Source organism: Hesperophylax consimilis, chromosome 3, assembly GCF_061612785.1.
Source record: "Hesperophylax consimilis isolate HC1 chromosome 3, BYU_Hcon_1.0, whole genome shotgun sequence".
Taxonomy (NCBI): domain Eukaryota; kingdom Metazoa; phylum Arthropoda; class Insecta; order Trichoptera; family Limnephilidae; genus Hesperophylax; species Hesperophylax consimilis.
The window spans coordinates 30,318,379-30,462,557 of record NC_142838.1 but is presented as its reverse complement, the minus strand read 5'-3'; the positions used below and the strand labels follow the sequence as shown (position 1 = coordinate 30,462,557).

At 34.0% G+C, this 144,179-nt stretch overlaps 3 protein-coding genes across 4 annotated transcripts; 2 read left to right on the top strand and 1 right to left on the bottom strand.

Moving 5' to 3' along the window:
• Nucleotides 1-39,871: 39,871 nt before the first annotated feature.
• Nucleotides 39,872-140,807, bottom strand: Roc2 (Regulator of cullins 2). The gene is made up of 2 exons (XM_089651040.1): nucleotides 140,640-140,807; nucleotides 39,872-40,367 (listed from the first exon to the last, which is right to left on the bottom strand). The coding sequence occupies exons 1-2, from the start codon at nucleotides 140,788-140,790 to the stop codon at nucleotides 40,186-40,188; spliced, it is 333 nt and encodes a 110-aa protein (XP_089507166.1). The 5' UTR covers nucleotides 140,791-140,807; the 3' UTR covers nucleotides 39,872-40,185.
• Nucleotides 107,089-117,836, top strand: LOC149425250 (facilitated trehalose transporter Tret1-like). 2 transcript variants are annotated; one of them, XM_089650253.1, is made up of 4 exons: nucleotides 107,089-107,587; nucleotides 113,164-113,664; nucleotides 114,478-114,600; nucleotides 115,631-117,836. In XM_089650253.1, the coding sequence occupies exons 1-4, from the start codon at nucleotides 107,510-107,512 to the stop codon at nucleotides 116,885-116,887; spliced, it is 1,959 nt and encodes a 652-aa protein (XP_089506379.1). In that variant the 5' UTR covers nucleotides 107,089-107,509; the 3' UTR covers nucleotides 116,888-117,836. The 2 variants fall into 2 exon arrangements, with proteins under 2 accessions (XP_089506379.1, XP_089506386.1); XM_089650260.1 differs by lacking the exon at nucleotides 107,089-107,587 and adding an exon at nucleotides 112,774-112,902 and having other exon boundaries at nucleotides 115,631-117,835.
• On the top strand, nucleotides 129,895-136,072 carry LOC149425249 (facilitated trehalose transporter Tret1-like). Its single transcript, XM_089651039.1, has 4 exons — nucleotides 129,895-130,466; nucleotides 131,272-131,772; nucleotides 132,618-132,740; nucleotides 133,862-136,072. The coding sequence occupies exons 1-4, from the start codon at nucleotides 130,389-130,391 to the stop codon at nucleotides 135,116-135,118; spliced, it is 1,959 nt and encodes a 652-aa protein (XP_089507165.1). The 5' UTR covers nucleotides 129,895-130,388; the 3' UTR covers nucleotides 135,119-136,072.
• Nucleotides 140,808-144,179: the final 3,372 nt, after the last annotated feature.

Below are 144,179 nucleotides of genomic sequence, written 5' to 3'. Positions count from 1 at the left end.
TCAAACAAACGGCGACGTAGGCGCGGCGCGGCGCGGCGCGGCGACCAAGCATTACGCCATACCAGCTTGGTTATCAGGAGCACATAAATGATGCAGTTAAATTATACAAAGATTCAATGCTAGTAAAATAAATAATATAATAATTTTGAAAAAATACCCGGAGTTCAGAAAGCGACGCGGGTGTAAAAGCCTATTGTAATTTCTAACAGGAACGGGAACGGACGAGCGCTTCTTACACAGCAACTTGCCGAGAACGCGAAAGTACAAAGTACCAGGAGTAAATAAATGAACAGGTTAAAATAACAGATTTCGGTATGTTCCAGATTAAATCATTATATTTCGATTTGTTCAGTAAAAGTTTTATCACCATAAAATTATTATTTTATTACATTTACGAGGCTAATTTTTACAGCGCATTATTTGTGAAATTAATACCATGGACCGATAAAATTACTGTTTATAAAAAAATTGCTTTTAAAATATATCTTTAATTAAATGTATCCAATCAAAAGTTTATTGATAAAAAATCAAAGTTAAAAAATATATAAAAGTACCCACGTGAACCTAAATTATTTTACTTCTGGCAAAATTTTGCTTTTCATTAATGAATTTGATTACAAGTAATAGGTACCTACCGCTCTACGTTTGTTAATAATCAAACATCGTGTACTGGTAATTTAAAAAAGGTTCTTTATTTTCTTCCAATATTTTTAAAAACGAACATTCTTTTTAGAAAGTGAAAATTTCGTTCGTATAAAATATAATACAACGGTAAGTAAAGTTCTGTGAACAGTGTAGAATCTGTAGATAGACCTTGCGCTTAAAAAGTAAGTTTCTAATTTTCTGAGATTTGTAAGAAGGATACTAGAAATATTTATTTAATATGTTTATTTATCAATTATACAAAAATAAAAGATTTAATATTTTTTTATTATTTTTTTTTAATTATCAATATAAAGTTTCTTTTTATAACAGATTGCTAAAAAGGTATATTTTTTAATTATTCTACTAATCAATAAGGTGAGCTCCAGGAGCTCATGTTTATGGGAGGAGTGAGTAAATACAAAAAGAAAAATGCAAGGCGATGTGTAAAAGTATATTAACAGTTCAATATATCTTAGCCAATTTCAGGGAGTTAATTTTCTTTTTTAATTATTCATATTTCAATGTTTCGGTTACCGTAATTTTTGGACAATAATATGTTACCATCTCACATCTAAATGCAAGTCGTTCTGAACATTGGGATTGCTATTAGGCCATTTGTATTGAATCTATTGCTTATGCTATCTAAGGGGTGAATCTGAATGTGAATCATATATATCGCATTGACATTGCTTGTCCGTCAAGTAGATACCGTAGTCGTAGGTAATATTGATTAATCCGATTTGTTGTCTCGTGGTAGAATTGACGCGCATACGAACTCTGGCGGGATAAATGCAGTATCCAACACCGGAAACGGAACAAACACACAAATTTACATACAGATGAAATGCCAAACGGTCGAGTTAAAACAGGTCTTCGCTGTGTCAATTACCTCATGTATAATGATGTCAATTACCTCATGTATAATATTATTAATTTTTCTGATCCAGAGACACTTACCTACTGGCTTATTAATAATACAAAATACCCTATAATATTAATAATACATCGAACCTCTGACATTTCCCATACATTCTGATGGCAACATGTTCACTAGCTTCCTCATGGCGCCATCTAGCGGCGTGAGTTGTGTGCTTTGGTTTTCTTTAATACATTTTAATGATTTTTTTGTGTAATATGTTATTTATTTTACATTAATATATTAAAGAAGTTGAAAAATGAAAATTAGGTAACCTACATTATACGCCTTAACACTTTTTTTGTTCGTACATAAAAACATGTTAAAGCGACTGTTAACACTGTTTTTGTTGTTTGTAACTGACACATCCGTAAACTACACACATCAGCTACTTTTTTGGGACATCTTATAAATATTGATCAAAATACAAAACAGAACACGTAAAAAACAGCCGCAAAGTACTAAATAAATTCAATTTTCCGCCATTGAAAGGAATGTCAACGTCAATATGCTACTCTAGCGCCTCCAGTGGCCAGCGTATTACTGATAATGCCTGTATTTTACTGGAGTTGAACGTTAAACTAATATTTGATAATACTGACTCAACATGATACTTATCTGGAAATCAGACATACAATAAGTTACGATCAGAATAAATAACTTACGCGCATTTCTAAAGAGCTAATTTTCTATCATTTAAAAAAGTTATATAACATATTAGTGCCTTTATTACACCTGGAACTTTAACTCGGCTAACGCAGCGTTAGACAGAGAAAGAGATGCATAAACTAAAGATAGCAACAGCAACGCATTTGAACGGCTAGCGGAAAAAACCCAAAGCGTTGTGATTTGTGAAGTGGTTAGATTGTGGAAGAGTCTAGAAACCGAGGAGAACCGAATATCACGAAATACAATGTGTATAATACATCAACGATTTATACTGCCCAAACAATGCATGGTGAACAGGTAAGGTTCTTTTGTTAGGCACTGTTGGACTAGAGAGTTCTTATGAAAACCTTAAAAAAATCACTAATAAATATTATACTTCATAAAATACTTCATTACAAAATTGACTGTCCTGAGTTACTCCAATTAATCAGCCTCCACATACCCAAAAGATCTTGCCGAAATTTACTACCCTTTTATTTTTACAACACCAGGACACTGTTTTATCAAAATTCCCCGATTCCAAGACTTCACAGTCTCGGAAATAAATACTATGATCTGGGAGATATATTTCATCTTAAAAATAATCAATATAAACATTGTTTATTTCAATTCTTTTATATATCGAGACACAAATAGACATCTATAATTTCCGCAATATATATATTTTTATTTTTATTTTGAATATCTATTTATGTGAGACTTCTTATCTTTTTTACTAATGTATCTTATTTTATTATATGCTTTTGTTGTAACATTTAATATTTTTTCTTTTTTCGTTGTATTATGTTTCCTTTATTGTTTTAATTTGGTAGAATTTATAATAACTGTGATACTCTACTATTAAACTTTGTAGTGTGTAAAAGCCCATTAGGGCGTGTAATAATAAATAAATAAATTATTACCTTCATTATTTTTATTTGTAGAGGTTGTCGATAGCTCAGTAGGTAGGAGGTTGGACGAGCAGTCGGACGAATCGAGTTCGAACCTCACAACAAGTATTCAATTTAAAAGTTAATTAGTGAAAAGCTCTGCCACATAAATATTGAAAAAAATAGTGGTGTGCATTGTTTATGGTTCAAATATTGTTACCATGCATTCTCAAAGTACCCAACTGGCCCCATGTAACATGTTTTTTTTATAAATCCTTGCTTCATTCAAATTCTATCGTCACATACATACTCTTCTGTTATTCACGAACCGACTTTGATTCACTTGGTCGTGCCATTTAAAATAATTGTTTTAAAATTATAGTCAGTAATTATCTATTTGCTAAACCATGATAGAATATGTATAAGAATAAAATAAAAATGTAACTTTGTAAACTCCACTTTGTTGAGGGCAACCGGTTTCGAATAGGTACCTACCTAGAATCGTTCAATCAGATCAAATATTACGAGGTCCCAAAAGCACATTATCTGACATAGGTACCTAATATAGGTAACTATCCTGTTATTAATACCTGGCTTCGTCCCAGATGTTTTAATAATAATAATAATAATAAATTCTTTATTCCAGGATGTGTTTTAGTTTTAATATTATTGTTTTGTCCTGTCCTGCTGTTATTGTTATTCTAAGTTTTGTCATCAGATCACTTTGTATAAACAGTGTATTTAGTGCTATAATATTAGATCTGTATTGGGTAAGGCACACTTAGGAATAATTTAAAAAACCACTAATACTGAATTACCATTTTTAAGTTTGTTATAGTTAAGGCGGCGATACACATGCCTGTAAAATGGAACAGTAGCTTGCATGCATGTTAATGGCATGTACAAGTTACTGGCGCAATGAGAATACACATGCAAGTTAAACTTGCATGCAAGTTGCGTCCTTGCATGCCTGTATTTGCAAGACGTATACACATGCCAGTCACTAGACAGTACGTGTCTCAAATCACTCTGAGACTGAGTAGTCTCAAGCTTTTTGGCAATGGAAAACATTCGAAGTGAATTAAATATCATCGTATTTCAATTGGCAGTACAATGTGTACTGCCAATTGTATTGTAATGTCTACTGGCATGCCCGTACCTGTCGCGACGTTCACACATGCCGGTTTCATAGCCCCCCTCGTCCCCTCCCTCAACTTGCATGCCAGTAAATCAAATGTTGTGCAATCTACTTGCAAGGCAGGTACAGGCATGCAAGTTAGCGTATACACATGATAGTAGCTGGCATGTGCAAGGAGCTTGCATGCAAGTGTGCCAGCTACAGGCATGTGTATTCCCGGCTTTAAGCGCACTTGAAGTGAAGTGAAACTAAACTGCGCTATATAAATGCCATTTTATTATTATTATTATGTCAAGTATCATTTCGAAACCGCTGAAAAATATAGAACGAGCAATACGACATTTCCTTAAATTTTAGAAATTATTTTTAAATACGTTGTGGCCTGAAAATAGTCGCGTTTGCCTAAAAATTCGTTGAAAATATGCAACATGCGAAATGCCATAGCTTTATAATTTAAAGTTTATTTTATTTTTCAATGTTACACAAAATATGTTGTGGCCTGAAAATAGTTTAATTTATAGTAGTTGTTTGATACCAGAGCTCCTTTTTCCATTGAATTATACGTCATGATTCTGCTTGATGGTCAAATTTAAATGTGGCATATTGCATAGTTATTGCTTCACTCACCTAGTCCCGCTGGAACATTTTGTAGTCATCATTTTTATTTATGTTACGTTATTGCGCAAATAATGCAAAATTTAATTGATTGTGTCAACATCTATTGATTTTGTCAACAATTATTAACTGTGTCAATAAATATTGATTGTGTAAACAAATATTGCGGGAAATGAACAAGACACTTTTATGACAAATCAGTTATTAGCGTCAAAAAATACTTTTTTTTAAATGGAAAAGTACATGGCAAACTGCTACGTACTTAAAAAAAATTATGGTAACATGTTATAATTGCACTTTTGTGTCAAATTACTTTAAAACCAACCTCGCTGTAAAAGTCGATGAATTATCGATTCATAAAGCTGTAATAATTAAACCGCAATTAACTTGCCGAATCAATGCCGTGATACGTCAACTCGGCTAAATATAGAATAGTAGGTAGGTACCTACCTAGTAGAAAACTGGAACTAGCAACTTGTGCAATTTGATCAGCCACATGTAATGTTTTAATGACTCGTGGTTATTGTTATGACAAACTGACACACCTCCAGGGTATAATAATCTTCCAACGAGAGTTGGTATGTAACAACGTTTCATTGATCCACAACGAAATGATAAAATGAGTATTACTCACTTTTTTTTGCAAGATTCTATCCAAAAAGAAGGTTCCGAAGATTGCAATGGGCCGAACATGTTAGAAATACTTTTAGATGACATAAAATAGAAAAACATGCACACAACAAACATTCCAGGATACGAATAACCTGATAAGATGTTGTTTGGAAGATGTTGTTTGGTCATTGATTGGGCATTGAGATGGCCAGTCAAGGAATGAACCTCTGGCGACATCTGCATGGAGAAATATGAGTATTGCTAATTTATTAAGAATCTCTTTAAATTATTGGTAATCCGTTTAAAAACGGGATTTCAGGCCATTTCCTGAAAACGTTTTAATATATTCCTAATATATCGGAGCACGTGTTGATGCACCTGCTTTTACCTTGATAATATATAATAAGTAAATGCGCAAATATTAGGATTTTTATGAACACGCGTATTATATAATATATTCGTATTTTACTAAAAGTTTATCAGGAAACCTATAAATGAATCCGATGCACAGACATATTAATATTCATATGTCTATGATCCGATGGAATTGTGTTGTGGGGGTGACCATAAATCAGAAGGAAGCTCAAATTTCGGTAAAAAAATTGATTACCTAAACATTTTAAATTAAGAACCGAAATCTTTTTTCGAATAGAATATCAAACTCATTGGCCTATCTGGGGCCCACGAGCCCATGGGTCCTTTTTAAATGGGCGACATTGGTTGTCTTTCAAACAACTTCTAGGAATTTTCTGTTCAGTGGTTACAACATAAAATATACATATAAATGCAACGACACAAAATATTTATCGTAACTTTACACCACATAAAATATTTATCATAGCAATGGCAAAACTTATCATTAAACTTGTAATCATATTATTGTTTTCAGAGTCAGGGGCAGATTTGCTTTAATTGCATTTGTGAATGATTACACCTCGGGCGACGACAAATGTGTTCAAATAAGCGAGTTAATTATTATCATTTTAATTATTATCACGTTCAAGGATATGCAAACAAGCGTATTATGCCATAAACTTATTAACAATGCACCAAAACAAGGTAAGGTATTTCTTAAATAGTACCTACCAATATAAAAAAATTAAATTATTTAGATAAAATTTTCAATATATATTTCCAAGTGCAGATTGTGTAGGACTCACGACTAGGGTTGCCATATTCGGTCAGGGTCTCGTCGGGACGTTTCAGGATGGAGCAAATAAAAATTTTGTAATACTTAAACAATTTCTTTATTTTTGTTGTTTGTTTTTGGGGTGTTATGCCGTGTTGCGCTAACTCCTTCTTTAGCCGACGTTTCGGACAGCGTTGCAGTGTCCATCATCAGGGCAGATCCGGTAGATCCGAAGATGGATCTACCGGATCTGCCCTGATGATGGACACTGCAACGCTGTCCGAAACGTCGGCTAAAGAAGGAGTTAGCGCAACACGGCATAACACCCCAAAAACAAACAACAAAAATGCTTTTGGCCGTGAGAATCTAAAAAAAAAAAAAAAAAATCTTTATTTTATAATAAGTAAGTAAATATGTTTGTTTTATAGGTTACTTTAATTGGTACTAGGAGAAGTACTTGGCTGGCCATACTTTTCAGAAGATTTCGCGTTTCTCAACAATTCTGGGCACCTTTTAACATAATTGTAGAACTCTGTACAAGTCATGTTATAATTGACTTGACACTGTAAAATCGACTCCACAGTCTCTGGGCTATGGGACGCACGGAAAATTATAATTTGCATTGCGTAATTTCAATCGGGACATTTAAGGCTTTTGTCGGGACGTCGGGACAGATAGCTCAATAAAGGTGACAGTCCCGATATATCGGGACGGATGGCAACCCTACTCACGACTAAAACCTATTTACCGACATAAACCTATTAAACGATTTTAACATTCAAAAGACAGCCAGATGCACAATGTTGATTATCGTTGAATCTGAAAACATTTGTGTAAAATACCTACGTATTTACTCAAGTAAGAAACTATAAAAATGCAATGTGTAATAAAAAAATACATAGGGGAATAAGGCAATACGATATACCTAATTTAAAGCCTAACCAGTGCATACACGCATTGTGACGTCATATGATTGCCTAGCACAACAATGAAAAACTTTGAATTTCTATGGAATAAACTTTTAGAGTTTTTCATTGGTGTATAGTATAATAAGTATGCTCCGAATAAGAATTCTACTTTCCATATATTGGCATATCTATGGTTTTTTATGACCAATTTGTTTCATTCAAAAAGATATCGATTGGTTTATTTATTGTAGGTAGGTAGTTAGTTATCTGGTACCTAAACATCTACGATTTTTAAAACATTAATTTTGAAAATTTATACTATGGTTGAAGTGCATAATACATTATACAAACCGTTACAAAAGTTTACAAAATATTTCCAAATTTTCCATAATTTTAATGTTTCATCAATCCGAAAAACAGGACGTGCTATTGAAAAGAGTAAAATGGGTTTACAGAATATAAGAAAACAAACATTATCGTCGCATTTCAAAAAGTGCAGAGTTTAATCATTATATCTTATCACTGTTAAATAAGATACAATGAAGAAGAAGAAAATTTAATTTTTTTTCTAAAAATGTAATTAAATGAACGTCCAGTAACTCTCCCAACATTAAAGCACACAATTCAAAAGTGTACACGAACCTTAGCGTTCAGTTACTTACACGAGTCATGCTCATTCCCAAATTCTAAAATATGTATATAATTCCTGCACTTTTGGAAACTAGACAAAAAAATGTTATTGCAACAACAAAAAATACTTATTACAACAAGTCAGGAAATAGTTCATTATTTATATTTATAAAAAAAAGAATCGTCAGGAAAAACGGTCAATAATTCTTGTTGAATAAAGGTTTTTAATGAAGGAGTTTTAAGCCTGTGACCGACCACGCTATAAGCGCGCAATACTTTCGTGGCTTGGCCTATTTCAGCGTATCTCTCGCCATACATTCGCATTGGTAGTGTATGACGAGAGATATGCTAAAATAGACCAAGCCATGTTGCGTATAGCGTAATGTGTCGCCTACCTTACTCTTCTGTAAAACGCTTCACTTATTATTTAGTTTATGATTGTAATAATAATCGATTTTCCATATTCGTCATCACCTCAAAATACAATAAATTATAAATCATCTAATAATGATTGGATTTTTTATATGACGCCATTTACTGGTTTGAATTTTTTTGTCATACAAACAAAAAGCCAGAACTAATGGATAGCATATTGCATAACAATTTTTTACTGCTAACAACGTTAATCAATTTTTTGTTCGCGTGAAATCACTTCAAGGGCACTTTGCAATTAATTGAAGAATAATCTACGACCATTCGAGATTTATGAATGTTTTATATACCTACCCTTTATTCAAAATAAACATCAAAAATATACTATACCTTCTAAATGCTCACTGCCGAATACTTAAGTACTGCTAATAGCTAACTATTTGGGTACTGCTAACTACGTCCTGCTAACTGCTAACAGCTAACTTTGTAAGTACCTACTGTTGACTTGCTAACCGCTACCTCCTAACTGCTAACTACATACTGCTTGTTAATGGCTAACTATGTCTGCTAACTACTAATTAATAATAATTTAATGTGGCGCAGACCCCGCCAAATCCCAGAAAACAAACTACTTGTATTAATGCCACATCTGCCCGGATGGAGTCCCTCTTGAAGGCCCTCTAAAAATGGACCATCACAAATCCTCTGGAAACGATTTTTTTATTTAATCACATAATTTGTTAATTTTATTCGTACATATCCATGGTGTTATTCTGCTGCATTCTGCTTTGATTTCTGTTATACCTGTTACGTTATTTTGCAGCGTCATTTTCGTACAAATCGATGGTGTTATTCTGCTGCATTCTGCTTTGATTTCTGTTATACCTGTTCCGTTGTTTTGCAGCGTCATTTTCGTACATATTGATGGTGTTATTCTGCTGCATTCTGCTTTGATTTCTGTTATACCTTTACGTTGTTTTGCAGCGTCATTTTCATACATATCGATGGTGTTATTCTGCTGCATTCGGCTTTGATTTCTGTTATACCTGTTACGTTGTTTTGCAGCGTCATTATCGTAATGTTTAGCCCTGAATACTTTCTGGAATAGAGTAATTATAATTTTTATTAGTTTATATAATTAATAAAAGCAAATAGGTATATATTTTATTAATAGAAGCAAATATATACCTATTGATTAATAAAAGCTTATATACCTATTTGCTTTTATTGATCAATTTTATTGAAGAGAAAACCCAACATATATGACGTCTCAGACGTATGTAAGTACATCTACGTACCACCATAGACAAACCCGCGTTTAGAACAAATAAAAGATAAATTAGAAATCGATAACGATTACTAATGTTTTTAACAAAAAGTTGATAAACCGATGACGCTGTGGTTAACCTGGGTAAGTATTATTGGTAACTCTGTGAGTGTGTGTGTTGACTGCACAGTTTGAATGTATGTCAGCTGGTAATTTTCCATGCAACCGTTGAACACAATTTCTACATACAGCTTTACTTGTTATTTGTTTATGCTTACAGCGGTGGTTTTATGTGTGGTGTTCTTTTTATGTTTGTAGTGGCAATGCTGGCTGCACTAACACACAGCAGGATTATAAAGAAAGGCTTAATAATTATTGCATATCGGCGTCCGTCTGGCAACACTGTTATCTTTTAATCATTTCCGTCTACAGGGTGGTGAAAAATAAAAAACCTTTAAAACGCAATGAGAATGAATCACATTTTTTGATTCTCAGTCGAGAATCTTTCCAAGATTATTATGTATTTTATAGATACCGATAATAATAATATATTTCAAAGATTTGTATAGCGCCGTTTTTGTGCAAAATCACATTAATGGTGGTGTACAAATACATAGTATATGTCTACAATGATCCTTCCTATTATTAATGATCCTTCCTACTATTGTATCCACCGGTTCCTTTATCAATAATACAAAACTATATGTAGAATGCATTTGATTAATGAACGTGATGCTGCGGTAGAATGTGCATGTTTTATTATTATTATTATTTATATTTTGTGCAGGCAGATAATATACAGGACCATATTTACCTGGGAGTATACATACGCGAGCCGAACTGCCGAACTGAACCTCAACTTATGGGAAAGGAACGAAGCAACCGCAAATGTCGCAAAACGCCGCTTGCAGTTGCTTCGTTCCTTTCCCGTAATTCGTGTATCGGTTCGCGTTTCGGTTCGCAAATGTATACGACCCATTATAACAGATTTGGAATAATTTAAATACAATAAGAAAAGTGTGATTAGGATGCAAGTATGCTACTCTCAACTCTGTGGCAGGTATATTTACTTTAAGGGAATGAGAGCCTAAAAAGGTAAGTTTTTAGTTCAGACCTGATTTATGTTGGGTTTGATATGCATCTTAGTTCCGGAGGGAATTTATTCCAAGGTAATCTATACATAAGTGGAATACTAAAGATGTGTAAAAAATGCTGTGAAATATCACTTCATACAAAAGTTAGATCAAAATAAAAATGGTAGGTAGTTAAAATGTGCACGTACCTACTCACTATTTAAAATTTAAAACAGACTAAGTGTGATGTTCGGATGAACATTATCATTGCAATCGCCCAACATTGATTTTTCCTCCCACAGCTGCTGTGCCTACGTGATGCCTAGGAGGGTCCTTAAAGAGTGCCAACATGTGGTCAACGAATTCCCACTGCGTTCATACCCCGTAGAGATTGACGGGGTCCACAGGGCAAAGCCTGAGGCCCTAGACAGGCTCACATACCTAGATTTTCCCCTCTGACCCCCCACCATAAAAAAGAAGAAGCATTTTTTTATTGTGGTGGCGTTTTTTTATTATTATCGTATCATTATTGTTGTAAAAATAAAATAAAACTTTAAAAAATTATAAATTTCCGACAAAAAATACATATTTTACCAATTTTAACAGTTTTTATCTTATAATTATAATATTTTAGGGTAGGCACAGCTTTTCAGCATTTATGGACTACACGCCACTGCAAAACCAAGAGCATATTCAACCCGAAACCTGAAACTAAGAACAATTTCATTTTGTTTATTTTTCAATATTTAGAAGGTTACACAATAATACAGTGTTTCAGATTATGAACAAGATATAGTATTTACCTTTACGAGAGTGTAACGACTCGTGTGTAGATGTGAAAAAAAACTTTTATATAACATGAAGTGAAAGAAAATTTAATAATATAATTATTAAGTTCTGCAAGTATTTTTTTTTGTTTATATCCTCATATTGTCGATTGGGGAGGAGAAAGATATGGGGAACGAAATCTTTTTAATCACTAACTTTTATTTCCGATGGTGAGTAATTTTTTTTTTTGGTTTTCATTGGTGGTATTTTTGAAAGGTTTTAACTCATAATAATATTCACTAAAGATTTTTTTATCGTTTTACGGCATCGATAAGGTTGAGTTTCATCCCACGTCACCCCTCAGAAGGAAAGAGGGGCAGATATTTTAGAATACTAAGAAATTTTACATTAGTTATGTTTACATAGAGAGAAGGAGACAAGGAGAGAAGGAAACCATGAAAAATTCCTTTTATGTTATTTTATAATTATAATAACGGATAGAACGGTTAATTATAGAGTCGCAATCTGTCAGAAAAATAAGTCCGGTGCATTAGGATCTACTATCCTAGGGCTAGAGAAAGGAATTAAAAATCTAATACCCATCATCATACCGAGAGAAAAAAAAATACTTGCAGAACTTAATAATTATATAATTAAATTTGATTTTAATTAAATAAAAAAAAAATTAAATGGATGTTTACGAATTAAGCACGAAAACAATAAATGAAGTGAAAGAAAAAAAGAATTATATAATATAAAACTAATACACTAAATAAAAGTAATGTGATGGTAATAATTAGTTAAATTATTTAATATTGTTTATTTTATTTTCAAATTTATTAAACTCAGGTTCTATTCTCTGCTCTATCGCTGGTTGATTAAACCACACCACTCAAGTGTACGTGTTTTACGGCCGTTGTTCCCAATCCTACTTATCAACTGATGAGCCGAAATTTTGGCTTAAATGCATATGTATTAATGGAGAGCCTCAGCGACCGTTTATGTTTATCCTACTGCTCTCAACACGCACCAATGTGTTATTTAAATTTAATTTCTGTTAAATAAAATATATTCTTTGATTGTTGGTGTTAGGTGAGTATATTAGGCTTTATAATGACTATTGTTTAACACCTACTACATTACTGCTGATCAAAAATGGGAAGAATCATCGTTGGGAAGAAAGAAGAACACAAGAAACGTCATACGGGCATATTACATGATCCAGAAGTCTGACCATTATTTACTTAAATTTTATGCACAGAAATGCTAACACATATGTATTTGTCAGATTCGATTTGATATTATTATTCTTTGCTTTAAAAAAACACAGGTCTTAATAAAATAGCTCAGCTCGCTTTCAAATCATATTATAGGCTCGTATTCAGTTGATAGATGCGGTAAAAAAAAATCAAAAGGTATTTACGTAAATGACTGTAACTAACAAAATAGCTATCACGTCATTTCCCCAGTACAGGCAGAGAGGACGGACCACCAAACAGCTTGGTCTTGGAACACAATTCTTACTTCATTTCTCATACTTGTCTTTTTGTTATTCTGAATCTTGACATGACTGACTCAATAGTTAACTTGATTTTTCTACCATATATATTATTTCGTCGATCATCTGCTCTACGTGTCCACGCCATTTAACCGACCATTTCTTAATCTGACTCATTACGCTTACATAAACCTTGCGTAAATCATAAAAATAATTCTCAAACTTCCTCTTTCTACCAGCACTGATACTATCTGCAATACTATCAACCTTATGGACCTAAAACAGCTCTTTGCATGATCCATCTTGATTAATTTACACCAAAACAGCAAAACACTATATAAACCAACTCAAACGATACATAATACCCGAACCAAAAACAATGAACTTCTCCAAACTCTTTTTGCGAAACCCACCTTTGGGCAAAGACATTTAAAATACATAGCTTGCAAACTATACAATATACTACCAGCCACTATTAGACGAAAAGAGTCAATGACCAAATTCAAACATGAAATAAAGAAATGGATAGCAAGTATTGGGCGTCCCACTTTCACAAACATATGTAAACGTGTTTAGTAACAACAATTCACATACAAAATATAATAATAGATTGAATAATTTTATAATAGCCCCTTTGTAAGTAATCTTTAAGTACCTCAAAACGTCTGTCTCGACACAGGTGTACCCTAGTGAGACAGATGTCGAAAAATGTAAGTAAAATAACTTTATATTGATATGTAAATTTAAAAAAAAAATTGTGAAACTCTGTATTTTTATCATGGTCATAAATGGTTTTACCCTAAATATTATGTGGTTTTACAAACATACGCCACAATGACCTCATTTCTACAACATTCAGTATACTTCACTCTGCCAGTTCCATGCCTCACTGCCTACAGCAGGGTTGGTATCAGAGCTCCATTTTGGACAGGTTCGCTTCTTTGTTAGTTTTTTTTTTTTTTGCTAACGCCGACCGCGTTCAGTCCTCCATTGTCAATTACCTGCATTTCTATCAGCATTCCCATCTTTCGTAAGCGTACCTAATTCCTAAATACACAAACTCATTTACTTATTCCAAGTATTCACCATTCACAACTATATTTCACTCCGTTTTCGTACTCTCCATTTCACACCATGAATTTAGACTTACTAACATACATTCTTCATCAGTGGCGTGCAGTAGCTGTGCCTTCCTTGGGAAAATGGGTCGGGAATTTTTTATGATGATATAACAAATGTATAATATAAAATAATGGATATAAACAAAAAATATATATAACAAACAAAAAAAACATTGGCAAAACCTCAGCAGCTTTATTAACCAGTGACACAATATTTCTTTGGAACTCACTAAGTAAAATATTATATATAGCTGATAGAAACATTTGAGATATTAGTAATACGTTCATCAGAAATAATTAAAATTTGAGGTCAAGCAAACCACCATTATTAGAGTCTTATGTCGCTTTAACACCTTTTGTAATGTCAAACCTCCCCGTAAAACCATGGTTTACCTTAATTCATGACACACATTATCAATTTATATTTGTTTGTGTATTCCATGAATTTAAATTAAGGCGATGCCATACGTAGTAATACAAAATCATGTGTTTTTGGTTTTAAAATTTGGTCGCCTAGAAATGTTCCAGATGCTTTAATTAAATACTGCGAGTAGAATACATCTTGGCATTTGAAATAATCGAGTATTTTTTAGATAAGTCTTTTTATAAGCCCATAAAAAAATAATGTAAAGTTCAAAATCTCCTACTTACGAACCCATTTTCGGTTATGATTTTATTGTATAATTTGGAAAATTAAGTTATTTATAAAATGATCGAAAAAAAATTAATTATTTATGCCTGAACATCCACAAAATAAAATAAAAGGCACTTTTTGGCCATGTTTTTTTCATGCATAAATCAAAACAGGCGGATGGTGTCAAGCGGGAATTTAAACCTTATCGCCATTTACGTAAGGGTTGTTATTGATAGCGGCTCAATTTAAAATATTACACGACGTAGTGCATCGCCTTAAAGAAATCGAGGAATACAAGCGAATTGTGTGGCTAAAAATATAAAAAGTGAATGCTAAGAAATAAGGGATTTTATGATAATATAATTCTACAATAATTTTGAGTGAAGGTAATTATTATATCCTTTTAAACGAAGTAGGAGAGAACCTTCATAGAAATACGTAGATATAAAATACAATGGTACATTTCCAAGAAAAAAAACACTTGTTATCGAAAAACTCTGTTGCACGAATTAGTAATAAAATTCCTTTCTCGTGTGTCAAAAGTACTAAAACTTTTATCTTGAAGTTTATTCTTAATGCGCCAATTAATGTTAGAACATTAATCATTTTATGTTTTTATCAACGTGTGATTGTTGGAAGTATTGATAGCTTGTGCAAAAATAACACTTATCTGAACTCTACTTCTAGCAGTAATGCGCATACTTACCAGGATTTTAATATCATTGAACATTTCGTAATTTCGAGCGCAGCGGAATGTTTTCTTGCCATTCAATATTCAATGGATTAGGTGTGTACTCTTTTTTGTGCTTAATGATTGATGTTTACAAAATAAAGTGGAACAATTTGGAGGTAATAACACAGTAAAGAGGCATGTCAATGAGTGCAAATTTGCGAAACAAAGAAGCTTAACAAAAAGTATGACAAAAAATAATCGTTAATTTCGCTATTGCCGGAAATAATTACAATACAAAACACAGGTTTATTCGCAGACAAATTATTTAAGCCTTGATTTTTTTTTAACACGCTGTATGTTTAATGACAGAGCCGCCATATTGCAATACGCTCGATTTTTTAAATTCCTGAGCGCAGGTTCGAGGTCGGGCCCACGTGACGAGGGGCTCGTCGGCGCGGACCAATCACAGGCGAGGGCTCGGCTCGCTCGCCTCCAGCACTGCAGCTTGGTTAGAGGAGGTGAAGGGAGCGGAGAGGGGTGTTGAAATTACACGCATTTACATGCGCCAATGCTACGCCATTTTCCCAACATTTCAAAATGTAACATTTTCCTTTAAATTCGTATACTTAAATACGACAACATTCCATCGCGATTAAATCAATGACCATTTTCTTCAAAAACTATTTGTACTTCTGGACACCATCTGTTTTGAAGTAATTAAAACATTGTACTAAAATATAAAATTTCTATAGTCACCGGTTTTTATGCCCCTACTTAAAATAAAATTCTCCTAGCAATAGCAACTATAATTCTCTGAAAGTCGAAGACCGTCTGTTTAATGATTTATTTTGTTTGACTACTCATATCCACAAAAAACGTTAATGTTTATTGTTATTCGTCGTATGCATAAAATTTCGTCACCAAGAGGATGAAAAATTATTCTTCTCGTTACAAAAAACCACATGGATTATACAAAATATATTATTTATTGAGGAGACGACTGGAGAGGAAATGTAAAATGTAGGAGACGTAATGTGACCCGCTGACAGAGATGTAATATAGAAAATAATGTTACATGACGAGGGAATCTTTTTTTTTGTATGTTTTTATTTTTTTTTGTATAACTAATATTAAATTAAACCAGATACATATTTATGAACGATTACCTATCAGATTTGAATAATAAGTAGTTTATTGCAATATTCGCTATCAGGCGAACCAATCAACATTCCAATCTTCATACCGACTTACAATATTGAAATAGGTTTTTTTATTGATCGGAATTTTTGTATAGATTGTTATCCGATTACCAATTTAGGTATTCATATTTTTATTGGGTTAAAAAAATAAGAAATAAAATAAATAATAAAAAAGCTAAATAATAATTAAACGCTAAAATATTATTAAATTACTCTTTGTAAGGATAAAAAAGCAATGATTTGACAATATAAAATTAAACTAAGAGAGACTAATGAGAAATTTAATGGTTCTGCACGCTGAATACTTTTTGTGAAAAAAATCTGTTCCAAAAACCATCTAATCATTTAATGAATCCGGTAAATTTTAGAGAAATTCTTGGTCGGAAGATTGTATACGAAGACGTATCGTTTGGTTGTACCTACCATATAAATTGTACACTTGAAACAATGAAGATGAGAGATGACAGACAAAATGTACAGATTTATGACGGGTTGTTTATTATTTTATTATTTACACGCAGCGCCATTCTGTTTAGTTGAAAGGTCACTGTTAAATGCCGATTTTAAGTCCGTTTCAGCTTTTAAACAAATTGTGATCATTCTGTGACAATGTTACATTTGAATTTATGTGAAACAACTGGTTCTAAGAGACGAAGAATTTTATCTGTCATCAATCGTAAACATAATAATGGAAGGAAGTTAATTTAAGTATTTCTTAGAACTCTATACACCTGTCAAATTACACAATACTATCAAACAAACGTCAACGGACTTGTTTTGATAATATTTCAATAACAAAGGAAGTGTTAATCTCTCTAAGCACGTGTGTGAATAACTTCAAAATTAGGAAATTGATTCGATGGCGATTTCGAAATGCCTTCACACTTCCATATTACACACCCATAAATGTATTTGGATATGTAAATTACAATAATGGCCTAGTGATAGTTCTACAACCTGTACAAACTACTTAGTTTGTCACCGTGTTTTAAATGTTTCGTCTGATTTTAAAATGTTTTCCTTTTTTATAGGTACGCCATTTTCTGTAGGAAATAATGACAAAATATAATTACAAGTTATTTATATATCTAAATAAATAAAATAATGTTGCTAGTTGAATAGTTGATCGACCAATGAATTGCTAATTAAGCGGCTTACCTTGTCGTCGAAGGTTGAAAACCGAAAGCTTTTCGTGTGTTTTAGAATACGATTTTTTAATCACTAGACAAAGGAGCGTCGGTCTAAATATTATAATGATTTTAATTTTATAGGTGCTGTAACGATTTTCTGAAAGCAACATGAAACATATTTGCGCACCTCGAATTTGACTCTAAAAGAATTTTTATGAGTATCATTATTTTTCTTGCGAATTTTTCAAGTATTTACTTTATGAAGATATTGTGCCGTGCATGAGTTACTTGGTTATATTCCTTTAACCCACGGAGTGGCAAAGCACAATCAGGTTTTAGAGTCAGCGTGAATTCCTGGTGGCAGTTTTTCGTTTCATGTGATGGATGTAAAAATAGATTTCGCGAAAGTTTAAGCTACACAGAAGCGAACATGTCCATAAACATGCAGTCCATTGATGAAATAACTACTCATAGCTACCGACCGTGAAAATTTATTATTTCCTAAAACAAATTTATTTTTTGCAGTTTAAAAAAGTTGACAAAGCTGGACTTGAAGTCCTAGATTTAACCGTAACTTTTCTGTTTCAAATTTTCGTTTAAAAATCAATAATATTTTCTAGTTTTGGAGAATTTGAACAATTCTTCAAATTTCAAAGTTATTTTCAAGTTCTGTGAAAATTCTTTTCAATTTCTGTTATTATTTCAATTATGTCAAGTAACTGGCCCATAATGATATAATAACAGAAATTGAATAGGTCCAAGTATGGCTAAATTTTTGTTCGTATTTACATTTGAAATCTGAGATGGAACGAAAACTGTCCCACAATCTTAGCTGTCTGCTTTTTCACTGTCAAAAACGATATATATTATGTAAGAAAAAAGGCCTATTATTTTGGATGCTAGTGGTTGGTCCGAGTTCTGGTGCATTCCAAATAACTCCTTCTGCCTTTCTTAATGCACACAGAACACAGAAGCAAATTCTTCGTTATTTGATTCACTTGGAGTACTCGTGAGAGTCCCCGACTTCTTCGTACTTTCTCCTAATACTCCTTTTGCACAGCACAAAGAATAATACTAGAATGCCTTCTATGTTATTCTTTTCGTGTTATTCTCCATTTGGCCCAATAGCCCAGCTCTTCGTCTACTAAAATCGTTGATCTCTACCCCATTTGAATTTCATAAACACAGTTTTGTATTGGAAATTTAAGCCACGCTTAAATATTTGGATCACGTCTCAAAAACATTTCTAAACTATTTATATAAAACTTCCATAGCGCTACATCGACCTTGCAATTTTTTTTAATCACCCAGTTACTAAATCGGTCACACACAGTTTTACGCCACAAATACTTATGAAAACAATAAATCTTTAATCTATAAATCACCCATAAAGTGTTTATTTATTTTAAATTATGCTCAATATGTTTTTCTGCATAGAATAGTGTGCATCAAAAATGCACATTATTTTCATAGTTTGTTTTGTGTGATACCGTGCAAGAGTTCCAATTAGCAGTGGAACTATGGTATCCTGTTTTTTGTAAGAAGCCGTAAAACTGAAAGAATTGTGGACCATTTCATACAACTTTGCTATTCTGAATGGTCGTTTCATTCCCGGAGAAGTTTTTTGAACTTTGATATTGATGATGACAAAGCATTTAACGTAACAGTTGTAAATGTGAAGTATAACCAAAGACATAACTATGGATGAATACATTCATAATTCTGCTGAAACCACAGTTTTTATAATCTCCGAGTACTTGTAGACATACTCACTTACCTTTGATTTCATCAGTGCCCACGTCGATTGCATTTAGTCTTCGACGAATACAGCTGACGTGGGCATAGATGTTTTAGTTACTTTTCAAAGGAATGATGCAACTTACAGCACCGATTCAATATCAAAAATACTGTTCGAGAATCCGACGTGCCTCTTTCAACGTCGCGTCACGTCGGCGCAGCGGAACTGTCTGAGAAATAACTATACGTAATGTCGATCCTCCATAATTGCAATGATTTGCGTCAGTTTATTCGGCGTTCGGAGAAAACGAACCAATTCATTTTGGTATTCGCGATATAGGTAAGTAGGTTTCCTAAATACAGCGCAATACGCAAGTAGAACGAGAAAACATATTGATACTAATACTGCTAATTTATTAACAAATCTGGTGAAATTATTCGTTTTCCTGTTAAAAACGAGACTGCAGGTCTACAACGAAAAGATTGACAGAGTTCCTAACAAAGTATCAGTTAAAAGCGAATGTTTTATGAGGACGGCGGAACACATCTTTATACAAAGGTTGATAATGATTTTGACATACTGATATTGTCGCATTCCGCCACGATACTTATTAGAAAAAAAAACGCGTGTTATCGATATATTCTGAATGACTACTTTTTTATCAGGAAATCGGCATGCTATCACTTTTTTAACAGGTTCTTTTTTCTCCATGTGCACTGATAAAATGAGAGACTGGTGAACGTCCTAAATTACAGTTTATTCGTTAATACATAAACTATCATAAATGACGTTCTCCTAAATTGCGATGGTTTTCGTCAGTTGTTTATTCGGAATGGCCGCGGCGTGGGTTCGGCGTTCGCTGAAAACGAATATTCTATTTTCATTCTTATTATTAGGTGAGTAATTGCACTTTAATTCGTAAGTTCGTTAGTACACACCTCTTTGTATTGTTTTTATTGATAACATGACTATTAGATTTTGCCGGTAATCACAAATGATTGTCATTACAAATTTAAATGGTTATCTTAGGGATTTTCGGAATAGCGGTCGCAGTATAGTATGTAAGTAAGTGCACTTCACTATGCGAGTAGGTAGGTACCGCAGTAAACACCTATTTTTTAAACATATTGTTACAAAAGGCAGACAAACAAAGTCCACCGAAGGTGACAGAATAATTTTAATTCATTTCGTCAGTTATTAGAATAGATAAGACAGTAGGTATAAGTACACACCTCTTTGTATTGTGTTTATTGATAACATGACTATTAGATTTTGCCGGTAATCACAAATGATTGTCATTACAAATTTAAATGGTTATCTTAGGGATTTTCGGAATAGCGGTCGCAGTATAGGTATGTAAGTAAGTGCACTTCACTATGCGAGTAGGTAGGTACCGCAGTAAACACCTATTTTTTAAACTTATTGACACAAAATACAGACAGACTATATTCACCCAAGGTGACGGAATAAATTTAATTGATTTCGTCAGTTTATTGGAATAGATAAGGCAGTAGGTATAAGTACACACCTCTTTTTGTTGATTATACGAACATCAAACTATGACCGGTGACACGTGGTACTACAGGAACATACGAAATAGAGGCAAAATATTGGATTATTTAAAAATGATGCTAAAATTCGGAACGATACGACCTGATTTCGATCTGCGGCGAGTTCCAAGAATAGTCGGTCTTTGTATAGTTTACGGGCTTAAAGTCTAAACGTAGTGGGTTCGATTCCCGCAGTTACTAGACATAGTTATCTAGACAGTGTCTTGGATACATATATCCTATTTTTATTTTTATGTGTGACATCTTTTGACTTTTCTGCGAGTCTAGAGGAAGAATATTAGGTAATTTTTGGAAAGTTAAGTCATTAAGTTATTCCGAAAATGAAATCTTTAATCCTCAATATTTTAAAGGCGCTTCCAGTCCCACTATGGGCATGTCGATTTTTAAATAAAATGAATCTTTACAAAAAATGGCTTTCTGTGACGGTCTTAGGTGATATTGACGTAAAATCGAACGTATGAAGTTAGTTATGAAGCTTCGAAACGATCATTTATCTTTTCAAGAAACAATACAAGACGACGTACTAGTTGTCGAATATTTTCACAAAGAAAACATTTCGTAAAACGTCTGTCGAAGCCGAGTAAACTAAAAAAAATAAACCTTAAAATTTTTTTTTTTGTCTTTTAAAACATAAAAAATATATATTAAATTTGGTTTGATTGAACCTTCCTACCCAGGAACTAAGAGAATTTACAGCGGCAATGTCATCGAATTTCAGACTAATGCGTATATGTCCGCGTGTGTGATCGTGATTGCCACCAAGAGTTGATAGAATGCATTGTCATTGACAGCGAGTCTAACTGTCTAGTTTCATCTCGATCGGATGTCGGGAAGTGGGATAATTTAAATTTCCAAGATTTTGATTCATTCATGAAAACAAAGGCTAAATTCAAATAGGTGTATTTAAAAAGACCCGATTCAAGCAATTAATTTTACTTTTATCAAAGAATCACAAAGGTTAAATGTAAAAGTACGTATGAGTATAAGACATTCTATCTTGATAAAATAATCGTTTTTTAATCGAATTGGGCATGTATACATTGCACCTTGTACCTCTCGCAATAAACGATATTCCTAGGTGCAACTAATTAATCAATTAAATTGGAAAGAACGGATTATGTGTGTCAATATTTTCACCAAACCTGAAAAAAGGCCGATTCATTCGATAATTTTCATGCATTAAGAAAGATCTCGATAATCATTTCAAAAAAAGAATTCTTACGTCATTTTTTAAACATTAACCCCACACAGGAGCCCCTGAGGACAATAATTTCCCACAGAACATATGTCATCTTTTGGGATGCTACGTGGAGGGTCTTTTTTAAGGAAAGGAAGGGGGTGAAGTTCTGGGAAGGTAAAAGGTATGAGGATTGGATATCTAGGGATCAGTGTATCCAAGTGACGCACTTATGAATATATCCCTCCCACTATGGCGCAAGGCGATGGGTTGAGGGACCAGTGAGAGAAATCTAAGGGTCTCCCCAAACCAGCCTCTCCCGATCTGGCACGCCACGCAGACGCTGGACAGACGCATCCTGAACACACCTCATCCAATGAACCTGGGCATCCCTGCTAAATCACCAAACGTAGCGAACCACTTGGCGTGACCTATGGTAGAGGTGTTGGTTATCCAATAAATGGTTTCCGGGGTGGCGGTAGCCAAACCTGCCTCCCAAATTCTAAATATGTCGTATGATGGGGGGATCAGAGGGGGACATCTAGTTCTGCGAGTCAGTCTAGGGCCTCAGGCGACGCCATGTGGACCTCATCAATCCCGCCGGGGAATGAATGGAGCGGGCATTCGTTGACCACATGTTCGGTGGTCTGCAACGCGCCACATTCACACATCGCCGACTCTTTAAGGCCCCACCTGTGCATAATGTGGGCACAGCGGCTATGGGAGAACCTTAACCTATTGATGGAGGACCAGGTTTTGCGAGGCAATGAGAACCCAGGCTGTCTCTCGGTGGGGTCCTGTATGAGATGGGCATTTCCCACGTTAGCCGTTTGCCACTCAAGTTTCCACCTATCTTCTGGGGTGAGAGGTAATCGGAGGAACCTCTCTCCTGTATGAAAATTAATCTTTAGCTTTATGTTTTTAATGACATACGTGTTTCTTCCTTGACTGAAGGTTGGGCTCCGAAACCAATGAAAATTTTAAAAAAAATGCTGTGGATTTGTTTTAAATCAATTAATGTGACCACTCAATTTGTACAGACAAATAATAATAAAAAACCTTAAGAAAAACCCATTCAAGCATTAAATGCTTGAAAAATACGTTTAAAACTAATAAATAAGTTACCAGCTTATATACTTAAAGTATGCTAATTGTGAAGGTTAGAAAACAAATTGTCATATTGTGGTAAACATTTAGATGGAGAAATAACTTGCAATAATATGATCCCTCTTCCCTCGTCACACAGGATTGTGCAAAAAAATACACTTTTAAGGAAATAATAGGGTTTTAGAAATATATTAAAAAGTTGTTGAAATTACTTTAGCTATATGAATTTAGTAGTTACACTAAATGAAGACATCCACGGCAGAGCGCCAAGCTCTTCATCAAAAAAAATAGTTAATTTATATGCAATATCTCTCTATATATATATGATTTACTTAAAATACTATAATTATATCCTCATTTTAGACTGGTTCTAAAAACTATCAGTGTCGCCCTGGTGAAAGAACACAATTCCGAAACCAAACATTGATTAAAACGGCTTTAACCGTTTTAATGGCCAAATCTGAAGGTAAGAAATCTTCCTCTTCCCCACCTCTTTCCCCTCCTAACTCCCTTCAGCCTCGAATTATTTCCCAAGGGAAACCATAGTTCCACTGACTCCGGTTAGTAGAGACTTTAGTGCGGTGTGCATAAACCGCTGAGCGAGTGAAATATTCGAACAGTACATTTTGTTACTGATACATCTAAAGTGTACTAGTGTTGGTTACAATGTCCAAGCACTTACATAGAAGGTAACTGCGTACTGACTCAAACCCACACAGCGCTATTATCGTGAATGCAATTTGTATTTACTATCTATAAGCCAAACATATTCCACATGCGCAAAGTTTTTCCTAGATTTTTTGATTATCAGTTTCTGAACATAAAGTGTAATGCCTAACAATCATTGTTTCGGTCAACGTAAAAACGGCAAGCTGAAGGTCAACGGTGATACCTTCGCAACCGTACAAATTGCAGAAAAAACATTGCCTTATTCAGAAAATAAACATGATGTTTTTAACTGGTAAAGTTAGTCAAGTTACAGATCCAGTAAATCGAATGGTCTGAAAATTGTGATGAATGTACTATATTCAAAAAGATCATAAATATATTCAATGAAGAGATATACTGATATAGTTGGAGAGTTTTGTGACAATCCTTGTTTCTGTTGAAAATGGTGAGAATTCTTTCTCGCTTAGATGATCAATTTCATTAGCTTGAACTCAACTCTACCTTATGTTTATATAATATTCTTTCTTTAAATACTTGTCATCGATATTTTTAAAAATCACTACATTATATTTTTCGTATTGTGCATTCTTGTAATCAATTCAATATATCTAGATTTATGACAATCAAGTAAAGAAATCGATTGGAAAACAATGTTTGTTCTTCCACTATTTGAGTTGACTGAGATTATATTTACACCAATAAGCCTTTAATGCAGATTTACGAGTTTCAGTAAATCATTACAAAAGCCATTTAAATGTGGACCGGAATGATGCATTTGCGGAATTTTGGTGAAATCGGCCAGAATAAAGCAAATCTGTGAGCGAAGAATGTGGGACTCATTTGCTGAGATTCTTTACACGAATATTCTCAGAAAATTTTCCAATAAAAAATTGGAAGTATAATTTCAGAATTGAGGCTGAAATTACATCCTATCATGTCACGTCCCAGTTGTTCCCACAGCCGGTAGCAAGTAAATTTTCCATTTATGATTTGTACCCATCTATATAGCCTTGATACCAATATCAAAATGATTTTAAGACAGGGGCGGCATAATCAAAAATTTAAAATTTATGGAGAAAATCTAAACATTTTCCGAGGTTCAACAAAATAAATGTCCAATAATCACCGTCAAGTATTTGCTAACGAAAAACTTTCTTCAGCAAACTTTTGGCCTAGTGAAAACGTTTGAAGGCTGGAAGATTATGAACGGAAAACATAAGTCCATCTCTGACTGGATCCCTTGAACCTTTCAACTGCTGAGTAGCAATCATTTTCTTAAGTAACAATCGATTGACGAAGCGCAATAAATAATTGATTGAAGTGGTTGTAGTTAAATGTACAAGTTTAAACAATTTAAAATATAAAAAAGATAAACCTACATATCTACTGAAACCGCAATTTAGGTGATTTATCTAGAACGTAGCATTTAAAACAGGATATCGGTAAAATCAAGACTCCTGCAACATATTTTCATCAAATAAATTTGCAAACAATTCAACAGTCGGAAAATTTTGTTCCTGGACTTAAGTCTTCTCAGACAATGTCTACTGAGCTGACTGAAACAATTATTGTGACCTGAAGCCGTATGGTCACAAACCGGAGCTGCGTTCCGGTTCGCTCCGGCTGATTCCAAACTCAAATCACGAGCGTGAGAATTACGCTTTTGTCGAGTTGTTGTTTTGGTTAGTTATATTTAGCAACATTACTAGTATTATCATTACTATGTGCGAGAATTTTTATTAGACATTACACTGTTTCACCCGAGTTTTTATTTTATTTATTTTTATTTTTATTTTGAAAACTGAAAATATATGAAATAGATTAATCGCTTTTTTTGACAATAATTTTGATAACAAATTAAAGCCCCGTAACTGAATATTTTGAAGAAGTTACGAGCTGAAAATAGCTGATTTCGTCTATAAACTGTTAAAAACCGTTTTTTTTCGTTATGCTCACAGGTTTCCAGCTGTAGAATTCAGATTTGAGTAAACTTATGTGCTTTGTGCTACAACGTATTAAAACAACAACAACAACAAGAACCGGCGATAAAAATCTACTTTCTTATTTTAATAGCAAGTTCCGCAGAATCACCGCAAAAAGGTTAATAGATTTGCTTTGTTGAAAACACAACAACAAATCAGTTGACGCCATTATTCAGCACGGCCACGGGACTGGGGGTGTGTCTTTACAAATGAAAGAACGTGCCAATTCCTCCATAGTCCATAGCCGTGCAGGGGATCAACTGCCTATTGACACGGTGACGTTTTAGTAATTGCTTCAATGAATAAGATGATGCCAGGAATTGATCAGATTGCGGAGCCTGTTGGGACGCAACGCGAACAACTGACCGCTAATTTGCTAGGTACGCAACAATACGTTAACTTCGTTTGACCTTTTGGCTGTAGCAAGTATAAATTAATGTAGATGTTCGATAAGTCTATGGAAAATGAAAACAGCGTCACCTTTGTAAACATTAGAAGCGATTTACATCATATTTATAAAATATCTTGGTTGGAAACTATCTACAGTTTATTACTTTCAAAATGTTTTGCAATTTTACGAGGTTTTTTAAAATAAACAAACAATAAATGTGATTACACAATTTATTTACACATGCAGAGGACTAGGAAAAGGTTCAGACTTGTGAGATTAATCTTCTAAGAATGAAAAAATAAAAGAAATGGAGAATTATTGGTAAGACAATGCCAGGAGAAGGTATTAGTATGATGTTAAAGTTGGGTATTGTGTAAATGTTTAATGTCACGTCGCAAAGCAGTGACTGGATATAAATCTTAGAAATTATAAGAGTCACTCGATTTATTTTACGAAACATTGGGAAATTTTTATCTTCTTAACAAGTGGTAATTTCTCCAGTCAGAGAATAGTACATGTTGAAAATAGTACATGGAAAAGATATAAGTTTTCGTTGAATAAAAGTGTAACTCTGCATACACCACCATACGTATTATTCAAAATATTGATTCAGTATTATTCAACATATTCACAATTGTGGTTGCCTGGATTCAATTTGAGCAATCCAGGGCGAAGCGCCGCGCGCCGGTTTGTTACGTCATTGTCGTCTAGCCCATCGCATTTCATATATTTAGAGAAATAATTTAGATCTAAAAGTTTGACCGGAGCGTTATTGTTCCGGTTAGTCAGTTCAAACCACCGCCTGATAATACGAGTAGTTAAATACAAAGAACAGACTTTAATTTTTACGCATTGCGTATTTTTGAAGGTATAAGATTTATTTATTTTTTAAGAAACAAACAGCTTTTATATAATATGCAGTGATAGATATAAATATACAAGTTAATTGAAGTCAAGCCACAGAAGTTTCTTATGTTAAAGTGCATTAGAAATGAAGTTTTAGTTTCTTAAAATTAATTTGGTGTTAAAGGAAGGGGAGAGGAAGAGGAAAATAGGAAGAGGATAGGAAGAGGAAAATAGGAAGAGGATAGGAGATGCTGGCGATACATTCCATGCTCTCATATTAATAATCGGTCGTACGCATTACTTCATATCGATATTTCTTTAGGTTATTACCAAAAATGTCAATGCTGTAAATTTTTTTATTATATTGTGCACATATACGAGGAATTGGGGAATTTTTTCGAATGTTTGTTCTACACGAGGGTAGATAAAATAAATCAGATTGTCGGGTTGATCTAGACGGAATATGAAAATTTATTAAATTGGTAAGTTCTGGTGAGTCCAGACCATTATTTAGGATTTTAAATAATAGGATTTAATCAAAAATTAGACGTCGTGTTTGGAGGGAGTTAAAATTATGAAATTTAATGAATTCGTTATAATTTGAGAAGTGTAAGTTTAGTTTATAATTTATGTGTTTAAAAATTATTTTTTTAATTCTTTCTATTCTTTCGATATGGGCTTGGTATAAAGGAGTCCAGATCGGTGTACAGTGTTCCAGGTGCGGGCGAATATATGAGGTGTAAAGGGAATATAGAGTGTTTATGTTGTGGAAGGGTTTTGCTATGCGAATTATAAATCCCAGCATTTTATTGGCTTTGTTAATGATGTCATCAGTGTGTTGGATAAAGTTTAATTTAACATCCCCAAGGTCCCTGATATATTTTACTTCATTGATGTGTGTGCCGTTTAGTATGTATACAAAGGATATTTTATTTTTATTACGTGTAAATGTTAATTTATTGCATTTTGCGATGTTAATAACAAGTTTGTTTAATTCGCAATAGACAAAGAGACGATTGAGGTCCTCTTGAAGTTTAATGCAGTCGTTGATTGATTTAATAACTAAGTATATTTTTTTATCATCTGCATATGCTAGGTAATTAGCATGTAAAAAACATTTGCGAATATCGTATATATACACATTAAATAATAATGGGCCTAAATGAGAACCTTGAGGTACACCGGAGGGCACAGAGAAGAAGCTGGACTTTGTTCCCTCAACTAAGACACTTTGAGATAACCAGACTATTGTATTACTAAAAACATCTTTGCTGCGTTTACTCAGAAATATAAGTTTCAAAAAGTTTCTGTTTTTTAGTCAATTTTTTTTTAATATATCGTGTAACTGATCATTTTTTCTCCCTTCCATAAAAAAACACCAACATGTAATTGAAAAAATCAACCCGTAAAAACAATTGTTTTAATGTAATATATTTACTCATTTTTTCGAATAGATGTATTTAAAAATGAATATTTTTTTGTTTAGTTTGACCGTCGATTAAAACCTTTTCCCCAGAAACTGGTTCTTAACCGCTACGAACTTTTAAAATGTCTTTTTAAATAAAATAATTTTTTTTCAGGGACTGACTAAAATGAGTGAACCCCGCTATCACTTAAGCCAAATCTTGATTCGATGGTACCGAGATGAATGCGATGTCATCGTCAACGACTCTATCTGCCGAGTTTATGCTCGATCAATGAGTACATTTCCATTTCCATTTGAAGATTTCATTACATTCATTCATTCAAGAAAACATAATTGAAATTCAAATAGATGCATTTAAAAAATAATTATTACTATACCAAATACGGCTTGTCAACGTAATATCTAAGTAAGAAGATGTTTCAGGTTGTATCAGGAATTAACCAATTAGTTGAGTGATCTAATCGAGAAGCGAATGAAGTGGCGACGCCCTGTTTCGGAAATTGTCACGCATATCTATTTCTGTTGTATGGATTGGAAAAAACGTCATACCTACCTAGGCGCTTGTCTTCACTGCTGAAGCTTCCTCAGCGGAATCCACAGAAATGCTAATTGAACTTAATTTGATTTCTCTGAAAATACAAGCGGTTTCATTTACGAGTCGATACCCATTTCACCATCTGAGCACACCCTGTACATGTGTACATGTAAAGGTTAAATAGATGAATTTAAAATGTTGTATTCAGTTATAATTTATGCAATAATCTAAACATAAAACACACATTCGAAGAATCCTATTTGAAACCTGGCAGCAGTCGTTCGAAGAGGTAGGTACTTAATTATGTATTCAGATTATTGCGAAAGGGTATTTGGCAAGAATAAGGTTATCCATTTAATAAGGAAAACTTAAATAAAATAAAAACAAAATTTTAACAGAAAATAAGAGAGATAGTACGGTGCCTGGCACGGAGGTACCCAATTAATAATTTAAATTTATGCATAATCCACGCATTTCTTAACTAATCTGTAGTCGGAACATTTAAAAAAATAAGGATTTTGGTTAATTGGCCAGTACCTGCCTATAAAATCTATATGTAGATTGACCAGTAGGTACCTATCTACCTGTTGATTTACAAGCTCACCTAATTGTAGTATTAAGTAGGCAGATCTCTAAAAAACAATATCAAATATAATAAAAAGTTAATGTGATAATTTACTGTGCTTGCTTGTAATATCTCTATATTTGAATTTCTATCTGGACGAATTAGCATACATATTTTGTACAAAAAAGACGTAGTTTCCACAGAAATGTTTGTTTTCGCCGGTTCCATGATAACTCAACACAGTGACAATTCAACACACCTTTAAAAAGTGATATAATGTCATTAGAAACGATGAAAAAAAAATTAAACCTAACCTAAATTAACCCAGTTAATAAAGTTTTTGTTTCATCACTTTCCATAACTTTATATAACTTTTTAAAGATGTGATGAATTATCATTTTGATGATTTATCCGGTCACCGTCTTCGCCAGTACACACGCAAAATGAATATGAGTAAATGGTTTCGTACGGATAAAAACTCAGTTCTTCCAAGGAAGGCATACAATACAATATTGGTTTGTTTATGCCTTTCCAGAAAGACTTGAGTTTTTATAAGGACAAAACAATTTATTCATATTCGTACTGATTATGTACATGCGCAGACAAATAATTCATGTCAATACCTGAAAAAAATTGTCCTGAAATAATTAAATTAGCATCATCTATGAAAGAAAATATAATGAATTCATTTATATACCCTTAAGTTATAATCATGTACAAACTTTGATATAAACTAATACAAAATTACAGGGATAAAAATCAATAACAATAAACTTAAGAATTTAAAAAAAAAACGCCTTGTCCGACTGAAAGTGTGTTATATGACGCTGGGTTTAATGTAAAACTAAAGCTTGGTTTAGAATAATTGTAGATAAGACTTTGGCGTTCAATTTACACTTCTACATCGGCCTTGAACACAAAAAAAACATTTTTTGAATCGGGCAACATAATGTATAAATTATTTCAAGTATCTAGGTACTGGGTACGTATCTATTTGGATTAAGCAGAATTAGGAGCAAATTAATCAAATCATTTTTTAATCCGGGTACAAAAAAATATTTAATTATGCGCATAATGTGCTTAGTGCGCATATATTCAAAACAACGGAAATATTAAACGTCCATAAAAAATTAAAGTAGATAATTGATCATGTCACAAGCGAAATCATTTTACTTATGTTATATTTTCGGGGGTTTAGGATCACAGGGGCCTATCTACAAAAATATTGTTTTGAGATAAATGCAAATAAAGATTGGATTGCTCATAAGCCAAAACTGTATGCCCAACTATATTTCTTAAATCCGAGTGTGTTTTTTATAAAAAAAAAAACAGAAGAAAGATGAGGAGTACTAGAAGCAAGTTGTTTGTGTTTTTTCGTGTCTATAATCTTTGAAAAGAAGACAATAATGGAAGTGCTTAATAACTCCTTCGTTCTGTAGTGGCGGTAGTTACTTCGAGGTATCGCGGTGGAACTCATATACATTATATTGTGATTGTGTTTTGCTTGAACTCACTATATTGTGTTGTGCGCTCCTTCGTGGTCATCCTGTTTTCCTTCTTTCCATCCCTCCTCTCATTCCTTACATTTACTATCACCCAATTCCAACAAATATCATTTTATTTCGTATTTTAATATTATGTTTCGTATTATGGAACCGACTGGACGACTTTATGGTATACTAGCGCATACCAGCAAAAATCACGGAATAGTCTGAATTCTTGACAAATCAGTTTCAATTTTGAAAATGACAATTAAAATAATTTCTGTTAAAATATTACATTATAATATATGAAGTTACTGCATCGCTTGTCTGAATTCTTCACATAATCGGTTCCAATTTTGAAAAGGGCACTTAAATTCAAAGCAAATTTGAGTTCGTTGAACCAGAGTCACACAGGACAGATGTGCAACCAAATTTAGTATCCTTTTATCAAGTACCGGGCTAATAAGGACCCCTGCATTTCAAAATAGTAAATTATTACAGACAGGTGATTTATAAAAAACACGAACGCTTTTTTTTATATTTAATTATTGGAGACAATATTAGCGATTCTTAAACGAGAATTTGAAACAGAAAAATCGGTAATAGATACGGTCGCATCTAGGACTTAAACTCAGGACCCTCGTCTTCAATAGTTAAGTATTACAATTTGAAGTTTTACTCAATAAGTTATTGCATAAATTAAGAAATTTAATTTCCTTACCCGTTTCCAGTGGGTCCAACTTATATGGAATCGACCAATATTAGTAGAATTAGCAATTATAAACAGTGTTACCAACTCAACTACTTCAAAATATGCTAGAGTGATGGGAAAAATATGCTAAATTCCTTTAAGAAATGCAAAAAAAAGCCAACATAAATTTAACTTAGTATTTATTGAGAAATAGAGTGATGGGAAAAATATGCCAGAAAAATGCTAAATTACTTTAAAAAATGCCAAAAAAAAGCTAACATAAATTTAATTTAGAAATAAAATCAGCGAAATAAAATATCAATATCTTCATCTTCATCTTCTTCATTAACAGCAGCTGATGTGGAAGGCTGAGAGACGGAGTCGTAACTTTCTTTGGTCCCAATGTAGCGTAGTACTTCGTCAGGAACAGTGTAAGAATAACAGCACTTTCCTGCTCTCTTTAGGCCAAATCTCACGTACAAAATGGCATTCGGGGTTCTCACCGCCAAACGATTTCGGAGTTTTGTTTTGACCAAACTCATTTGGCTACAATACACTTTCAATGTCCGCATTTGAATGCGGCAATGTTAAAATAGACATTGAAAACTGACATAAATCACCGAAGGGGTTATTATTAGCTGCATCTTTATATTGCATGACTTCATTCTAAAACTCTACAGTGGAAGTCAAGGATTCCCATTTAATGTGAACTATGTTTCTCCATTGAGACACCAGTTTTTCAATCGATATCATTTTTGTTAGTTAAAAAATTGGTTTTTATTATTTTCATGTTTCTGTAAAAATAAGCCAAATAAATATGCTATATGCAAAAGGCATAATAGTTATGCTAAACATGGAGTAATTATGCCAAATTTAGCATATAATATGCTAACTTGGCAACACTGATTATAAATGTAGATAGCTACATTTAAACGGTAAACGGACCGCGTCATAATGACAATATTCTCGTTTATTAAAGAAGCCTGCATGGCAACAATAGAGGCCGACTTCCGATGTAAACCATTGACCTTTTGGGAAAATGTCCAACTCAGTTGTTGCTAACCAATTAATTCGGCAAAACAAATAATAACATGAGCGCTAGTGACGATAACTGGTTGATTACTTCAGCCAAGAGGACTAGAACAACATCAACTCACGATTACATATTATACAATCATATTTTTTAAATACCGAACGTAAATCATGTTGCTTTTTCCGTATAGGTAGGTAGGTATACGAGTTCAGCGATCAGTACCTACTTTGAATCTTGATACGTTCTGCCTTTCTTCTCTCGTTCGTTTTGATCACACTCTGTTTTGTCTCTTGCCTTTCTTCTATCAATATTTCTTTTAATCGCATAATATGACCGAAATATTATTATGTAACCCTCGTTTTTATAATTCGTTGTTTTAACTTGACCGTTTCGCATTTCATCTGCTTTTTAAGCCTAACTTTGATTGAGCTTTTCTTTATTTCATAATAATTTTTTTCGGAGAGGTCATCCTCTCCGAAAAAAGTTTAAAAAAAGAATTGTCATTGAGATAATAACGTTTTATTGAACAAATTGAACAATTCCTTATTTGAAAGAAAGTAATGTTACACAATAATGTATAAATGTACTTATAATTAAGTAGGAATGTATTTAAGTACCTAATTTCAGAGGTATGTTTGGTTATGATTTATTTATTTAATTTATTTGAAACTGTATTATTGATAAATCTTGCCAATTTCTTACTTATCCCTTTGGTTTTGCAAATATATTATTTACTTACTTACATGATTCCATATAATTGAGCTAGGATTCACTCACCAAACACAAGAGCCTCGTCTCTTTATGGTGAGGAAAAGCTATTATTATTTACCTTTATAACACTGTATAATATGTATAAATTGTATATTTATTGTAAAAAACATACAAATATTAAATGAATAAAAAAAAATAAAAAAAAAATAAAATTAAAAACGTACTTTTTGAACACGAGTTCTACTTTTCACAGAACTACTAGTATAATTTATAATAGCCCGAATTTCTTCATCTCAGAATTGTGGGTCAACTATGCAACACCATAAGGGTACCTACAAAGCGGAACATAGATTATCGTAATAATGCATATCGCAAAATCTTCCAAAACTCGAGATAGATCCTGCAGAGCCATGGAAATATTTATTCAGGAACGAGTGAACTATTTTCAAAACTTTTCGCCACCCTGTATAGAGGGAGTGGTCTCCTGTTGACAAGAAACCAAAAAATGTATTTTAAGAAAGCAATGTGAGAAATCCTTGGAGTATTAACAAAATGTATAAGAGAGTATTCTTTGTTTTATTTTTTTATTTTTTTTTTAAACTTCCGATTTAGTTGTCCGGGTTAAGTCTTCCCCAAAGGAAAAACTTAACCCTTCCACTCACTTTTCCACAAATGATCAGCTAGTCAATCAACACTATGTAAGTGCATTATATAAGTAAAATAAATACAAAACAATACAAGAACAACAACACGTCAAATCACCAGATATCAAATGGGAAAAAAAATTCACCGTCTCCAGATATTTTCATATCAGAGGGTTCGGCTCGGTAGAACTTCTAACAGGGCCTATAAATCCTACTGATCCCTCAACATAAATATTTAAAAAATCTTTTGTTATCCTACATGTATTCAAAATGACCGACTTTTGCATCTTTATATATAAATTTTTTGATAGATCTAATACGCCTAAATTTTTAATTAGAGAGCTATAATGCCAGTAGCCGAAATAACGAATGGTAATATTTTTATAGTCTGAGAATGCCAAATTCTTTTTATTTCATTTCCTAAATCTGTGTATTTTCTTATTTTTTCACTAACAGATTTTTGAATATTACAGGAATTTGGAATAGCAAACATTTAGGGAAAGAAATGCATTATCTTCTAATTTAAGAGAAACGGTGACGGATAAATCATCAAAATGATAATTCATCACATCTTTAAAAAGTTGTATAAAGTCATGGAAAGTGATGAAACAAAAACTTTATTAACTGGGTTAGGTAAGTAGGTTAGGTTAGGTTTAATTTTTTTTTCATCGTTTCTAATGACTTTATATCACTTTTTAAAGGTGTGTTGAATTGTCACTGTGTTGAGTTATCATGGAACCGAGCCTCATATTTCTAAAACATCATATTTTACTTCATAAAATGGAAAAAAGCAACTTGCAGGTATTGATTTTGAATCTCGATTCAGTCTTAAATATTACGTGCCATGCGCCAGATAAGTCTAGATTTTCCAGAAATTTCCTCATTCTACCTGCTGCGTTAAAATCCTTGGATGCTTTAATTTTTACCTCATTTGTCCCGATCACGTGATGATGACGTCCGTAAGTTATTTATGTAGAAATCATTAAATAAATTACGATATAATATTACCATTATTACATTATATTATATCTTCCAATAGTTCCAACTGCTGGACGAAAACCCCTTGTGGCAACAAAAAATTTGAATTTCTTCGACCAGAATTTTGAAATCTGTTGTCGAAATTGTCTCTTTTACTGTGAGAGGGGAAAGTTAACTAAGATTTTCTATCACTACTTGTATTTATTAAAAATCTCTTAATTATTGGTAATCTGATTAAAAACAGGATTGCAGGTCGTTTCCTGATATACTTTTAGTAAATTCCCAATATGCTTCGATAATATTCATTGAAGAAATGCGGAAATATCAGGATTTGTTATATGTTCCGACATCGTGATGATACATTCCTATTTTACTAAAAGTTTATTAGGAAACCAACTGAATCATTAGTTCAAGGGCCTGCAATCTCGTGATTAGGAATTAACGGGATTATGAATAATTTGAAGGGATTCTTAAAAAAAAATAGCAAATTTCAGTATTAGTAACTTTTCACCGTGTACCTACAGATAGTCCGGATTATTTATCGATCTTCGGGAGAATCCACTGAGATATAATTTTTGATTAACAGATATGTGTCATCGTGATGTGACTAAGTACCTACTCCAAAGGCAAAAAAGGCCAAAGGCTAAAATTTGATACCATATGACATTGTGTACCTGTTTAATGGACTTTTGCCAGCCGGAATCCCGCCGATTATCGAGAACGATTTGTTCATCTTATCTACGTGCCTTCGTACTTCGCACGGATGAAAAGTGATGCAATCATGAGAGACGAGCCCTCTACTGTAATCTATCGAGAAAAAACCGAACGATTTTTTTGCACTATGACCGCTGCTAATCACATGTCTGGAAAATAAAATTATGCAAGCAATATCACTGGTCATGATTGAAACCATGTGTTTTGCAGAACGAGGACCTATTAAAATGTATTAAAAACATCGTAAGGTTACTCGTGTCGAATAAATAAAGTTGTTTTGTAACGATATGGCGAAACAACGAGGCACCCAAACGAATTAGTCTATTATTCGGGGGTGTGTCATAATCAATCATAAATCATTGTAAAAAAATGACCGCCAAGACATTCAGCTAATCGTGAAATTAAGTTTGCAAATTAAATTCTTGGACAGAAGCAAGATAGCCATATGGTAATAAATATTAAAAAATCTTACGCGATTGTTTGCATAACATGTTTGTTTTGATAGTCAAGCACATCCTAAGTTATTTAATTGGTAATGCTAGTCAAGGTTCTAGAGCACGAACGTTTCCCCGAACGCTTTCGTCTAGTATGTAATCATATACTAATAATTGTTATATATACTCAATTCAATATACCCATGCGTTTGGCCAAAGCTCAGTTTAGTTTGGAAATCATCAATCATTCGGACGTAGACTTTAGAATGGACCAAAATAGACTGAATACTGGACAGCGTGTCCAATATGTCCGAGGGCCAAGGTTAGTTTTCATTAATAAAATACTGGACACCCAGTAGCATACTTTGTCCAATCCACTTTCAGACTGTCAAACTGTTAATTGAACAAACGGACAGTACCGTTTTCGCCAGCGGGTTTCCTATCAAAACTAAAACTATTTTAACATTGTTTAACACGTGAGCATTAACGTAATAATTCTTGATTTCTCAATTCCTCTTTATCTCTCCACCCAATTTTTTCCTATTTGCTATTTTTATTTTACTATTATTACTCATAACTACATCATCATCCCAGATGAAATTACTAGGATATTGTATGGACATACATAATTGGTACTTAAAGTATGTAAAATTTAATATATCAAATCACTTGTAATGAAGTGCTTCTGTGCATGTTTAAATAAACAAATAAAAATAGATAAAAAACATTTCAGAAAAGTTATAAAATGTACAGCAAAGGGATTTTAAATTATTGTATAGATTTGTATAGATACATACATACATTATTGAAGTATTTGAATATGATTACCTCTGAACAGGCTCAGCCTAGAGAGATGGTTTACACAAAAATGTATTTATATCTTGGTTAATAATAAATAATAAAAAATATGTTGAAATATTTTAAGGATATATTATTTATTATTATTATTTTTTTTTTTGATAAATTAATGTTTTTTTAAAGACAAGATTTTATTTATGCATAGCACAAAGGATAACAATTATTTTTATAAGCAATAATTGTTCGCCTGAAACACTCATCCACATTGAAAAAATCTCCTGATAAAAAATATATAAAAAATACATGACGCCAACGGGACTCGAATGTATTTTTTATCAGGAGATTTTTTCAATGTGGATGAGTGTTTCAGGCGAATAATTATTGCTTATAAAAATAAAAAAAATATATTATTTAAATAATTTATTGAAATGATGTAATAAAAACTATAATAGCATTTATAAGTTGAGTAGCGCCCTTTGTGGCAGCTGGACGCGTCATGCCGTCTCCAACCGCTTTGTGTTTTTTTAGTATTTTCAAGGGAAACGAGGCAACATCCCTTTGAAGTTATTTAAAAAATCAGTGAATCCACATTTTAAATTAACTTACCAATTAGTAATCAGAACTTAATAGTAATGTGACTAGAGTGCAGTGTTTCAAAAATGAATAATCGAAAATTGTGCTAAAAACATTCTAAATTCGCTGAAGTTGAAGTTGAACTTGGGACGAGAATCGGTAACTGTTGTACGCCAGATGTTTTCAATGTTATTCTTGGAAACAGTGAAAGCCCTAACAAGTGCCCAAGGTGATTTATTATTCCGTCCGCCGCCTTTTATTTCGGAACAATGCACCACTAACATAATCACCAGAAACAAGTGTACAAGGAGATGGACTTTCCGAGCGTCACAAGGTTTGTTATCTATGTGAGGATACTGTGTCAGCGCTTAATTAGCAGCAGACACATACCTGGACGGATGACGAACCTCGTGCTGGCACTGTTGGTGGCGCGATGCACTCTTTCGCTGCAGTAGCTGGTCCAGTTTCCTCACCACCTGGGATTCTTGCTGCAGAGTCTCCATCCTCTACCTTCGTCGAATGTCACAGCGGTGCTGCCAAGGTCTGGAATCCATGAGAGGACATTGTGTCAGCGCTCTATTAGCAGCAGACACATACCTGGAAGGATGACGAACCTCGTGCTGGCACTGTTGGTGGACGCGGTGGACTCTCTCGCTGCAGCAGCCGGTCCAGTTTCCTCACCACCTAGGATTCTTGCAGCAGACTCTCCATCTCCGTGTCACCTGTTTCTGTACTTCATTTTATTTAACTTAATTTCAATTTGTAATATTTATATAATTTTTTTTTGTAATATCTGCATTAACTGTACAGCGCCCCTGAGGTGATATTTCGCAAAAGCGGCGCTATAAAAATCATCCAATAAATAAATAAATAAATAAATATAAGCTGACTAAGTAGCAATGCGCTTTGTTGGTAGAAACTCGTTGTACAGAAATTGGATGACACTATTAAAAACAGGACGCGTATAATCTGTCTGGTATTTATGATTAGGATCAGTTAAGTCATGCAATTACGCGCATTTCAGTTTTTGCATTAATAAGCCATAAACAACTCTTAATATCGTAGTGCGCAGTGAAATCAAATAAATAGCCCCATTAGCCCTCGGAGGTTTAACTGCATCATTGCATCACTCTCATCCCCATTCCGTTTTTAACTTTAAATTATGGAGCATAAATATGTCTGAATTAATTTATGCAAATCGGTGGTTGAAACATTCTCGTCACTGCACCAGTGTCTATTTCATTTAGCTGATTGGTTTCGCTCTCAATGTGACCTTCACAGAAGGCACTGTAGGCTGTTAGTAGTACGGGCATTTGGCGTGGGGGCGCGACACCCAATTGTTACACACTTCGGTCTTTTCATTAATTTATCAGCTACACTTCAGTTCAAAGTCCAAATGGAAACAAAGCGGTAAAAAAACACTTAATAAATTGCCGCCACCATCAGCGGTTTTGTTGTAATGAAAGCAGATATTATTTGTTCCGTATTGTTCTATAAAAAAATACTGAAAAACTTGTGAAACTCGGGCGAAGCCCGGTAGTAAGTATAGGTTGTCTGGATTTAGGATTACATAATAATACAAAAAAAGAACTCCATTTTGTGGGCATGTTATTTTCATAATTTTAATGATAATATGGAATATTTTTTTGTACTTTACCAAACCAATTACATTGTAATCTTAAATGATATCTGATAAGGCGCGATAGCATTTTGGTTAACCAATAAAACATTCAGCGATTTACATATTATGAATGTTTATAAATTAAACATAACTGTAGGCTTGAAAATCATATCGATAAAAATCTGAGAAAATCTAAAAAGAATCGACAATAAAAAAGGAAACAATTAAATTAATGTTTTTAGTCATGCTTGCAAATTTTGGCCATATAAATATTTTTGCCATCGCTTGCCGGAAACAATAAAAGAAAAATAGTTTTAAATTATTTTATTTGAATTACTATAACAATGTACATCATGCGAGATCATGACACTTCCTTGGACTTTAAACAACACATTATTATAAAATAATATCTTTAGACAAAAACAGGCTAAACGATATTTAAAAAAAAATATATGTTTAAGAGCTAATGTCGTTTGTTTCAAATTCAATTACATTGCAGCTAGCATTCTTACAAAAACTTTCACTTAATTTCCCATTACTTCCTATAATTTAATCAGCAACCATTCTGTTACAGATCGTTTCCGTACGGCGTACCCAGAGGCTAGCTTCTTGGTCCTGTTTTGATTTGGTCCTATTTCCCCATCCGCTGTATGGACCACTCCTGCTGACACAGGGGACACCTGTTGTTCTGCTTCACCCACAGGGACATGCAGCAGTAGTGGAAGCTGTGGTTGCACTCTCCCCACACCACCACGCAGTCCTGCTTCCCGTAGGAGTCTTTCTTGCTCTCGGCTTGGCAGCGGAGGCAGGCATCTATAACAAAAATATAAGCCAATTCAAAACGCAGAACAAATAATATTGACCATCAAGTAATTTGATTCATATACTGTGAAACATATATTGTCTAAAATATTAGTGAAAACTCGGTGATCATCAGATAGAATGTTGATCCTTATTCAGAAGAGCTTGAGAGGCCAAACTCATTAAGTATCAGATTTAGCTACATTCAAATTAGTGGGTTTCATCTCTAGTGGGACCATATTATGATTTCAAAATTTTGACAAGCATTATGTACTTGTATGCAATAAGAAAATCTGATCTGAAACGTTGGTTCATCCATTGCTCTATGGTTCTGGGCTCTAAGGAACCCTCAAAACCTGGTAACATTTTTGATGGTACTCAATTGAAAAGGGTCTCTTTAAAGATATCACTGTAAAAAAACGTGGAATCTCAAAAGTAACTATGTTATAAGACGTTTCATAATTGTACGTGAAAACATCAAATAAAACAATTGATACGTCTTCATATACTGAACAAATTTAAAGTATATATACTTTACAAGTGTAAGGGATTTTTATGTTTATTTTTTTACTAATACATTAAAGTATTTATTATACAAAAAATATTTGGTAATGTGAGCCTCACTGGGTGATGATGCTGAGGCATAAAATAATATAGCTACTAAATTAATAGCGTTCAGATCTTTTAATGAAGAAAACGGAAAAGTATTGCTAAGTTATATTCCTGATGTGACCTACATAAAAATATTATGTATTACTATTCATGTAATGCGTATCATTCCCGCAATGAGTTTATTAACTCCTGGGAGTACAATGCTTTATTTAATATACTATATTCTGTATTGTATACTTTTAATAAAAAAAAATAATTTTATTATGGATTGATACTGGAATATCGAATATTTTGAGAACATGATAATATACACGAATATAATATTTTGAGACGGCCTCCGCGGTCGAGGGGTAAGACTCTCAACTAGCAAGCTGGAGATCGCGGGTTCAAATACCGGCGTGCGCAAGTAAATTATATTTGATTAATTTGAGTATATCACAATTAACTCATTTGAAATAATATACAGTATATTTACGGAGTGGAAGATACTCCCATTATCACCCTGGTGAAAGACCACCATTGCTTGAAATGGCTTTGGGCGTGTTTGGTGACCAGATCTGAATAGCCAGGTACTTCCCCACCTTCCTCTTCCCCATTTCCTTTGTACTACCTTCAGCCTCATAATATACCCCAATTGGGGATGCCATAGTCTCACTAGCTCCAGACGGATGGGAGCAGTTGGGAATCTTGTACGGTTTCACATTTTAAAAAAACAGGTATTTTTTATAGGTTTTCTTTCTCTTTAAAATATTTTTCTATCTACCTATATCTACGTTCCATAATTCACTCGATTGATAATATGCAATTAAGTACATTACATGTTGCCAAAAGTGTTGCCAAAATTCATAAAAACATAGTTTTAAATTTCTAGTTTTTTTGTTCTATTTGCTGATGATCTCAAGATTTACCGCAAAATTTCCACTGATTCTGATCATGTTAAGCTTCAAGAAGACCTTTTCACACTAAATAGCTGGTGCATTCAAAACGATATGTTTTTAAATATTGAAAAATGTTACATTATTACTTTTACTCGTAACAGAAAACGAAAGGATTATGCACATTCCATTAATAATGTACGATTAAATGCAGTCACCACTATAAGAGATCTAGGAATCATTCTTGATTCAAAGTTTATGTTTGATGTACACATAAATGATATTATAAGTAAATCAATGAAAATGATTGGATTCATTCATAGAATATCGAAACCATTTAAATACCCCCAATCCATTATAACATTATACAACTCGTTGGTCAGAAGCAAATTGGAATATGGGAGTGTTATCTGGAACCCACATTATATAAAATATTCTAAAACTATTGAATCTGTGCAAAAACAATTCCTAAGACTGTTATCATTTAAACTTGGATTAAATGCCTCACTCAAATCTTATGAAGAACGACTACTAAACTTCAAATTTACAACATTGGAAAAAAGAAGACAATTTGCGGACTTAATATGTTTATATAAAATTATTCATGATAAACTTCTTACCACTAATTGTCTGAACAATATTCATATTAAAGTTCCTAATGGGCATAATTTAAGGAGCCAAAATATATTCCATATTGAAATATTTAATAACAATATTGCATATTTCAATCCACTGTCTCGAATGTGTCGTCTGTACAATACAGTTGAATGCGACCTTATAGATATATTCGCAAACAGTCTCGCATATTTTAAAAAACAAATTAACAATCTTCTACCATGATATGTTGTGGAGAACAGTTAAGAGATATAATTGCTTTATTATTTTCTTTACTTTTTTCCTTATCCTTTCTCTGTACATTTACTATATTTAATATTCATATTTTTTTTTCTTTCACTACTAGCATCTCCGCCTAATATCAACTAAACCTTGTTTACGCATGCTGTGAAATTTTTTAATTGGGGTGTTAATATCTGTGCACATTCCCACGCAAATAATATAAATGTAATAATTGTTAACACTCTGTAAATGTTTCAAACAATAAATAAATAAATAATGTTTAAAAGGACACAAAAAAAAAACAAATTATATTACGCGTATTTATAAAATAACACGATTTTACTGGAAAAGTGTGATGCGTAACTGTGTAGGTAACTACCTGATACCAGATAAATAATGTGCAAGATTCTAATCGAATAAAGATATTTGTTACATCGATCAGGTATGGTAAGCAGGATAATAATTACAGAGTTAAAACATTACCAGTGAATAGGCCATATAGTAAATTTCAAATGAAAGCAATTTTCTAATACCTACAAAGAAGATGTTATAAGGCTCAAACGCAAGCGAAATGGAACCGTCGCACAGTGGTTCCAAATACCCCAAAACTTGGAAACAATTCACAGGACGGATTTACAGGAAATAAAAGGTGATATTATTTTTTGGTATGGGTAAAAAAAATAAAAATATTCGGTTTTAGTAAGTTTTACTGTGATTTCTGCATTTTATTTACAAAAATATAAAATTTAAAATGATAAAATTAAATTAAAAATATACAAGTCCACATCCTTGGAAAATACAGGCCGAGTAATGTTTAATTTTTCTTTTTTAACATTCTGATGCAGACGATGAACAATCATCATCATCATCGGTGTTAAAAATACTTGAAGAATGAATATTCGGAGGAATTATTAAGTCGTAAACTTCCTTAGGAAAACGATTTAACTGTTTTTTTGGGAGTTTCCTGTAACTAGTTATGACAGGGTCAGATGTTACTAACATTAAATTAAAAATATCCTCATTACATTTCTCTCGAGAATATTTTCGAGAATAGTTTTCGCGATATTTTTTAAAATCTTTGTTCCGAGCTTCCTGAGCCTCTTCTGATAATTGGCCAATCGGCAGCAATGCATTCGATATTACGTCTGGCCCGTGGATTAATAACTTATGCACAGTAGGGGGCATATAATACCACGGATACAATTTAACGAAATACTTAGCAGTATCAAGAGAAAACTTCCTTAAATTGTCAATATTAATATCGTAACCACTTGATATTGTTACTAAAATGACATGCATTCTTTCTATAATTTTTTTGTCTACGCCTGTGATCTCTGATGCCAAATCTGCGTTGCAGAAAAATCGCCTGGCTGTATTGCCGTCATTGGAATTTCCAAAACCAGGCTTAGGCTGATCGACTATTAACCCCATTCGATTTTTGAATTCCTTTTGTATATTACCTTTATGTTTCGCCACAATTTCCTTGTCTTGATTTTGGGCTTGCCATTTTTTTATTGGAAGTTTATAACCCACATGCAAAAGACATTCGAACAGTCTAATCCAACAGTGTAACACTGACAAACCAAACTCTAAGGTTGAAGGTTTATGTGGTCTTGTTAACATTTTATCTATAGAATTAAACTCTTTAGAACTGGCACCACAAATGTAGCAACGTTGTGTAGAAGCTGTATCTGTCAAGCCGTTACAAATTTTCCCATCAACCATTGTTAAGATGAGTTCATGCGACACCATTATAATTTTTCCATCAAGTGCCACGGGTGAACTCGTAAGATTTTTTTATTTGCGCACTTATTCTGTTCTTTTCAGCAATCGCAAGTTGTGTCGATTCTTTGGCAAAGTTTATCTTAATTGGGCGACAATATCTGGTGGACGATGGGCAAGGATTCTGCCACACAACGTTTGTATTGTCAGAGTTCCCGCATACTAAACGTATGGGTACGATTGAAGATATAAAAACGCTTGAATCATCCGCATCCGCTTGCGTCCCAATGAACATCTGTTTGTAAGAACTATGCCCTGAACTTCCATCAAAGCCCCACTTTGAAATCAACCGCAAATTGTTTGATTGTTTACTTTTTAAACCACAAATGATTTCTTTCTGCACATTGATCACACGTTCAGAAGTGTGATTCAAAAGAGCTTGAACAGTTACTTCTGCAGATGTAGCAGTGATTGTTATGTCTTCTTTTTTTGGATAGCACGCTTTTTTTGCTTCAATTACTATATTGTATGGTGGAAACCTTTCAGGATCTTTGGATCTTATGACACTGTACTGGTGCTTTGTAAGCTTGGCTTCCACCATGGTTGAGAGGGCTTCCTCCCCAGACATCCGTCTAGAGTGAGTATCTTCGAATACCTCGTACGCTTGTCTGTACTTAGATGCACGCCTAGGTGAACGAATGATGTCTTCTAATAATTTTGATGCAACCGGTTGTCCAGAAGCTCTCAAATTCATTTTTGTTGCAAACGCCAAATGAGAAAGAGGTTAATTTTTCCGAAGATCTTTAGTTTTTAAGCGTTTGGATCGGTCAGAACTCTGTTCAAATTGTATTTCCGGGCGACCGCTTCTATGTTGTTTCCCATATAATGTAAAACTGATAGGCATATCAAGCCATTTTTTATTTTGCATCACAAATTTAGCCTTAATTCGACGAGCAATTATCCATCTTGTTTTAAAGCGAAATTTGAAGCCCGCGATCTTTTTACCGAGTTTATCCAACCCTTCTTTAGGGCAATTGGTGAGGTTTATAAGTTTTTTTTTTCAAATATAAAAATCGTCTGTCCATCTGTTGGCACTTTGAATTCATCAGTATGTCAAATAACTCCCTTTGTCTCAGGAACAAATCCCTTGAAACCGAACCTGTGACAAAAATAATATTTATGAAGCACAAAAATTTAATAGTAAGTAAATTATGGAAAAATTACTGGACCGAAAAGGGGCATGAAAGTAGCAAGATTTTTTTTCTTAATATGATTCTAAAATAGTTTAGCTACAAAAGTGTATCAGCACTTTTACGAAATTCTAGGAAATATGTAACTATAACCTTAACTGTTTAAGAATTTATCGTATTTTTTTTCAAATTTCACCAGATATTTTTAAAAAATATATCGCAAATTTGTCACATTAGAAAATGAAAAAAAAAACATTCCGTATTTAGTACATACCTGAAGGTATTGGATCCATGTTGAAAAAAATATGCCGGCAAGCGTTATACAAAGTTATCACTCCCTATATATTGTATTATAAATGTTGCACTTTCACACAAACGTCTTGCCTGCTCGGGAAGCCGATATTTACTGACGTGGTACGCAGCGACGAAACATTTTGCCGAGTTCGGTGGTGGGGGGAAAGATGCGCTAGGATGTGTCGTCAAGATATAGCAACAAAATTTAGTGGTCCCTGTAATTTGAAATTTTGAATTGTTTCCAATGCTCCCATACTGGTAAAACCATAGTGCGTCGGCCAGAGTGCATAAGAAAGCTTTTGTGGTATCGGCGAAAAGGGAAATAAGCTGTAGGTGTAATATGTAAGGACGTTGCATTTCTATAGGAAAATAATTTTATGGTGCAATAATAATAGTTATTGATCGGTTGGTGAACGTGAATTAACTATGCCGGGCGACTTATCGATTGTAAACATGTATTGAAGGACGTTTTATGACCTACAAGACTTGAATTACGCAGTGAAAAAATATCGCATAGGTGCAGGAAAACAGAAACAAGTTGAACACATATTCATAATATTGTGATACTGAAGGGTTATTGAAATGCCGCTCCTGAATATGAATATGAGTACTCCGTACTAAACAATGTGGTTTAAAGTCTTGAAAGTTCCTTCTACTTCCAACAACAACAGTTTGATGCGGTTACATTCATTGTGCATAAAATCACTAAAACGTAGACAACAAAAGACCGCAAATCAAATAAAAATGGTGTAAAAATTTATGTTAAAAATATAAAGATAGCCACTTGAACAATGAACCGCACGGAAACGTACGGGGTGAGCAAAGGAACAACAATCCAACCATTCATTCGAAAGGTTATAAACATAACAAGATCATTTAAACCTTGATCTACATCTAGACGTTGATTGGAGACTGAGATGCTGCGTGATCTCAGACGCGTACTCTCACCAGAACACGCTTGCATTTTTCATCGATGAAACGAGGAGAACGTGTCCGCAAATGGTATGTATTTTTAATTATACATTAAACCAAAAAGGCGACTGTAATCTATTGATAAGTGAGGGATACATTTTTTAGGTTTTGGATTGATAGCATCAAATAAATAACTGGAACACCACTCTGTGCTTGCACATTGCTACTTCATTCATATTCACACATAGGTACTAACTCTTATGCCATGTCTTTTGCTGAGTGTTTGATTCAATGTCTTTCTGGGACATTCACGACTCCTTCTATTTTCTTTCTTTCACGTCAGGTTTTCTCTTAAATAATCCTTTTTCCATAGATCCATCCAATTTGTCCGAAATCTCCAAGAGGACCTCTCTCTACCTTCCTTGTTCACATTGATGAATCACGATTATTATATCGTGAAATTAAGCTATTAAAGTAATAAAGACTACTTTTTCGAAATCATTTCCACTCATTCTTAGAAAACCATAAACGACTTAAGACAAAACTACCGAAAATGAATTCACGTAAAGATGGTCACTACATTTACTAACTTACTAGCGACTTTCAGTTTCGAACATTTTTGATGAAAAAGGAAGAACTATTGACATTATGCCGATAATATCTATCATATAGTGTTGTCTACTTACTAATAAAACAAACGACAATAATGTCTCTGACAATATTTACAAACGAGTCACGCTTAATCCTGTTGGGCTCTTATACTGCAGATTAGAGTTCTTTGAAAGGTAACTAGAGGAGTCATACATTTTTTTTAAACGTAGGCAATGCATCGAACTTGAAGACATTGATATCTTGTATCTCTGTTGCTCGCGTTTCTTCAAATGACAAGTTTAGTGGTTTCACCACCTTAGCATCTTCTTTATTGACGTTTTCCTCGAAGGGATTTTTTTCTACAACAAGTTTTTGAAAAATATTTAGTACTTTTGTTACGGTGAAAAAAAATTACAGCCGCAGTTGCTAAGATTTATTGAATTCCTGGTTCCTTTTTGATAACTTTTGCAATGCTTCAAATAAATCGAGCACAGACTAAGATACTCGGTAAAACAGCAGTGCTATCTTCTGTCAAAAAACGAACGAAGCAATTCATATACGACTCCCGTCTCCCCCGCCTCCACGAGTCTTTTCCGGGAAGATCATATTGAAAATCTATTTTAACCTGTTAACCGGGCGGGACGTATAAATACGTCAAACCTAAACAGTATCGGGTACGGGTAGGACGTATAAATACGTCCTTGAAATATATGTTGCGCCCTGGAACGTGCGGGACGTATATTTCCAAACATATCACACGGAAATTGAGTTTTTAATTTTTACATATTTTAATTTTTTTAACTCAATGTTTCTCTTTTATCTGTGTGCTTTTATTTATTGTTCTGTAATTATAACTTTTTTATATTTTTTTGTAATCTTTATAATTGTTTGTAAATATTCTATTTTTTTAAGTCGATGTTTTCACTTTTTTGATGCATAAATAAAAAAATAAAATTAACGTCTACCGGGCGTGACGTATTGATACGTCCTAGTGAAGGAGTTCGCGCCCGTTATATGCTGCGTTATTCAAAACTGAACTCCCCGGTTAACAGGTTAAGAAGATAATAGAATCATGAACGATGGCGGTCTACGTGGTCTAAAAGTTACGTTTTACATAAGGATCGCTTCACAATAAGTAATAAATATTGGGTTTAATTGGTTGCGTAAACAATGGATCACGAAGAGATATTATGGACGACGCAAAAATCTCCTCATTGATTGAACGTGTAACGTCAGTTAGAACTAGTACTCGTATGAATAAACTAACACAGCCATAATACGAGTGTATTATATTGAGGCACAGCCGAATAATATTCTACTATTGTTGAAAAGAAAAGACAAGATTGGCCTGCTAGGTACTGAAGACACCACATAATATTATAGCAATATCAAAATCAGATTTATGTTAAATTCGTCATCAGTAGTTTGACCATCATTAAAATCAGGCTAACGTGTTAAATTCGTAATTCATTACTTTGATAACCATAAAAGGCAGGCTTATGAATGTTTTAAATTGTCATACTATAGTTTATTTGGGTGTCATTAAAGGCAGGCTAATGTTTAAAATTTCTCATCCACGAATTTAGTCACCGTGCCTGTTGTTGGGGGTGATTAATTCGGTCTCAATAGTTTTGGTGAGATGGGCACATATAAATAATAATAAAAAAAACTATATGTGGGCCCAATTAAATTGTGTAGCTGACTATAACAGGAACCTATGTAGTCAACGCCATGTCAATTCCTGCTACTAAGTGATTGAGTAAGTAATAGATACGGACCATTTCGCGTAGTGAGATTAATGTATAAGGTAAACAGTGAGGCTGACACGTCGTGGAGCCTGTTTCCCCACTGTAGTTGTAATACTTGAATATACTGGTACCCGTATCTAAATCTGGACCTGTGATGTAGCTCAGAATCTCTGCTGCGTACCGAAGTCGTGGCTTTGATGCCACAATCGCAGGAATGGTTGGTTTCGCTGTTGATAAGTGGTACTGTCACCTGCAGTCGTAATCAAATAATATCGAGAGTTTATTTAGTTTTACTAGTAAGTCAACCTTTCAGCAGGTTCTAATTCTGCTTATTTGTACGAGGACTCTGTTTTGCACAAACAACGTTTGAAACTTAGCATCAAGATGTGGTTTGGTACGTACACGGAGAAAAATGAGTTGTTGCTAATTTGTTAAGAATCTCTTGAAATTATTCATAATTCGGTTAAAACCGGGATTGCAGGCTCTTAACGAATAAATTGGTTTACTGATAAAGTTTGGTAAAATACAAATGTATTATTACCATGTCGGAACACGTGTTCATACAAATCCTAACTTTTTTGAATTTCGTCATTACATATATTATCAGTACAAACGCAGGTGCATAAACACGTGTTCTGATATATTAGGAATTTACTAAAAATTCATCGGGAAACGGCAGGCAATCTTGTTTTTGACCGAATTACTAATAATTTTAAGAGATTCTGAATTAATTACCGATAATCATTTTTCTCTGTGTACTTGGTTTGCATGCGTTATCCGAACATAAGTGCAAAAAAAAAACAATCACATTTAAAAAAAAAAATCAATAAATAAAAATAATTACTTATGCAGAAGACGAAACACTATGCAATAAACCAAAGTAACACTTTAATGAAGACAAATAAAGATGTTTGATATTTGTAAACAGTAAAAACGAAACATCATTTTAACTAAAGAGCGATGAGAGCCGTCAGAGCAATAACAGTAAGGATATAATTGAATTTTGTAAGTAAGTACTTTTAAAAAAGCGTTTTATTTTAAGTTAGAAAAACAAAAAAAATACTTGGTGAACTATCTAAACCTCGGTGGATAAAATACATTATTGTAGTATGTACCCCTAATAATAAGGACCAACCATTAAGTTGAGTCAATTTTTGTGACTTATAAATTGACCCATGTAAAATCGGCGTGCAGTGATTGAAATAAAAATGGGATAGGACTTTTTATTCATAACCCAAAATAAAACAGGATCTTCAAGGTTCATTAAATTCCGGGAATCTTAAACACTACAACAACAAACAACAAAATGTCCATGGGTATAAAAATGGTTTTAATGATCAGTTTTATTTAATATACTTATACGAGATACCTACACTTTACATACGTTGTTAGAAACTCATAAAAATATTACTATCTACTATATTCAATTACTATTGCAAGTGTAGTACCTACTAGATGTGGGCGCTTCTGTTTATTTCAAAACAACCAAAACCGTTTCGTTTACTCGAAACTGTTTAAAAATAACGTAATAAATTAGAAAAAAAACGATTTTGGCGAAAGGGTTTCTGTAGCCAACATCAGCGAGGTCAGGAGTTTTGGGAGAAAGCTTTACGCGCGAAAGTGAAATTTCAAACGAATTGAAAATAGTAGTTTAGTAAAGTGTTGCAATTCTCAAACAAAATTGTGCTCAATCCTTTGGCGTGGGTATATAGCGTACGTAGTGAAAAGTTTTTTTTAAACGGTTATCCCAAAAGTCTCGAAACTGTTACGACCGTTTCAGAACTTAAACGGTTTCGCGTTATTTTACTAACCACTAGTACTTTCCTAAGTATATTGGAAAACTGTAATATTTATTATTATTACCTTGCACAACACTTTATGGCCTTTTCAAACTACCGTCATCTTAGTCACGAACAGGATAATAAAATAAATTAATGAAAAAACATGTGACTTAAAAATTATAATATTTATAGACTTTTCATTGAATTGTTTTTCGTTTTGCATTAATTTGAATATTGAATAAAACCTTCATGTAAATTAGGTAGGTATCTATGAATCATTTCAAAATACAAAATATATACATACTTAGATGGGTATTTAATTGGACAGCTTAAAACATTTGTTCATTTAATAAACATCGTTTATAATTTTCGAATTAATAAACACTCTAATTAATATAAACGTGTTGTTTTCGCTTCATGGGTGAAAAGTATTTAGTACAGTACGTACCTGCCGGTAAGTTAAATATGCACAGTAATAATAATAATATATAATCGAATAGTAGCTATATCATGCGTATCATACGCCGTTTTATCAGTTGACAAACATACCAATTTAGTTATTGGTTTGACCAATCTATAGAATAAAATATTATTCTATTTTAATCAGCCACTTAAGTACTTTAGCCGATTGAAGCGTAGTAAAAAAAATAATATTGACCTATTTTGGTAAAAAAAATAATTTATATATATATTTAAGTACGCACGCTGGCCCTTCTGGTTAATATAGGTACCAACGTGTGAATTCCTTTTAAACTCCACAGTAAGAAAATCACATTTCTTATTCGTAAAAAACGGATTTAGTTAAAAAGTTGTAATAAAGGCAATTATCTAATAATTGTAAATTTATTACACTTGTAGTTCATTAAAAATATTCAGTGAAAATTTTCCTTAGAGTGTCGGAAAATATCGTTTTTGAACAAGGCAAGATAAGTAATTATGACACACAATTTATAATATTTATGTAGACATTAAATTAAAATTATTATAGTAATAGCTCTCAATGAATGAAGTACATATTATGAACTAACTAAACTATGTTCTGGGTGCGTGGTGTAGGTATATAAGTAGACCTTTATGGTGATTTGTTTTGGGGGTATTATGCCGTACAGCATTGCAGTGTGATGATGGACACTGCAATGCTGTCCGAAACGTTGGCTAAAGAAGGAGGTAGCGCAACACGGCATAGTACCCCAAAAACAAATCACTATAATACTTTTGGCCGTGAAAATCTTTAATCATACAAGTAGACATTTAGGTAATCTCTAAATAGTATAAAACGGTTCCGTGATAACTCAACATAGTGACAATTCAATACACTTTTAAAAAGTGATATAAAGTCATTAGAAACAATGAAAAAAAAATTAAACCTAACCTAACCTACTTAACCCAGTTAATAAAGTTTTTGTTTAATCACTTTCCATGACTTTATAAGACTTTTTTAAAATGTGATGAATTATCATTTTGATGAGTTATCCGGTCACCGTATAAAACATAGTCTCTATCCGCGTCTGTCTATTTGTGCGCTTAGTTCTTCTAACCTACGCAACGGATTTTGTTAGAGTTTTCACTATCATTCTTCCGAAAGGTTTGTATGTATATGTAATACATGCATATTATATTTTTAGAAAGTAGAGATAATTCAATGTTTTGTAATCATGTCGTAAAAAGAATATTTTTCGGCGCTTATATTATTAACACTGGCTAAACTTTATGAGATACATCTAAATAATGTACTACGGCCTACAGACAAGTATGGGGTTGTATATGTCTATCTACTAAGGATAACCCCTAGCAACGACGGGTACATGCCATCTATTATTACGTAGTATATATTATACTCAGAACTTGAAAGTCCGTTGTTACCACAGACATAGGAATTAATAGACGAGAAGATAATGGCGAGGGGTAAAATCAACTGTTGAAGAACGAAGGGCGTAAGGCTGACTGTGATTCGTCAATAAATCAATCTGACAGTAAATAGGCATCTCGCATTATAATATCACCATTTACTTCTTAAAAGTAAAATCTGCTTTAGAATGAATAGACATTTTTACATGGGAGCGCAAATTACTCGCCACGTTATGAACAAATTTGCGAAGTCCAAATTCGGCAAAAAAATTCGGTTGCATTTTCAGAGTCGAATATTTCGTTTAAGTATTTAGTTAAGACACTTTTATAAATGTTCATAATTTACTTCCCAGCAACCAACCAGCTTTGTGTTTCGCGTCCAGACGTTTCTCGATGTGATAGTATATGTTTCTAAAACTGATCTATATTATACGATGTGAATATGCTTAAAATAAAGTAAAATAATGCTTATATATGGAATGTAATACGACAATTGGGTTTATTCTCTTTTTCACATCTATTTTTACAAGTTTTTTTTAGTACAAGTCAACATTTTGCCGTGTTATTTCGTAAAATGAACCGATGATGCCTCGACCATAGTTCGCACAAGAATGATGACGTCACGTTTTCAAATTTCACTTGAGGCCATACGCGAGCCCAGCCGGCTCCAATGGAACCGGTATGGGGAGTGGGGATAATACGCTTTTAATCACTTAGGGCAGGTCTACTAATATTCATATGTCTATGGTTGTTACAGTTATGACTTATAACCAAACATTTTGCACACTGCGAAAATAATTATGCATTGTATAAAAAACCCCGTTCCTATCGGGGGCTAAAAAAGCACCATGTGACGTTATCAAGCCAACGACAATCACGATTCAACAACTTTCAATAATTTGTAGAGGCATTTGATATACCTACCAACCACACAAAAAAGTCTCCGGGATGTTTTTAATATACTGTGGTAGAAGAGGCAGGATCCAGTTAACCAGATACTTAGGTCGGGCTTTGTCAGGAGACCGAATAACATATAATAAGAGTATGTATGAGACGATGTATGAATGTGAATGAACCAAAGAGGGTATGCCAAGACCGGGTTGTTTAGAAATCCGTCCTCTCTGCCTATCCCTACGGTGAAACGGCATGATGGTTAGTTAGTTAGTTAGGTGGCAGAAACTTATAACAGGTGGCAGAAACGATTGTGCGATACTGGCAAGTTTTTACGAGATAATAATAAAAAATGCTAAAAATAATAATGATTTGTATAGCGCCGTTTTCTTGAGAAAATCACCTCAAGGGCGCATTTAATCTATTTCTACCACTTGGACTCATAATTTATTACTAGTGGCTTATAACTAGATTTAAATAGATTTGCTACCATGATTGTGGTTTTAAGTTAAACACAAAAAAGAAGTTTTGATAAATTTTGTGACTTGCAACCGATAAAGATTCCGGAGGCTCGGGCCTTTGACTTCTAATTTGAAAAACAGAAACTCGTTTGGTTCCGTTTGTAATAAAAATATAACGGAATATAGAAGCGAGAGAATTGGAAAATAACAGACGCGAGGCGGTGTGGACTAAGCGGAGTCTGTGGAGTATGGAGGGAGTGGTTATGTTCATTGGTTTATGATGTCCATATGTTTGCCATTCTGTTCAAATACCGAGGCACATCATGTTGTTTATGGCCTAAAGTGCCTTGGCCAGTTACGAGAACCACGAGGAAAATTGAAAGATTTTTACAGATTTTCAGATAGATTGGAACGATAATCCTGGGATGTTCCACCTTATCCACCAGTTTCCTTAACCCCTAGAGCCTCTTTTTTAGCAATGTATTTCTTTTACGCGAACTGTCAAAATCCAGAATGCGCGGGAAATACTTTCGCATTACATTTGATTCAAGATAAATTCGCTGTTTTTGAACGCAGATAAAAGACTATGTCCGGTTTTAGCATTACAAATACAATTAAAAATATTAGCAAACATAGATAAAGATTTGAAAGTCGCTTACCGATGGTTTTTATCATGTAAACTGTAATAACCACTTTACAAGCAAATAAAACATATATTTAACTAAACAGAGGTGTTATAAAAGTGCTATTACTATTTTTTAATTTAAAATATTTACTAAAAAAATTGTAAATGTTGATTAATATTTTCAAATTCGAAATGTTGAATAATAGAAATATTTTTAATTTATCGAGGGATTCTATGGTAAACTTTTAAAAGAAAATATAAGGCGTCGTGTTCTTTTATAACACTGTTTAAATCATTTATCTCGCTGTAATACAAAATGAGGTGGGGTGACTTTTATGAGTCCGTGTCAGGCTAGGAGAAATATCTCACAAAAATACTCTACGGGTGTTTGACGTCTGAGAGAAATATCTCCCAAAATTGATAAAGGGGTAAAAGATATTTCAGATTTTGAAAGACTTAATATAAGGCCACGCATTACTAAATATCATCAGAGAGAGCGCTGTAAAATCAGATGGCACAATCAACATAAATGGTATCAGATTCAAAGGCAAGGATAACTGAGGAACTTGAAATATAATAATAATTTTAGTAACATGATAGTTCCTTTCTAGGTGAGGGCCATAACAACAATAGCGTTTATGTAATGACGCGATGTTGCATGACTGACTCACACTTAGAAAGCAGAAACCAATGCACACTGCAGCATTTACCTTTTATCTATGATAATACAGTGTTGCTTCCATATGTGCTTACCAATTCACTTTTCCACCTATACACTCACAACGCACCTATACGCTCACAACGCACCTGAAGTTTTAAACGATTAAACCTGAGTAAAATTTGGGTAATTCAAGTTGTCAATATCAATAGTGTTTTATGCCGGTGGAACACAATTTCGTAATTTTTCAAAAAGTTGGTAAATACAATAATTTCCAAGGATGACCACAAGATGTTATTTGACTTGGCAATCTGTGGGAATGACCAGCAATCAGAATGACAATAATTACCATTCAGTGCACGAAACCACAAATAATCTCTATACAAACCTATTTGTCTACAACCTACTGATCTATGAATACATGGTTTCCATGGTACATGTTGTAAATCCGTAACATTATGCGCAGTTGCATAATGTTATTTGGTTTTCAGAAAAAATTTCAAATATTGTACAAAATCATAAAACAAATCAATGTTTCTTGCTTAACCGATTATTATTATCAAGGATTTCAAATGTTACTTAAATCTTTCAAAAGTATTGTATTTCAATTTGTAATGCCTTTGACGTGGGTATTACGTCTTACGAAATGTTTTGTTGCAGCATTTTAGCAAAAGCAATATTTTTTGATACGGGGAATTATTTTATCAATATTTACAAAAAAAATATAGTGGTGTTCCGCCCCACAGATCGAATAAAAAGATAAAAGTTCCTGCCGAGTAAATATTGTTTTTTGCCAAAAAAGCATCGAGGTTTTTTGATATCAAGTTAACCATAATAATATTATTTATTATTATTTATAATATTATAATATAGTATAATATTGCATGGAGATATTATTAACGTGAGAAAAGAATAAATTTAATTCAATAATAGGAGATTTACTTAATTTTAGGGCTAGATCATAACAATTTTTTTTCAAAGGATTTTCATCAACATGCCACACATTTTTTAGAAATCAATAAAACATTTTAAACATAGTGGAAGATACTCTCAGTATCGCCCTTGTGTTACGATAATTCAGAATTGATACGTTTCTTCAAATGGTTTTAGCCGTATTTGGTGGCCAGATCTAAATAGCCAGATACTTCCCCACCTTCCTCTTCCCCATCTCCTTCCCCTTCCTAATACTTTCGGCTTCAAAACATATCCCAATTGGGGATGCCGTAATAAAAAAACGAGGTGGCCTGACTTTTATGTGTTCGTGTCAGGCTGAAAGAAATATCTCACAAAAATACTCTACGGGTGTTTGACGTCTGGGAGAAATATCTCCCAAAATTGATGAAGGGGTTTAAGATATTTCAGATTTTGAAAGACTTAATATATGGCCCCGCATTACGAAATATCAGCAAAGAGAACACTTTAAAAGCAGATGGTACAATAAATATAAATAGTATCAGATTCAAAGACAAGGATAACTGAGGAACTTGAAATATAACAATAATGTCTCAATGGCCCCAGGTGGTTGGGAGCAGTTGGGACTCTTATTCTGATAAAAAATAATAAAATAAAATAAAGCACACAATCTGTGATTCTTTGTTAATGCGAAATCATTTTCTTCGTGAGTTAAGGAGATTTAAAAACAAGTTTAAATGTCACAGAATAAGACACGATTAAGTGTAAAAAACTCGGGATAAGCCGGGTAACAGTGCATGTAGTATTTTGAATACAAGTCGATTTTAAATAAATTTGATACAATACATCTCTTTTATAAAATACGATTGAACACCGTGAAATTAAATAGCAATGTATATTTGTGTAATGCTACGCGAGCCGAACTGCCGAACTGGACCACAACTTGTGGGAAAGGAACAAATCAACCGCAAATGGCGCGAAACGCCGCTTGCAGTTGCTGCGTTCCTTTCCCTTAATTCGTGGCTCGGTTCGCGTTTAAGTTCGCAAATGTATACGTACCATTAGACAACCATTCATCAGACAAAAATGTGCAAAACATCTGGTGCAAGCAGACTAATGTCATTCTGGGTGATGTGTAATTCTCGAACATGAATTTAATATAATATCATAAATAACGTCGTGAATCGGTATTTCGGTCCTTTAGTTTGAGTTTGAACAGCCCTGCAGGCGCCGCGGCCCGGAGCCAGTACTTTTCCACTGGCCGCGGAATGCACCCCCCTCCCTAGGGTCTGGACCCCACCCGCCCCCTCACTCTCCCTCCCCCGGGCCGAAGCCAGGCCCCAGTGCGCGTGTACGCAATCCGCGAGGACCCATCGCGGATTATTTATTAGCAATGATAATTAGCAACTTTTTAACACGTTGCTTTCTAACCACACGGTCACAAGAGTCACGTGGTCGCATTGGATGCATTCCATATTCCATCCAAATCCCAAGAGATTGATAGAGAGGATTACTTTAAAATTGCAGGCAACTGTGAGGAGAACAGTGTAAAATAGAAATGAATGATCCGGGTCTTGCGTTATCTTTTCTTGCATTATTATACTATATTTTGACACATGTCACAAAATAGTATTATACTGCCCCCATAACCTTTTTATTTTTATACTCTGCCTTACAATCTTTTCCAGTTGTACCAACGTGACATAACACAATAATGTCAGCTCTTGCGTGTTCATTTAATAATGTTGTCTTTAGTATTTTTAAATCTTCAATGTGCACATGTTATTTACTTACTTCTGTTATTTGTTATTGCTACTATATGTCAATATTATTTTTTTTTACCATTTCTCATTTACTGTGTTTATTTATTTATTGTTTCTTTACACTGTACATTATTCTTACGTTAGAATTTTTAACTTCACTGGGAAAGGCCTGTGTTGAGGTTGAAATTTATGTATTTTAAATTTATAAAATTTATAATAGAAGTGTGATCTGAAGCGATTTGAAAAAATACTTATGACGCCATTATACACGACTGAAGAAAATTGTCATAATACTATTTATCGATACTAAATAAACAAATTAAAAATTTTATATTAAATCCGAATCCTTTATACAATCCTCCAAATTAATAAAAAAAGATAGGGATCATTTTGATCTGATCTAACGTACCTAGTACACGTTCGCCCAATACATTGGGCCAATGGGCTGGCCCAACGTGTACACGACGACTTGACCGTTGCATGCGTTGGCCGCCAACGTTGGCCGGTCAACCTGATTATTGTCAGTTTGCGTGCACACATCAAAGGATCTTGGCGCTAACCCGCCGATAGCGTTCACACGTTGGCGCGGTCTTCAGTTCGAAATACGCATTCAGCGGAGACGTTAATTATTATTGCGTGGGTGATTATTTACGTTCACGAATTACGATGATTAATAATTACTCGTGCTGTACAAATAAATTGCCGCAGCTGCGATAAGTTCCACATACATACATACCTATATCAAGAGTTAACTGCCTTCGTGGTCGAGGGGTATGGCTCTAGACTAGCAATCCAAAGATCGCGGGTTCAAATCCCGGAGTGCGCAAGTAAATTTCATTTGATGAATCTGTGTTATTTCACAATTCATTAATTTAAAAAAATAAATAAAAAATATGCGGCACGTTCCAGAGTGGAAGATACTTTCAGTATCTCCCTGGTGTAAGACCACCCTTCAGAATTGAAATTTTGCTGGAAATGGCTTTAGCCGTTTTGGTGACTAGATCTGAATAGTCAAGTACTCCACCACCAGCCTCTTCTTCTCCCCACTACCTTGATCCTCACAACATACCCCAATTGGGGATGCCATATTCTCACTAGCTCCAGACGGTTGGGAGCATTTGGAACTATTGTGCGGCCAATGTGTATTCGCATTTCAAAAGATCAAATGACCAACGCAGAATAGTTTATTTTCATTGTTTTTTTATCTCGAAAAATGTTACAATAATGAAGTTATGTTTATTTTATTTTTATGTTGGCGAATAAATTTTCTACAATGATTTAAAATATGCCATTTCCGATTAGAAGCCTAAAAGATATGTTGGTTTTTATTCGTCAATTGGCCTAGCCTAGAGCATTGGCACCAACGTTGGCGACTGCGTTCACACGTTGGCGAGTTGGCGACAACGTGGACTAGGGGCATAAGTGAAGGAGTGGATTGTATAGGTACCTAATAACAATTCAATATTTTGTATATTATCAACACAGCACAGAGCTGCGGTCTGGTAACGAGATACCTCTAGGTGGCAAACATTACTGGCATAAACCAACGAACAACTAACGTTTTTGTACACATGTGTTATGATTATCAGAATTCATTTATTTCCATAATCCTCGACACACAGTGGGCATCATTGAATAGATTACACGCCCCTTTAAATTTAAAAGTCTTCTATGTAGATTTGAATGGAAACTTATGCCGCCACTGACTTAGTAACTTTTGACTACCAGATTGAGACAACCAAATCAACATTGGGTACTCTGTCTCTCTTACACTTCCTTTCATCGTACATGACCATTCAATTTGATTTAAGTTTGCAATGAACGACCGAAATTCTGAATGCAAAATTTTATTTTATAAAAACTGACTTTTGGATTACGAAACACATCAACACTGCATTTATTGTGTTCTTTGTTTTTAGCTCTGTTTAGTGATCAGATCTAAATAGCTATGTACTTCTCACCCTTCCCCTACCATTTCCCTAAGCCTTGTAACATTCTCCAAATGGGGATATTATAGTTCCACTGGCTACGAGCAGATGGGATTAAAATACAGTACCATAAAAAAAACATTCAAAAAGCATCCGACACATCAGATCCACAGTCCACAATCTCTCCAAGTAGTACAGGACTTATTACAATGTAAAACAAGGTTTCCACAGTAATATTAGGGAGTAAGGCCATTCGTAAATGGAGATACTTACAATCGACTCGAGTTTTGTATGCGTAGCATACCCGTCGCTTGTGAGTATTCGCAATAGTATTTTGTCGGTGTTCGTACACAACGCGACGCGTCGACAACGGGTTTGACGTCAGTTGCACGCCACTCACAGTGCCGGCAGCACGCTACGCTAGTTGCATACGCATCAGCTACTCGTTTGACAGAAATGGTGTCCAAGCATAATTATAATGTTATATTTATTCTGGAGGTGAGGAAATATCCATGTTTATATAACTATAATTTACCGGAATATGTACGAAAGATTTAGAAGAAAAAAATCAATTTGACATCGTGTAGTTCCTTGAGGGCGACGAATTCCCTACAGCTAATATTTATTTCGTTTTGTGGATGAAACCAAAATCTTCTTTTAGATCGTATTTTATGCTTCTGATAAAAATAAAAAGAACAACATTGTCTTCAACGCTAGATCACTTGACTTCATATTAACTCCACGGCTGAACGTGAAAAAATGATCAAGTTCAGTATAATTCGGGTAGCTCCGTGTACGGAAAAAGTAGCACATATTGGTGATTTTGCACAAAAACGGATGTTTTGTATAGCGCCGTTTTTGTGCAAAATCACCACAAGGGTGCTGTACAAATATATAATACATTACTACAATGATCTATGTTATCATTAACTATAGACTAGTCAAACTATTATCAATTTATGGTTAACAGATATTTATATTATTATCAATTTATGGTTAACAGATACAGCATCCACCGGTTCGTCGATCACTAATGCAAAGCTATATGTACAATGAATTTAATTGATGAACGTGATGCTAGAATTTAGATATGTTATCATTCTTATTTATTTATATTTTGTATAGGCAGATAATATACAGTACCATACTTAACTGGTAGGTCACTTGAGATTAACACTGTTTATTGTTTATTAGATACATTTAGATACGGTTTGCACGCACTAAATGGACTTTCCGGTATTTATTTTAATAATATGTATTCATGTTCTGTTATGAGCGCGTTTAGGAAAGGAAAAGTCTGGGCGGTAATACAATACAAGGTTTTGATCAGAATTCATCTTCCTAAATGTGATTCGTCTCTCGGTATAAGACATACTAGAAATAATGTAAATTCAATAAGAAAGGTGTGATTAGTATGTATAATAGGCAATACAAGAATGATACTCTCAAAGGTAAGTTTTTAGTTTATACCTGAATTCTACTGGACTTGTTATGCATCTTAGTTCCGAGGGAGTTTATTCCAAGCTTCGGCCCAGATGCTCCGAAGTGCGATCACCAAACTTAGTATTTGGCTTGCGTTTAGGTTCCATCAGTGTGTCTATAGCTGATGATTTTGCTGATCTAAGAGTTGACTGCCTCAGACCAGTGTTTTCCGGGACGATATGTACTATATATTTTCTCCGTATATAGTTAGTAGATCATTTTAGAAGTGTATTATATATTTGTACAGCGCCATTGAGGTGATTTTGCACAAAAAACGGCGCTATATAAATCATAAAAATATTATTATTATTATTATGCAGGGGCCATTTCATTAGAAGACATCCGTAGGAGACTTGTGGTTACATCACAGTCACTTAGCTTTTCTTTTAATGAAGGGCCTAATAGGCAAAATGAGAAGGGAGGAGAGACAAAAAGGAAGATTGGCATTAAAAAATACTTCAAACAAATATAAATATTCATACAGAACAAACATCGATTCTGAATTCAAAAGTTCAATAATTATTATGCATGTTTATTCGTACAATTAATTTAGAATTTTAGAAAACGATGTAGAATTTTTAAAAATCCTTTAAAACTCTGTTTCGGCTCTGACGTCATACATAACCGCTCAGAACCCATTCGCGGACGAGATTGACAACTATGTGACGTCATCAGATGCAATACTGTCAAGAGACATTCGCGTCAAAACATCGGCGCTCGTTAACTCTTCAAATTGGGCCGTTTTCATCAGTTTCAAACATATTCAAACAATTAAAACCTTATAACTATAAAAACGTTATTTTTAACGTCGATGGGACATTAGAACTCGATGTATATTATGCACGTGTGACATTTTTAAAGATACCAACTATTTATCGGTTTTTGCCAAGAAGCCGGTGATATCCAATAGGAATACTATATAGGTTTTCAATTTGGTAGGCGGGAATGGGTACCGCCGCCCTGGGAACCATTTATTGGATTACCAACACCTCTGCCACAGGTCACCCCAAGTGGTTCGCTACGTTTGGTGACTTAGCAGGGGTGCCCGGGTTCATGGGTTAAGGTTTGCCCGGGTCTTGGTGGCGGGTGCGTCGGCCCACCTTCTGCGTGGCGGGCCGGTTGGGAGATGCTGGTTGAGGGAGACCCTTTACAACCGGTTACCGCTGTCCGGGCCGCTCGATAGTACAGGGGCCCGACCCTCAGGCTCACGACTAAGGGTGGGCTGCCCCATCAGCGAGTGAAAAAACCCCGCCACTGCTGTTGTGCCGGTTCGTGACCGGAGGGGACCCAGCAGCAGCGTTTGGGGCGCATTGGATGCCCTCTCCAGCCGGACTCTCCCAGCCTATCGCCTAGCACCGCAGTGGGTGGGCTGGAACCAAACGCTCATCACTCCTGGACAGCCTGAACCCCAGATTCCTACCCACCCCTCATACCTTTCCTTTCCAGACCTTTCCTTTCACCTCCTACCCTTATAAAAAAAAAAATAAAAATAAATTCATGAACATACAACACAACAATTTTAACATCGTTACAGCGGCGAGTAGCAGGCGTCCCCGGTGCGGGCCAAAACTGTTGGTAAATTTTGCCAACATTCGCGGCCTGCACACAAATTTAAATTCCGTCCATCACCATCTTTTGTCCCAACGTCCCAACCTTCTTTTCCTATCCGAAACTCAGATAGCCGAGCCGCCAGACTCCTCCTATCTGGACTGCCCGGGCTTTACCCTCGCAAGCAAATTCCGACTGAAAGGAGGAGTCTGCCTCTATAGTCGAGCTGACGTCAACTGTGTGCGACTATTGAGTCTGGAAAAATCCAGATTCGACGTAATGTGGGTGCGCGTCAATCTTGCCAGTACGGCAAGATTCTACGCATGTCTATACCGCTCACCGAACCATAGCGAATCAGACACTTCCGAGCTCTTCAAACATTTGAGCGATACTATTGATGATCTCTTGCCCCGCTACCCTTCGGCCGAGTTTATTGTTCTGGGGGACTTCAACGTTCATAACGAACCATGGTTGAAGTTCTCAGGCCCAACGGACTCGGCTGGCCGACAGGCGGAATCCTTTGCCATTTGCTACGGATTAGAGCAATTGGTTCAGGAGCCTACAAGGGTTCCTGATGTCCAGACTCACCGCTCCAATCTGTTAGACCTATTCTTAACTACTGTGCCACACGGTTATAAGATTGACGTCACAGCGCCTCTGGGATCATCTGACCACTGCCTAGTGACGACATCAATCCCCGTTAGCCTCAGACCAACCAATGAGAGGCTGAGGAGAAAAGTGTGGCACTATAGGTCAGCAGATTGGTTCGGTATGCGGGCCCATTTCAACGCTTTTCCGTGGTCAGCTGTTTGTTTTCGGACTTCGGACCCTTCAAGATGTGCCCAGGAGATTGATGAAGTCATCAATTCGGCGATGGATGGCTTCATACAATCGACTACTAAAGAAACTGGTGTGGGCTCAAAGCCGTGGTTCAGTCGACAATGCTCCGAAGCAGTCCGACGAAAAAACGCGGCTTACCGAGCCTACAACACATCTCGAACGCCCGAAAGCAGATCAGCATACAACAAATCGGCAAAGGAATGCAAGAGAATCATCAATAGGTCAAAATTCGAACACGACCTGCAGATCAGCAAAAAGCTGGCTGCCTGCCCGCATGGCAGCAGAGCATTCTGGTCGCTTGCGGGCTCAATAGGTCGAAATTTTTGCAAACCCAGTTTGCCACCTCTTACCAGACCTGACGGCTCACTAGCAAACACCGCCACCGAAAAGGCTAACTTATTAGGGAGAATGTTTGCGGAAAACTCGACCCTCGACGACGGGGGTGCTGTTCCGCCGTCGGTTCCTCACTGCGGCTTCTATATGAAAAAGCTGAGGATCCGGCATCGGGATGTACTCCACGTCATACGGGGGCTCGATGTTAACAAAGCTAGTGGACCTGATGGAATACCTGCCATGGTATTGCAGAGGTGTGCTGCGGAAATAGTTCCAGTTTTGACAAAGCTCTTCAAAATGTCCCTGAAGTGTGGCACTGTGCCCTCTGGTTGGAAAAAAGCGGTCATTCACCCTATTCCCAAGAAAGGTGACCGCTCCAATCCGGCCAACTACCGCCCCATAGCGATCACATCAGTTCTGTCCAAAGTGATGGAACGTGTGATAAACGACAAACTGCTCACATACCTCGAGAAGAACAAAATTATCAACGACCGTCAATACGGATTCCGGCGGAACCGCTCGTGCGGTGATCTTCTCGCGTATGTGACGCATGTTTGGGGGCGGTGCCTGGAACGTCACGGTGAGACCCAAACGGTCGCACTAGACATATCCAAGGCCTTTGACCGGGTCTGGCACCGAGGACTTGTCAACAAATTGCATTCTTACGGACTTCCCGCATCCCTGTGTACGTGGATTGCTGACTTTTTAAGGGATAGGTCGATTCAGGCGGTTGCTGACGGTTTCACCTCTTCCTCGCACTCCATAAATGCTGGCGTCCCACAGGGATCGGTTCTGTCTCCGACTTTGTTTTTGTTGCACATCAATGACCTTTTGACATGTGCACCGATTCATTGTTACGCGGATGACAGTACAGTTCATGATAGCTTTTTGTTTGACAAGCCCCCAAAGGGCACACAAACTCCAACGGCTCGGAGGGCTTTGAAGCAGAGAATGGACGGTTATCTCGAGAGTATTTCCTCCTGGGGTAAAAATAATCTCGTCGAATTTAATGTTTCAAAGACCCAATCCTGTCTGATTACGTCTAAAAGGGATCCAAATGATAATCTAGTCTCCTTCAACGGAAGCAATCTTCCGAACAGGCCTTCCATTGATATGCTTGGTGTAACTATAAGTGACCAGCTCAGGTACGGGGGCTCCATCGAAGCCAGAGTAAAGTTGGCCTCTCAGAAGCTGGGCGTACTGTACAGGGCCCGCAGATACTTTAATAGTACACAACTGCTCACCCTGTACAAATCGCAAGTGCGCCCTACTGTCGAATTTGGCAGCCATCTCTGGTCTGGAGCCCCAAAATACCTGAAAAAAACCCTTGACTCTGTGCAGAAACGGGCGGTCCGTTTGATAGATTCCCCAATCTTAACAAACGGACTGCAATCTTTAGAGCACAGGCGTCAAGTAGGTATGCTGTCCTTGTTCTATCGGTATTACAATGGAAGATGCTCTGAGGAACTAGCGTCATTGATCCCTTCGGCACCGGTGCGTAGTCGGGATACACGCCAAACGCGCGCCCAACATTTGTACACAGTTGACACTTGTCACATGAGAACGGGTCGCTTCTACGATTCGTTCTTAAGTTCAACAGCTCGGCTGTGGAACGAACTGCCGGCCTCTGTGTTTCCTCCCTCCTACAACATGGGACTCTTCAAGACCCATGTTCACTCCTTCCTCTCCAAAAAAAGACCCTCCATACAGCATCCCCAAAGATGACATAGGCCCCGAGGGAAATTATTTTCTTCAGGGCCTCCTGTGTGGAGTAAATATAAAAAAAAAAAAAAAAAAAAAAAAGGTAGGTCGCACCAGGAGAAGTTGGTGGCGCCACAGAAACACAATGTCGTAAATAATTTAATACGATCGTTCATAGTACGAAGGCATGGCCATTCAACCATCGACCAAATAAGACTGCATTCAACGCGTTGCATTTTCATTCAGAAACAATAAATTTCTTACCAATATTCCATATTGCCCTATTTATAATTTACGTACATTACCATAACTACCTACATGTTTTTTTTGCTTGCTTTTTTAGTTATTTATTAAGTTAAAAGAAATACATATTTCGCTTTGTTAACTTAAGTGTACATTGATTAAAACAAAACTAATACATATATTAATAATTATGGTTTACTACCTACGTAACATATTTTTCTTAAGTAAGAGCATTTTGGTTTTGCTCATTGATCTTGAGGGCAAACAGTTTTTTCTTAAATATATTTATTCTATTTACGGTTGTCAGGCTATCATGAAGGAGATTATATATGCGTGCCCTCATGGCCTATGTTTCTTTTACCACACTCTGTCTTTGCTGAATTTGTGTATAATCTATTATGTTGTCTTGTGTGGTGGTCATGTACTTGTGATGTTTTCATAAATGAAGTATTTGTGTGTATGAGGCCATTTTGGATTTTGTGAATTAATAGGCATATGTTTAATTCGTACAGTTTTCTAATTTTAAGTAACTTAGTTTCTTGGTATACTCTTTTGGTGGGGGTATCTGGTCTATAGTTAAAAAGTTTTTTTATAACTTTATTTTGTATTATTTGAATTTCGTTTAGATATGTGATGTTTGTGTTTCCCCATATTTCTATGAGATAATTTAGATGGGATTGAATTAAACTAAAGTATAATCCCCTCTTACTTGTATTGGTAGAAGATGGGCTATTCTACAAAATACACCAATTAGTGGGATAATTTTTTCTTTTACTTTTTGTATGTGGTGTTTAAAAGATAAGTGTTTATCGATATGAAGTCCCAGGTATTTTTCACTATCTGAAATTTGTAGGTTTTTTCCTTCTATTTGCAAAGGTTTATGAGACGGTGTTTTTATGTCGATTGCTACTAACTATAAAGCAGAAAATTTGTTGTTGTTTTTTTTTACATTAACTCTATGTCCATGTAATTTTTTGGATTTGGATCATGAGGATATTTTTAAGGAAAGCAAAGAGGGGAGTGTTGGGTAGGAATTTAGAGATCAGTGTATCCAAGATTGAAGGACATATGAATATATCCCTCCAAGACGATGGGTCGAGATACCCAGTTGGAGAGGTCAAAGCGGTCTCTTCTGATCTGGCACGCCACGAACCTGTTGGTTAGGCGCATCCTGAACACACCTCACCCGACAAACCCGGCCACCACTGCTAAATCACCAACGGAGTGAAACACTTGGGGTGACAGAGGTGTTGGTTATAAAATAAATAATTCCCAAATGTGTGGTACCCAAACCCGCCTCCCAAATTGTATTGATTGCTCAAATAAAATTGAAAAAACTTGCATTGTTGCACAAATAAACCACGAACAGAAGGCTCTGGCGTGATGTAATTTATACAGCTCTTTCTGTGAAGAATTTATAGATCAACGCAACAAGCTTATAAAATCTATGATGAAAATTAAAACACAAGAATGTAATATTGTTCGATCGTGAAGAAACAAGACTCCAGCGTTTAAATTAGGGCAAACAAAGGCGGGAAGTAAAGCTAGTACCCTTTTAATAATATAAAATGACTGATTATTATAATAATTGAACGATCATCGATTATCGAATATCTGGACCGTTACGCCGGCCTTCCCCCTCGGTATAAACACAAAGAAAATAATAGGACAACATGAAAGTTTCACATCGGAACATTCTTGGAAGAATGTAAAGGTACAGTGCGGCAAAATAATCTAGAAATTTAAATCAAAAGAAACTGGATGACTCGAGAAGGTATATTGTATCATTACCTTTTAAGATAATAATAATTTAGGATATTCGCGCACTGTCGCGTGTGTCAAATATATAATAAGATAGAGTGTGCTGAAATAGACATTTTCGTCTATATTTATATGGATTCAGAAAAAATGTTCTGCTATTGCTAAGACATATGTTGCGCTGATTATATTATGTATTACTTGCGTCTCTATTTTTGTATCTTACTTTTTAGCAAGATGCTATATATTATATACCGAGTTTATACGTTATACCAAGACATTCTAGACGTAGGAATAAAATATCCAGTGTTATTGGCAAAAAATTGTCTTAAAATCATTGATGTATTCTTTATATTTAGACGAGACAAGAAGCGAAAACATTAGTAAGTGAAACCAAAGGTTAAAGGTAAGTACCCCAAACGGTGTAACGGTGAAATATCGGCAAACATAGGGTACTGCTGATCCCGGTTGCCGCGCACAGCTACTCGCGTACTCATACAGATTCTCTTACATATACGTATTAGAGCATATCATTGTATTACTTCATATTTAGTACATGATGTACGCTGTAGACCTCTGTGATTCCGCCGTCCTTTCCTGAAAAAGCTTCCCCAAAGATGACCTTTTTTTCCTCAGAGACTTTTCTGTCGAATTAATGTAAAATAATCTACTTTCGGAACCTACTACTGATAATTTCTGAACACCGTTGGTAATAAAAAATATGCACTTCAAATTTATATTCATTTTCCTAAGAGCCATCCATCTTGGTGATGTCATTTAAAACGATCGAAGCGCTCTATATTTTTGTCTACTTTATTTCGTCGACCGTACCCTACAGTTAAACTAGCACTTTATCGGTCCGATAAAAGTAGGTACCCACTTCCTCCACGTAAATTAAATTTTCTTTATGAAACTAAATGCGCGACGAATAAAACGGAAAACCGAATAAGAAGTACTCAAGTAAAATTACAACATCGCAATAAAGTTCTATATAATTTATTCAAGGCGTATTTCCTACTATTTACAAAAATAAACGCTTTTTTTACACCTGGTTTTAAGAACGGGGATAAACACGATATTGAGAATTAAAGGCCTATATCAAAACTATGCGTCCTAAGTAAAGTCGTGGAAAAAATCGTTCATGACCAACTTTTAAATTTAAGTAAAAACCCAATTATCAACCCCCAACAACACCCAACAGTTTTTTTAAGTCAGATCTGTTGAATCGTACATGAGGCAGTTCTCCGATTTTGTTCTTAATTCTATGGACAAAAAGAAACAGGTTGACTCTATCTACATTATTTATCTAAGGCTTTCGACAAGATGAATCATGATACTCTTCAGTAAACTCAAAAAAATTGGTAAAAGTGGAAATCTCCTTAGATGGTTCTCATCTTACATTAAAAATAGAAATCAAGCTGTTGCCGTAAATGGTTACATGTCACATATAATACCCATTCTCTCGGGGGTACCTCAGGGTTCCCATTTAGGGCCCCTGCTCCATACCCTGTACTTCAATGACATCAAACATGTATTCATTCTGATTTTATTGTTTACGCTGATGATATAAAAATATACAAATGCATAAGCTCAGTAGATGATTGTAAAAAATAATAAGAAGATATATATGTTTAAGATATATGTTTAATTAATAAACTCAGTTTATTTGTTATCATTTAAAAAGTCTATAATTTCTATTAACAAAATAATATATTTGTAATAGTTTGCAAACATTACCCGGCTTCGATCGAGTTGCAACATATTTTATTCCTTATTGAAAAAATTAACTTATCGAAAATTAAGAAAACAACAAAATGCGATCTTGGACATTTCACACATTTCGCATTTCAAAACTTAGTTGACGATGAAAATGTTCTCGTAAACATTTCGGAAAGAATTAAAAATAATAAAACATTGAACGCGAACTCTTGATCGCAATCTCCTGCCTGCATCGGCCGAGTGGAAGACCTCATCTATATTTATGTCCTTGCAATCCCGTCCCTGGCTCTTTTCTGGCGCGCAAGTACCTTCCTGTCTTGCTGGTTTGCTTCTCCTAGCGCGTGTCCTTGACCTCAACTAGATACGAAGTACCTGCTCCTGTACAACTCAGTTATTTTCATTCAGCCAATAGCGCTGCACGATCTCTTAGATTAGGTCATTTCGTGCCTTGCCATTTCCGATTTCATCTCGTCTTTACTGGATCAACGTTGAAATTATTTGCTCAATCCGATTTACTATTGATATCATAGCGTTGATCTAAATCGAATTGATTTTTAACATTAAACATGAGTCTTTCCAATTCAAAATGAATTTTTGAAAACATGATTTTCTATTTTACAATTTGTCGATTAATTGGAATACGCATTTTATAGTCACCACTATTATTTAATAAATAATAAATAAATAAACAGGCCCGTCCTTCCATCTCTCATGTTTTTCCGCATGTCTCGACAGAAGCCCCTAATTACACGGAAAAAATGTATTGCTGATTTGTTAAAATCCGGTTAAAAATGGGATTGCAGACCATTTCCTATTAAAATTTTAGTGCATTTCTAATACATCAATACACGTGTTCATGCAACTGGATTTGTCCTGATAATATACGATGACGAAATGCGAAAATATTAGAATTCTTATAATACGTGTTCTAACATCGCGATAACACATTTGTGTTTTACAAAAAGTTTATTAGGAAGCCTATCAATTCATTCGTTAAAGGCCTGCAATCCCGTTTTTAACCAGATTACGAATAATTAGAAGAGATTATTAATAAAATAGCAATATTTTATATCGGTAAGTTTTCTCCGTGTAGATATCATCAGGGCTGTCATCGTACAAAAATGGCCTGCAGTCCAAAACAGCTGAACAGCTGTTCGGACCCTAAGAAAAACGATACATTATAATAAATATGCAACCAATATCTTATGTATTTTTCCGTGAATTTTGAAAGGAACTTGTATGCTCATTTATTCAGTTGGCTCCAACATTCAGCGGGGCATGAAAATAAAATGACCATTTTCAAATATTCCATGCACATTTCACACCCGAACGTGACATAGCCTACCATCGATCATAGAGCAATGCACGCCACTGTTGTATGCTGAGCAAAGTCTTCTGTTTTTAAGATATCTGAACCCCGTGAGATTGGACATTGGCATATCTCTGATATGCGAACCTATGTAACACATGATAAAAACAATGCATTTTTATTCCTAATGAGAGTACCTTGAAATGAGTGAAAATGTTGATTACATAGGTAAGCACCGAACATGAACTAAAAATATCCTTTCTATTAAATAATACTAAATATGCCCATCACGTGACAACCCCTGTAAAACTATTAAATAAAAAGCAATGGCTGAAGCGGCAATTTTTACTTTGCTTACACAGGGGCAATACAGACACCATATTCTCGTAGATTAATAATTGCAATTCGATTAGAACGGACATAAAACTCAATTTGTCAAATGCTAAAACGGTGCCTGTTTAAATTACACGTTGTGTGATGGGCAAACATTAGCTGGAATAACACAGGTGTTAGAAACTAAAAGTAATCGAAACGATTTCATATCAAACTTTTGTCGTATAGCCAATAAATATAAACAAAGAAAACAACAATAGTCTCTCATAAACGTGTTACTTAAGAAGATAAATAGTTTTTAAATTCTGATAAAGGAGTGAAGAACTTTGGCAATATTTATAAATCAAGCCAAAAATTAGAAGTGGAAGAAACATATAAAATACCTGCATTTAGGGAAGATTTTTTTTAAATACGTAAAATAGACATATTTTTTAAATAATTCCTTCCACTTCTAGTTTCTGGCTTGGTTTCGAATACTGCCAAAGTTCTAATCAGAGGTATATATAATATAGAATACTCGATACCCCAATAACGGAAGAAGAACATAGGTTTAGTATCCAAAACATTGGAAAACACATTGCGATTGGAATATATTTTATTATTCAATAGAAGGCTCTTTCAGAGACAGCTTTATCTATTTTGTATGCATTGCGTTTGCAGCGTCCTGATAGGAATGCAGAACACACAATTAAATTTATGTGGGTTGCTTGCCTACATGAGAATAGACCATACATCTAACACGATAAATTAAATTTGCATCACTTCCTATTTATTAGACTCATAAGCAGAAAAAATAAACCAGCATTCATCGATTCCCACATTATTAAACTGACCAGAACATAAAAATCAGTTTCAATCAAATACTAAAATTTCAATGCAAAATTAACATTGACCATCCAACATGTTTCAAGTCAATTGTCGCAAAAGAATAAACAATCTAAACTCAATATATCTAATAGGGTAGAATACTCGTTTATTTACTTAAAAAAACGGCAAATTAACACTGATAAAAATATAATACTATAAATTATATTCTATAAGTGAATTCAACATTATCATAGTAAAAAGTTTTCGAACACCTGACTCAAACGGTGCATGAAATTGCATGGTAAATATGATAAGACGCGAACTTGACATTGTGTATGACTGGAAAATTAATGCCCTAACTCCATCACCACAACTCCGTCAAACAAATGCAAGCTAGACTAGGTCACTAATGCAAAGGGTAGAAAGCTTCCACAGTACATTGGATAGAGACACATCAATCATTTCATCCCTTTTTAATGCCGTTATTTACGGGAGTTATTGGGTTGGTGGGTGGTAAACACAAGGTTTCATAGATTCTGGATATGGATTTACTGAATATAGGTTTACAGGATATAGGTCGTATTTGCCAAACGGACACATTGCGTGAATTCAAGGGCTTTGCCGGAAGCGGAGCTTTACATCTCAGCCGGCTTATAAAAGCTCCCACTAGTTGGTCAAAGCTCTACTAGAAGGGTGGAAAACAGACGGGTAGTGCGCTTTACAAATTGGCCTGATTGGTTGAAAATGACAGTTGTGACTACATTTTAATTAAATTAAAACTGTTTTCGGAAACATTTTTTGTTTTGTTTTAGTGAACATAAAACAAGTTCCTAAAATAAATAACGTGATTAAACTAAATAAGGATTTCTGAAGAAATTGGGGGAGAAAACTGGATCTTTAAAAGGTAAGTAAACATATAAAATAGTTGTTCGACGGTCAGAATATGTTTTAAAATTCCAATATTGAAAATAAAAATGCTATTGTACCTATGTATACCAGATGTTATTCTTGTTTAATTTTCAACATAATTTCTCAGTAATTATTCTGTTTAACATAATACTGTTTCGCTCCTGTGAACCACTGTAAACATAACTCATGTATATTGTAAAAGCCTTTTACGGCGTCTAAATAAAAAAATAAAAAAAAAAAATAAAAAAAAATACGATGAATACAGTTTACATCAGTAATGTGAAGAGTTAGCAAGGCGAATAGAAGGCCAAACGTAACGTAGGCCAACATTTGCATCTGTTAATTTGTTTATGCATGTTCTTCTTGGTTATATCCATGTTATCATATATCCATAAGGTACGCACCGAACGACAAAGCCAATTTCTTTGAGTTAGATCATCTTTATGGTATGTACACGTGCCTACGTTATAAATTATGTGGAAATTTCGAAATCCAGAACATTCACCAATCTTATCTTGTTGTAGCAATTTGAAATAAAAGATTAAGTTTATATTATTTATGGTAATGTCTTTATTGATGCAAAGCCAAATTGAAGTTATAAAAGCCTTAATTTTCCTGAAGATAAATTGTAGTAAACATCCTTCAATAAAATGATAGAGGTAAGTATATGAAGATAATATTTTATTACTTATTGAGAATTTCTTACTTTTAAATAATACATTATAAAAGTATATCATCGGCAAATTTTCTACCAGTCTGATTATTTAACACATAGAAAACAGATAACGTAATAAGAGAGATTTCGGAAGCGAAAACAACAGACGAATCTTTTAATTTCATTTACTATTCATAAAGCAGATGAGTAAAAAATATTGTCATTGCTGAGATTTTTTTTAGAAGAGAAAAGAAGAAAGTGCAAACTTTTTGGGAAATTGAAAGAATAATGACACATAACATATTTGGGGCAGTAAGAAGAGTGTCATTCCGCCATTAATTCGCCTGTAGTTCGTTGTGATTGTATTACGCGGCTCACACTCTAGAAAGGTGAGCTCTAGCATCACGAAACATGAAGATTTTTTTCTGTCTGGAGTATTTCAACGAAATTATTTTTATATCACTACGTCGTTTCTATCACGAGCTTTTGTGCTCTGAAATATTCAACATAAATAAAATAAATAAATGCGTAAAACACGTTTTATTTAGCCATGAATTTTGTATTTATGTCATGAATTTGCTCTTGAAATGTGTCATTATTAACAACGTACCAGGTTGTACCAAAGAACACATATCTTTAAAATCATGTGAGATGAATTTGCATATAACTAAGTGGGTTACCTAAATATTGCGTAACGAACGCTGAACACCGGCGATAGGGAGAGGATAATTAATTGACCTTGTTGAAATAATACACGGAAAAGTAGCAAGCCATCAAAGTGATGTTTGGTTATGATATTAGTGTTTTATTTTCTCCAAACGAGAGAACCACGATGTTTTTACATGATATGGCTGGGAATATTTGGGACAAGGCTGAAAGGAGTCAAGGAGCTGGTGGCAGAGGGAGAGGGTGAGTTTAGAGGGAGGGGGAATATCGATCATCATCAAAATAAATCAGGGGCATTCAATACATCAATGCATTCAATATGTTATCTGAATTGAAAGAGATGTGTAAATAATTGACGATCTTCGTAGCAGAGCAAAAATCGCATTGGTTTTAGACCCAGAGGTCGCAGCTTCAGAACGTAGGGCGGACAAAAATAAATGTTTTATTTTCCGTTATCAAGTTTAATTTGCAGTATTCCATTTTTATTTTTAATTACAATAAAAATAATATAAAAAAATGATTAAAGTAATAATATTAAAAATTAAAAAAAAAAACTTACAAACAAGTTCTTCTGTGTAATTATTATTACGCATGACAGATATTTCGCCTTCTGAAGGCATTATCAAACAGTGGTGAAGACACTTAGAGACAATTTATTTATATTAATTTCATATTGATAATTAGTATTAAAATTTATTTTTGTAATACCTATGCCATTTTAGATTTCCGGATAAACTATCGGAATATATTAACGGTTATTAAAAAATATCCTTTTAAGTTTCACCAAACTACTTTATTGTTTAAATTTGACTAAATGTCGTTATACTCGCATTAAGGTGTTAATAAATTGGATGACTCAGGGATTTCTATTTCCTACATTATTAATTTACTACTTGTGTTTTTATGTTCTATAATAATTGAACTAGGTTTAAAAATAAAGCTTTTTTGTTAATTTAATAATTATATTATTGAATGAATAAAAGAAACACAAAAAATACTTATTTGAGTATGTAATAAAGTAAATGCAGTCCATAGATTCTGTATTTAAAGATGCGCATTGCCAAAAAAATAAGAAAAAAAAAATCGTATAAATTTATAAAAGTATAACACCCATTTATTGTTTTTATTGATAAAATAATATTATCTTTTTTCGAACATTATATGATAATGTGGACCTCACTTGCTACTTTACCCGTGCTGAGGCCCCCAGTTCACAATTCAATAAAATTCAATAAAAAGATAATATGAAAAAAAAGTGGGTGTGTCAAGCCTACGCAAGACAGAAGTGAAACTTCTAGTATTCCTCTCTCTCTATTTTCATTTCATCAAAAATTAAATGAATTAATTAAATGAACTACAACTATAAATGTAAATGTAAACGCAACACAAAACGCGAACACAACTTATCACAGCGGGAGCACGCTGCTAACTGATTCACTGGCCGTGGTGGGCGTGGCCGCGCAAGTGCGCTACCGGCCGACCTGCTAAACCGAACTCGTATCTCGCTCGTAACTCAAAGCAAAACGTTCGTGAGCGGCTCCCCCACCTCAACAAGCGCATATGGTGAGAGAGGGACAGTGAACGGTGAGCGGTGGTGGGGGTACCCGCATTTTCGTGTCGATCCTGACTCGGTTTTACTCCGTCCACGAAAATCCATTACGCGCCTAAAGAAGTTTCACTTCAATAAAAAAAATTGAATAAAATAAAATAAAACTTAGATGAAATATTATGAGGCACGGTTGTATTAAATGAAGTGTGTGTTGGAATGGTATTGTGTATTATGTATGTTTTATTATTATATGGCGTTATAAAATTGTTGTAATATTGCCTCCATTATTTTATATTCTTTTTAAAGGAAAGACAAACATTCCAGGGCTAAGAATAACCTGACAATATTTTAAAATCCCCTACTACCACCATAGTAAGCGGAAATGTCGCTTATGTTGTGATGGAGAACTTAGCTAGCCGAGGAATTGAACACACTACGGTTGGGTGGGATCCAAATGCGATGTCAACACAGTCATCGAACGGTAAAATACACCTCTGTGTATACATAGCCAGCAATGGGGCACAATTAGCAGCCTAGCAGAAATAGAAGAAGGATTTCGATGAAGGAAACAAATAGCGGAACTGCTATAAGTGAACTTGAGTTTATATCATCAATAAGTATATTAATAAGGCCATGCACTACGTCGTGTAATATTTTGATTCGTGCCGCCATGCCATCAATAACACTCCTAACGTATAAGGCGCTTAACACCATCCAGCTGTTTTGATTTATGGAAGAAAAAAACATGGCCAAAAAGGGCCTTTTATTTTATTTTGCGGATGTTCAGACATAAATATTTAAATGTTGTCCGATCATTTTATAAGTAACTTAATTTGCCACATTATACAATAAAACCATAACCGAAAATGGGTACGAGTACGTAAGTAGGAAATTTTTAACTTTAAAACAGTTTTCATAGGCATTATAAATTATTTTTTTCTGTGCTTATAAAAAGACTTATGAAAAAAATACTCGATTATTTCAAAGGCCAAGATGTATTATACTCGGGGTATTTATTTAAAGCATCTGAAACATTTCTAGGCGACCAAATTTTCAAACCAAAAACACATGATTTTGCATTACTACGTAGTGCATCGCCTTAATATACTAATTTAGAGGCACTGCTGAAAAACAGCCGCATTTCGGTAGAAACCCAGAGCATAATAAATAGATTTTTTATGAATAGAATCGATGCAATAAAAAAATAAGTTGAACAATCCATTGTCAAATAAATGTCAACTATTACTGTACACAAATTTACAGACTATTTCCCGGCATAACAAAATAACGAGTGTTATAAAACTGTTGCACGCACAGCTTTATACCCTGTATGGATTGCATTACAAAAGTATTCATAAAATTCAGAATAGAAAGGTTGCTTAAAACGGCTTTAACTCTGTTTGTTGACCAGATTAGAATAGCCAGACTATTTTCAAACCTCCTTCTCCCTTTTCTCTTTGCACTCTACCAGTTTCTAGATCCTCAAAATATTCTCCAAAACGGGGGTGACACAGTTTCAGTTCCACTGCCCCCAGACAGTAGGATTCGGGAGTGAAACTGTATATCAGACCATCCACTGATTGAATAAAATACCGATAAATAATTTAGGACATTTGATACGTGTAAGTCTGCCGATAATGACCCCTCGAAGTGGTGATAGCTGCCGTGATGTGAAGGGATTCCAAGAACATTGTATTGTAAACTACGCTGACCACGGATTACTAAACAGAAGTCAATCTTCAGTCAATAAACAGAATAACTTTCGTCGTTTCATTAAGGCGATGCACTACGTCGTGTAATATTTTAAATTGAGTCGCTATCAATAACAACCACTACATAGATGGCGATAAGGTTTAAATCCGCCTGTTTTCATTTATGCAAGAAAAACACATGGCCAAAAAGTGCCTTTTATTTTATTTTGTGGATGTACAGGCATAAATATTAAATTTTTTTTTCGATCATTTATATTATACAATAAAATCATAACCGAAAATGGGTTCGTAAGTAGGAGATTTTGAACTTTAAAGCAGTTTTCATAGGCCTTATACATTATTTTTTTCTGGGTTTATAAAAAGACTTATCTAAAAAATACTCGATTATTTAAAAGTCCAAGATGTATTCTACTCGCAGTATTTAATTAAAGCATCTGAAACACTTCTAGGCGACCAAATTTTCAAACCATAAACACATGATTTTGCAATACTGCGTATGGCATCGCCTTAAGGGTTATGATGTATATATTTGCACATAATGAATACAGTTTTTTCTAAGTTGACACGGGTGCATTATTTTTAAAACACCAAATTGATTTTAAACATTACTATAGCAATAATAAAACAGAAAATCTATATCCAATCATGCATAGTTATTTCTGTTTTCAAGGTGAACATAACCTTTTTTTCAGTTCGCAAAGTCATTATTATGAGTCTTCTTAGTAATGGGCCCTACGGACGACGCAATTTGGTTCAACGGTTGAACAATCTGGTTGAGTTAAACCGTGTGGAGATGCGTTGTATGCGATAAGGGGGCTATCAAGTTGAACAGTTTTACCGCCAGAGGATTCAACCACCACCCAACCGCTAACCAAGTTGAATCGTCTGTAGGGTGGTTGAGCAGTTGATCCAACTTTACTCAGTCTGCCTAGGGAGCCGTCGTTCGTAGTTGTTTGTGTGCATACAATTCGAATAAAAATAAATAAATGACTAAAAGGCATGACTAATGATTGTGAAGCTTTGGCGGTTTTTTCTTTTACATTACATAAGGATTTATCTTCCTTGCGGGATACTACAAGCAAAACGTCCTTTGATAGAGATACGAGGAACGATGATCCCTTTTGAGCTGTTCAAATATACTGAAAAGGATGCAAAGAACGAAAACGTAAAAAGATAAAATTTTTATACTTTTACTAGCCATCATACGACTTTTTTTTTCGTTCCATGTGCCATTTTTTGCCCAAGATAATCTTTTTCTTTTCATGTTAATGGTTAACGATGCTACTTGAGCGATCGCAAAAAGTGTTTTTTTATGTAGGAGGAATCAGGAACCATTGTGTCATCTGTACCCAACACTCAACTGTTGACAAACGACGGTTGAACCAAACAAATTGAAACGTCTATAGGGGGTTTAAGAAGACAAGTAAATAAAATAAACAAATAAAAATTTGCTCAGACAATAACAACGAACAACAAAAGTATGGGGTTTAGAAAACATTTAACATATATTAGCAAACTTCTTCAATCCATTAAATATTAAAAATAATATTCATATAAGGTATATGTCCCACTGTCTGAAGCTAAAGCAGTTAGTGACAGTAAGTCGATCAAGAAAGCGCTGGTAATATCTGGAGATTGCAGGTTCGATTTTCTTCGAACGAGAAAAATCATTATTCTTTCTTCCTAGTATTGGGGCTATCAAGTGACATACTCTGCATGGCACGGCGAACCTTTTGTTTTGGGTATAAATTGCATCCAGCATTACTATTGCATATTCCAATTTCAGAATTCAGAATATCAGAATTGATTAGATTAGTATTGCCATGACTTTCTTTTCCAATTTTCGTGATTACTTCGAACAAATAACAAAATAATGTTTTTAAAGAGCGAAGCAAAACCACAATTTTTCATAAAATTGCAATCACTTTGCGGTTTAAGATTATATAATTAACATTTAACCCTTTCAGCACCGCACTATTGTTCCCACACATAGACAATATTTTATGCTTGATAACATATTAAATAATTATTTGAAAATTTTGGTGAAAAAAATATTTTTGCTTACTATTTACGATTTTTTCTAATGTATTTATTATTTTTTTACTATTTACGATTTATTTATTATTATTAATTAATGTATTTATTATTTTTAGACCACATAGGGTATTTTTATTAGCAAGGAAACAGAACCCTATCACACAAACAATTGATAAATTTGAAAAAATATATTAATTTACAGTGTAATTTTTCACATAATTAAAAATTAAAAAAAAAAACATAAAAATAATAACGGTTTCTAGTTTAAGCAAAACAGCCGAAACGAAATATGTCACTATATTTACGGTATTTGTCGCTGGAATAAAGATTGCAACCTAGCAAAAAAAAACGTGAGGAATATCTTTCACAAGCGATACGAAAATCACGAGGCAATTTATTTCACAAAATCAGGAGACACAATTTTTCTTTCGTGTTCCTGAGAAAGAACACAGGCATTGTAAGGGTTAAGATTGTACAATATTAAATACAAGGCTTTCCTACCAGGCACAAATCAAAGAAAGGAGTTGGAAGGTAATAATTTCATATTGCCTTTACCGTTGTACCTAATTGCTTCATCGCACCGAAATGCATTCGTTAGATGAAAACATCGGAAGTGATCATTTCTTCTTGAATCAAGAAAATACAGTAGGTAGATACACAAATTGTTATTGACAGATAAAATTTAATATCACCTGATTATCGTCACAATCATCATTCAAATGGTCGTAAAGGTGCATCATTGGTTTATGATGATATAATATGGCACTTATTACTTTAGCTTATTGTGTAAAAATTTATATAATAAAACTAAGACAGATCACGCCGAAGGAAGAAGTAAGTAATATATTGTACATGAAGTCGGAACGTGATAATACTTTGCAAACTTAAGAGTAGAGTGGTTGACAATTAGCTCGAGCACGAACATTATTAGCTTGAGTGTAGTGTGCCAAGACAAATATTTGTTAAAGTAGGACTTCCCAGGTTACGAATAACCTGACATTATTTGTTAAAGTAAGACCTTCCCAGATTACGAATAACCTGACATTATTTGTTAAAGTAAGACCTTCCCAGATTACGAATAACCTGACATTATTTGTTAAAGTAAGACCTTCCCAGATTACGAATAACCTGACATTATTTGTCAAAGTAAGACCTTCCCAGATTACGAATAACCTGACATTATTTGTCAAAGTAAGACCTTCCCAGATTACGAATAACCTGACATTATTTGTTAAAGTAAGACCTTCCCAGATTACGAATAACCTGACATTATTTGTTAAAGTAAGACCTTCCCAGATTACGAATAACCTGACATTATTTGTTAAAGTAAGACCTTCCCAGATTACGAATAACCTGACATTATTTGTCAAAGTAAGACCTTCCCAGATTACGAATAACCTGACATTATTTGTCAAAGTAAGACCTTCCCAGATTACGAATAACCTGACATTATTTGTTAAAGTAAGACCTTCCCAGATTACGAATAACCTGACATTATTTGTTAAAGTAAGACCTTCCCAGGTTACGAATAACCTGAAATTATTTGAATTCTTCCCACCACCATCACAACGGAAAACGTTGCGTGTGCAATGATGGATTGCTGAGGATTGAACTGCGACGCCGCAGCGGGAACCAGAAGCCTTTGACCAGTCGGGTACTAACTGGTCTAATATATTATCACTAAACGAATGCAGTAATTTACACTCGATATTTCAGGAAAATAATAAAATAAATACAATTTTTTTTTTACACGTTTTCCACTAATCACATACCTACAGTAAATCACCCATAGATTTAATAATAAATCACAAGAATACCAATACGAATTCAATTAAAAAGTCCTTGAGCAATTCTGTAAAAACCCCCAAGATTTAAGAAGGAATGAGTAAACGTGTTTCTTCTATCACCAACAACAATAAAACAATTCCTTACAAATCAGTATATAAAATGTAAATACGTAACAGAATATGGGATTCGTACATCACATCGAATACTAACTTTGATTTTTTTTATTAACGCCGACCGGTTTCGGAATATCCGATCATTCCTCAAGGAAAAATATATACTAACTTAACATGCATAATATTACAAAATTATGGGTGAACCATATACATCCAAATAGACTTACCTTATCATGAAATCTGGGTATCATATCTATGAGCTGGAGACAAACCACGTGACCATATCTTTGTCACCAGAAGGGTTTGAATACTTTGAAAAAACTACAATATCAGTCAGTCTTACCACCAAAAAGCGAACATTGAAAACCAGTCAATGTGCAGAAAAGTAAAGTACGCTAAAGTAAGGCAAAGGTTTGGAGCGCTGTCCATTATGTGACTTTTTTTGCGCAGGATCTTAATGTTCATTCTTAAACGAATCGCCTAAGACTAAAATTAAGTGAGGTGGGTAAATTATAACACTTTTGTAAAAGTGTTTGACTAAATAGTCTAACAAAATATTAAATGTTGGAGACAAGCCAGAACTTTTATTTACCCGATTTGATATATGTACTTAGTTGAGTTTTTTACGTAGCCAGGAATTTGAGCGCCATTGTAAAAAGGACTAGTAATTTGTAAACAGATTTCATTTTCGAGGGTCGAATAGTGATATTACAATGCCGGTGTACTGTCAGGTTCATTTATTAACAAATCACCGAAGTTTGGAAGGTTACGCCGCCTCCCAGGCTCCGCCTAAGTTCGTTTGTTCACCTTTCCCTGATTGGTTCGTCTATTAATTTGAATGTCTATGGGGTAATATAATATATAGGTGTTGAAGATGCGTTAATGAAAATCTAGTATTATAAACAAAGAAATATTGTATAATTTAATTATAATGGATAGCCGCAGAGTGATTCAATAGTATAGATATATTTTTAAGGCTGTTATAAAATTAGACTCTTTTAGGCATTGATATGCTTTCAGGTCATACAACTATGATGTAAATGTACGAGTATATAATATGTGATAAATGCTACCAGGCGTCGCGCGTCGCACTAAATTAAAAGAGTATTAATTAAATCATTTGTTTTAATGAAACATTCAGTCACATCAATCTTATTTATAGACAGTTACTGTATATACACTGCATGCGAGGAATAATATTAATGATATATGTTACATGTTATTTTTACTGTTATTAAATGATATATTTTGTCAGTAATAATGATATACAAAATCACCACACATAACTAAAATAGGACAACCTTCTATTTTTTATCATAAATGCACATTATTTTTATAGACTTAACCTTTTCAGACCTGAATTAAAACTGGCAGTCGTAGAACATATTTGATGCTTGATAACAGTTGAAAGAGTTATTTGAACACTATTGTTTTTTTCTTTTCTTTTCAATAGTTTAGAAGTTATTACTACTTTCATTTAAAAGAAAATAAGGTCTCAGAGGGCCCGTTTCACATAAAATGAATAATTGTTCGCAGAGAATTATAATGATGAACAATAAAAAAAAATGTAACGTTTTAGAAAATCTTAAAAAATTCCCATTTAAAAAAATTCTTTAAAATGCATATCAAAAAAATCGGGCGAAAAAATTTGGTCGAGATTAAACACGAAAATCATTTTAACATATAAAAAAGGCCACCTCCTGAACTAGTGGCTAAAATCTAATTAAATACATAAAGCGCAAGGCCAGTTATACCAGCAATCGGAAAACGAAAACTGCCAATTTTTATTCGCTCTAAATAGTGGGGAAAAATTTCGGAAATCTATGTAATTTCAAATATACACACGGTCAGAAAGGGTTAAATGGTCTAAATTTTAAACTAAAATAAAAATTATAAAAATCATTCGAATGTATTATTTTAGCTTTAAAACAAATTCAAAATCGCTGTATATTCAAGCTATCGAAAGACTTTTTTAATCTGTATTTTTTAATTATTTATACGTACTTTACCTTTTCTTTTGCTATTGACCCTGTACGCACGAGTAGTTACACGAGTATAAAATATTTTAGAGTACCAGTGAATTATCTAATTAGAATTATTTATGTAGCTCTTCAAATATTATCATAGGAATTAAGTGAGAGTACCCACTCACGTGAAAAATATTACCCGCGCAAGTATATTATAACATTTTATGATGTTGCAAAAAATTAGGTTGTAATACTAGTTACATAATACCTACATAGATATTGTATGGACCAACAAAGGGTATATGTAGATTATGTACACATTTTTTTACATTAACTTCACACAGGAGTCCCTGATGAAAATAAATACTCTACACAGGGGACTACAGAGGGTCGAAGAGAAGGAAGGGGAGGAAGTTCTGGGAAGGAAGTGGTGAGAAGGGTGGGTGGGAATCTGGGTGTCAGTTTGTCCAGAGGTGATGCATGAATCCATCCCTCTCACAATGGTGCAAGTCGTTGGGGTCGAGAGTCCTGCTGAAGAGATCAAATCCCGCCTTTCCCGATCCACCCCGCCACGCAGTTTGTGGGTAGATGCATCCGCCACCGAGCCATGGCCAAACCTCACCTCATGAACCCGGACACTCCTGCTAAGTCACCAAACGTAACGACAAACGACACGTAACACTTGGGGTGACCTATAGCGGAGGTGTTGGTTATCAAATGCATGGTTCCCAAGGCGGCGGTACCCGTACCCGCCACCAATTAAAATGTGATTTTATTTTTGTAAACTGCATGACCAAATATTATATCATACTATTAACTCGGTGTGATCGGCGGTTTTCTGGAACATTTTTAGAGTTATAAAATGTAAAAAAACGATTGATTTGAATTTAGGCTAAGATTCAAGCCACGCTAAATATGCTATTAAAAAAAAACTTTTCATAATTTCTATTTACCAAAAAAAACCATCCCAAACGTAGCATGCGCTATTAGAAATTAATAGAAATTAATAAAATACTAGAAATTCAAATGCAGAAAAATCCCACAGTGAACTTGTGCATTACTTTTCTGCTCTCGTTTTATGTCGATTTCTTACCGGCCCATGAGGGAGCCACCTAGAATATTTTTCATTCCACTACAAATTCAAGAAAATATTGTGGATAATCGACAAATTTCACGTTACCTAAATCGTGTTGTTCGTGTGGTAAATTTACACTACAATATTAAATTATTCATTCATTCATTTGCATGTACCGGTATCAGGTTTGCATACCCGTACAATAGTAAACAGATAATTATTATAATCGTATAATTACAAAGTGATTTAAAGTTTATATGCGTTCAGGACATTGTGTGTGGGTAGAATTTTAATAACAGTGGAAAATTTTCACACAATCATGTCTCCGATACTAACAATATAACTTGGCGACGAATGGCTTTTGAATGGAAACTTGAATTGATTATTGTGTAAATATCTGCATTACATGTCAATTAATTGTTATTGCGACACTACATAAGTAAATAAGCAAATAAATCATACAAACGTAAAGATGGTATTAGATAATTTAAATAATACAAGTACCTGGTGACTTAGAGTGAATTGGGGCGAATTAAAACAGGGAAATAAAAATAAGTATAGGATACTAGTATTAACAGTTTTACATTGTCGCGCCACTGTGCAGGATTACATGCCTCAAAAACAAATTTAATTACTGAGGTAAATTTTAAAGATTTGTGCATAGACCTAACAAAGAACTTGCAATCGGGCCGCTAACAATAACACTCCTTATGTAACTTCCCGTTTAACTCCAGCCGGCTGTTATGATTTATGCGAGAAAAAAACATCGCCAAAAGGGGTGTTTTATTTTATTTTTCGCAGTTCAGGCAAATATTTAAATGTTTTCTAAAGAACTTAATTTGCCACATTACAAAATTAAACCATAACCGAAAAGTTCGTAGTAGGATATTTTGAATTTTAAAGCAGTTTTTATAGGCCTGATAGTTTATTTTTTCCGGTCTTATAAAAATACGATTATGATCGATTATTTCAAGGCCAAGATGTGTTATACACGTAGTATTTAATTAAAGCGTCTAAAGTATTTCTAAGCAATCAAATTTTCAAACCAAAAACACACGATTTTGAATCACTTCGTAGTGTATCGCCTTACGAGGAAGCTACAAGCCAAAAATGTGTATATTCTTGGTGTACCTTATATCGTAGGTAACAGGCATTAAAATCGCTTGACAAACGGAGTCTAGAAACATTCGATTTCAAGCAAAAAACTGGTTTTTACTTAATTTGTAAATAATTTAATAAGAAAGCAAAAACGTTAATCAAGTGAAACTGTCACAGATAATCTTAGCTATAAAACTGTATTTTTAAAAGTTGTTTCCTTTACGCGTTCATACATTTCTATAGAAAAAATATTTTTTGTAGTAGTTTACATTTATATTTTTTAATGAGTAATTTATTTTTTTATTTGTATTCTACTCAAGCGAAGCGATAGAAAAAGCTTCAAATTAACTAAAGCATTTTTTTTTTGGTTTTCATAATGTACAACAATTCGTTATAAAGATTAATCAAAATAGTGATTTGGCATTAAGCTTCGCCTTAACTGAGAAAGTCCACGGTTGCTTTTCAAAGAACTACTTGATGCTCGCAGCGCACCTGATGATTGGGTTACTTCTACACCTCGCGTGCTAGTCAACGAAATCAATATTGGCGCCAGGCTAGGTGATTCGGTGGAAACTGCATAATGTTATATCCAGGAAAATCCGTAAGCAATGTTAATCAATACTCGAGTATAATACTCGAAACAAGGTACAAAATAAACTCCTTAAAAATTTAAAATTAACGATAAATTAAAAAAATATATATGGTATGTTATGTACAAAGAATTTAGCCCGCGTATTCCATTCGCATAATATAAATATTATAAATTTTTTGTTCGTTATTTCTTCTCACATAATCGAAAGCGTGTTCTTTAATATATATATTTTAAACTAACTCCACAAAGAAGGCCCTGAGGAAAATAATTGCCCTCGTGGCTTGTGTCATCTTCGGGGATGCTGTGTGGAGGGTCTTTTTTAAAGAAATAAAGGGGAGGTAGTTTTGGGAAGGAAAGAGGTATTAGGGGTGGGTAGGAACCAAGGGGGTCAATATGTCCAGGAACGACATACGTATGAATTCATTTCTACATCTCACTGCGGTGCAGGGCGATGGATCGATAGAGCCCTGTTAGAGAGGTCAAAATGTCTCCCTCAGTCAGTGTTTCCCGATCTGTGTAGGTGGGCAGAAGCATCTGCGACCAAGACCGAGACAAACCTTACCCATGAACCCGGGCAACCCGGCCGAACCACTTATTGGGGTGACATACGGCAGAGGTGTTGGTTATCCAATAAATGGTTCCCGGGGCGGCAGTGCCCACAGCCGCTTCCAAATTGAAAAGTATGCTAGCGGCAAAAGAACATGGTATTATGGTCCTGAATCTGATAATTCCGTTAGAGGTTACAATGGATCTATCAGTGGAATGCTTTTATCAGTAGATTGAGTCTGCCCCTAGCGCCTCGTGAAGTACCAGTCGAGTAAACACGCTAGAAGACATGTGAATGGTTCATATTTCACTTGGAATGAGGAAAACTCATCTGTCGGAAAATAATGTGCTACGTATGCATTTTAAAATCAACAAGGTGACATTCATACCTGAAACACATAAAAGCCTAGTCGAGATAACAGATCACAAGCAATAGGCTAATAAAGCACGCAGTTAGCACGCTTCTTCAATCTATCTATAATTAAGTTGTTAAAAAGAGTTCTACCGAGTTACCATATTTACAAAAGCACTTTACAACTTCTGTTAAGTTATAAAGATAAAGATATCACTAATCTTATATCATTATTCAAAACATTGTTCAGCGCAGATCTCGGGTGAACTGCGGCGCCTGCAGTCGGTGATATACAGAAACCCAACGGTTTTTAAGTGCTAAAAAAACAGCGAAAGGTGGAATCGCTTTTAGAACAGCAGACTCTCAAATTAAATAGTCTTAAAGACGACATTTCAGATTCAACTTTTTTATCGAAATAGGCGTAATAGAAGAGAGGTGAAATTTTTTTAAGATAGTTTTAAAAGTACGTAAAAGCCTTAAAATCGGAATTAATTATTGAATATCCAATATTTACAGACAAACTATTTTATTGTGCAGTGATTATAGTGGAGTGATTAAAATACCGTTATCATAAAGGAAAAATAAATCGTAGACGAAATAACTGAAAAACTCTTATTACACTGTGGAAAAGAAAATCAGCGTTAACTGGAAAGAAAGTTCTTATTTGTAAAATTTATGGCAAAGTGAAGAAAAGTAGAGAACAGAGACTATAATTACAACAGAAGGAAAATGGAAGGCGATATGGAGCAAAAGGGCGGAGTGAAGAAGGAAGACGAGAAAATACTGTTGGAAAATGACAAGAACAAGAAACCGGTAAATAGCTTATTTTATTTTATTTCCAGAGGTTAATGCTATAAATGTATGGTCAGATTTTGTTCAATTGAGTAGTTACCATTTCTGTGGCTTGACTTCAGTTAACTTGTATATTTATATATATATATATCATTTTATATTATATAAAAGCTGTTTGTTTCTTACAAATTAATAAATTTGTCAGTACTATCAAATGTCCCTCACTGTAATTGTGTACATATAAATTCCCACGTTAGCCGCTCGAGATCAATGAAATTGTGGCCTGAATAATGTGCATTTCAAAATAATGTTTCATGAATTTTCATCACTATAAATAGACAAAGCCTTCCTTGAAAAAATCGTATCTTTGACGTCAGCACTTCTAGCATTAACCCCAAAATTAGTCTTTCAGTTTTTTTAAAATCCTGGCACGATTTTCTCACAAAATTGATTGATGAAATATTAACAGCTCAAGCTAATTTGTTCGCTTTTGGGTACTGCTCATAATATGGTTTCACAGAAATTGTTGACAATCATAACATGATTCGGTGTTAGAAAGAGAAAATACCACATTATATTCAAATCTAGAAGTTAAACACGGAATAATTAAAATATACTCTTCTCTGATACCAAAGGTTCCAACAGCCATTTGAGAAAAAAATATGAAACTTTGTGAATTTTTTACTAATTATTTTTATGTAAACGAAAAAAATGAGGTAACAGTATTATTTATATTACATTTGTATAATAAAATGTACGTTTTTCGTTATCAGTAATTTCAGTGTTTAGACGAAGAAATAATAAGATGAACAATTTTGAAAAGTTTTTCATGTTTGCATTTCAAAAATTTTATGATTATTTCTAATAATAAAATTTCTCATTTTTCAAAAACAGTGTTAGTTTTCGGATACGTTCAGAATTCTTTCATATACCATACCATATACATGAGACCTAAGGGGTTAAGTAAGTTTATTATTTATGGTGACAATAAAAATAAAAAAAACACAAAAATAATTAAAAAGGAAAGGGAAACGGGTGTATCTATAATAGTAGATCATAATATATTACTGGGGAAGATACTTACAGTTTTTTATTGCGAATTAAATTAAATCACTCTTAGAATATGGTATACATGTGCACTAATTAAATTAAAGTACTCTTAGAATATGGTATACATGTACTAGTTGCGCCAATAGGCATTATACATCAATTTATACACACATCTCATGCACATATATATATATATATATATATATATATATATATATATATATATATATATGTATATATATATATATATATATATATATATATATATATAAATACATATCTGCGACCACTGTACTGAGATAGTATTGTTGTCCTTTTGTCCTGCCTACATGGATTCCTGCACTTTTCTGTGCACTTTGCAATCACTCTGTTACATAAGTCGCATAGCTCACTATAAAAAAAAACGCATCCGCGCGAGATCTTACCACGCTTATTTTATTACGTCTTTACATCCGCGCCAATATCGTGCAAACAGCTACGTGTTCAGTGCCATTCCTGTGAGAAGAAAAAATAGAAAGAAATGGTGAGTCCTTTCTTTCATACAACATATTATTGTCTCATGTGCAGTGGTAATTACACTAACATTCAAGGTCCTTCGACAAACATTTTTACACTCCTAAAACAATATAACATAACATCTTTTACACATCATGTACACTAATTAAACTAAAGCACTCTTAGAATATGGTATACATGTACACTAATTGAACTAAAGCACTCTTAGAATATGGTACACATGTACACTAATTAAACTAAAGCACTCTTAGAATATGGTATACATGTACACTAATTAAACTAAAGTACTCTTAGAATATGGTTTACATGTACAATAATTAAACTAAAGCACTCTTAGAATATGGTATACATGTACACTAATTTTCCGCACGATAATTTCATTCAAATAGCATCGTTGAACATTTTATTAATGGGTGATTTCGGTATGATATCATCGATAATCATCAGACCTTTGCAGTGATATGAGTAGCATCAAGTCAAATTGTGGTATCCATTTTATAGTAGTTTATGCCATGAAAATGGATACCTCGTAGTGTCAACCGAAAAGTCTCTTTCAGATAAAATTTCAATTTGGCATAGTATAATTACTTACCTTTCTTAAATTAATTTTAAAATTATCTGAATGGTCGTGAAACTTGTATGACGCACAATTAACGTGCTTCATTACATAGAAAGATAATATAGTACAATATTGAGATAGGAGGTTATATTGTCAAACCAATAAAAGATTAAAAATAAGACAAGCAAATTTTATTAATTTAGCATACAATATTATATGGACATAACTTAGATAAAATTTTAAAAAGTTATTACAGGCTGTTTCACAAAGGACCACAAAGACTTGACTAGTTTTAAATGTGATTTGATTTCCAGCGTGGGAACAGAAGTGTGAAAAACAATGCATTTCTTAAGATTTTATACAAAGTGTTCATAATATAAAAATAAAATAAAAATACCTTCATTATATATAGTAATTCTTAAATTATTTTTTTTAGTAATTGACATCCTACGTGCAAACACCCTAACCTTTCACCTGTATGTTTAAGCAGTAAAACCACTAAAACTGAAAGTTGTGGCGTCATTATAATTGCACATTTAGGTTCGGAATATCCAGGTCAGCCTAATTATAATTGCACATCCCGGTTTGGAATATCCAGGTCAGACTAATTCAATTTGGAACGAGCTATATAGTTTGCATTTAACCGTCAAAAAGCACGACATTATTGTTTGTTCCATATATCTTAATCATTCAATAAATAAAGCCGGGTAGTAACCGAGTCTTCATAAAAATGTTTTAACTATTAATAAATTCGTGTTAAGAATAGCCACTTGCACAGGCACAATATTAATTAGTTGGACAGCGCAATATTCATCCGACAGCAACAAGCAAAAAAAGTTAATTGGTTAATATAGCGTATTAATTCATTCAAGTTAAAAATAATACCACTAAAAACATTTTTATATGATGGAGTTGCCACCGTTAACCCTTAGAAGACGGCTAATATTTTGTTATGGCTAATTATATTTGAAATAATGGACTAACGTCTACAATGCCAACGTTTTACTTACAATACAGAAATGCGTTCAAAACTTCTAAAACCTAGCTCTATATACACTGCCATTGCAGTGCACCTGAAGGTAGTCATGATTTCACTGAACTGATATTGTAGTTGTTGTATCCTAAGGGTTAAATTAACTCCACTATTATATGCGTTCTGTAAAGGTATTGAGAATTTCGATCACGTTAGACTGGGCCGTCAAAACTTGTTTCGAAATTCGAGGTCGGGGTCTCAAAAGTTACACATTCGAATACTGATAACGTAGAAAAATATTCTATACTCATTGCTTTTGGCCTTTTTGCTCTCCCTGAGTTGTTTACGAAAAAAAATCTTTTTTAATATCTCTTTAACCAGCACCCGTCTAAATTGTATTAGTTCCATGTATTAATAAGTAGGTATATAAGAACCAGGAGCGCCGCAGAAATATATGCAGGGCACACACGCGGCCGATATATTTGAGAGATTAAGAATTCTTGAAGGAAAACTAATAAACTTATATTAATAATCATATTAATCTATGGGAACTATATATTTTTTTCTTCATTTAACCACCACTGTTTTGAATACATAACTTATAATACCCACGCACAGGCTTCGCCTTTGTGGGATTTGTTACTGTCTTATGTTTTGTATAATTGTATATGTACCTGTATGTATCGAAAAAATTGCCAATAAAAAAAAGGAAAAAGTTGCCTGTGGTTTCTATACGCTTGCTCATCGTTCATTTTATATAATTATTTAAAAATATTTTTACTATATTAAATCGTCCTGTTCAATATAATAATACTATACTAGTATTTCTGTGAACAATAGACCTCGCATCCAAAAAGGATTGTTTCAATTTTTTTCTTATTTATTAAATCAAAATTTCTCCCAAATTCATAAGATTTGTAAGTTACGGAAACACCTACCTAAGTACGAACCATAAATATTTTACGTAACAGTTTTATTTTTAATTTCAAATAAGGAATTATACAATTTGTCCAAAGAAATATCCACATCCCGATGATATTTTTCTCACACTTCTTTAGGCTTGTAGTAGGTACTAGGAACCACGATCATGCGAAGGCGATATAAAAGGTAGTATCCAACGCAACCACCATCTTGGACCGGATCCGGAACCTAACAAACAAATTTACAGACAGGTGAAATTACAAATGGTCGAGTTGATACAGTACTTCGCTGCGCTCAGTCAATAAAAAAATTAAGGCATTAAATTATGCATTATATGTTTCAGTTTATTATGACCGTAGCGTTAAATCACTCAAGGTGAAGTTAAGTTAAGTAAAATGACGAACAGGAACAGGTGACACGAAGATAGAAGATGGAGATTCTGTAGCAAGAATCCTAGGTGGTGAAGAAACTGGACCAGCTGCTGCAGCGAGAGAGTCCACCGCGTCCACCAACAGTGCCAGCACGAGGTTCGTCATCCGTCCAGGTATGTGTCTGCTGCTAATAAAGCGCTGACACAATATCCTCACATAGATAACGAACCTTGGCAGCACCGCTGTGACGTTCGTCGAGTCCATCATAGCAAGTCTATATTATTAATAATAATAATATTTGGATGATTCATATAGCGCCGTTTTTGTGTAAAATCACCTCATCTCTCCTAGTCTCTTTTAGTCTCTTCTAGTCACCTCTTAGCTATTCATACCCCTTACCGGTTCCTTACTTCTAGTCTATTCCTATTTCTTCTAGCTGACTTCTTATCCTAGCCCAAGGATGCACCTTGTAAAATATTGATGAAAACATTGCATGTTGGAAGAGCGTAGTTCATACATTTTCCATAATAATTATTCTGCAATACATATATACGTTATGTTCGCAGTGTCAAATGTATCACAGAAGTTTTGACTTTTTTTGTGAAATATAATGAATGGGCAAGTCATTTCTGCATTTAATCAAGATTATCGCTGCCTTATCTTAAACTGTTTACTTTATCACATGTTTAAAATTATAATTTAATTTTGTAATATGCTATTAACTTTTTGATACTAAACGAAATATTATGTTCCGCAAATCATTTTCATTTAAACTAAGTACATACTTTAATAATACGAAAGAAACGAAAAACTTTCCAGGTTGTAAATTGTCTGCATTTAATTTCAAAGATAAGTTAAACAAAATTATAAGAAAACAAAAACTAACATACAATGTTATTCCTTTCTTGCATCACGGTATGATTATTATAAAAACACACTTGAATTTATATCAGAAAGTATTGGCAGATCTGAAATCCCTCGAAACGGAATCTTGCGTATTCAATGTGAAGTTAGAAAAATTAATTTGTGGATTTCGCGAGGGTCTTATAATCTCATGTTTGTGAACATTTCTTTGGTAAATATAATAATTACTATATAGTGAAATAATTTACTAGTAATTTAGTGAAACGCCTCCAACGGGATATACACGAAGAAAAAATTAGCAATGCTAATTTATTAAGAATGTCTTCAAATTATTCGGGATTGCAGGCCGTTTCCTGATAAACTTTTAATAAATCATTAATATATAGGAACACGTGTTCACGCACCTGCATTTGCATGATAATATATAATGACGAAAAGCGGAAATATTGGGATTTTTATGAGCAGGTGTTCCAACATAGTGATAACTTTAAATTTATTATTTTTATTTTTATTTATTTGAATATTACATTTAATTACAATAATGACGTATTGCCCATCTCACTAGATGTGTAACGCCTGTGTTGAGATGGTAATTTACAGAGGTTGTTAACTAGGATTTTGTTTACACAATATTATGAAAATGTCAGATAAAATAAAATCAGTATTTCATTTTATTTTTAAATTATACAATTCAAGAATGAATGTAGAAAATGAAGAAAAAGCGAGAATAATTTTAGGTAATTAATTAACAAAATTTCAGTTTGACCAAAAGGCATAGTATACAAATATATACACAGTAGGCACAATTTTTTTAATACGTTATGAAATACTTCTATAATAATAATTTGTATTTTAATAAAAGTTTATTAGGAAACCTATTAAATCATTCGTTAAGGGCCTGTAATCCAGTTTTTAATAGGATTACCAATAATTTAAAGAGATTTTTAAAAAATTTGTAATAATAATTTTTTTTCATGTATCCATACATCTACAGAACATAATACTATAGTGGAAGAGACTAGGAATGATAGTTTTGCGCGGGAATAACTGTGTATTTCGTAGAATATTATAATACATAAATTAATACTGTTAAATAAGGTTGAGAACTGAAATGGTTTATTATTATTACATTACAAATATACATTTACGGAATGTAATAATACTATGTTATAGCAAGTAAAATACATTGAATACATGAGCTTCTTTGCTAAATTCAGAAGGCATGTGGTACTACAAGTGAGATAAATCGTTCCACACATGTCATGAATTACTTCTGTGGGGCAAATTCTTTCTGAACGCTAATAAATGTATCGCACATCGACAAAAAATAAAACAATTGCCTCTAATATATAAGTCAGCGAACTCAATCCAATATTGGCTTGAATTAATATTATAAATGTGCTCCGTCGCATAGAACTACTTAACTTGAAACTAATTGTGAATTATACTGACTTGGTAAATAAAAACACAGCGTCTTCCTTGAGTCTCAAGGTGGACGCTGTGTTTTTAGTTACCGCGGCAGTACACATACCCACACATAGTATAATAATAATTAGACACGAATAATGAGTTAACCGGAAGGTTTAAAGTCGGTGAATGGTTTAAGATTAATCGTAATACCCCATACCAATACACAATTTATTTTCTGAGAGCAAAGGCTGAAAATCTTTGCGTACTTAACCCCTAGAGCCTCTAATATTTTTCAATCTATTTCTCATGAGTGAACTGTCAAAATGCTGACTGCGCGGTAAATATTTTCGCATTACATTCGATTCCACATAAATTCTATATTTTTTTACGTATTTAAAATTAAAGTGTCTACTATTTTTGAAAGCAGGTGAAAGATTCTTATTTTAATATTACAAAGCGACATATTATTCAATAAAAAACATATATATAAAATTCGCTTCTCGTCAAATTGGCCAACGAGGTCTCCCTTCGAGAAAGAATCAAAGTTGCTTACAGTGGCGGTTCGTGACTTTTGCGTGTACTAGAATGTTAATATTACAAAAAATGGCATTATTGATTTTGTTGTAACTGAATGCGATTTTTTTGTCGAAATTTCGATTTTTATATGAAGATTTTCAGGAAATTACAGAATGGCCGTGCGCCGCACGGATTTCTTGAAAATCTTCGTAAAAAAAATTAAAAAATCATTTTCAGCTATAAAAATATCAATACAGTCATTTTCCGTAATATAACTATTCTAGTACACGCAAAAGTCACGAGCCTCTACTTGCTAACTGATATTTTTTATCATGTAAACTGTAATTACCACTTTACATGAAACAAAAAAGTGTTTAATAATAAAAATGTACTAGGTATTATTAAGTTATTACTACTTTTTCGTTTTACATAAAAATAATTTACTAAAAAATTTGCAAATTTTACAGTTTTTTAAAATGCTAAACGTTGGTTCATACAATTATGTATTTAAAAATTTCGGGTGCCTCTACGGTAAACTTTTGCATACACACTGAAAGCGTGCTGAACCCTTTCTCTAACTCTGTTTAAATCATAATATATATCTCACCGTAATACAAAATGAGATAGCATGAATTATATGAGTTCGTATCAGGCTCTAAGGGTGTTTGATGTCTGGGAGAAATTTCTCCCAAAATTGATCTAGGGGTTAAAGCCAGTTGAATATTTCAAAGCTTCCAACTCAATGATGCAGATGGCATTGAGAAATGCAAATACTCGTAGTTGCATTGATCTACAAATTTAAGACAGAAAAATCTGTAGAAATTTCAAGACGTTAAGAGTTCAAAATCCTAGATATTCTATACCACAAATTCGGATTTCTAGTTAGCTATTTAATTAATATGGGTACGGGATTAATAAGGTACACCCGAAGTTGTTAAAATTTGTCCCTGAAATGAAATAAACCTAAATGTACTTGAAATAAACTCAACAATTTACATCTTCCAATTTATCGTGTTAGATTGTTGCACGGGCTCCTTCCGCATACCTTCGTCACCTTGAAAGATTATACGAGTCACATCAAAAAAACAACACTGACCTAGTAATTTTAATGGGTTATTAAAATACAGCACGTTAAAGGGCAATGGTTTCCTGTTGGCTGTATTTAAATCAGTACCAAGTTTCGTAAAACTTGACAGTTATTCATTCCGTCGATAAGAACATTTAGATCTATCAAAAATCAAAAATGTTATTACGTAACATAGGCAATATATTTAATTCTGTTGAGATATCTAATAACGTTCAAAGTTCGTGAGAAATAATGTAACGTGACAAAACGTGTGCACGGAGAAAACTAAGTGATTTAAAATATTATTGATAATTTATTGAAAATCTGGTCAAATTAATCGACAGATTTCCTAAAAAAACTATCATGGAAACACGAATGTGTTATGAGGATGTCGGAACACATGTTTATAAAACTCCGAACAAGTGTTCCGATATATTCTGAATTTACTGATATTTTGTTCGGAAATAGCGTGCCATCACGTTTTTAACAGGATTTAAAAAATTAGAAGTACTCATTTTTTACCGTGTGTGTTATCACTGGACGCGAACCAATTTAATAAAAAGGCTCTATCGACATACCTTGACAAATAACACCAAAGTGCATTTTAAATGTACGTTCACCGCAGTAAAATCACAACCTTGAACTTGTACTGGAAAAAACAATAAATAGACAATACGAGTAAATATTTCCAATTCGTAAATATTGATTTATGATTTACGTTGTGTTTTAGGGTAGGTTTAGGTAATTTGTTGCACAGCCGAAACGATCTAACATCGTAAAGTTAAACGAATTTTAAGTTTACTATAAATAAGTACATCAAATAATGCTGCGATTTCAAATGTCATTTTTGTTGCAATAACAGTGCTATTCTGAATTGCAATCAACAGAAAAATATATGCATTAAAATATTGTGCAAAAAATTATTGTGTTCTGATCCGCGAAATGATTTTTCTGTTTGTCATTGTTTTGAATGAGCCTGACGAAGATTATGTACGGCTATACAGGGTTTTAAGGGATGTACTTGCCTTACATTAACCAGTGATTCCTGACTTTATTTGGAGTAAACAAAACAAATAAATTTTTGGTCTCCGGTATACAGGGTGTATAGACAGAGTGGAATATCAAAATCATAATCTGGGAAAACAATATTTTATTTTTTTATTGAATAAATAGTTAATACATATCAACAAACAAGTCCTGCTAAGCCAATTGAATTACATACATACATGGAATAACATCATATATGTTCAAAACTGTTAATGATTAGTAGGTTGGTAAAGATACAGATGTCACGATCCTCAATGACAATACTCGATAACTAAGTCTTCAAAATGTTGGAAAACGACCATCAGTTTTGCCAGTTCCAGGTAAAGTCGTGCCTTGGCAGTTAGACAAAATTCTAACAGGCCGATTTCGTCACTTCGGCAATAACAAACTATTTTCGTCGACAAACGTTAATGATGTAATATCGAACGCATACATCATTCAGTGCTTGTATATTTTTCCTCCAGCTATATAAAACAGTTAAGGCGTAACTTAATGCTAAATTACTATTTTCGAACAATCTTTACTACACGGAGAAAAATGATACTGTTAAAAAAGTGATAGCATGCCATTTTCCTGAAAAAATATTAGTCATTCAGAATATATCGAGAACACGTGTTTTTTTCCTAGTAAATATCACGACGAAATTCGACAACATCGGTCAATATCAGTATTTGTATGAACTTGTTAGGAACTCTGATAATTCATTCGTTAAAGGCCTGCAGTCCCGTTTTTAAAAGTAAAACAAATAATTTGACCAGATTTTTTAATAAATTAACAGTATTTTATATCAGTAAGTTTGCTCCGTGTACGAATATGTTTACTTTATGACAATCAAAAAAATATGCTATGGATAAATTTAAGTTTTTCCTATCTTTTCCTTTAGGTAGAATTAAAATAAAATTGTTGATTAATGTATAAAAAATATAAACGTAAAATACAAAAATTGAATTATTAGAAATGTAAGAATGCATATAAAAAATAACGTTAAAAAATACAATTTTATGGCTAAGATTATCTGTGATATAAAAACCACTTTTGCACTAAAATCGTCTGTTTGTAGACTCCGTTTGCAAAGCGATATTTATGCCTATTATCTATATTCGTGGTGCTATCATCAGGGTGCAAATTAATACAAAACAAGAAATGCAAAGTGTGTGCTTTTGTATAAAAAGACAGATGTAAAGGGAGACAACAAGAGTGAGTACAATAAATTTATATTAATACAAAGGAAATGGGGAAAAAACCAACAGACCATTAGTATACTAATGGGTAAAAATAATCTATTGGAAGAGACAAAGCATCAACCGACTCGGGGAGCTGGGAAATTTTGAGGGAAAACAATAATATTTCATTCAAGAGAAAACATAGATAAACATTAAATAAAAAAAGAGAAATTGCCTAAATTCTAAATCATTTCTCACAATTGAAGTAAACGAAAATTTTGTTATTATTATTGATTCGAAGACTGCTCCCGTAAGCACACAGACCGAAGGTCAATTATTACCTATATTGTATATTGCCTTTGCATATTTCTTCTATTCTTCTCCCCACAGTATCCCCAAAGACGAGATATGCCCCGAGGTAACGTATTTCCCTAGTTAATGTAAAAATAGTCCCTTTAATAAAATTTCACCAGGGTTGTCTTTGGGTATTTGGCGAGTTCTCTTTATTTCAAAACATATTAACACTTTGGCACCTTAAATGAATCCATGTTTCTTCATCCTCTTTAGGATCCTACACCATTTGTGCTTTCCATTTGCAACGTGAGGTGGCAATTTTTTGCTAGGAGTTCTAGTAGCGCCCTCATTGTAATTCAAACGATTTTGAATAAGTGTGTGGGGTTTGGACCGTTAATGAGCACTTTACATTGCCGCATTCATGGTGCTTTCTCTTTCAGACAAAACACATATAACCTATATAATATTATTTCAAATGCCTTGGTGGTGATATGCCTTCATAACGGTACGTGATCTCGTAAATAACACCACTAATTATCTTCGCCAATAACATCCGGAGAGCATAATCAAATATACATATAACGGTTACGGTTTTTGCTAGAAGAAAAAATAATCCAAATACTAAAAAATGAACTCATTCGAAGACGTAAACAAAGTCATTGAAAATTGTAAACAAGCGTAAACTATAAACACAAGAACCGCGAAAAAAAAACAATCTGGAATGGAAATTTGATTGGACGAAAGTGCAATAGCAGACAGCGTGCTTTTCTAAAAAGGCGCTGTAATTGACATTAATTCAGTATCTCATGTTACGAGTATGTGATAAGTAGACGTTCAGAAAGTCAATCCAAAATGAAAATATACATATACATTAAAGATGCCCTCCAGGAAATGGTTGTGCGATGACTTTTTGAATCATACGAGCACTTTTTTATTTTCACTGAAACCAGTAATAATAGAGTTTCATAAAAGTTTTTAAATTCCTCAACGCTTTCTCGTCGTTTGTCAGCTTTGTAAGATAGTTGTACCTAGCTCAAAGGTTAAGATACCGTAATTACAAAAAAATACATGTAAAATAATTAGTATTTTTTAAACAGACAAAACGCAAAAAGAAGAAATTGTAAATTATTCTTATCTGCCCTTTAATGATAAATACCTAATAAGAAAAGCATGTCTGAAAATCAAAATTTCGTAATGTTATTCATGCAAATTTTTAAATATATTCTAAACGCTTCGATTAAGCTGCACATTTTTTAAAAAATAACAACACGTGTTATTTGTTGCCACGGACATTTTTTACATAATACATATTTATTCGCGAAAGAGTCACCAAAGTTAACAATAAATTAAAGTACCAAAAAAACGATTTATTGGAAAACGATCCACAAAACCCGTTCGGACAGCAAGCGCGAAGAAACTCAAATTAACACGTTGTTTAAACATAGGTACACCGCAGTAGAATACTTTTTTTAGAATCCTACAAAAGGAACTTTATAAGTTTAATAATGGATTATATTATTTAATCTTAAAAATAACGCGTCGATATTATGCAATGGTTTTTAAAAATTAACCCTATTTTCAAAATTTTAAAATATCAAATGTCTTTATGTACATCAGCATTTTTAAGAACTTTGACTTTTTTTAACTTTTCTTTTATTATTACTTGCGCTATAGTAGCCATTTCAATACAGCCCAAATAAACAATATTTATGATAATATTAATTTTTAAATCAGATTTACAGGGACACGTGGATATTATTAAAATAGCATGTAATTTAAAAATCTAAAACTTTGCACGCTTCGAATTGGTTTGTGTAAATATAAACCTATGAATAAAAAAAACATAAAGATAAAAAGTAAAAATAAACCTATGAATTGGGAGAACATTATTCGGTACCCGGAGAAAAATGAGTATTGCTAATCTATTAAGAACCTCCTCAAATTATTGGTAATCCTGTTAAAAACGTGATTGCATGCCCTTAATGAATGAATTAATAGGTTTTCTGTTAAACTTTTAGTAAAATACGAATATATCACGATATCGGAACACGGATTCATAAAATTTTTAATATTTTCGCATTTCGTCAATATAAATTTTCAAGGCATATATACTATCAACATATACTATTTATATCTCGTGTTCCGAAATACTAGAAAATTACTAAAAGTTTATCAGGAAACGGCTTGAAAATAAATAAATTGAAAATATTTTTAATAAATTAGCAATACCCTTTTTTTCTGTGTAGAAACCCTTTTGTTACGGATATTGGATGACACCACGGCTTTAAAAAATAAATAAAAATGAAAACGGTTATTTCTTCGTCCCATCGCGGTGCAGAACGGTTATAACTAATAAAGTATTTAAAAAAAAATCAAATACAGGCGTGATGTGACTAACGAGTCCTTCATAGCTTCCGCAGATTTTACAGATTCCACAAAAAGCACCACCATGGGAACGTCATACGAACATAAAGAGTGGGAGGTAAGGAAAATAGGCAGAATATTGTCAACACCAGTATTTATCGTTTTTAAAAATAAATATCTGGATCATCTATTTCGGGTTCCTCCCAATTGATGACGGTCGGAAGCCACCATTTTCTATATATGGTACATATATTTAATAAGAGAGAAAAACAAGAAACGACGTAACCCAAGGATCTTATACGAACATTGGTTTTTGTTTACTCCAAAACTACCCCACTGATGATGTAGAGCCAAGGCTCTGCGGGGGCTAGTGCGGAAGTAAAGCTAAAGGGCGGGGGCTGGGCCACGTATGAAACGTGGGAGTTCCGACAATAGCATGTGTTTAATAGCCCTCTTACAACAATTGGAGGTTCTAAATTCTATCAAAATAAATGTAGCTCAAGCTGTAAATAATAAATGAGTCGTTTTGAGAGCCCCGAAGGAGTAACCATAATACTTATTCCAGGGCGGGAAAGCGGTGGATAACCTCCAGCCCTCTTACAGAAGCTACGGTTTTCTTGAAACTTGTTTCCACTGGCAACATGATTGCATTCCCTATCGTTCTTTATGTCATAGACACACGTGGCACTCTTCCTTCCCACGCGCCACAAACCTCCGCACCTCTTATCTCAGTGACCTGTCATTTTCATTGATCGGATCATATCCAGTGACGGTTGATAACATCAGCTGTTATGCTACAGTTTAATGATATAGAAAACCGACAATATTATTGATTTATTGACGCATCAAGGGTTAATAATGGCAAAATAAAATTAAAAGGGGCAGTTTCTTCACCACTATCTATGTCATTTCTTTCAAATAAAGATTGGGGTCCAAATACCTAAATCAGGCTCTCCAAGCGTGTCGTTTTACCCGGTGTTTCGACAAGGTAAGACCTGTATCTGCAAGGTTCTTTTCAGACGTTCCACTTGTTTTCTGCCTTTTGTTTTTGCAATGAAGGAGGAACATCAACACAGACGACCAGAAGCCTTCCGCGTATGAAGAAGTGTTGATTCCGCAGCAGAGTTGATTGCACAGCACTACTGACGTTGTTAACCAGGTTCTAGCACGGATCATCAATCGCGTCAATAACAGGCAGACAAGCGACTAGAAATCATATCCGGGGGTGTGTGAAGGCCCTTTGCGGTCGCGGCTCATATTCCAAACGACTGGCTGCAATTAACTGCACGCGAATGCACCTTGGATTTTGATTGTATAATGAATAGCAACAGAAACCGAGATGTTACGTGATGCGGAGGAACAATAAACAAACATTTAATTGACTGTCAATGTGATGACGTCAAGAAGACGCGTGATGAGGCAGCCATTTGCGAACTGTTTAACACTACCAACTACCAACCACCCATCAACAATACATTGGCACATAAAAAGCCATACGCAAGCGGAAGAATAAATATTTGAGCAGTCTCGGCACTTTATTCTGGTGCAAAAAGCGAAGCTATGAGAGAAAATTATTTAGTTTTATTTGATATAATTAATAAAAAAAATCATAGTTTCTAAGTGATGTGGTTGTGCCATAGTTATTAGAGCAGTCACAGTCAACGTAAGATCCTGTCGTAGCAATAAACTTTAATCAAAAATTATTCTCCTCATAAACTCACTTTTATTACGTTTGTATTGCTAGTACTATACACACTATCCGGCTTTGCACGAGTTTTAACGCGATTTTTAAATGCGTCTTATTTTTAACAGTTAATTTAACTTTAAACAAAAAATATTTCACGTTGTGCGATCTTGAGATTTAAGTACGTTGACCTAGAATAGACAAAAAGCTCTGCAAATTTCGTAACACCAAAGTTCACCGTAATTAAGTTTACATAAACAGAAACGATTTACTACTTTGCAGTAAAAATATGCGACTATTTTAACGATGCTGTAAGATCCTGAACTGGTTTGTAAAATTTAAAAGAAATTTCTCAATTTTTGCAAAACTATCCCAAAAGAAAAAATATACCTACTATTTTTTGTTCGACAGATAGTTCATCCGGTAGACCTAGTTATCCACCGTTACTATTTTTTGGCATTCACCCATTAAGGGCCATATAAAGTTAAAATTTTCACTTAAAATCAGCTGTAATTTATTTTAACCATTATTTCAAATTGACCTAGGTAGCACATTGCTTGACCCGAGCCGCATGTTTTACAATAAAATATTCCATCATTTAACCATTGTGATCGGATCTACAAAGGTATGTGAATTACAAAATAAAAAAGTATTTTCAATTACACATACACACACATAGATAATAAAAAAACATCGAATCTGAAACTTTTATATTTAGGTAGATATGTGGTTATTCGTACAATTAATAAATCGATATTGAAAAATTAATAAATGAACAACATACCTAAAAGCTCCTGACGTCATAGTTACCGTCCGGGACGTCACCGGACAGGTAGATTAGCAACTGATGTTGGGTATGTGACGTAATTAGGCAGTTTTAGAAGGTTTTAAAAACTCTTCAGTGAATATTGCAAAAAAACATTAGAATAGTAGTTTTCTTCACAGGTAGGTACAATAAAATACTGTATAAAGTTATAACACTCCAACTTCTGATAAAATAAAATACTGTATAAAGTTATAACACTCCAACTTCTGACATTCCCCATATAGTCTTCATACGTCGGTACTGCGGTTTGGTTTCTTTCATAACTACATTTTAATGGATTTTAGATGAAATATTAAAAAATATTTTTACATATTGTGTAACCTACCTACGACATTTTTTGCCCGCACATAATAAAAAATGAAAGACGCTATTGGGATTGTATTAACGGTAATAAGCCTAATAGCCTCTAGCAGCCATTGTTGCCGAAGACATGAACCTAAAAGGCCCTTTTCGACAACAATTTGAAGCCGCGGGGTAGGGGGAAGACGTATGAAAAATGTCGATTACACTTACAGTGCACACAGGAAGCCCCAAGGAAAAGAATCCTCAGGGACAATGTCATCTTTGGAGTTGCTGTGTAGGAGGGTATTTTTATGGTCGTGGAAAGGAAGGAGAGGAAGTTCAGGGAAGGAAAAATGTATGAGGACAAGAGTCCGGCTGAAGAGGTCAAAAGGTCTTCCTCAACCAGTCTCTCCTGATTCGGCCCGTCACGCATTAGGTGGTCAAACGCATCCGCGGTCAAGACCTAGACAAACCTCATTCCATGAACCCGAGAACCCCTGCCAAGTCACCAAACGTGGCAAACCACTTGGGGTGACCTATGGCAGAGGTGTTGGTTATCCAATAAATGTTTCCGGTGGCGGTGGTACCCATACCCTTACCCATAACATTAAATTCACACAGGAGAAATTGCTTTCCTCAGGGCCTACGTCATCTTTGAGGATGCTGTGTATAAATTAGATACTCTTCCTTTCGTATCACATGGATAGAAACAAGAAATGTTTGCAGACATGTTTAAAATTCTCCTGTTTAGTTACAAACATAAAACATTGTCGTCATTATGTGGTCATTGTTATCGAATACCCAAAAAAATCATAAACCTTTATAATTGCATTAACAATACAAAAACATAAACTAAAAAATATAAAATTATACACCTTCGCACACAAACAATTTCTAAAGTTTGTCATACAAGATAGTTGCCAGGTAATTTACCCTCACCCTAGATTTGGCTTTGATGCCATTCATACAAAATCACACCAATGTCCAGGTCTTTTAGGTTCATGCATAGACACTGTCAATATTTTACCGGAGTTGGGTATAACGCATAAAATAAACGCTCTCCCTACCATTGTGGTAATTATTTTGTTTGGAAAACATTAATCAACGAATTGGCTGTTTTATTTGGGACATGTTTGAAACAATGTGTTTTGCTTACGACTTTAAAAATCGCGAAACGAGTTTATATTAAGCGAGCGAAGACCAATTTAGCAGTACCAGCAAAAAATTATAAATTTTCCATTGGCCTGTTCTGTTATTGGATCGCATGTTCTCAAGGCTCCTTATTCTTAATGAACGTTTGTGGAAACAACAAAAAAACACTAATTAAGGAATTCAAATCGAGAATAAAAGATTACTTTATATCGCATGAAAACTAAATCAGATTCAAATGCGTGTAATTCAATTTTTACCACCTGATTTCAGGAAATTTAAAAAATATTTTTACGTTAAGTCTACACAGGAGCCCCGGGGGAATATGCTTCTTTCAGGATGTTGTGTCTGTGTGGAGGCAGTGAAGGGTGTCTTCGGGGAGAGGAAGGAGTGTTGGAGGGAAGAAACACAGAGGCTAGCAAATCGTGCCACAGCCAAGTGTCGTAGAAATGACCCGTTCGCATTAGACAAATGTCAATCGTGTACAAATGGTGGGCGCGTGTTTGGCGTGTTTCCTGACTATGCACCGGTGCCTAAGGGATCGATGACGCTAGTTCCTCGGAGCATACTCCATTGAACTACCAGTAGAACAAGGACAACATTTCCACCTGCCGCCTGTGCTCTAAAGATTGCAACCCATTCGTTAGACTATGGGGGTATTTCACCAACCTCTAAATAACTATCCATAATACATAAATACTCACAAAACTCGGCATACTTATCCGATATATAGTTACTATTCATAGCTTTGGGTGCCGAACAGCAAACGCGGAATTAATTTTGACGTTATCGAGCGATATTGAAATCTACAAATACGTAATCTTATGAATAGCGCTTTCGACAGCTTATCGAAAGAATTGTGGAATACTCACTGTGTCCAGTGTGCTGTCTATTTTAATTAAAAAAACTAACTAATAAATAACACCAAAACACGTTTAAACATAATATCTCTACCAATTTATACACGGATAAGATATAGTACAATGTCGCACATATAGAAAGAATAGGAGCACAAGCCAAATATTCTTGTAATAGAGTCACAACTGCTAAAATTCATTGATAGTGCTCTAATTTAACATTAGTGCTTCGTAATAAAATACCACTCAAAGTTTTTTTATGTATATTAAATACTGAAAAGCAGTTTACTTGAAATATCAAATTTTACTCTTTCCAATATGCTTTACTAGGGAGCTGAGTTTTCGTGGCACTTTTAATCAAATTATTATATTTTGCTTTAACCTGTCACGGGACGAGAAATTCAAAATCAAGCGGACCACCGTACCGGCAATGAAACACTCGATAATTAAACCCAAAAAGAATCTTGTAGAATTGATATCGTTAAAATTGATAAGATAAGAGATATGAAAGAAATTACACATTCATTCCGATAAAGAATACAATTAGGAACTTCCGTAGGTTAATACAAAGGTGACGAGATAAGAAGGCCGATTTTACATATAATGAGATTTTTTTAACAATATAGTTACTAATTGCTTAACCGTTACCCGACAAGTACATAATTTCGTTAATAAAGTTAATCATCATTGTTACGATAAACCGGTGTTCAGTGCTAAAAAGTGAAAAGTTTGTGAGTGCAGCGACTAATGTTTGGAAATTTTAATTCATTGCCACTAAACAGAAAGCTGAAAGAAAATAAAAAAAATTATAATAATAGTAGATAATAATAATAATAATAAAACATCATCTGCTTTCTGCTTGTAATCCTGTCTTTATAAACCAGCATTTCTGTTCCCAGGATTCGATGCCAATAGATTCGTATTCCCAGGAATTTGTATGTTGTTAAGGAAGCTGGATAATATTCTTGTTAAGACAGAGAATTTAAAGAATAACAACCCCCTATTCAGCGAAAATCGAGAGTGGTGTGTTTTCTAAATTAGTGAATAACGGACTTTCGTTAATATTTGTGTCTCAGAAAATTAAATAGAAAAATACAGCTGGGTTACAACCCATACACGCATACACAGGTAAATCCGTGTACGAATGCGCAACGAGGAGTCCGGGTAGAGGGGAGGGCGGCACTAGCTGCGAGTGTATTGGGGTATATAAAAGACTGGACTGACATCTGCGGAGCGAATACGGAACAGAACCGCCAAGCAGTAAACCTCTTCGCATGGTAATCCGGCGCGAAATTCAGAATCCGAAATATCCAGAACCAAACCAAATATTCAAACAACTTGCACGTTTTAGTGACCAGCGATGCTACAGTTGCCTTATTTTAATGAATTATACAGTGATAAATACTAACAAGTATTATTAAGACAATTTCCGCGGTCTCTAGCCAAAGTTAGGTATCGCTTAACCTGGCTTTTACCATTTTGGGAGTGCGGAGTGATAAATACGCTATACTAAAAAGACATTTTTATAATTACTACAGTTTCCGTGTGCCTTAACAGTTGTGTGAATTAACTTTAAATTGTATTACGAAAATCACTGTTTAGAGCAATAACTAGTAAAGAATCTGTTTATTATTATTATTTGAGGTAAACAATACATACCTAAAGTGAAAATGAGTTTCAACAAAAATAACAACCCATCCACGATGGCGAAGTTCATGGGGATGCTTCGGCAGATGTCTTTGGAGAAGGTGAGAAACATTAATTACCAATCCTGTCTTATTATCTGCTTGTATTTGAACGTAGAACTTTCTGGAAATTAATTCGTGCCGCTCGGGCGTCGCATTCCAATACGCCTTGTTTACACTAAGTAGAGTCGCCGGTGCTAGCAATATTGCATATCAGCCAGGCGCCACCATAGCCGAGAACCAAACCACTGTCAATTGTAATATTATTATTATTTTATTCAATAATGGTAAACACTGAAAAATAACGAATTCAATGACAGTGGCGGAAAACGACGACAAGTCACTTTCCTGCGCATGGTTAAGTAGAAATCTACTAAACAACCGTTTCTCATAATACACAGTATTTACCCGATAATAACTACTTGCACGATTGTATATGTGTGCTAGTATGTACCATAATATATTTTAGATATTACACATTATTATGCTTAGGCATATTGAAATGCTGTAAACTATAATTAAAAACAAGTTCCATGATAACTCCTCAAAATGACAATTCAACACACCTATAAAAGATGTTATAAAGTTATTAAAAGTGATGAAACAAAACACGTTACACATGTAACCTATTTAACCTAGTTTTTTCATCACGTTTCATAACTTTTTAATAATTTTTACAGGTGTTTTGAATTATCATTTTGATGAGTTATTCGGTCAATTTTAGAACACTTTGAATGACACCATCATACTTGGACGAATTTTATACAGATGGCGCTAGGTGTGTACTTTTTGAAGAAAAACTGGATAATTAGAAAAAAATACACAATAAGCAGTGGTTAAAAATAATGTTAAATGCGCGTGATGGGAATGCGTAAAAATCGAATAGTTTAACAGGAAACAAAACACCAAACTGGTTTTAAAGTAATGTTGTACGGTGATAGTTAATTTTGTATTTAAATTAATAAATAATATTTATAACATCAGATTAAATGACAACAAAAAGCCAACATAATTTTAAATGGCTGATATATGTAAATAGTTAACTTAGAGATAACCCTTTGCAACTTCTTGTAAACTTCAATACTGTATGACGTCAATGGAAAATAAACAAAATAATTTAATAATATTTACATTAATCTATTTCAAGATCAAGCCTAGTCAAAGTTAGAGTAAAATTTTCACGTTTTAAGAGGAAGCTACAAGCCAAAAATGTGTAAATTCTTGGTATACATTATATTGTAGGTAATAGGCATTAAAATCGCTCGACAAACGGAGTCTAGAAACGATTTCAAGGACGAAACTGGTTTTTATTTATTTTGTAAATAATTTTATAAGAAAGCAAAAAAGTTAATCAAGTGAAACTGTCACAGAGAATCTTAGCTATAATACTGTATTTTTTAAAAGTTGTTTCCTTTACGCGTTCATACATTTCTATTGAAAAAAAATTTTTTAGTAGTTTAAATTTATATTTTTTATTGAGTAATTTATTTTTTATTTGTATTCTACTCAAGCGAAACGATAGAAAAACTTTCAATTTATCTAAAGCATATTTTTTGGTACTCATAATGTACACCAATTCGTTATAAAGATTAATCAAAATGGTGAATTGACATTAAGCTTCGCCCTAACTGCTGGGAGGGAATGTTTGTCGTACCAAATAATAATAAATATTAATAATTAAAGACAACAAACACTCTGTGGACACACGTAATTATAATAATTAGAATAAAATAAAATATTATAACCCATTTGGTAACTCATCTAATACGTATTTTTTCTTTATTTTTGAAATATTTTGTGTTTGTATGTAGTATTACTTTATGTTTGTGATTACTCTACGTTTTCCTCACTCAAATGTAAATTGTTAATAGTACTAGGGTGGTTGATTTTTATGAGCAAAACCTTATTTATGTATAGTAAGATACAATAAATAAATAAAGTTTCAGGGTGAACCGAAACCGGTTGGTTTTATATATTAAACATATATGCAATAAAGTGATATTAAAAACAAAGTTATTTTATTCTAATTATTATAAATAATTTAAAGTCTTTGATTTGTAACAAAAAATCAAAACAACTCTGACTGTTCATCATATCATGCGTGCTTTACAGTTGCCCTGTACATGTATTTTAAAAAACTCCTGCAGCAACAATACGCGAATAATTAATACGAGGAAGAAAAATAATGTAGGTACATAAATATTATACGGAAATATTAAATCCAATTGGAGAACAAGTCACAGTAGGAAGGATACATTTTAAACGATGTCAAGGAGTGTTTTAAAATTACTTTTTGCATAGCTACGCAATCAAAATAAAATGACCAATATGTAGAAAACTCCCCGCAATATTTAATGAATAATGTACCACATAATGACGTCGTCATTGCTAATCTGAATAAATTAATAAGCAATAATAAGTTAATAAAATCATGTTTGTTCAAACGAATAGTATTTATACTGTACACATGAAGTAATCGTCTGAAAATATAATAAATAAACAACTTGTCATTCTTTGTTTTAATACGCCTATGTACATATTTTAAAATTCGAGGTTCAATTCCTTTGTTTCTATGTTACTGGATCAACATTAAATAGAGTTGATTTATATGATTTATTAAAAAGAAAGCGTTACGCTGTGCAAGGCAAAAGTTGTACGTGCGCTCAGCGAGTAAAACTTATGTGAGCCTTTCATTCAAGGCTCTCAAGTTCGCCATTGTTTCATTCAAGCTTTCAGAGCCTTTAAAATGGGCCGTTGAACATTGGAGGGTGCATCGCCGAGATAGAACTCATTGCCAAGGTCAACATAAGTTGGGCGTCTAGCCGCACGAGCGTCCTTTGGTAAAAGGGGAAATTCGTCGCCTTTTCTAACGGATGTGGAACCTTCGCACAACGTTGGTACGGAGAACTACAAAACGGCGCGCGACGTAGAAATGTTCGGCTCTAAAGTATTGATCCTACTGTTTATACTGAAATGTTAAAAATACATTTTTTTATTGTCGTATGTATCTATCATGCGTAGCACTTTGTACTAGTGTCCCATCTATGAAAATGGGTAGTTACCTACTTGAGGTCAAAACTTCCAAAATGAAAACGAGGACACTAAACGCTATCCACGATAATTTATTTATTCTTTTACTCTTGTTTTACATAATTTATATAATATAATCAACAACAGTACACTAGACAAGTGTGACTGATGTAAAAATATTTAAATCAAAGTTAATCGTAGATTAGATAACTTAGAACACCAAGTTAGATTAGCATCTAAATTACCAATATAAAAAAGCATAATGAAATCTGGTGAATTTTACCCAACTAAATTAAGAGCTTATTTAAATGAATATTTAGATAGAATAATTCAGGGATGTTTTTACATAAAAATATAATTAGTTGCTTGCCAAGCAAGAACCCTCCTGCCCTTTTGAAGCACACGGCGAGATGATTTCGATATGTTTAAGGTTCAGATGAGATGTTTGGGTTATGATTGCTAAAGTAAATATTTGCTACGAAATTCAATGAACGATACCGAGCAAAATATTAATTTAACCTTTGAACAGAATCGAAGAGTCATTAACATAATATAACACATTAACAAGACAAGTCATGTCTCACTGCGTGATAATGATAAGAAGATATTATAAGGACAGCTTATTCATTTTAACATTGAAATTTATCTAAACTATATATTTTATTTGAAACGAAACAGGTTTTAACTTGATATGATTTTAACACTATGAGAACACACAATAATATATTTTAAAATCACATACATATATTTGGATGTTCACGTATAGGAATTACGAGAGGAAAATCTGAAGAAAAATTAGAAACTTTATATTAATCCGACGAGTAATAAAAAAAATGCAAACAAAAATTTATATTAAACTGTACAACAAAATCCCATTCTCATAAAAAAAAATCACAATAATATTATGACATTCAAATCTAAAATAAAAATCTGGATCCAAAAAGTAGGGAGATAGAAATAAAAAAATATACAGACTGTAACCGAAAACGCGCTGAAACACCATGATATATTTGTAAATATTTTAGAAAAAACACCAAATAATATATTTATAACTAGATGTACCCCGCCACGCGTTGCTATGGCTCAATCTGTCTGTATAGATAGAGAAACAATAGCGCGTGTTGCTTTTACGTCCAACGGATGGCGCTGTTTTAAAAACACATTTTACCTGTCAAAGTTGACATCTATATAATATAGGTATATAAAAATACAAGCGTATTCAAATGATGTGTTGAGTCAAAATTTAAAAGCAATCGGTTTCAAAGAACTTTCGGAGATTTGAGATATTGAACGAACGAACATTTACATTTTCTTTATTTAGATAGATAGATTATTATTAATATTATTTATGATTCAATTTTTTAATAATATGTAAAGTAAATCCTCAGCACGGGAGATCCCAGCGAGGATATCATTGTCTCTATTTGTTACAAAAAGAAAGAAGATAAGATTTATTATTAAATCAAATGAAATCAAATTATTATTAAAATATTGTTAGGTTATTTATAACCCGGGAATGTTACTCTTTCTTTTTAATAAATAATATTTATATATATATTAAGTAAGTACTTCATTGTAATGTGTAAGGAAGTATATACATGTAGGAACTTACAAGCAAAATAGGCATAGAAGTAATGATTTTCTAACGGACTGGAATAAAGCCAAGTTAAACGTACTTACAATGAAATGTGTGATACACAGCTTTCGTGACCTACTGTAAATTGAATAGCATATTTTAGGGAGTAGGAAAACAGACTCACCCTAAATTTTATGCATCATGGTTTGTATAATTTGGGAGACTCTTAATTATTAATCTAATGGTGGTTTTACTTTCGCCAAATAAAATTTAACTTTTGTTTTAAATTGTTAAAAATTAATTCAAATAATTCACAAAACTCCGTCAATGTTTATTAAATTCAATATTATTGACTGGACAACATGCTTGATAAACATAATACATAAGCATAATATTATCTGTCGAGAAATATGCAAACAAATTGGTAATATTGTTGATTGTCCCTCGGAAAGTTCCTTAAGAGAACCGACCAGGGGTTATCAAGTAGTGTACACCTAAGAGAAAAAATAATGCCTCTTGTAATCGGTTAGCGTTTAAATTTTCGAGAATCGACGCTAGTCATGAGGGATCATTAGGAAAATGACCTTGCCTGGTTTAATGATAACAATATAAATACCAGCAAATATTCAATAATGTTACATTTATCTCACTGTCTGGCTATAAAGACGGACGAAGATCATCATCGTGCGTCGTAAATCGATCAACCAAATTCGAGTGCCTGTTTAAAAGTGTGACATTAGGGCAGGAATTAAGGGTGATAAGTGTAAACAATGTGCGTGATTTTCTAACAAGTTAACTTCATTCAGTTCAAGGGTTTTATCTAGTGAAAAGGTACTTATACATCTAATGGGCAACAACATCCCAACAACTTGAAAAGGATTTGTTCTGTCAATTGCGTGTTTCTTAATTATTAACAGGCGTTCTTAACTCTTAAAACATCTCTAAATGACACAATAAAATTAAGATATATTTTTTACTAAACAAAATCGAAAGAGCAATATTGATTGATTGTTTGTTTGTTATTTGTTCTCAGACTGACCAAAGGCAGCGCGGTGCGGAGAACCGTCTGCGCGGGCTATCGTCAGGCCCCGGCAAGGGATACGCGCGCGTCCCGTCCAAGGGAACCATCTCAGCCAGCACCACCAGCACTAGTCTAGTGACCGACTGCTCCGGCTCGCATCTGCACTTGCCCAGGGCCCTGTTCCCGCAGGAATTCCCATCCGAACACTACGAGGAAGAGTACCTAGAGGAAGAAGAAGCTCAACACCTGAGAGACGAAGAAGAGCGCTCCTTGACTGAAGAACCCGAAGACTTCGAAGATATCAGACAGCACTTCCAGCAAAAACGACAAATTAGTTTAGGGGGGGGCTGCAAGTACAAGATGGAGATGGAAATCAAAGGCTCCAAAGACGAGAACTTGCGAAATGCCGTTCCATACGTCAAGTCCTTGTCCGACAGCGGCAAGATCAAAGACTTTGACGAGGATGCCTCCCCCTATAAGCCCACCACGCAGAAACTCTACATCGTGAAACAGGTATGAAGAATTTTCAATTTTAATTTAAGTTTAATATATTATGCAGACAAATATGGATAACATTTTGAAAAAGAACCTGGCAAAAATGGAAGACGTATAAAATTGGGCACGTGTTTTTGCTACACGCTGTTTGATAGTTTACCCAATCAAATTAAATAATCAATAGGACATCAAAGAATTCTGGTATTCGAGAAAATTGAAATTATTTATAATAATGATTCCGATTATCAATTTACACAATGAATTAAAAGAAAAGAACAAGAATATTATTATATTTCAGTGGTTGATTACCAAAATAGATAATTCTAGGAGCATTATCAAAAAACATCTATATAATTCTGTAATTTATATGAAATGCGACAATTTAGCAATCTGTGTCAACTGCAAAAGGTTACATTAAAAAGATTGACAAGTTTATTTGGCACGAACCTAAAATGCTGTAAGATATTACTTAAAGTAAATTCTAAGTCTAAAATATTCAATTTATAAACAAGTCAATAAGACTCAATTAACATCTTTAACGACAGGAAACAAAGCATCCATGAAAAAAACTAGTGCATTCTGTATTCAATATTGAAGCAGGGGAAATATCTGTATATCTAGTAATGATTGGTATAAGAATAATAAAATTATTTGTTCAGGGTACATGCATCTGACTATCGCATAACCAGTAATTTTATTCGGGCTATTGTTGGGTACTGCGTAAAATGCAGTTCCAAAATGAAAACCAAAAGGTTGCGAACTGGAAGATATGTATTTGATAGACATTTATAGTTTTTATAAATTTAATAAATTTACTTATTACTTTAACAGATTATTGCTGCGATTGCCGTGTCTCTGGGCTCTTTGGTGGTGGGTTATTGCACCGCCTACACTTCTCCAGCCCTTACTACCATGATCCACGAGAACAGTACCATAGCCGTCACAAGACAAGAAGTAAGTAAAAGTTCCTCAAAAAAATAGTGTGAATAGATTAGTATAATTATAGTTTGCTAATGGCAGCGGCTCGAGCCGGGCATGTGGTTGGCGATTAAGAAGTGCGAATGACTGGAAAGTTAATGGATTCTCTGGACAGTTTACTCGTTATTTATCACTCAGTAATACATGGCACTGATGGTACACCATTCAGCAGTCAGTATTCAATGACTTGTTAATGATTTTTTGGTATTTAAAAGTGATTAAGTTCAACGGGTTAGCCGGTTTTAAGCTGGTTTTCTGGGCAATTACCAATTTGTCTTTTTTTCTTGACCGTTTCTTTTACAATTTGTTGAAGAATGTCACAAAGTAGGGGGTCGTCACTATATTCTATACTCACGTAAGAGATACAGTTTAATGTTAAACTAATCAAAAAAACGTTCAAAAGTAATTAACCGGTCTAAATATAATGTTAATTATCGAACTGGTTGGGAAGAACTCACGTAATATTTTAATGGTCTGAACAGGTAACTAATTATGTGATTATGCGTTTGGAATAACGTTTAATTTGAAATAAAACGCGTAATGTTTATTCCCATGAAGTGATGACATGGAGTTACAATAGATTTTTTTTCTTTAGAGACAACCCTTTGTACCGAGATATAATTCAGATTTTTTTTCAATACTACTTACTACGTTTGACTACCATTCACAAACACTGGGTTGATAGAAGCTGTGTTTGTTTGGAAAACTGATCCCTAAGTAATGAAACCAATGCAACGGTGTTAAAATCTAGCTCCCGCAAACAATGTGGGTAATTACCAAGATTGTTGAATCTCCCGCTCAAATGTTTGCTATTCTCATTCACACTCCTCCTTGCTTTCTCAAGTGCGTCAACTACTATGGAATGATCCTACGTAGTTTATTTGCCGCATTTTCAAAAGTGCATTTTACAACAACCAACAATGATGGTTTCATATTTAAGCAATGATTATGAATTTGTTCATCATTTAAATAACGTATCTAACAATGCACTTCTCTTTGTCTACAGGGCTCTTGGGTTGGGGGTTTGATGCCTTTGGCAGCCTTGGTGGGTGGTGTGATAGGGGGACCGCTGATCGAAAACTTCGGAAGAAAAAACACCATTTTCGCCAGCAGCATTCCTTTCATCATATCCTGGATCATCATCGCCACCGCCTCCAATGTCTCCATTGTGTATGTGGGCAGGATCATCGGAGGACTGTGCGTCGGCGTTGGGTCTCTTTCCTTCCCCGTGTATTTGGGAGAAATCATCCAGGCAGAAGTTAGGGGCCAGCTTGGGTTGTTGCCTACCGCCTTCGGTAATATTGGTATTCTGGTGTGCTTCGTGGCTGGAAAGTATTTGGACTGGTCTGAACTGGCGTGGCTCGGAGCTATTCTGCCAGTTCCCTTCCTGGTGCTCATGATGATGATCCCTGAGACCCCACGCTGGCTCGTGTCCCGAAACCGTTCCCAAGATGCTCGCGACGCCCTACAATGGCTGAGAGGAAAGGAAGCCGACGTTGACGCAGAATTCAACGACATTGTGAAGAGTTACAGTGACGCAGAACAAAATGCTACCGGTTCCGTCTTCAGGGAGCTTTTCAAGAGAGAACACTCTAAGGCTATCCTCATCTCCTTGGGGCTCATGTTTTTCCAGCAGCTGAGCGGTATCAATGCAGTCATCTTCTACACGGTTAACATATTCAAGGATGCGGGAAGCACAATCGACGAGAACTTGAGTACCATCATTGTTGGAATTGTCAACTTCGGTTCAACCTTCATTGCGACCGTGTTAATCGAGCGATTGGGAAGGAAGATTCTGCTGTACATCTCTGGTGCTATGATGATCGTCACTTTAGGAACTCTGGGGACATTCTTCTACGTGCGCACGCTAATGGACGTCACCGATTTTGGTTGGGTTCCTTTGGTCAGCTTCGTAGTCTACGTGATCGGATTTTCTCTGGGTTTCGGTCCCATACCATGGCTGATGATGGGAGAGATCCTACCAGGAAGAATCAGGAGTACAGCTGCCTCCGTAGCTACAGCCTTCAACTGGACCTGCACATTCCTCGTCACCAAGACCTTCAATGATATCCTCGAGTCTATCGGCGCCCACGGCACATTCTGGATGTTCGGTGTTATTTGCTGTTTCGCCATGGTGTTCACGTACATTTGGGTCCCGGAGACAAAGGGGAAGACGTTGGAAGAGATCGAGAAGAAGCTGTCCGGAAGAAAGAGTAGAGCCGACCAACTGGCTGATGTAAAGAAGTTGTCTAGTGGGTGCTGAAGGGAGAAGTAGTTAAATTATGAACTTGGATGACCTCCACGGTAGAAAGGTGAGAGAGTTGGCTGTGGACTGAAGGTTGTGGGTTCAAATCCGTTGAGGTGAAAAATTAAAATTAATACATATGGTTTGTATACATGTCTACAAATCATTTAGTTTAAATAATGTATATACACTCATTGCACATTTTGCACCTGAAAGATACTCCCATTGGCCATTAATAACTTTAACATTGCTTATCGATTTATTAGAGGGTTTGATTTTCAAAGTGGTTTTCGAATATTTTATTATTATATAGATCTGAATAACCAGGTATTCCCATCCTTCTCTCACGGCTGCGCGCTGTGGGAGGGGGAGGGGGAGGGGTGGAGTGAAAAGAATAGGCTGGCTCTGCCCAGTGGGATTTTTGCCCAGTGTGTGCTGACAGGTCCCGGGCAAAATTGTTTTCCGCAGGGCCTCCTATGTGGAATTAATGTTAAAAAGTGACTCTCGAGTGGAACAGGAACACCTGGTACATTTTTGCATTTCGTGTTATTTATTTCATTTCACGCTTATTCGTATAATAGACTAGTGATACGGTATTCCAAATGTGACCACATACTATTAGTTTTAAGCGTTGTATATATTTTAAGTAGAAATAATAATATTTTTTGCTATAGATATAATAATATTTTTCATGACAAGAATATTTTTTTAAGAAATTTATAAATGCATGAGGATGGATTGAGAATATTGTTTTGTATAGTATTGTGTAAGGATAGTTATTTCTGGTGCTATGTAAAATAACATCTGCCATGATGGTATGCATGTATGTAATTAGAAAATTATTATGATAGGTATATTTTTGTAAATTATATAAATATCATTCCAAAATTATGAATGAGCAATAAAATGTAGAAAGAGACCATGACAGCATCGTACTAGCTAAGTACTGAATAAATTTATTTTTAAAATATAAAAAGAATTTTTATTATTTGCTTCCCAGCAACTATATTACCAACATGGAAGAGGAAATACACACGAAAGCATATGTATCAATTCCGTATACATAAAATAAAAATTTAAATTGAAAAACCAATTGTTCAAATGCATGCAAAATAAATGCATTCATGTTTCAGTGGTGTTTGACATGGTGGTTATTGGGCACAAAATAATCTCAGTGGCGTTATATTATTATAACAACGTTTTCACATTTACTTAAAATACCATTAGAAAATATTTTACGCACAAGTAGGTACTAAACTAAAAATTATTGTTTTTCCAATAACTAAAAATAAATGTTTCATAATTATATTTATTGTTTGCAATTTGTACAACTCTGTTTGATTTTTTAAATTATCAAAATAAGATAAATAAATGCCAAGTAAAGAAAAATATATACTAGTGGATCCCCCGTAATGCTTCGCTATTGATAATGTGTTTTTCATGCGCCTCTGACTTCTTCCACAATTTAAACATCTCTAAACACTCCTGGCACTAATAACAATATACTTTAAAATTTTCTGCGATATCGGTCGACTACCTTTGCTACCTTTGGCGAGCACAGACATATATGCAGGCTGAATTTTTATGTCTTCCACAGACCGCCTTCTATGTAGTGAAGTTAACATTTGTGGCTGTTTGTATTTTTGGATGAGAATTATGAAAAAAAATATAATAATTTTTGTAGATTTATTTTTAGATACCGACAACAGCACCACCGATTGGGTCCAAAACCATCCTATATTTCAAGCTGGAACCAACCAAACAGATTCCAAAATTTCATTGAAATCGGTTGGGTGGTTTCGGAGATTAGCGTGTACGAACTCAGTGACACGTGATTTTTGTATATTAAGATGTGTATTTTGAAAGAAATAAATGTACAGAAAAAAAAGTAGATGTGGGTGATTGTAAATAAGAAATTTTATGGAGATAACTAATTGAAAAGCTCTCGCAACCCACAAGCAGCACAACGAACAATAACTTCAAATAAATACTATTTTTGGTTCTTAAGTAACAAAAACAAATTGTTAGAATATTTGGCGAAAAAGTAAATTCTAGTTTGTAACTAACTTTTATTAAATATTTCCCATTTAATTCCAAAATTGCTTCTAAGCAGAATTCTTGCCTGAACAGACTATGCAATAATTACAATAGCGTATTATCTAAGGTGGATATTTTTAGTTGCAAACTTACCAAATACAAAAGGTTCATAAAAGAATATTACTCTGATGGTTTATGAATAATGTTATGTCTCTATTGTTTATATTTCTATTATGATTTGATTTATATCTACAACCTCTCCCCATGGCTATAAGTGTATTGTTTTGTAAATTTTTCATTTTATATAATCTTTTGTTTTTTATAAATTTATGAATTCATATTCCTTTCTTATAAATTTAATTTACTTATTCCTTACTATGCTGTATCATTACAGGTAAAATCACAAGGAGGAAACCATAATTGGTTTTATTTTGACTTTATAATAATACCAAAGGGTTGCTAAAAACTGCTTTCGCTAGTTCTCTTTATAAGTTTTAAATAGCCAGGTGCTTTCCAAACTTCACCTTCTGCTTTCCCGTTCTTTCTCCCCCACAACATTTGCTAATATGTATTGCTTATACATATGGTGTCACATTTACCATTGCTTCTTGGCACTAGAACCTTTATGATTGAACTGTGGACGTCATTCATAGTATCTCCGCCTCTCTTTAAGATTTTATTAATGCAATGGCATTTTTGAAATCTGGTCATATTAGTGACATTTAACGCTTATCATAAAAAGTATTCATTTATCAGTATTAAGAACCAAAATACATAAAAGTCGATTGATTGTTTATTGATGAACTATAATGGCATAGTACCTATAAGTGAAATGGGAAGAAATAAGACCATGGGTGTTTGTAAAATTAAATTGTATTATAAAAAACGGTAAATATTCTAAATAATTCTAGCCACTCATATCCACTATTATATAATATACATTCAGGAATACCAACAAAAGAAAATGTCATCAAAAGAAATTATTCCGGCTGTCATCCAATACAACGAATTTTCATTTTACGTAATTAAAAATCAATATACTAAAATTAAAAATTTCCCAAATGCAGTCAATTTCCTTTTATAGTAATTAAGGTAAATAAAAAGGTTTATTTAAAAATATTTCGTATTAGCCGTGGACAGCGATTCCGAATATATTAAAAAAACATATTTATGTTTCAAATTACTCAATAATAAATCCACAAAATTCAATAACTAGGTACTGGCATCACAATTCACACTAAATGATACTCACTTATATATGTTTTATAGTAAAGTCAATGACATGATTAAAAAAAATTAAATTAAATGAATGGTGTATAATAAGTGTTTAGATTTAACAATCTTAAATATTAACATTTTGTAGGGATTTCTGTAGAATATAACGATTGACTGTTTAGGTTTCGAAGTTATTAAATACGGACAACAAGAGTAGTCTACCCAACTGCCCAAATTTTGGCTAAAGAAGAAGAAATGTTGGCTAATTATAACCCAAAAATTAGTCACGGTGATTAGCTGTGAAAATCTAATAAAATATCTAACATGCATAGTGGTTTAGTTATTTGACCAAAATCAATGGTAAATATACATTTGTATTTTTTTACATTCACTCCACACTGGAGGGGTCGAGGAAAATAATTTCCCTCCTTTGGGTGTGCTGTGTTCACCTGATGACAAATTTGAATACATGGTATCACATTCAACATCCCAGCTCCACATGGCGACAGCATTCCATTTCTTCAAAGTAAACATTTTTTCTGGTTTTTGTCTGTCACTATCGCCGCGAGCGTAGGATTCTAAGTCTTCTGACATTTTTGCAAATATTTTGAAATCTGTCAAAACAACAATGTATATAAAAAAAATTCTTCCGGTGTGTAGGTAATGCATTTTCATGGATTATTCCATAAATAAACCACTCACGTTTATTCACAAAAGCTTTTATTAAAGTCTCATAGATGTCACTTATTCAAAATTGTCTGACATCCTTTATTTTAAACAAAAACTTTAGGAACTTACTTACTACTAATAATAATAATAATATTAAAATAAAGGGATTCGAACTTTGACAGTTGAAGACAGAAGAACTTTTTTCCGTTCGAATACGTGGCTTTTGTAGGTTAAAACTATATTTTTTGTCTTCTTTGAGTGCCTTTATTGCTGACCAAGTCCAGTAAGTCCAGGCCGAGAAATTCAAAATCAAGCGGACCACCGTACCGGCAATGAAACACTCGATAATCAAACCCAAAAAGAATCTTGTAGAATTGGTATCGTTAAAATTGATAAGATAAGAGATATGAAAGAAATTACACATTCATTCCGAAGCTGCCGGAAAATCTCCGTCTTCTGCTGAAGCTGCCGGAAAATCTCCGTCTTCTGCTGAAGCTGCTGGAAAATCTCCGTCTTCTGCTGAAGCTGCCGGAAAATCTAAGTCTTCTGCTGAAGCTGCCGAAAAATCTCCGTCCCCTGCTTAAGCTGCCGAAGTGCTGGATGCCGGAAGCTGATAACTTCAAAATGTGTATTTTTATGTAAGTTCCTTCATATTCCTTACCCATTCTATTCGAAATCCTATTTTTCCTGTAATATAAGTTAATTTCATCTCTCTTGCCATTCAATTCTGCTCACTTTCTTTTTTCGTCTTTTACACAACTATTCATTAACACTAATTACACAAAATGCCGCCTAAAACAGACACTATTAAACCAGAAAATATTTCTCTAAGTTTTTTAACTAAACTCATACGTACTTTTGACGGTGATACAGACCAATTACCCACTTTTATAAAAAATTGTGACTATGCATACAAGCTTGCGAACGATGACAAAAAATACATAATTTTCACTTACATTCAAACTCAAGTCATTGGTAAGGCAGACTTAATTACATCTTGTAGATCACTCGAAACATGGGAAGCATATAAATCATTTTTAATCGAAAATTTCACTGAAAATAAAAGTTTTTCACAAATAACTCTCGAATTACAATCTTGTACTCAAAATCGTAACGAGTCAATTACATGTTTCACTCAAAGAATCGATAAATGCTACAGTAATCTAATCAGAGTAATTAAAGCAGAAACATCAAATCCTACTGAATTTATTGGAAAAAACGCTATGGTAAAACAGATGGCCCTCCACCAATTTCTTGTTGGCGTAAATCCTAATTATAGTATTGTGATACGCGGTCAAAACCCTAAATCTTTTGAAGAAGCTTTGTACCTTGCACTCAACGAAGAAAAAATAATTCAGTACAAAAATCCTGTAATTAGCAATACAAACATAAATAATGTCAATAAAATAACATGCACTTACTGCCAAAAAATCGGTCATAATTCGTATAATTGTTTCGAAAATCCCCAGAATAAACGCAAATCTATAAACCATCTTAACAATAACAATGACGATTCTTTAAAAAAAAGCGAATATTCAAAAACGTGTAATTATTGCAAAAAAAGGTAATGTCATATCGGAATGTCGAAAAAGACAATATAATAATCAAAACAAAGGCCAAAATCATGCAACTTCCTATTCCAATCATTTGAACTCCGGGAATTCCGACCGGACTGCCACGTCGCGGAATATCAACCACATAAAGGCAGAATCCTGAGTCAACTCCACATATCAAAATCACGTGTCCAAATTCCATTAATCCAAATAATTGTCTGAACCTTCTATTGGACACCGGTGCCGACATCTCTTTGATCAAACTCTCATCTATACAGGGAGACGTTCCTGTAGATGAATCAATCAAACTAAATCTCAGAGGTGTAAATAATTCTAATGATCCTACACTAACTCTCGGCATCGTCAAACTCGAATTAAAATTCAATGCAAAAAAATATTACCACAAAATTCACATAATTCCTGAATCAACCAACGTCCCATTAGATGGATTGCTTGGCAATGATTTCCTACGTCGTGTTCGCGCACATATCAACTACGAATCCAAATCTTTACAATTCCATGGTCAACATATTCTTATTTATCACAAAATCGACGCGGGTCAATCTAAATCAATATCTAACTCATTTATAATTAAACCGCGCACCGAAACTCTTATTGAATTTCATGTTCAAAATCCAGAGATCGAAGAAGGTCTCGTTCCTGAAGTCGAAATACTTGTATTTATCTAAATCAATAGCTAAAGTCAATACAAATTGCAAGGCTCTAGCTACCATATTAAATACAACCGAAAGGTCTGTAAAAATCCAAGCACTCAGTCTCTTCCTCGAACCATTCGAAAAATCTAAATCAAGTTTGTTAACTCAAAATACATTTACAAATAATAAAAACATATTCAAATTCAAATCATCATCAAATAATGGGGCTGAACGGGAACAAAATATATTAAATTCAGTTCGACTGGATCATTTAAATTCTGAAGAAAAACACTCCGTCTTATCTATAATTAAAGAATACAAGAATTTATTTCATTTAGATAATGATACACTCACGACAACGAACGCTGTAGAACACGGAATACATACAAACTCTGAAATTACAATTTTTACAAAATCATACCGATATCCAGAAATTCACAAAAAAGAAGTCAACTTCCAGATCGCGAAAATGTTAGAACAAAAAATTATTAAAGAGTCGAATTCATCGTGGTCATCACCTCTGTGGGTAGTTCCTAAAAAACAAGATGCCAGCGGGAAAACTAAATGGCGTATCGTAATCGACTACAGAAAACTAAATAATATTACTATCGGCGACAGTTTTCCACTTCCAAATATTTACGAAATACTAGATCAGATGGGCCATTCGAAATATTTCACTACATTGGATTTAGCTCAAGGTTTTTATCAAATTAATATGAAAAAAGAAGACAGTGATAAAACTGCATTTTCCACTCCACTTGGACACTATCAGTTCAATAGAATGCCAATGGGTCCAATAAATTCGCCAAATACCTTTAAAAGGCTTATGAATAAAGTCCTAACAGGTTTACAAGGCATCAGATGTTTTGTATACCTTGATGACATCGTCATTTATGCGGATAATATTGAAAATCATTCCATTAAGCTACGCGAAGTATTTAGTCGTCTACGAACGCATAATCTCAAACTACAACCAAATAAATGCGAATTTATGAGACGTGAAGTTATTTATCTAGGTCATATAATTTCAAATGAAGGTGTTAAACCAAACCAAGATAAAATTTAAGTTATAAAAAAATATTCTGTTCCAAGAAACGTGAAAGAATTGCAATCTTTCTTAGGACTCATAGGGTACTATAGAAGATTCATTAAACATTTTAGTGTTGAAGCACAACCACTTAACCAAATTATTAAGAAAAGATGAACCTTTTAACTGGGGAAACACTCAACAAGAATCATTTGACAAAATGAAAAATTTCCTAATCTCTGAACCAATTCTTCAATATCCGGATTTCTCCCTGCCTTTCAATGTTACGACAGATAGTAGTAATTTTGCTATTGGTGCCGTTCTATCTCAAGGTCCAATATCAAAAGATTTACCTCATATAGAGGCATATGATTTACATCATATGCCTCTCGCACTCTAAATAAAGCTGAATCAAATTATTCAACAACCGAGCGTGAACTTCTTGCTATCATTTTTGCGGTAAAACATTTCAGACCATACCTTTATGGTGTAAAATTTAACATAATTACAGATAACAAACCATTAGTTTGGCTATTTAATGCAAAAGATCCAGGTTCTCGATTAGTTCGATGGCGGTTGAAACTTGAGGAATACAATTATAACATTATCTTTAAACCGGGTAAGCTTAACTCAAACGCTGACGCTCCATCTCGAATAGATAGTAAACAAATACTCCATATCAAGATAGATCCAGAACCCGGCATAGTCCAGTGGTAACGCATTGGACTGCCATTCCGAAGGTCGCGGGTTCGAACCCGGCGTGCGCAAATAAATTTTATTTGATTGATTAATTTGTGTTATTTCACAATTAATTAATTAAAATAATATATAGTATATTTGCGGCACGTTCCAGAGTGGAAGATACTACCAGTATCGCCCTGGTGTAAGACCACCATTCAGAATTAAAACGTTGCTCCAAATGGCTTTAGCCGTGTTTAGTGACTAGATCTGAATAGCCAGGTACTTCCCCACCTTCCTCTTTCCCTTCCCCACTTACCTTCAGCCTCACAACATCCCCCAATTGGGGATGCCATAGTCTCACTGGCTCCAGACGGGAGCAGTTGGGACTCTTGTGAGGTATTCACTATAAAAAAAAAAGAACCAAACTCATATGAAGATTTTGGGTAAAATTCGGTTTAGGGGAGTCACTCGAATAACCGAATTTGAACTTGATTTAGACTAATTTAGGGCTGGGGAATCCGAATCTGTAAGAATTAGGTGGGGGTCGGCACTATTAACTGAGTTATAGGGTCTTGAAATTTCGTACGCGATACATAGAAACCATGTTTTATTTATCAACTATGACTTAAGAAAATCAAATTAATAACTATTTAATACTTTTGAAATTTCAGTAGTGCCAACCAAAAAAAGAAAAGTGTTGCCATATAATAATAATATTTTTTTACAAAATAGGTTAGGTTTTTAGTTTGGGTTAGAGTAGGCAGAAGAACATGGGAAAAAGGTATTAGAATTAAATCACAAACCAGTCTATACAAACCTAGCGTAGCCCACAAACTACTTGGAAACTGGGATATAACTCTAAAGGGGACGCGAGTGGGCGTTATTAAAGGGTCATTTTTTTTGTTATAGAAAATCACAGTTAGGTTAGGATATATATATAAATTTAATATTTACAAGATTTTAAAATAAAATCTATCATTTTTTACTTATTCGCTGGAACTAATATTAAAGTAACAATTTGTAAAAATAAAATTTGTAATCCAAATATTGTAGATATACCGGATATCATTAAGGAAAATCATGATTCTCCCCATTCTGGACATTCAGGTTTCCACAGAACGTATCGCCGAGTCAAGGACCGATACTCGTGGAGTCAAATGAAAAAAGATATTCGCGATTATATTAAAAAATGTTAATCATGTCAGAAAAACAAAATATCTCGTAACCGTAACATTCAACCCATGGAAATAACTTCAACCTCGGAAAAGCCATTCGATAAAATAGCATTGGACATCGTAGGTCCATTACCTTTAACTGAAAACGGTAACAAGTACATCCTTACGTTACAAGATGATCTCAGTAAATTTTCTCAAGCATTTGCAATTCCGAATCACGAAGCCGTCACAAAAGCTCATCAATTAGTCAATAATTTTATTTGTAAATTTGGAATACCTAAACAAATAATCACGGATCAAGGTAAAGATTTTACGTCCTCAATTTTAAAAGAAGTTGAAAAACTTTTCAAGATCAAACAAATTCAAACAAGCGCATATCATCCATAATCTAATGGTGCGTTAAAAAGGAGCCACGCTACCTTAGCTGATTACCTTAAGCACTTTATCTCCGATAACCAAACTGATTGGGACGAATGGATAAACTTAGCAATGTTTTCATACAACACAACAACTCAACGAAATATACCCCTCATGAATTAATTTTTGGAAATAAACCAGAATTACCGACTGCTATTATCAGAGATCCAGAATTTAAATATACTTACGAAAATTATGCAGATAATCTCCAATTAAAATTAAATAAAACGTTTGAATTCGCAAGAAGTAACATAATTAAACAAAAAAATAAATGAAAGGAATTTTACGATAAGAAAAGTGTTAATAATATAACGTACAACCTAAATGATAAGGTATATTTGCGAAACGAATCATCCCTAATTCACCATTCCAAAAAACTAATACCTAACTACAAAGGTCCTTATAAAATCTGTCAAATAAATTCACCAGTAAACTATACTATTTTAATAAAAAAAAAAAAAAAAGTAAAGGTACATGCAAATCGATTAAAGAGAGCTCTTGTTCCAGATTAATCACCGTACTACAGTCTATGCCTATAGCATCTACATCTCTAAATGAATTCAACTGGGCTGAAATAAATTCATCCTCAGTACTTTTTTATAAACATATTACATCAGTCAAATTTTATGAAACTTCTTGGAATGTTATCACATCTTTCGACATGCAAACATTTCAAAATAAATTATTCACCGTAGAAAAAACTTTTAACAAAACTTATGCTATCTGTAATAATGGCATATTTAAAAAATTATCTTTATGTGAACCATCCCGTAATATATAATAGAACAAATCATATCATCTTTAAAACAACAGGATACAACCTAAAGGAATTAATAGGTCATTCAAATATCAGACCCAGACGCGCATGGTTTAACGCCATTGGCTCTGTATTCAAAACAATATTTGGTACTCTTTCGGAAGATGATGCAATATTTTATGATAAGGCAATAAACTCACTTCAACAAGACAATAACCACGTCACCAATTTATTGAAACAACAGACACAGATTGTAAAAACTGCAATATCTAATCTAAATAATTCAGTAGCGAATATAGAAAAGAATGAAAATCAGTTTAATATAAATTTTCACAAATTTAAGCTTATGCCACTTAAATTAACAAACACATGTTTGATGTCGAAATCAAACAAGACATTGAATATCATTAGCTTCACTTACACTCATTATCACAGAATTACAAAATGAATACATGACACTCATCGACGCAATATTATTTGTCAAAGGCAATGTATTACATCCATTTATTATAATTCCTAACCAATTATCTATTGAGATAACCAAATCTATTCCTTATCTATCAAGCTCAACATGTTACCCTGTACCTCCTGAAACAAGATATGTAAATCAATTGTTACCACTAATTAAGTTGAAATGTTTTTATCTTAATACACGAATTATCTTTTTAATGTCAATTCTCTTAACCAATCATATTAATTACGAAATAAATTACGCTGGTAAAGATATAAACTTATATCTTTACCAGCCAAACGACCAGATAATTATTATGTATTTATTTTTCCATCTATAGATATAGATTATCTTGCTAAAGCTGAAACCAATAAATATTATTCAATAATTAATAATTTAGAATCTTGTAAAAATATCAATGAAAATAATTCAATTTGTGAACTTATCAATCCATTATATTCCATAAAATTAAGACCAATATGTGAAACTCAACTTCTATTAAATAATATGACTGTCATGCCAAATAATTGCAATATTAGAATCACAAATTCAATTGACGAAGTATGGCATAAATTTGTAAACAAAAATCAATGGATTGTTGTGCTTCCTAAACCAACTAGAATAACCATCAAATGTAATCATTCTGATACATCCGATTTATTTCTAGAAAATATTGGAATATTATCCTAAATTTCGAATTGTAAAATATATACTAGTTCCTCTATAATTTACACAAATTTTAACAACATTAATTTAAATGACATGCTCTCATCTAAATCAATTATCCCTCAATTTAATATACTAGAAAATAATTGTTACTCAGAAACTGGTAATAAAATAATGAAGAATTAAATACTGCAAGTCGCAATCTAGATGAAGTTTATCTTAATATTGAAACAGAATCAAAAGTAACGCTTCATAAAATCTCTCAGAATTCATATTTCTCATACCTTTTAATGAGCATTGTCATGTTTATTTTTTATAGACGATACAAATATTATAAATCATAAAACCAACCGAATAATTTAGACACTCCAGAGGTACCTACACTTGTTGTAACACTAGAAGACGACAACAACGATTCAGTCAGTGGTCGACATACGCGACTTACATCGACAGTGAAGTAAGGAAAAATTGTCGAGGTCGACAATTCTTCTAAGGGGGAAGATGTTATGTACCAATGTACCCCATGCTATCATTTGTTATCAATTCTCTTGTGCATGCGTAGTTGTAACAACAATCAGTTGGACCCTATTAATAATAAGTAAATAGTTATAAGAACAATATTTGTAACAACTAGTTAGTTGGAACCTAGTAATCAATAAATACATAGAGATTGCAATAAACCTACAATCTAGTTATAAGAACAATATTTGTTAGTTCTAATATTAGATAATTATTTATTATATAAGAGAGATATAGAGAAGTAGAATCAGAGAGTGGACATTGTAGCCGGACCAGACAGTATCGTTGTCCGTGCATTCCTGTAACGTAATACCGATAAATAAACTATATACAGAATTTATACCGAGTACTGAATCAACATTGACAATCACCTATCGGACCCTAACACTTCTTTCTTCGCTCATTCGCTCTACATGTCCAAACCATATAAGCGTCCCTTTCTTGATTTTACTCATTACGCTTACATCAGCCTTGTACTCTTTGCGGATCTTCGCATTTCTCACACGATCGTACATGGTGTTACACACATACCTATGCCTCAGGAATCTCATTAATTTTTTAGTTGGTGAAATAGCATTCCGAAAACGAGTATCATTCTTTTTGTAATTAGCGGTCCAATCTTTTCCAATATGTATTAGAAGTCAGTTGCTATAATTTGGATAAAATAAGAATTTTTGTTGATCTTTGAAACGAACGAAAGCCCCATCAGTACTTCTTCTTTGAAGCCAACTCCTAATCCAACACTCTGCGGGCCCTTGCGTTTTTGTTTGACAAAATTGTGCATATTATCGCAGTGGCAATCCGTTGTGTGCGGAAATGGGTATTATATGGGGATCCATGATCTAGCCGTAAATACTAACTGACAGCTGTCAAAGTCGGCGGCAACGCGTTGTCAGGAAGCCATCTTACCAAAAATAGAATTACTGGTGTAGCGGCCTCTGTGAGAAGTTCGTAAATTAAACTTCTAAACAACTTCCGTGAGCATTATTTACGGTAAGTTGGATGCATAATATGTAATCGCTCCTGTGAGTAAATTATCAAAAATTTACAAAAGTCGTAAATTTTACTTACAAGTGTAAACCCAGCCTTAATAGTTGTGTCTCAGAAAATTAAATAGAAAAATCTAGCTGGGTTAGAACCCATACACGCATTCACAGGTAAATCCGTGTACGAATGCGCAACGAGGAGTCCGGGTAGAGGGGAGAGCGGCACTAGCTGCGAGTGTATTGGGGTATATAAAACACTGGACTGACATCTGCGGAGCGAATACGGAACAGAACCGCCAAGCAGTAAACATCTTCGCAGGGTAATCCGGCGCGAAATTCAGAATCCGAAATATCCAGAACCAAACCAAATATTCAAACAGCTTGCACGTTTTAGTGACCAGCGATGCTACAGTTGCCTTATATTAGTGAATTATACAGTGATAAATACTAACAAGTATTATTAAGACAATTTCCGCGGTCTCTAGCCAAAGGTATCGCTTAACCTGGCTTTTACCAATTTGGGAGTGCGGAGTGATAAATACGCTATACTAAAAAGACATTTTTATAATTACTACAGTTTCCGTGAGCCTAAACAGTTGTGTCAATTAACTTTAAATTGTATTACGAAAATCACTGTTTAGAGCAATAACTAGTAAAGAATCTGTTTATTATTATTATTTGAGGATAAACAATACATACCTAAAGTGAAAATGAGTTTCAACAAAAATAACAACCCATCTACGATGGCGAAGTTCATGGGGATGCTTCGGCAGATGTCTTTGGAGAAGGTGAGAAACATTGATTACCAATCCTGTCTTATTATCTGCTCGTATTTGAACGTAGAACTTTCTGGAAATTAATTCGTGCGGTTCGCGGAGGACGGCGCATTCCAATACGCTATGTTTACACTAAGTAGAGTCGCCGGTGCACGCAATATTGCATTTCAGCCAGGCGCCACCATGGCCGAGAACCAAACCAATGTCAGTTGTAATATTATTATTATTTTATTCAATGGTAAACACTGAAAAAATAACGAATTCAATGACAGTGGCGAAAAACGACGAAAAGTCACTTTCCTGCGCATGGTTAAGTAGAAATCTACTAAACAACCGTTTCTCATAATACACAGTATTTACCCGATAATAACTACTTGCACGATTGTATGTGTGTGCTAGTGTGTACTATAATATATTTTAGATATTACACATTATTATGCTTAGGCATATTGAAATGCTGTAAAATATAATTTAAAACGAGTTCCATGATAACTCCTCAAAATGACAATGCATGAATCATTAGGGCGGGAGTTAAGGGTGATAAGTGTAAACAATGTGTGATTTTCTAACAAGTTAACTTCTTTCAGTTCAAGGGTTTTATCTAGTGAAAAGGTACTTATACATATAATGGGCAATAACATCCCAACAACTTGAAAAGGATTTGTTCTGTCAATTGCATGTTTCTTAATTATTAACAGGCGTTCTAAACTCATAAAAACATCTCTAAATGACACAATAAAGTTTTAGATATATTTTTTTTACTAAACAAAATCGAAAGAGCAATATTGATTGATTTTTATTTGTTATTTGTTCTCAGACCAACCAAAGGCAGCGCGATGCGGAGAACCGTCTGCGCAGGCTATCGTCAGGCCCCGGCAAGGAATACGCGCGCGTCCCGTCCAAGGGAACCATCTCAGCCAGCACCACCAGCACTAGTCTAGTGACCGACTGCTCCGGCTCGCATCTGCATTTGCCCAGGGCCCTGTTCCCGCAGGAATACCCATGCGAACACTACGAGGAAGAGTACCTTGATGAAGAAGAAGCTCAACACCTGAGAGACGAAGAAGAGCGCTCCTTGACAGAAGAACCCGAAGACTTCGAAGATATCAGACAGCACTTCCCGCAAAAACGACAAATTAGTTTAGGGGGGGGCTGCAAGTACAAGATGGAGATGGAAATCAAAGGCTCCAAAGACGAGAACTTGCGAAATGCCGTTCCATACGTCAAGTCCTTGTCCGACAGCGGCAAGATCAAAGACTTTGACGAGGATGCCTCCCCCTATAAGCCCACCATGCAGAAACTCTACATCGTGAAACAGGTATGAAGCATTTTTAATTTTAATGTAAGTTTAATATATTATGCAGACAAATAGCTATAACATTTTGAAAAAGAACCTGGCAAAAATGGAAGACGTATAAAATTGGGTATGTGTTTTTGCTACACGCTGTTTGATAGTTCACCCAATCAAATCAAATAATCAATAGGACATCAAAGAATTCTGGTATTCGAGAAAATTGAAATTATTTATAATAATGATTCCGATTATCAATTTACACAATGAATTAAATGAAAAGAACGAGGTTTTTATTATATGGCAGTGGTTGATTACCAAAATAGATAATTCTAGGAGCGTTATCAAAACACATCTGTACAATTCTGTAATTTGTATGAAATATGACAATTTAGCAATCTGTGTCAACTGCCAAAGGTTACATTAAAAAAATTGACAAGTTTATTTGGCACGAACCTAAAATACTGTATGATATTATTTAAATTAAATTCTAAGTCTAAAATATTCAATTTATAAACAAGTCAATAAGACTCAATTAACATCGTTAATGAGAGGAAACAAAGCATCCATGAAAAAACTAGTGTAATCTGTATTCATTATTATTGTTTATTATATTATTCAATATTATTATTGAAGCAGGGGAAACATCTGGATATCTAGTAATTATTGGTATAAGAATAGTATAATTATTAGTTCAGGGTAAATGCGTCTAACTATGACATAACCTGCAATGTTTTTATTCGGGCTATTGTTGGGTACAGCATAAAATGCAGTTCCAAAATGAAAACCAAAATGTTGCGAACTGGAAGATATGAATTTGATAAACTTTTCTGGTTTCATAAATTTAATAAATTTACTTATTACTTTAACAGATTATTGCTGCGATTGCCGTGTCTCTGGGCTCTTTGGTGGTGGGTTATTGCACCGCCTACACTTCCCCAGCCCTTACTACCATGATCCACGGGAACAGTACCATAGCCGTCACAAGACAAGAAGTAAGTAAAAAGTTCCTCAAAAAAGTAGGGGATAATTATTATGCGTATTTATTAGTTTCAGATTATTAATAGTGTTAAGAGATTAGTATAATTATTGTTTGCTAATGGCATCGACTCGAGCCGGGCATGCGGCTGGCAATTAGGAAGTGCGAATGACTCGAAAGCTAATGGATTTTCTGGACAATTTACTCGTTATTTATCACTCAGTAATACATGGCACTGATGGTACACCATTCAGTAGTCAGCATTCAATGACTTGTTAATGATTTTTTAGTATTTAAAGGTGATTAAGTTCAACGGGTTAGCCGGTTTTAATCTGGTTTTCTGGGCAATTACCAATTTGTCTTTTTTTCTTGGTCGTTTCTTTTAGAATTTGTTGAAGAATGTCACAAAGTAGGGAGTTGTAAGTATATTCTATACTCACGTAGGAGTATACCTACAGGTGATACAGTTTAATGTTTAAACTAATAAAATAAAAACGCTCAAAAGTAAATAACCGGTCTAAATATAAAGGTAATTAACGAACTGGTTGGGAAGACCTCACGTAATATTTCGTTTACTTAATGGTTTGAACAGGCAACTAATTATGTGATTATGTGTTTGGAATAATGTTTAATGAAGGTTTAATTTTTAATAAAACGCGTAATGTTTATTCCCATGAAGTGATGACATGGAGTTACAATAGATTTTTTTTCTAAAGAGACAGCCTTTTGTACTTGAGATATAATCTATAAATATATTTTTTTTAAACTACTTACTACGTTTGGCTACAATTCACAAACACTGGTATGATAAAAGCGGTGTTTGTTTGGAAAACTGATCCCTAAGTATTGAAAGCAATGCAACAGTGAGAAAATCTAGCTCCCGCAAACAATGTGGGTAATTAACAAGATTTAGAGAAAATCTATCTCCCGCTCAAATGTTTGCTATTCTCATTCACACTCCTCTTTGCTTTCTCAAGTGCGTCAACTACTGTGGAATGCTCCTACGTAGTTTATTTGCCATTTAAAAAGTGCATTTTCCAACAACCAACAAAGATGGTTTCATATTTAAGAAACGATTATTAATTTATTCAAACATTTAAATAACGCATCTAACAATGCACTTCTCTTTGTCTACAGGGCTCTTGGGTTAGGGGTGTGATGCCTTTGGCAGCCTTGGTTGGTGGTGTGATAGGGGGACCGCTGATTGAAAACTTCGGAAGAAAAAACACGATTTTCGCCAGCAGCATTCCTTTCATCATATCCTGGATCATCATCGCCACCGCCTCCAATGTCTCCGTTGTGTATGTGGGCAGGATCATCGGAGGACTGTGCGTCGGCGTTGGGTCTCTTTCCTTCCCCGTGTATTTGGGAGAAATCATCCAGGCAGAGGTTAGGGGCCAGCTTGGGCTGTTGCCTACCGCTTTCGGTAATATTGGTATTCTGGTGTGCTTCGTGGCTGGAAAGTACTTGGACTGGTCTGAACTGGCGTGGCTCGGAGCTATTCTGCCAGTTCCCTTCCTGGTGCTCATGATGATGATCCCTGAGACCCCACGCTGGCTCGTGTCCCGAAACCGTTCCCAAGATGCTCGCGACGCCCTACAATGGCTGAGAGAAAAGGAAGCCGATGTTGACGCAGAATTCAACGACATTGTGAAGAGTTACAGTGACGCAGAACAAAATGCTACCGGTTCCGTCTTCAGGGAGCTTTTTAAGAGAGAACACTCCAAGGCTATCCTCATCTCCTTGGGGCTCATGTTTTTCCAGCAGTTGAGCGGTATCAATGCAGTCATCTTCTACGCGGGTGACATATTCAAGGATGCGGGAAGCACAAACGACGAGAACTTGAGCACCATCATTGTTGGAATTGTCAACTTCGGTTCAACCTTCATTGCGACCGTGTTGATCGAGCGATTGGGAAGGAAGATTCTGCTGTACATCTCTGGCGCTATGATGATCGTCACTCTAGGAACTCTGGGGACATTCTTCTATGTGCGCACGCTAATGGACGTCACCGATTTCGATTGGGTTCCTTTGGTTAGCTTCATAGTCTACGTATTCGGATTTTCTCTGGGTTTCGGTCCCATACCATGGCTGATGATGGGAGAGATTCTACCGGGAAGAATCAGGAGTACAGCTGCTTCCGTGGCTACAGCCTTCAACTGGTCCTGCACATTCCTCGTCACCAAGACCTTCGAATATAATCTCGAGTCTATCGGCGCCCACGGCACATTCTGGATGTTCGGTGTTATTTGCTGTTTCGCCATGGTGTTCACGTACATTTGGGTCCCAGAGACAAAGGGGAAGACGTTGGAAGAGATCGAGAAGAAGCTGTCCGGAAGAAAGAGTAGAGCCGACAAACTGGCTGATGTAAAGAAGTTGTCTAGTGGGTGCTGAAGGGAGAAGTAGTTAAATTATGAACTTGGATGACCTCCGCGGTAGAAAGGTGAGAGAGTTGGCTGTGGACTGAAGGTTGTGGGTTCAAATCCGTTGAGGTGAAAAATTTAAAATAATACATATATGGTTTGTATACATGTCTACAAATCATTTAGTTTAAATAATGTATATACACTCATTGCACATTTTGCACCTGAAAGATACTCCCATTGGCCATTAATAACTTTAACGTTGCTTATCGATTTATTAGAGGATTTGAATTTCAAAGTGGTTTTTTGAATATATTATTATTATAAAGATCTGAATAACCAGGTATTCCCATCCTTATCTCCCCGCTGCGCGCTGGGGGAGGGGGAGGGGGGTGGCGTGAAAAGAATAGGCTGGCTCTGCCCAGTGGGATTTTTGCCCAGTGTGTGCTGACAGGTCCCGGGCAAAATTGTTTTCCGCAGGGCCTCCTATGTGGAATTAATGTTAAAAAGTGACTCTCGAGTGGAACAGGAACACCTGGTACATTTTTGCATTTCGTTTTATTTATTTCATTTCACGCTTATTCGTATAATAGACTAGTGATACGGTATTCCAAATGTGACCACATACTATTAGTTTTAAGCGTTGTATATATTTTAAGTATAAATAATAATATTTTTTTGGTTATAGATATAATAATATTTTTCATGACAAAGGCTATTTTTTTAAGAAATTTATAAATGCATGAGGATGGATTGAGAATATTGTTTTGTATAGTATTGTGTAAGGATAGTTATTTCTGGTGCTATGTAAAATAACATCTGCCATGATGGTATGCATGTATGTAATTAGAAAATTATTATGATAGGTATATTTTTGTAAATTATATAAATATCATTCCAAAATTATGAATGAGCAATAAAATGTAGAAAGAGACCATGACAGCATCGTACTAGCTAAGTACTGAATAAATTTATTTTTAAAATATAAAAAGAATTTTTATTATTTGCTTCCCAGCAACAATATTACCAACATGGAAGAGGAAATACACACGAAAGCATGTGTATCAATTCTGTATACATATAAAATAAAAATTTAAATTGAAAAACCAATTGTTCAAATGCATGCAAAATAAATGCATTCATGTTTCAGTGGCATTTGACATGGTGGTTATTGCGCACAAAATAATCTCAGTGGCGTTATATTATTATAACAACGTTTTCACATGTACTTAAAATACCATTAGAAAATATTTTACGTACTTTAAATATTTTAAGTACTAAACTAAAAATTTATGTTTTTCCAATAACTAAGAATAAATGCTTCATAATTATATTTATTGTTTGCAATTTTTAGAACTCTGTTTGATTTCTTAAATTATCAAAATAAAATAAATAAATGCCAAGTACAGAAAAATATATACTAGTGGATCCCCGTAATGCTTCGCTATTGATAATGTCTTTCTCAGGCGCGTCCGACTTTTTCCACCATTCACTACTGTATACCACAATTCTACTGTTAAAAAACTACATTACATCAACTTTAATTCTACTCCTTATCTCATTACGGTGCAGAGATAATGCGTTAAGTATTCCTCGGGCGTCCCCGACTTCTACTACCGTTTAAACATCTCTGAACACTCCTGGCACTAATAACAATATACTTTGAAATTTTCTGCGATCAGTCGACTACCTTTGCTACCTTTGGCGAGCACAGACATATGCACGCTGAATTTTTATATGTCTGCCACTGACCGCCTTCTATGGAGTGAAGTTAACATTTGTGGCTGTATGTATTTTTGGATGAGAATTATGAAAAAAATAAAAATAATAATTTTTGTAGAATTTTTTTTTAGATAATAGACAACAGCACCACTTATTGGGTCCAAAACCATCCTATGTTTCAAGCTAGAACCAACCATACAGATTCCAAAATTTCATTGAAATCGGTTGGGTGGTTTCGGAGATTAGCGTGTACGAACTCAGTGACACGTGATTTTTATATATTAAGATGTGTATTTTGAAAGAAATAAATGTACAGAAAAAAAAGTAGATGTGGGTGATTGTAAATAAGAAATTTTATGGAGATAACTAATTGAAAAGCTCTCGCAACCCACAAGCAGCACAACGAACAATAACTTCAAATAAATACTATTTTAGGTTCTTAAAACCCTTTGCACGCGGCCGTATCAACTGTTGTTACGGCAAAAAGTCCATACTCACACGCCGCTGTATCAACAGTTGATACGGAAACTTTGAATGCCGATATTCCAGCGGTCTTTTGACATAAATTTATTTCCCGCTCTCTTGAACATTCGTAGAACTATCACGATGCTGATATCTACAAGAATTTCTCGAAAATAAAATTGTATTTCATTAAAAAACATTGATAATCAAGTGAGCCTCTTTGCGCCTTCGAGTGCCATAGTTTACAATTTTGTCAACGGATGGCGTTAGTTCAATTTTGTTTTTATATTAAGGACGGGTTGTTTCGGAGAATTTGAACAATTCATCAAATTTCAACGTTCATTTTCGGGTTCTGTGAAAGTCCTATTCAAGTTCTGTTATTATATCATTGTAGGCTAGTTGCTTGACAAAACTGAAATAAAAACAGAACTTGAAAAAATCTTTCACAGAACTTGAAAATGAACGTTGAAATTTGATGAATTGTTCAAATTCTCCGAAACAACCCGTCCTAAGTGACATAAAATTTAAGTATCTAGTTTTAGAAAAAGTTTTCATAACAAAAAATGATAAGTGCTCATGGTGTCCCACTTGTATCTATCAACGCAGTGACCTAAGTACACACACACCGAGTGAATGGCAGGACCACATTCAAAAGATACGGTACGTCTTTGTATGAAAATTTATGTTTTTGTTTTTATAAACATCTAAGAGTGTTGACACACGAGGATTTGTTACCATATTGTGGAGAATAATCTGTTCTGTCTATATAGTCCAATAAATCATGCCAGAATGCTATAATTTGACATTTAATTGCGTGCATAGGTATTTGAAAATATGTACCACGTACGGGTATAGATAAAACGGACCAAATTAACGCGTTCAAAAGGTTAAGTAACTAAAACAAATTGTTGGAATATTTGGCGAAAAAGTAAATTCTAGTTCGTAACTTTTATAAAAAATTTCCCATTTAATTCCAAAACTGCTGTAGAAATTTTGAATCTCACAATTGAATTCCAAAACTGCTTCTAAGCAGAATTCTTGCCTGAGCAGACTATGCAATAATTGCAGTAGCGTATTATCTAAGTTGGATATGTTCAGTTGCGAAGTTACCAAATACAAAAGGTTCATAAAAGAATATTTCTCTGATGGTTTGCGAATAATGTTATGTCTCTATTGTTTATATTTCTCTTATGATTTAATTTATATCTACAACTTCTCTCCATGGCTATAAATGTATTGATAAATGTTTTGTTTTGAAAATTCTTCGTTTTATGTAAACTTTTGTTTTGTATAAATTTTTGAATTCATATTCCTTTCTTATAAATTTAATTTACTTATTCCTTAATATGCTGTCTCATTACAGGTAAAATCACAAGGAAGAAATCCATAATTGGTTTTATTTTGGCTTTATAATACTTATGTACAAACTGAAATAAATGTAAACTGTCGATTTCTGTTTGACAACAGAAAGTTTGGTAGATATATTATATTATGCTAAAAATCAGGCTAAAACAATAACAACGAGCCTCGTGTTGATAATCTTCTCTAGAGTTGAAAATACTATCAGTATCCAACCACCATTCGTTACCAAAGGGTTGCTAAAAACTGCTTTCGCTAGTTCTCTTTACAAGTTTTAAATAGCCAGGTGCTTTCCAAACTTCACCTTCTGCTTTCCCGTTCTTTCTCCCCCACTACATTTGCTAATATGTATTGGTTATATAGTATGGTGTCACATTTACCATTGCTTCTTGGCACTAGCGCCTTTTTGATTGAACTGTGGACGTCATTCATAGAACTCCGCCTCTCTTTAAGATTTTATTAATGCAATGGCATTTTTGAAATCTGGTCATATTAGTGACATCTAACGCTTATCATAAAAAGCAATCATTTATCAGTTTTAAAACCTAAAATACATAAAATCGATCAACTGTTTATTGATGAACTTGAATGGCATTGTACCTATGTGAAATGGGAAGAAATAAGACCATGGTTGTTCGTAAAATTAAATTGTATTATAAAAAACGGTAAATATTCTAAAAAAATTCTAGCCACTCATATTGTATGAGGAATACCAACAAAAGAAAAGGTCATCAACAGAAATTATTCCGGCTGTCATCCCATACAACGAATTTTCATTCGAATTTTAATTAAAAATCAAAATACTAAAATTAAAAATTTTCCAAATGCAGTCAATTTCCTCAAACTTCAAGGTAAATCAAAAGGATTTATTTAAAAATATTTCGTACTAGCCGTGGACAGCGATTCCGAATACATATATTAAAAAAAACATATTTATGTTTCAAATAACTCAATAATAAATCCACAAAATTCAATAACTATGTACTGGCATCACAATTCACAATCAATGATACTTAACTGATATATGTTTTATAATAAAGTCTGGTATAAATGAATGCTATCTAATAAGTGTTAAGACTCAACAATATTGAATATTTTATAGGGATTTCTGTAGAATATAACGATTGACTGTTTGGGTTTCGAGGTTATTAAATACGGGCAACACGAGTAGTCTACCCAACTGCCCAAATTTTGGCTAAAGAAGAAGAAACGTTAGCTAATTATAACCCAAAAATTAGTCACGGTGATTACCTGTGAAAATCTGATAAAATATTCAACATGCATAATGGTTTAATTATTTGACCAAAATCAATGGTGAATATACATTTGTATTTTCTTTTTACATTCACTCCACACTGAGGGGTTGAGGAAAATAATTTCCCTCCTTTGGGGGTGCTGTGTTCCCTTGATGACAAATTTGAATACATAAACTATTGTTAGGATGCATGAACCGAATTAATATTAGATTTCCTTAGGTATATTTTTGCAGACACTGCCGAAAAGACCAAATGTCATAAATTTGCACAATATGAAATGACTATGACAGACCACTGCGTGCTATATATTCTCGTGGCTTGGCATATTTCAGCATATATGTTGAAATAGGTCAAGCAATGATGCGAATAGCTTAATCTATCAGCCCCATTAGTGGCCCATCATTTAGTAACAAGATGCTTATTTACTTACTAACTATGAAACTTTAAACTTTAAAATTACTTTATAACTATGAAATAGGTCTAATCAATTAGCACTGGTAGTTGTAAAGAATTACTGGGGGGAGTTAATCAAACGATACACCGTTGATTCTGATTTTGACAATAGTTGGTGACGATGTTCACCTTTAAAATAGGTTTCGCTGCTATTGTATATTACGTATAAGTAATAAAAATAGTTGTGGGAATAAAATTGAACAAGTTATAAAGCATTATGCTAACTAAATATATTCTAAAAGGGAAACAGACGGAGAAAACACAATGTTTTTTTTTAACCTCAAATATGGAATAACATACCCATAACTTGAACTCGGCAAATGGCACAGGTATCACATTCAACATCCCAGCTCCACATGGCGACAGCATTCCATTTCTTCAAAGTAAACATTTTTTCTGGTTTTTGTCCGTCACTATCGCCGCGATCGTAAGATTCTAAGTCATCTGACATTTTTGCAAATATTTTGAAATCTGTCAAAACAACAATGTATATAAAAAAAAGTTCTTCTGGCGTGTAGGTAATGCAGTTTCATGGATTATTCCATAAATAAACCACTCACGTTTTTCTTCACAAAAGCTTTTATTAAAGTCTCATAGATGTCACTTATTCAAAATTAATCAAAAACTTTAGGTACTTACTTACTAATAAAGTTAATAAGATGCAAAAGTCGGTCATTTTGAATACATGTAGGATAACGAAAGATTTTTTAAATTTTCATGTTATGGATCAGTAGGATTTATTGGCCCTGTTAGGAGTTCTACCGAGCCGAACCCTCTGATATAAAAATATCTGGAGTCGGTGTATTATTTTCCCATTTGATCTCTGGTGAGTTGACGTGTTGTTCTTGTATTGTTTTGTATTTATTTTGCTTATATAATGCACTTGCGTAATGTTAATTGACAAGACGATCATTTGTGGAAAAGTGTGTCTAAGGGTTTAGTTTTTCCTATGGGGAAGATAACCCGGACATAAAATCGGAAGTTATAAAAAATAATAATAAAGGAAATAAAAAAGCGGAATCAATTTTTTCTTTTCATATCTCATCTAAATGTAACACTTCAAAGGGGATAGCCTGATTTCCCGACAAATCAGTTCCAATTTTGCAATTTGCAAAAATATTTTATATCCAGTAATTTCACAAAACTGAAATAATAACAGAACTTGAAAATTAACTATTAAATTTTATAAATTGTTCTGATTCTGTGAAACAAAGCGTCCTTTTCCTTTTTTCTTTAAATAACAATGTACAATAACCATTTAAAAAAAAATAATAATTTAAAATCTCAACTTACACATATGTATATAAGAAAATTTAACCAATACACATAAATACATGTACCATTTAATCATAACCACGTAAACACCTCAGCACAGGTTCTCCCAGTGAGGTGTTCATGAAACATATAACATTATCCACCACAGTGTCACCTACTCAAACCTACCTCACACCCAGCATAAAACACCATATTAACAACAGTTCTAAATTTATGTATTATATACAAATGTAAATATTTGGTAGACACTGTAATGTATGTATAGAAATAAATAAATAAAAAATAAGGATGAAAGTTTCACCATGCATGGTGAACACCATGAATAAATCACTCATGTGAACACCTAATCATCGAATCACCAAATAAACATCAATATCAGTATAGCAATATAAAACAAAGCAATATAAAAAGACCATCCTCCGTCAATAATATAATAGTTCTTCGACCTGCTTCCCTGCAGGGTTCAAATTTCCCAGGCATTTTAGTTGTGTTAAGGATTTACTTCAACGACATTCTGAAAGAGAAAACCATTTTTTATTATTCATACTTTATTCTAGAGATTCCATTATTTGACACCGTACTGACAACTGGAAATACCAGTACAATAAAATTACCATCAAATCCATGTTAAAACAAGAAGTAGAAATGTAGTAGTAAAGCATTGCAACTTATTGAATTTTTTTATCAAATTAAATAAATATTTCGAGTCAGCCTTCAATCAATCATACACTAAAAATACATTCTTGTAGAGATAACTCTAGTTGTCTGTGCAATCCACTAGAACGAGTAGATTCCATTAAATATTTGGGTGTAATAATTGACAATAAACTACGATGGGAAGATCACGTAATAAATGTTACAAACCGTATACGGAAACTGGCATATATCTTCAGGTCATTACGAAATATTCTAAATAAAAATACACTAAAAACGGTATACTTTTCTTTATGCCAATCAATTATATCTTACGGTATAATAGTCTGGGGAGGATGCTCTAACACGATATTAGATCCATTAATTAAAGCTCAAAAATTGATAATGCGGACTATTTACAAAGTACACTATATTCACCCCACGAAGGACTTATTTAACGACTTCAAAGTACTCAACATAAAATCCTTATACGTCAAAAACATATCCTCCTGCTATAAATTCAAACATACGAAAAAAAATATTTTTGAATCGACCCATAATACAAGATATTCCAACAAATCGAATTATACTATTCCCCCAATAAAAACCTCAATGGCACAAAGACAATTTAACTTTCTTGCTCCAAAAATATTCAATAATTTAACGTTAGAAATAAAATCAATAGCCAAATACGACAGTTTCAGGAAAGCGCTCGGGGATTTTTTGATGTGTGATTGTTATAGTGTTAGTAGCCTATTCCAAGTACTCAGATAGAGGTGTATATATTGTTTATATGCGTGAGGATGCGTCATATGGGTGTATGTATACATGTGCTGTTATATGTATATAGGTATGTCTGCTGCTATATACACATGTGTGCTTGCATGCACATATATTAAAAATTATATATATAATTATATACATTTTTACAATCTAATGCTAATTTACTTCTTTCTCCTTTCTAATTTCTATCTTCTACTTTTTATTACAATTTTTCCAAAATTTTAGCTTCATCTATAGTTACTAATTTCATATGTTTACACTAGATTTCATATTTCATACAAATTAATTACACTCAATTGGTCACCATGAAACAGGCAGCCGCCTAGTATGGTGATTCATTATATCTACTTTATGTAAATTTCAAAATAATGTAACATGTATTAAATAAATAAAAAAAATAAAAAATCTGATTTTATATTGACATGTTTTCAAATTTCTAAAATTTCAAAATTATTTATTTGCGATGCTTTCTAACCTGAGTGAAGTATTTTAAGAGCGCCCTTGAGGTGATTTTTCACAAAAACGGCGCTCTACAAGTTATCCAATTATTATTATTATTATTACCTGAATTCTTATCGAAAGTGTGATCATTATTCAAAAGATGATTTGCAAACTCAGATTCACTATTTCCATTTAGAGCCCTGCAATATTCTTTAATTCTGACTTCAAAGTTTCTATTGGTTCTACCTTTGCAAAAGAAATTACAATCACCCCAATTGAGTTTTTAAACTCCTGATGTTTTTGTTTGAATTTTGCTATCTTTATTATTAAGATTATATTTTTTCATTGTTATTAGTGTAAAACGCCAGTTGAATAGTACCAGTATTGTTTTTATATATAATTTTAGAAGTATCGTTATCCACAAACAGAATTCTATGCCATTGTTTATTTCTTCCTTTAGAAAGACCGTTTGAAGAGAATATGTTTAATTTTTTTATTTAGTAAATTATCAATTATTATCAACTATCAATTTACTAGAATAACCGTAATTAAATGCTATTTGTCTTATGAATATATTGTTTTATGGTTAGATGCTATTTGTTTTTTTCAGGTCTTAAAATACTTCACTATAAATAATTTTGAAATTTTAGAAATTAGGAAACTTGTTAACATAAAAGCATATATAATTAACAAGAATTTTTTTATAAA

Bases quoted from the DNA above. Each gene is read 5' to 3' on its own strand.
- LOC149425249 (XM_089651039.1), top strand. From the start codon at position 130,389: ATGAGTTTCAACAAAAATAACAACCCATCTACGATGGCGAAGTTCATG. The intron at 130,467-131,271 runs GTGAGAAACATT...ATTTGTTCTCAG, and splicing joins GGCAGATGTCTTTGGAGAAG to ACCAACCAAAGGCAGCGCGA. The intron at 131,773-132,617 runs GTATGAAGCATT...TTACTTTAACAG, and splicing joins AACTCTACATCGTGAAACAG to ATTATTGCTGCGATTGCCGT.
- LOC149425250 (XM_089650253.1), top strand. From the start codon at position 107,510: ATGAGTTTCAACAAAAATAACAACCCATCCACGATGGCGAAGTTCATG. The intron at 107,588-113,163 runs GTGAGAAACATT...ATTTGTTCTCAG, and splicing joins GGCAGATGTCTTTGGAGAAG to ACTGACCAAAGGCAGCGCGG. The intron at 113,665-114,477 runs GTATGAAGAATT...TTACTTTAACAG, and splicing joins AACTCTACATCGTGAAACAG to ATTATTGCTGCGATTGCCGT.
- Roc2 (XM_089651040.1), bottom strand. From the start codon at position 140,790: ATGTCAGATGACTTAGAATCTTACGATCGCGGCGATAGTGACGGACAA. The intron at 40,368-140,639 runs GTATGTTATTCC...TTTTTGTTATAG, and splicing joins TTGCCGAGTTCAAGTTATGG to ATGCCTGCCTCCGCTGCCAA.